The sequence below is a fragment of the Seriola aureovittata genome, chromosome 20, assembly GCF_021018895.1.
Source record: "Seriola aureovittata isolate HTS-2021-v1 ecotype China chromosome 20, ASM2101889v1, whole genome shotgun sequence".
In the NCBI taxonomy this organism is placed as follows: Eukaryota; Metazoa; Chordata; class Actinopteri; order Carangiformes; family Carangidae; genus Seriola; species Seriola aureovittata.
This window is the reverse complement of record NC_079383.1, coordinates 4,443,884-4,588,062: the sequence shown is the minus strand read 5'-3', so window position 1 is coordinate 4,588,062 and position 144,179 is coordinate 4,443,884. Positions and strand designations below refer to the sequence as shown.

The following is a 144,179-nucleotide window of genomic DNA, read 5'->3' as shown; positions in this document are numbered from 1 at the left end:
GACGTGTGTGGATGATATTTTAAAGCACGTCAGTGAACATCAGCTTGAGCCCTGCAGTAAATAATGACTCCACTGCTGTACTCTGTCTCCTGCTGAAACCTTGCTGGTCTCTCAGAGAGAGTTGCCAAGGAAACAGTGAATGAAATAAACCCACAGTTTCGTGTCAGAAGGTTGAAGGAGACTTGGAGAAGCAAGACAGGAGACCAGGACAAATGGGTTTTACTGAGAAAATATTTAAATCTGTAATCGTTTGTGTCCTGCATTGGTGGAAAAGGCGCTGTGAGGCATTCCTCAAGCAAATAAATGAAAAGCCTTCTCTGCCATGTCGTGGCATTCGAGGAACAGAATACAAAACTTGTGATGAAGAGCAATTTTGGGACACATTTTGAAATGCATCAAAGACGTATTTATTTTTTCCTTGAAGTGCTTCTTCTTCCCTGAAACACAAGCTAACAGGCAGAGGTGTGAGAAACTTAACGTGAAATGTGATAGCACAGGGGCCAATCCCAACCCCACTGGCAGCAAAAACAAAGTCAGCCTTGTTAGCATCTTGTTTGCGTTCAGTCGGTGTATCTGTCAGTTATCTGACTCGTGTTGTGTTTCTAAGTGACAAGTTGAAAGCTGTTGCCCCCCTGTCCTTAATCCTCCCCACCAGCATTAATTAAACATCCCTCCCCTCTTCTAATTAACAGAGCATTACGAGAGATACAAAATAAATCAGCGCTCTGCGTACATCCAACTGATAATGTATTCCAAAGTATTTATCAGGCAACACAATTCTCCTCTCTCTCTCTCTCTCTCGTAATTACTCACTGATCAAAGTTTTGCTTCATTTGATAGAAAGCAGTAACCAGATTTTCTGTATAAATTATCAGCAGAATAAATGCAAATCTGGGGCTATAGTTAGTCAATAGAGGAAGAAAATGAAAGTAAATTTAGGTCATGTAACACTTTGAATGAAGGATGGACCTTTTTTCATGTGTTTTCGTGGCCTCCGGTGTTTGCGTCAAACTATTCGGAAACTGTCACAAACTATTTTCTAGAGGCGGACGTTTGGTTTGGAAGAATGGCTATTTGTGGCAGATGTCTCCGCGGGGATCAAAGGCAGAGGCTCCTGCCATCCTTCACGGCAATGATAGTTCTGCTGGATCACGTTTGTCATTTGAGCATTTGCGTAGGTGGAGAGTCCTTAAACACACGGGGAATGCAGACACGCTTCTTCTCCAAAGCCCATGAATCTGTTTGAACAGCTGTAGATTTTTAGCTTTGCGAGGTGCACAACGACAGAAAGTGACACTTCTGTCGTTGTGCACCTCTTCATGTCGTGGGTCCTGAGTGGCCGACCTGTTTTGTTGCTCAGGCCTCAGTGATGACGTGCTGAGCTAAGGTACCGCATTTGTCTTTGTGTGTGAGTGTGTGTGTTTCAGTTGCCTCGGGTGTGAAAGCACATGTTTGTGCGTTTGGCATATGTTCAGCGTGTATACATGTTTGCTCTTTGTGTACCGATGTTTGCCGCCTTGTTTCCTTCAATTACACGCGCGTATAACTTGCCAGCAAACTCCCAAGTTCATCTATAATGGATCAAGGGATGTTCTAGCTGCTGGTACTGGATCACCTCAGTAAGCAGGCCTCAAACAGCCCGGCATGTCCTGGCAATTGTCCCAGCAAGAGGAATGGGGACCCCAGTGACATGTATGGGGAGCTCAAGCAGCGCCAAGCTGCTCAAATATTGATCAGTGGAGCTGTCTTTGAGCTGGTTAGTCTCAGCCAGTCACTCACCCGTAGGAATCGGAGGTGGGAGGAAAAGGCCCCACAACAAAGAGAGAAAGAATTCAGAGGCTTGTCTGATTCCATCCAGAATCCTCTGGTAGATGCTGCTGCTTCTATCACAGCAGAAGTCCTCGGAGAGAGAGAGAGAGAGAGAGAGAGTGAGGGGAGAGCATCACCTTTATATTGACGTTCTGCTCAGCTGTGCTAGATGACACATCCCTGAGGATGAACGCAGGGTGGACGGTTGATCAGTGTCAGGGTCAAAACAACACCACTGACTCTGATTTCAGTGACACTCTCATTCTAAACTTGCCGCAGTAATCAAATGAGAGAGACTGTAAGAGACATTCAACTGAAATAATACATAGAAAACGTGGGTAATCCTCAAGGTTGTCACTCAGTATGCTTCTATACACCTGTTATATGCACTTATAGTGTGTATGCAAAAAGAACATGAGTGGAAATATGTAAAATTGTTTTTCATGCTTGCTGTGGTGGAAACTAGCAAAAGAATAAAGAGAGCAGGAGCTGATGGTGTCAGTGGTTCTGAAAGTGGGATCCAGGGACCTTGAGGGAGTTTTCAGCAAAAAGGGGAATAATTTATTTTCTCTATAACACAATCCATAAATAACACAATAACAGAATGTATGACTATAATCTCCCACTTCTTGGAGATTATGAGGGAAGTTGAGCCATGTTCCCAGGTGCTGAATATTCAAAATATAACTTCTTTGGCACTGCAACTCACCTGGTCTAGTCTATAATTAAACTCAACTTTTTGATGAGCTCTAACTTTTACTTCACCTAGGTAAGTTGTCCAGATGCCAAAGCCCATCTCGCTCCGACTCTGTCCATACTCTCAGATCCTATTTGGATGGCTGCCACTGATTCCCTGCACGACAACACAGCATCAGGTGCGTGGCTGTTTTTCGACTCATCCCTTGCCCAACTTGAATTTCCATCGCCACCGCAGGCTGCTGAGCGGCGGCGGCTGGCCCGAACATCGCTGCCCTGCCAGGATCCTGACACAGGCTGCAGATGCACAGAGTGACACAGGTCCCCTCACCCCGCTGGCACAGGCCACCGCTTGGCCATCTGCTGCTCCTACAGCAGGTGCCAGTCACTCATCACATCCACCTGTCTGCCCGCCTGCCTGCAAGACATGGCCCTCCGCTGAGGCCTTCGGACCAGCGTCACAGCCCCCCCCCCTCCCTCCTCCTCACCTTCCCCTTGCCAACAGTGACTTATCTGCTGCCCAGGCCTGGCCCCACGGGACAGTGAGGAGCCAGCACGCTGTAGTTGTTCAGAATCAGTTCACATACATGGTGGGCCACGAGTCACTTGGCTTGTTCAGAACAAACGGATGTTCAGAATAAGTGATGTGCGCTTAGACAGATTGTCACTTTCCCTGATTTCGACAAAGAGGAATGTCAGGGGAACGCGCAGCCAAGCAACCAGTCACTTTGTCTTGTCTGTTCAGAGCAATCTCTTGAAGAGGAATAGATGTGTCGCCAGGGCAGAAAAGCTTCTGCAGAAACCCTCATCAGTCCTCCCTCTGTCAATCAATGTTGGCCTGAAAGAAATCTCCCGGTCGAAGCAGCTGGGAACAGATGAAGCAGATGAAGGCGCTGATTTGACTGATGACATTTCAGTGGACATTAGCACTTTAGCCGCCTCTGAGAAAAGCCCATCAATATGACCGCCTCCTTCTCGTAGACAGACAGCACGTTGCTCCGGCCCTAATTTTTTCTTTCATTTCATTAACTCAGATGTCGGCTGAAATGAGCAGCTGTTATTTGTTTGTTTGCTTGCTGACATTTCCTTTGACATGGACAATGCATCAGAGCAGCCGTAATCTCTGCCCATCTAAATCGCTTCTTTTTTGAAAGGAGGCACTGCTCAAGATCTGACACGAGTTACTACTAAATCCATTACCCCAGCAGCCTTTCACTGAACTTCAGTAACTGCAGTTGGAAAAACAAAATGAAACTCTGACGTCTGAGTAGAAAGGCTACAATAATTCAGTTTGCGGTTCTTTTGAATTTAAACAAGATACTTATATTTCAATTTCTGATGGTCCCTTTAAAAGCTGGTCCTCATACTGTACCACTCCTGTTTTTCATTGTCAAGCTTTTGTAAAAGACGATCGCCTAGAAGTCTCCCAGCCACATCAAAACCTCTAAACAAACTAATTTGAAGCCAGATTGTACAGCCAGCCTGTCTCTTACAGTCGGTGGTGTGTTCTTGGGTTGCGATGACGAGGTTGACATGAAGACAGATGTTGTTTGAGCTATGCAAATGCTTGGGTTGTTCAAGGGGTGAGCAGGCAGACAAAATGATAAATGCGTGTCAGTGAGGCACAGCGTTCCTCACACACAAGTTTTCCTCGCGAGCACAAGGCTCGCTCTCTTTTGTGGTCTTCAAAGCGCCGAACCGTGCCAGTCGGCACGTTTTGCAAACCACAGCAGCTCTTATCTGGGAAGACCTAAGCACTTCCAGAGGTCCTATCTGTTTTGCTGTCATGGGCTTAATCATAAACTGGTGAATGTCCTTGTGGTCCACGGTGATCTAAGCTCTAGATGAGTCATCGTTCTAGTTTTTTTTCCTGCTCAGGAACTTTACTCTTGTGTCGCTGCAGTATCACGTCTAAGACTGGACTCGTCAGGTGAGCATTATAAAGCCTTCAAATGACTTGACCACACACATACAAATGCAGGGGGGGCCTCCCCCATCCGGCTCAGCAGGAAACCCAGTATGATAGCAGCATTCCAGTGGACATTACTATCATCATCTTTCTGCTGCTCTAACACCCTGTATATCTAACCCGTTGTTCAGAGATAAAGAGAAAGAGACCATATGTACGCGCACACACACACACACACACACACTCGCACACATACCAACACGGTGATAAATGTCACAGCACTCCCTGTCCTCCCCCTCTTAGATAAAGGCAAGCACAGATGAAAGCTCCAAAGAAAATATAACAGGGAGATGCATTTTTGTGTTTGATAGCATCGGCATGGAGAGGACAATAGCGATACACGAGTCGGGCTCAAGAGGAGCATTCACAGAAAATGTGTTACTTCAGGAGCACAAACACAGCACTCCATGCATCACGCCGGCAGCCTCTGTGCGTCGGAGCTCTCCACTATGAGGGAAAAATGTAATCTTGGTGAAAGTTTGGAGGGTGTTTGCATTATTGAGAAAACACTCAGCCAAATGATCAATGTGTCGTTCCGAGTCAGATGAGGTTGAGCCACCTGAGAGGGAGGTGTTGGAGAAGCTGATATCAGTTTGTCATCGCTTGGAGGAAATATTCATCTGTTGAGTGTGATAAAATGGTTGAATAACCACTTTACTTCAAAACCAGCAAACTGTAGGAGAGGTTGAAACTATTTACTCAGTTTCCTTCATTTTTAAAATGTCTGACAAAGGGGAAAAAAAAAGAAAAACCCTTCACACATGCAGCACACAGTCAGAGACTTGACTGCGTGAGATGCATTTTCACCAATACTCCCTTTTAGTTTAGTTGTGGGATGGCGCCTGGATAGAGCGTGCAGGGGAAATGACAAAAACATCATCAACACACCCACTCTGCTCGCTGTGAATTCTTTGGACAATAACCTGCTTATTCACAAATCAGCTCAACTGGACATTACACAGACTTTATACTAGGGCGAGCTGGCAGGATAAAGTCCGCTTAATGTCCGGTTCAACTGATTCGGACATCTGCGTTGTCCCGTACAGATCCTCCGGGTGATGTCCAGAGAAGCTCAGAGTTGCAGTGCATGTGTGAAAGCTTCTCTCCAGTGCAGGCTGCAGGCGTTTCCCTGTGTTTGATCACTCTTTAGGTGATTTCAGTCTTAATAAAGGCTCCTACCATCTGAAGCAAACAAACAAAAAGTGGAGGTTTGTGCAGTCGGAAGACTAAATGAATCATGCTGACGCAGAGCACACCCCACCCCCTTGGTTAGTTTATTAAGTGCTAGGCTATTACATAGTGTACACGGTGAAGGACAACGTTTTTTTGCAAGTCGGCCAAGTTGTTATCTTATCAGATGTGATTTGTGTGTTTGCGTCTGGCAGAATTTATTGAACGCTGTGAAGTCTTAATTAAAAGTGAGGCGCAAAAACTGAATACAGATTGCAGGTGCTCACAGTATTAGGAGTAAAAGTTGTTTTATTTCCCTACTGACCTATAAATCTTCCATCTTTGCAGGAATGGGCGATATTTTTTTTTTTTTTTTGTCAGAAGTAATCTACAAAGTAGCGGATAAAATATAGGCATCACCATTCATGTGCATTATCATTATCAAAAGACAGCAAAGACAAGTTACCTGTTTGTAAATGAAACTTATAATAGGCCGACTGTTTATGGATCATTCACCAAATATGCCGGGTGCATGCCACAGTGATAACATATGATTTTGATGTCATCATTATTCATGTAGATTGCAGCAGATTAATCGATTAAGTGAATTAACAGAAAATGAATCAACAACTTGTTGATCAGTTTCTTGTTAAAGGAATAGTTCCAAATTTTTTATTTTTTTTTTATTTTTCTATTTGCTTAGTTCAATATTGACATCACTCTTATAGCTGTATGCTAAATATGAAGCTTCCACCAGCAGGCAGTTATTTTATCTTAGGTTATTTTAGCATAAACAGCTAACCTTGCTTTGCCCAAAGGTAACATAATCCAGCTACCACCCCCCCTTAAACTCAGTAATTAACCCGTTATATCTGAAGTGTTGTGGTTATGCTAGGAGCACATAACCACCTATGAAATTACAACCTGTCATTTTTATACTTTGATTTTTGTGCAGATTAAACAAACCAGATGTAATGTGTTAACTATTACTGATAGATTTGGTTTTGCTGCTGAAAACAGTTTAATATTTACCGCAGAGACATAAACGTGGTATTAATCTTCTCATCTAACTCGCATAAAGTCTTGATTCAATGATTTCAAATATTAATCGGCTCCAGCTTCTCAGATGTGAGGATTTGATGCTTTTCTTAGTTTTTATATCATTGTAATTTGAATATTTTGGACTTTTGGTCACACTAAACAAGAAATTAAAAGACAATCTTTTGAACTCTGACATTATACAAACTAAAACCAAATGTCTTAACTAAAATTAGGCTTATGAATGTAAGACAGCTTATAAACCAAGAGGTTATCTTCACTGTGCATGAATGAAAAGTTAACTTTATTATTTGTTTGTGATTGACAGAAGGGATCGTAGTGTAATGTTCTCAGTTTATTTGCTTTCAGTTATTCATAATGTGAGTTTGATGAAGACAAATAGTGTATAATGATTAGCGGAAGATGTCTGGCCTGCAAGACCAGAGGAAAGGAATATTTTCTGTATCTTTTCCAACAGCAACTGTGTTGTAAAGTGGATTTCAAACCATTTGCAACAGATTCTCCTGCTCCATGTAACATGTGATGCTTATTATTAACGTTGCTGTTCACTCCGACCTGAGATACAGAGCACAGCAGATCACACTTGAAAAAGACGGAGTGAGTGATGCTTTCCCTCTGACTTGATCCCCCCCTATGATGTACATCCTCTGCCTGCTGTTTTGTTTGGCTTCACACCGTCTCCACAAGTGCAGTGAAATACTGTGAGGCACTGACCACCGACCAGACAACCACATTCATACACTCATTCCTGTTCCCCCCCCTCTTACACCCCTCCCTGCATAGTCAGACATTTCTTACATTTTTTTAGGGAGGTCAACATTATTTGTGTGTGCAGCTGGAAATCCCAAAGAAAGACACGTGCATGAATAAAGAAGCCCCTGTTGATACGAACTGTATTTAACACACACATTTACATTCTTAAGTAATTTCATGTTTGTCCTCGTCTTAGTTAGGGGGCACGTTTACAAGGTGTTTCCAGAGCTTATAAAGAACAGATGCACCAGAAACAGATCATCAGCTGTCTCTAAACACCGGACCAAAACATGGGTTACAGTAGCTGTGTCCCAATTCAGGGGCCTGTTCCCGCCCTTACAGTTTCGTCACAAGGCGTCAACACCTAACTTTTTGAAGGCATTTGGTTTTTTTAACGGTTGTACTCTTAGCTGTTGAACTGAGCTGTAACCAAATACTACTTACATTTAAAAGTGTGATCCTCAGGCTCTCTGTCGGCGTTGTTTGCTTCCTTCCCGCAATGAATCTTGGGATAGGTTGTGACACGAAGGATCTGCTGTGATGTCTCCAAACACGTCCTTCAAACGATATGGCGCCTGATTTGGAACACAGCTACTCTCTCCCCAAATGTGACCCTGTGCTAGCACATGACAAACTTTCATAGTTATTTCATAGAACAGCAACTTACTTATCTCCATGACAACTAAGAAAACGAATAAAGACGGTAAGACGAGGACCTTGAGTCAAAGGAATTGTTTGACATTTTACGACGTCCACTTGGTCGCCTTTCTTGAGAAGCTTCAAACGAAAAGATTGATACATCTCCTGTCTGCACTCTGGTCCTCAACACGTAACCCCCATAACACAAAAAATTGTTATTTTCACATTTCAGTTCGTGTGCAAAGTTTGCAACGTGTGCAGAAGTATGCACACTACAGCTTCATTAGATCTTTGTGTTAAGCATTTAGATGATGAAGTTGTGTTTTTGGTGGGGACAGCATCGTCCTGTCATATAATCATATTTTGAATGAAATCCAGTGGAAAAAAAAAAAAAGTTACCATAAATAAAATTATGTTTGTGTGTAGGTCCCTGCCAGTGGCTGATTGTGGGGCTGACAGCAATCAGCTAAGAGTCTTCTGAGTGCTGTGTTCTTCGAAATCAGCTTGCCTATCACTTGCCTTTCATCCCTTTTGTATGACAAACAACATCTGCACGAAACACACTCAGCAATCAGCTTTTTCTAGCCTGATCTTTTAAATAGCCAATTTGCTCTTTGTTTTGCCTCTGCCGCGTATCAACTGAGACAGGAGTCAATTTGGTTTTCCATTTCGATCATCAGCAACAGTCAAGAACACTTGAATGAGCAGGATGAATGAGTCACTTTGAATCATGAGATTATACTCGTATATTCCATGAATAAACATCAGTAGTAAACACAAAGCGGGCGGTCTCTCCTCTCGCCGGGTTTCGCTTCGTATTATTTTAATTCTCACCTATTAAAATGCATAATCTCCTTTACCTCCTCACAATTGCGGAGAACAATTGCAGCCTGAGAGCCGTCTATTGTATCAACAGTATGATAGCGAGTAACAAAGGCCTAATTACTACCTGCTGGATATGATGAGGAATAATTAGCTCGATCGTGAAGAGCCACTGATGACAAGCTTGCAAGGAGCTCACTGGTGCCTGTTAATGGAGTGAAATAAATGTATTATCTCTGATGTTTTCACATGCGTAGTCGGTTGGATGTAATAAAAGCAAATCTTATCGGTATAGTTTGTTTATCTCTCAGGTATGGCACTCCTCAAATCATTTGGAAAACAGTTCAGACTCTTCCCTGAGTTGTTACTGAAAAGAATTTCATTATGAAACAAGCCAAAACAGAAAAAAAATAATGATGTGAGAACTAAACACCTCAGATAATTGCTGGAGCTCCCCACTTGGAGTTATGTTTAACAACGTGCTATCCTCACTGCCTCATAGTAAACTGATGAGTCCAGCTGAGAGCTGACACCCCCCACCCCACCCCCCCACCCCACAGCCTTTAAACAGAGTCATTAAACAGCTATGCACACCTCCTCAATCTGCAACTGGGATTGTAGAGCTTTTAGAGCTGGGTTAAAGTGTAATCCAGTGTGGTGGTGTTGTGTATAATGCTGCCCGCTGCCCCCTCCACATCTGACCCCTTTGGCCCCTCCAGGCCTTCCCTGCTGCTGAGGTTAACCCCCCCCCCCCCCCCCCCCCCCCCGCTCCCTGTTGGTCCATGCAGCATTCCTGCTTCTCAGGATGACTGCGGATTGCTGCGGACCATTAGCATTGAACAGGAGAAGTAGACAAAAGGGGGCGACAGGGAGAGGGGGCAGAATGGAGGCAGGTGCATTTTAATGACTATGTGTGTGTTTATGTTCCTGTGTATCCATGCATGTACAGTCCCTGAAATACACTGTTAACGACTCTGACATTCCTGGTGGATAGACATGCTGCCACTTAGGAAAATCCGCTTTACTCTCTTCCCAGGTTCCACCAGACTTCCACAGGCAGCGTTCGACTAATGCTGCAGTTACATGTCAGTGTGTGGCCAACTATTTATTTTCCCTCTGTGTATGTGTGTGGCCCCCTCTGCATCTTTTTTTGTTACCCAAAACATTACAGATAGCTCAGTAATTCAACGGTGGCTTTAGCTTCTGTATTTTTTTTCCCCAGTGTAATTATATGCTGAAACGCTTGCCTCTGTTTCTAATGGGAAACAGTGATTATTTCGCTCGAATTACCAAAATAAGTTATTGTAACTTATAGCTTGCACATTACCGCGAGAAAAAATAAGCAGCACAATTGAATTGTGAAGGGAGAGTAGCGCATGCAGATGAAATATGTTAATAAGCTGCCAAGGCATGAGCGCAACTTCTGGTTAATGGCACAACACTGCAATCTGGCCCTCCAGGGGAGAGAGAAATGAGCATCTTCATCACCACAAGTCCCCGTCTGAGAGAGAGAGAGAGAGAGAGAGAGAGAGAGAGAGTCGAGCAGACAGACAGCACTAAAAACCCAACAAGAAAGACTGAACAAGAGGCTGCATGTCTCTGCCTTCCATCCACATTATCCCCTCAACCAGAGAGGGAATCAGTAAAGAGAGGATCATTTCCTTGAAATACCAGAATAAAGGGCACATGAAAGAAAGAAAAGGATTAAAAATAAGAGGGAGAATTGTAAGTAAAGAAAGTGGACAAGAAATCGAGGAGAGAAAGGATGCGAGGCATGACGCAGTGAAGGGAACGATGTATGCATGATGCTGGGGAGAGCAGCGGGGGGTCGCCGGGAAAGTGGCATCAACACATCTCGGGGAGCCAGGCCATCAGTTCCCATCCCCATCTCAGCGTTGCGTGTTGCATTACACACACAAATGCTCTGCTCTTTGGAAGCCATTAGCAAGCACCTCAAAGATTCATGGTCGCCTCGCCTCCCAACGTGTTTCTGCAAGGGTTCAAACTGAGAAGATATTTTGCTTTCTCTCCTCTTCCTATCAAAAGAATTACTGATACTGGAGCTATGGGAATGAGCGTGACAGGCCTCTCCCATCAATACCCCAACACTCCCGTGGAATGATATCACACAAGTGGGTGGGCTGATTGGGAACGCTGTAGGGTGAATCCCGGAGACAGGGCACGGCAAGGTCACGGTGACAGCTCCAAGCATGATGCAAATGGAGGAGGCGACGTTTCGCAGTGGAACTGCAATCAACCAGCTAGTGTTGATTAAAACGACACATTTGTTTTGCATAGGGGTTCCAGAAAATGAAATGGCCTTATTAAACCGTGGTCTGTGTGGAGCCGTCAGGGGAGAGGGAGCGATTGGGGGGGGGGGGGGGGGGGGGGGGGGGCAATTTGACTTCCATGTTCTTTAATGAAACATCTCACAACAACACAAGAGTGGTTATGAGTGGCAGGCTAGGATAGTTTGTCAATTCAAATATTCAGACAATCTTGGTAGGGAGAATGAATGAATAACAATTTACCTTTCAAATATTCTGTTACTAATATTATATATTCTTTGTTATTGTCAACAAACCCAGTTAATAGACCAAAACCAACAATGAATCGATCCTGCTCACAAGTAACGTGAGGATCCAAAGCCAGACTTACACCATCTTATTCCTCTGAGCCTGAGCCTTCATTGTTTTAAAAATGACACGTCAGTGAGTCACACTGTGGCTCCTTCATTATTATGGACACATGCACTGTAGTTTATTATGGCCCCATCCCACATACAGTACTCTGCCCTGCTGCTGGAAATACTCACTAGTGTACAGATTGTGTATTAATCCTCCAGTGCCATTACTTACTACAGCACCAACTGTAAATAATTTTACATCTGAAAATAGTCCCCAATTATGGGCCATCTTGCAATGGGATGACACCAACGCCAGATGGGTGTGGTGCAACCCATGAGCAATACTCGTGGGTCGGACCACACCCATCTTCGAACACGGCCTTCACTTTGATCTCTACACACCTGCAAAGTTTTGTAACTGCGTCTAACAGGTTGGGATGCTATCGCAGTGATAAAACCTGTAGACGGACAGTCAGACATATAAACACCTGCCAACCTGCTCACAACTGCCTCTGTGGTAGTTCCTGCTACAGTAGGTGTCTCCAGGACCACACATTGCCATGACGAAACTCTCATATACACACACACACAGATTCGCAAGGTGAAAACAATATCAGCCATGAATACGCACCATTTACTCCTGTTTTAGTTTACCCAACAGAAGACTACTGAGCCATGTTATTCACCCACAGGAACACGACACAACAGGAATATCACAAAGAGAATCTCCTCTTCCATCACCTGTGTACTTCATGCAAGTGGTAAAAGAAAGCAAGATCCAATTATTCGTGGTCCAGGGAGTGGTCCGACATGTCTGTCAGTCAGGTCTTGGTGATTATAGACTTTATAGAGTCTTTATGACTCTATTATTCAAAAAAAATCTAATTGACAGTGATTGTAGTAAAAAAAACACCTGTCCAATATGTAATATATATTATGAAAAAAAGCCGCCTCTACTCATATTTTTATCATTATTGATATGTGGTATATATCTGTACAGATAAGAATCACACAGAGGGGGGCACTTTTGTTAAACTGTCCAATATTACATGTATTATTGTGTATTCATCTTTACCTTCAGGCAAACTGACAGCAACAAATATTATATTTCAACTCCTGAGACTAAATTTTTCAAAATTTCCAAAGGGAATTAATTAATTCTAATTATATAAACATAATGTTGTATTTCTGGATTCTGAGCTCATTTTCCATAATGTTTGTTCTTTCTCTTGTGCATTTAATTTGTCCTTCGGGCCACCATTGTCGTCTGAGCCTGGCATGAAATATTGTTAGTTTTGTTTTTTTTTTTGTTTTTTTATGATATTTGTTGTCAATAAGAAAACTGTAAAATAACACCAACCTCATCCATAAAGCTGCCCTCAGTCAGTCAATCCTCAAACCTCCAACCTGATCTGCACTTAGTCCCCAACAGCCGGAGCCTTTTTGTTTTGTGGAACAACCACGTGTGTGTGTTTTTCTATCTAAAATAAAGGTTAAATGGAAAGAGATTACAAGTATCACTTTTTAAAACTCACCAAAGTAAAAACAACAAAGAGACGTGCTTACATGATGTGACCCTTTAATTTTTCCTTCCTCCTTCCATTTACAGTCAATTTTCCCTCTTACTCATTTGGGAGCTTCATTTATTTGGCCCCAGAGCAGCCCCTGGGTTGTGTGCCTGCTTGCACGCCTGCTTTGCTCATGTGCATATGTGATAGGATGTCTGACATGACGAAATGGGTTACTGCCTGTCTTTCTATTTAAGGCGGTTGATCATTTTGTCTTCCTCATCCACAAGATAGAAGAGGCGCGCAGAGTGATGATACACATCGAAGATTACAATTGCCCCGTGGATGCCTCTTTGTTCCTCCATGCCTGAATGACGAGGGTTGTCACCTGTGTGTGTGTCTGAGAGACAGCGAGTGGGAGCCAAGACGGTGAAATTCTAGGGCACAAAAAATGACATGGCTATTTAGCAGCTGGTTGTGCATAATTATGCTGGAAATGAGTTTCGCGTTCTTAAGGGCTGGCATCATTGACAATCACTGACCCATCTATTGCACAAACGCACACACACACACACACACACACACATAATCTAATCATGATAATAACATTTGTTAGGAGGCCCGCTTTAAAGCTCCACTGTTGACAAGAAAATGTTTTGCAGGAGGTTTTAGAAACCAGCCTGTATTTACTTAAGATTATTAGAATATTATTTCTATGAACTGTCTATGTCGTTTTCCCTAATTACATTTAATGTACATGTTCTGCTACAAGGAGCTTGGTTGGGAAAGATGAGGGGAGTGCTCCACCAGAGACCCTGGCTGGCTAATTAGAGGACTTAACAGAGCCTGGGGTTGAAGATTCAGCACCGTGTTGCACTAGTTGGAACAGGGAAGTCTAATGTCCTGAGGGTTGAGAGGGGCTTCCCTCTCTGTCTCTCTCCCTCTGTCTGAGATGTTTCTCTTCTTCCCTCACACACACACACACACACACACACATGAACATGTTCTGTTAAACATCACACTTACAGGGGATACATACAGCTGCAGCCCAGGCTTGTTTACCATCTCCCGATCATGACAGCTCAATTCTTACCTACCATCGAGGCCTGGTGACAGATAAGCTGGTTGACACTCCACGTCCAGGGCTGTAACGACGCTGACCTTTGTAAACACAGATAATCGGTGACTCATTCGGCCCTGGAGTCCCAGGACCTCTGTTGTTTAGGAAGGTTATCTCCAGCTAAAAGTGGAGTCTAGACCCTGCAGGCATATGGACAGGATGGAAAGCTTGTGTGACCTTGTTAGCCTTTGTGTATGCAGAAACCTCAAAGCTGCCCCTGGTTAAAGGTTAACACTCAACATAATAAAAGGCTTTTTGTAGTTGCTGACCTCTGCAAGCATGGATCTCGTCAGCCGTGTAAGTGTAAGAGTGTGTAAAGCAATACATACTCCCAAGAAAATCACATGGTAAAACAAAGGCAATGGCTTACTTATTTTATAAGATACTGCAGGTTCATATAATATAATAGTCGCATGCCAGTATGTACACCGAGACAGTTATGAGTCACTGTAGTCATTCCTCCTCTCCTTGACAAAATACATTAAATCAAAATAAAAGTTCAGTGGAAGCTAGTATGAGGCTTTTCAAGCCTGAATTACCCAAATCAAGTGGGTAGAGCAGGTCGTCCACCAGTCAGGTCGGTGGTTCGGTCCCCGGCTCCCCCAGTCCACGTGTCGAAAAGTCCTTGGGCAAGATACTGAACCCCAAACTGCCCCCAATGTATCATTGGTGTGTGTGTGTGTGTGTGTGTGTGTGAATGTGGTTTGTCGTGCAAAGCACTTTGAGTGGTCGACAAGACTAGAAAAGCACTATATAAGTGCAATCCATTTACCATTTTTTTTACCTTTTATCGTCCACAGTTACTGTCTTTTTAGCACTAAATTGCGCTTCTTTGAGCCATATGCTTACTACACACTAATTCTTAAGCACATTTTCAGCATGTAGTGCGTTAACAATGGAATAGAGACAACATGAGGCATACTCAAAGACTGCTGTCAGTGGACATTGAAGTTACAGTGTATTGTGTAGTGGTGAGGAAGCTCCAGAAAGATCCTGGCAAACAAAAATATATGAGTATTAAATCTCTCAGAAAGACATTTGGCGTTCTTTTTGTGAAGTGTAACAGGCAGGGACATTGAGAGGTAGAGTGTTATCAATCATTTGATCACATTTGTTTTTAAAAGTCACTTTTACTTTTGTCTGTTTGTAGGAGTAAGACTCTGCCAATAACATTTTTCCTGGTACTTTACTTTTAAGTGGAACTATTAGAGGCTTGATAAATAGACACCCTTGTTGTGGAGACCTGGGCTATAATGATGTTAAAGAAACAAGGTTACTACTCCACAGTAACCTGTTTATTTGGGGGCAGGTAAACACACTGGCTTAAAATTGAGCCAAACTCAGTCAGTGAGGTCAAATATGCGGCCTTAGACAGGTAGTAGGCTGATTTTGCACACGCGTCTGTGACCCGCCGACATTCCAGCGTGTTGCTCAACTGCCCTGACGCTGACTGAAATGTTTCAATATTTGCCCTGCTCAGCGAGACAGCCGAACTCTCTTTTTTGGAGCTCTGAGTGAAATCGAGCACTTCAGATCCTATCTATTTGATTTCTCATAGTCCTAATATAACCTCCTTCCACATGAGGCTTTTTATTACCTCTCAGGGAGACAAGCTTTATTTGCAAGCTGTTTGCAGTAGCAAATCGTTATTGCAACATGGTATTTCAAGTGAATAAGATATCAAGTTATTGTGTCATTCGCTGAGCCCCAGACGTGACTCCAATAGCAAAATAATATATTTAAACAGAGATTTTAATAAAGGCAGCTGAAGATATGATTCTACCTGAATAGGATAGGAAACATCCAACAATAGTGTGAGAATAATAGTATTCCCAAACTGATAGCTGTTAATCTTTAGCACTCAAAACATCCACATGCAGAGATAGAGATTTCGTTGACAGCTCATACACACCAGCACTTTCACAACATCTCATGTAAGAGAATTGTTTGAGCGTTCTGTCGCTCTGTGATGTGAGAATTGCCATGTACTTCAGTGCAATATATAGGTATTTGTGAATTATCTAAATGTTCAGTTTCAACCATTTCACACACACACAAAGCTGATTTTCTCACACCCATTGCGGTATTTAGCTTTGCAGTTGGTTTTGAGCAACACTCCAGTGCCCCCCTAAATCCAATAGAAAAAAAGACAGAATATTTAAAATGGAGCTCCATCATTTTTACACATCAAATTCTGGTTACAGGTCTTGGGGGAGTAATATTAAGATATGTGAGCTGCACAAAGTTTGATAAACTGCCTCAAGTCGGCATCAGTTGGGGATGAAGACTACAAAATAGTGTGAAGTTAGAGAAGAAGTGATGCTTGATGCTACAGGCTTGGTGCTACGTCAGCTAGCACAACATAGCAAGTTTCATTGTTAGTAATGCAGGAACCAAGTTTTTACAAAGAAGAAGAACGGTCCTCCTGCATCGATTTTGATCCTTTTTTCGAACTGTCCTTTGCGAGTCCACGTTATGAGAGAATAAGAAAAACAACAACAGCGGTCCTAAGGTTTTTCTGCAGACTGCTGTCTTTGGAAATACATCCCGTCGCACCGGCAGTGTAACATCACTTTCAAGTCAGAGACTGCTTTGCATTAGTGAGATTTTTTTTTAGCATTTAACCTCACTTCAGTGACACAACATTGACAGCTGTAGTAATATTTTGTCATCTATGAGTCACCCAATCCCACTAGTGATATCCACTATTAAATATGTTTACAGCCGCTGATTTCTTGCCCATAGATGGAGGGGCACAGCTAGCCTTATATAATAATTTGGGTTGTTGATAATGCTAATGATTAAGTGTCACAAACATGTACTTACTCGCGAGCAGACTCAACTATGCATTCATTTTCGTGGCGTTCAGAGGTTTTTCTGAATCCAACTCACACTAGCAAACCTCATAGAACCCCATTCTCACTCCCATCTCATCATATACGGACGCTTGAGGGTTGGCCCTACTTTGAACTGCACTGTGTGCGTTAGGAGGCGTTAGAGGTGGATGATAAGCGCATTAAAGCGCACAACTGTCCCTCTTGTTTTGCTTCCATCTCTAATGCTAACCAGTTAGCCCCGGCCTGGTTGGACTGTCACGTCACTTTCTGATACCGAGTCACTGTAGCGTCAAGGCTGCCCTGAAGAAATAGCACTGCTCAGGGGACGTATTACAACCTCTTGTCTTGAAAGTGTAATGATGGCTGAAGCTCTGGGCAGGACTGGTAAGTAAACAGCTGTAAATGCTAACATTGGCTATGTAGCAATAGCAAAACTTACAAAACAACTCCTTTTAAAGTGACGCCAAGGGGTCCTGGCCATTGAAAGTGAGGCTGCCCACACACTGACCTCCAAAGACCTGTGTAAATACATTTCATGGTGACTATTCCCCTCAGTAGAAAGTAGTTCCAGTGAAAACTGAATACAGAAAAGTCTATTTTATTTGACTTAGTGATGGAGATGAAAATACATTTTTTGTGACTTGGTTGAAATGACCTAGTTGACATGATTTGGAAGATGAGTTGTCACTGGACCTACAGCAAAATCAAGTCACAGTGTGCCTCTACTTTGCTGAAACCCGAAGCCCCCAGGGTCTTATCTTTGCAGGTCCTCCTCTGCTGCTGCCATAGAAATATTTCACCAGAAATGACCAAAATGTGTCCACACTGGTGTGTGTGATGTGTGCAGCTGAGATGTTTGGATCCACACAGGCACTTTTCTTTATCTGCTTGCTGTCAGAATTGTTGTGGGTCACCCAGCGTGACAACACACACAAGCTCACATCAGGCAAACAAAGACAAACAGATAGACTCTTGCTATCCAACTGACGACATACACGCACCTGTGCCTGCACACACACAGACACAAACCTTATCACAGCAGTGGGAGGTGGTTTGAAGTTGTGACAAACTGTCCAGCTAGCTGAGACTATCCATGGAGAGCTTTTCTGTTCTGTTGTTTGATGCTGTTTTAGTAATTAACTGAGACAAAAGCTCCAGCAGCTCCCTTCTGATGTGCACTCAACAAACACACACGCACATAAACACACATTGCACATCCATCCTAGCTGATAAACAGGGAGTCTGGGGATGTGCAGAATGTGTCAACAGCATGATTCAGAGAGCTTCATTCAGAAATAGTTTCAAAATGAGCATGTGGGAATCAGTGGGAATCTCTGTTTGTAGATGTTCTGAAGAACAAGTGAGGTTTTGATCGTACTTATGTTATCAAATACTAAACATTGCCTGACATCCCTCTACAGATCCTGAAACATGAGACTCACGCAGAAATAAGTGGAGCCCCATGCAATGTAAATATGTCAGCAAATGATAATTTGGTGTAAACTGTTAAAAGCAGCGCTGGTAAAGTGAGAAACCGGAAAAAAATGAGATGTTGTAAGGAAGAAAATCTAATCTTCTATTCTGTAGACAGGAGTTGTCCGGTTTATTTGTATTCTTACTGCTCTACAAATTAATTGATTCACACTCTCTATGGCTGTAGTGGATTTTAAAAGGGGTACTCCAGCAGTTTAGAATTGGACTTCTATGAAGCATGGGGAACTCACAAGAAACTAAATGCTGAAGCAGCAGAGGCCAAGATATCCTGACCCATAGTCATCAGTGTGGGTCAAGGTCCAAAAACACTGGCGCTTACATTTCAGTGGATAGCATCTTTCATTCAACCTTTCCTGCCTCCTTCAAACCCCACATCTCCAGTTTGTAATGGAGGCTCTCTGTGAACAATTTTAGCCTTAAGATACCCCTGATGACATCATTATTGAGTTATTTTTTAGGACTTCCTTTGGAGCCACAGAAGACACGATAGAGAGCCAAAGTGAAACCAGAACTTTTTCCAAAAACCTAATAATTTAATAAGCTAATAATAAAAATCCAGAGCCTTTCACAACAGTATGTCATGTGGCTCACGTCATATTTTTAGAAAAAAAGTTAATTAAATTAAATTAAATTAAATTAAATTCACACAGTATTTCTGTTTTTTTGCTGCCCTTTAATGAACACCATTTCCCATAAGGCCTAGACCTTCACATGCTAAGCATCATGAGTGAGTTGAGAAGTCAGAGCAAGCTAGTTTGTTTTCCGTGCTCACAAAGTCACTGTGAACATTGTTAAAATAATTAAATTTCTAGTCTCTAATAACTGCTGTTTGTTGAATATGGAAAGTGAAGCCCAGGAAAATAATAAGAAAAATTTATCACCACTGGGTCCACTTAGTAGCTGCAGTCACATCACATGATGAAGATGGAGTTTGTAGAATTGTAAATTTTCCAACTTTTAAGACTAAACTTTAAACGTCAGCTTATACCTTTAAGTTAACACGGACAGGAAGCTGCCAAACAGCCAGTCAATGTAGCCGGTGGTGAGACTGCTTTGTCAGTTTGATGTTCGTCTTTGAAGCCACGAGCTGCTGACAATCCTGCTAATTTATAGAGAAGAATACACATCCAGCAACATACAGCTATTTATTGGTCTCTTTGTGAAAACAAACAGCACCAATGACAGACTTGATGATCTTACAAAGGTCCGTAACAGTTACAGCTTAGCAGCACAAAGTTGTACTTTTCTGAATTGTGTTTGTTTAAGTCCGTCTCTCCCCTCTCGTCTGGAGGGTTTGGTGAAATAGGAGAGCTGTGTTTTCATGTGTGGAGAGATGTGCCTCTCATCTGGAGATACCACATTTGAGGACGCTGAACCTCGATCCATGCTGTTTGGTTCAGCTTTAGAACATTTATTGGCCTCCTCTACATTTATAGAGGGACTAAACTGTTTATATTCAAAGGCTTTTGAAAATTAACAGTTTCTTGTTCACAATAAACATTACCTTTTGTGACCGGCCTGAATGTAGGCAGCAGGAATCAAGAGCTTTGAATACTGGGTTAAACAAGCAATAAAAGCTCCAAGTGTGCAAAAGTTTCCACAAACGTCTTATTGAATCATCCGGTTTCCGAGCTAAACCCCCAAAACCCACCCAGAGCTCTCAGCTGAGCTTCACACTGCCATCTCCAAAGAAAAACCCTCATCTACATCGAAAACCCAAATAAATTCCTAGCATGGTGTTGTGTAGCTGAGCCAAGGAAAACATTCCACATGTTCAGTATCAGAGGATCTTCGGGAGAGTTGTGGTTTCAGTGTTGCAGGCTGTCGGAGCCATTTCAAAAGCAGCATCATATCTAAGTGAGGTCATTTTGTTGAATCACCCCCCGAAGCGAATCGCCTACGAGGCCCCTAATAACTTTATTACCACATATATCAACCAGGCTTTGGTCTAGCTTGAATTTGTGGGGGACTTGGAAGGCCTCTGTGAGCTGCTGTGCCGCTCTTCCACTCTGCCCTTGTTCGTTTGACCTGTCACTCATCACCAACTTCTGTTTCTTTCTTTTTCTCTCATCTTTGTTTCCCTACCTGTCTTCATTAAACTTGTCAAGTTCCTGCTGCAGCTATGCCAGTCTTGCATTATGCTCTGCTGTACTCATCACCGTGCCCTTCAGTTGCCTGGAAACTGAGTATAACGAAGACGTGTGAAGAGGCAGAGAACACTTCCTGACACAAAGTAAACATCAACCTTTACTATATAAATTATATGGAAAATTTTAGAATGACAGTGAGGAGCAATTACAGTGATCTGTTGGGTAAGTCAACATTTCCTTCTCAAAAGGCACTGATGTGTCATTGTCCTCCAGTTAGGTCTGCAGCTGATATGACTCCAGACCAGAAAAGACTTTGGACAGTTAAGATCCTTGCTCTCTGCTTTTTTTTTAAAGTCGACAAAACACAATTGTGAATGGTCTGTATTTGCAATGAGTGATGATATTCAAATAAAGCTGGGTTTTCTCCTCTCGCGATATCATTCCAATTAAACGTGACAACAGATTTCCAGCAGTCTGTCTCTCGGTTGGAACGGGCTCCTTGGGGCATGATACGGATGGCGGCACAACTTGAATGCAAATAAAGTGTTTCCATTTCAATTTTGCAAAATATTGCTTTGTCAAATAGACTTAAAAACCACCTCGTTATTTGAGAGTTTTTTTCAGAATTGATGTTTTCCATTGCTTTTTCAAGTTCACAATTTCAAATTGCACATTAACAGGTCATGGTTTGGGTAAAAACTAAGAACTTTGTAAAGGTTAGGGGACCTTCGTCTTCATGGTTACACTCAGCAATCAGTCATCAGTGGTCAAGCTTAGAAAAAACAAAGTTCACTCATGGATGGAAAAGGGAAACAAACTGTCTCAGACAGACGTGATGACCATTTCATTTACATCAACCTCCTGTGCAGACTTTGCTGCATGACCAATGGTATACGAAACATGTGGACACCTGAGAGCTCCACCCAAATCTGATTATTGGGCAATAATCTGTTGCTATAACAACCTCCACTCTTCTAGTTTCAGGCTTTTCATCAGATTTTGGAACTAGGTCTATTGGAACTATTGTCTTAGGGTGTTTTCAGATCTGCTTTGTTTAGTCTGGCTTAATGAGACTCTGATTTGTTTTCCCCTTTGAAATGATGACACAACAATCACACTCAGTTATTAAAATATTATTCAATGCTGTAGCTTTAAGATTTCTGTTCATTAGAAATACAGAGCCTAGACCAAACCACAAAAAAGTATGCAAAAGTCAGCAGGCTTACTTTTGGCCACAAAGTGTATATATCGTCATTGACGGCGAATCTCACAGGTCTTTATTTGAGCCTTCTTGACAAGTTTTCTGCGGATGGCCAGAGGAGGCGTGGTCAAGGCTGAACTATTAAAATTGTTTCCTCATAATTATGAGAAAGTCATTCAAGAGATCCAAAAATAGAAGCAGATAATTGAGGCTCTTAGAGCTGTATTTTTTCCCAAAACAAATATGTTAGGAACCAAATCCCAAAACCGACACTACACTCCATGCATGTGGCGAGCTTTATTGTGTTGAGAACTGATTGTTTGTTTATGCCTTCCCATCAGGAATGGCGGGGGCGAGTCAAGGCACCATCAGGGTTGCTGTGTCTCAAATGGGGTTTTTGTTTACCTCTTTTTCCAAATCTACTTTTGGTATGATCATATACGATTCCGATTCCAATTGTACCACATGGTTACACCATCTTTTGTTGGCACAGAGGAGTCCGGCAAGTCCAAAGGTCTGCTTCATGACAAGCAACTTGTGGTGTGATTCAGTGTTCTTTCCCAGTCCTGCTCTCCTCACCTGGAGCGTCATGTGCCATCCCTTCTACCTGCCCTGCAAGCTCACATCTGTAATCATCACAGCGGTCTATATCCCTCAGATGCAGAAACACTGGATCACTGCTACACACATTTCAAGGAGAGCCGCAAAGTCATCTCCTTGCCAGTGTTCGGCAAATCAGGTCATGCTGCCATTTTCCTCGGAACGGAAATGGGACCTTCCAATGATGAAAGAGGTCCAATGTTGGACAGACCAATCAGAAGTCCTGCTACGAAACGTTCTCTGTGTCATCGACTGAGAGATGTTCTGCTTCACCTCAGCTGACATCAGCAAGTTTACGGATGTAGCAGTGAGCTACCTCAGTCTGCTAACCGATGCTATAATCCTGACTATTAAGATCAGGGTCTTCCTGAACCAGAGACCAAGGGTCAACAGAGCTGTACAATCAGCTTTAACAGCATGCACCACCGCTTACAGTGCAGGGCTGATTTCAGGCGACACGTTGGATTATAGGCAGCAGCTTATGGCCTGCGAAACACCAAAGAGGCTAAGCAGCGCTACAGGGACAAAGTGGAAGCTGACTTCAAAGAAGGCAACATGTGGAGTGGACTATGGACCATCCCAGACTTTAAAAGCAAGTCCCTCTTGGCGACAAGAGAATGCTACAAGACTAACAACAGCCCCCTGGCCATAGTAGCTGCTTAGAATGCTGCAGTCAGTGGGGAACCCCAGTTTCTCTCTCACTGAGGGTGACATGAGGAAGGTCCGAAGGAGGACAGAGGGGTATGAGGATGAGAGCCAAAAACATAATGTGAGACACTTCACACACCAACTGTTTGGACTGCTAAGGTCAGTACGGTGCTTCTGCCGTCATATGGCCAAACCGAGGGACTGAAGAGGAGTTTCCATCCTCAGGCCATCATGGTGCTCAATACACACTCTTCACTTTAACATGATCCCTTTCACATCCCTTTCATTTCACTGCGTGTTTTACTCTGTATCTTTGTGCAAGTGACAGATAAAGAACCTTGACACCTTGAAACCTATCTTTCACACTGTATCAAGAGCCATTTATTAGCATACCTAGTCACATGCAATGCTGTACAGCTATGCACACAGCATATGACTAGCAAATCGTTTTTATTTAGTCACTCAGAATCTACACAAAACATTTACAAATATGCTGTCAAACACAATGCAATGCATTACGCTCACACCATTAATACAATTTGTCTTTCAGATAAATGGCCCGACATTAGCAAACACATTCATCCGTCCTGTGTGCTGTAAAATATTGGCACCAACGCTGACAGGACTGAGCACCGGACAGCTGGAGTAGCTGCAATGCCACAAACTGCACTGACTAACTGCCTGATTGGTTTATTATTATTACAGGACCACTGGTCAAAAAGAAAGCAGCTTGGGAACAGAATGATGAATGTGATGAAGAATAATAAATGTACTCTATTTTGGCTACTGATAGCTAACAGTCACATAAAATCAATTTTTACTAATGTGCTCTCACTAGTCACTTTTTGTGGTTCATAACAAAGCAGTCACTCACAGTGTCTGTGTCCAGCCCAATGGAACGACAAATCGATCCGTTTTGACACACCTCATCTCATCATAGTTAATACAGCCCAAGTTCAACTCTCCAACACAAACGTTTTGGGCAACTAATCAAAAAAATAACATTTTTTCATTGCTTTTTACATCAAATAATAATAATAATGTTTATGTTTGTTATAGAAACTGATGTTACATTCACTTTTCATTTACAGACGTTCTCTCTTGTTATAATCACTTTTTGTCTTCCACTCAAGAGGCAACATCTGGGGTGAAAATGAAGCCAACACAGGGCCAAAAACTCCAGTTCCTCAAATGGCCAGTTGAGGCTGTCTCCAAAAGTGATTCAATCTACATAGACTCCCACGTTAAAATGCCCAAATTTACAACAGAAATAAGCATGTTTGACCTGAGTGTGTGTTGTGTTAGTGCCATTTTGAGGATTTTTCATGTCGATATAGGATGAATAATATGGCTTATATGTTAGCACTAATTAGAAGGTATTGGTGTCTGCACTCACCATACCTAGCTTGTTAGCTTAGCTCACTAACTAGCTCGCAAATGAATTAGCATACAGTTAAGATGCCCAGATGCCAAGCTGTGCTAACGATATGCTAACAATGATAATATTTGCTCAATTTATTTAATGGTCATGCACCGAAGTCTCCACACACGCCCCACCGCCTGTTTCAGGATAAGGCGGAGTCAAGCACTGCCAAGATGGTTACAGCAGAGCAGCCCACTCTGAGCTTCAAAACTGCTCTTTAGAAACCTGTGGATGACATCACAGAGGCCATATCCTTCTTTATATACAGCATATGTTTTCATTTCATGAACTGTAAGGCGTTGAGTTTTAAAGGTTCGTTCTTGATCTTGCAAACAATAGTTGACAAAACAATCCTTCCACAATGTCTGTTCGTATCTATTGTAGAGCTTTTAAACAGATCACACAATCCTACACAGTCAGTGGAGTCCAGTTGTAATGAAATTGTAAATCTCAAAATTTATGCCAATGTGAAGAAGAAGAAAAACAAAAATTTGAACGTCTACAGTGTCATAACAACTGTGCAGCTCCACCTGCTAAAGAACATGTTATAAATTTGAAAGCTCCATCAGACATACTAATTAACCTTGGGATGAGATCATTTGATACTCGGTACATATATATGTAACAAGCCAAAAATGTGTCAGATGAGAAGCCGGAGACGGACAGGATTTCCTTCCTTTTGTGTATTCAGGCAGGACTCCATCAGTTCATCATCAGTGGCAGCAATCCTGCCATATGTGTTGACTTTTCAAAGCAGTGAAGAAACACTATATCAAATGCCATCAGTCCTACTTGTCACCCTGCTGCCCATTGTATCTCATCAATGTGTGACACACATTACAATGCGATGTCCTGTCAGTTTTTTCTGAAACCTAAACAAGGGCGGCCAATTCGTGCATCAATGCCACGCAGCAGCTGACATTAAATCAATACGGGGGCATGTATTTGTGGGTTGCTCTGTGGCCGCAGAGTTAATGACAAAGCAAGACAAATTAAGTGTCTGCTTAGGCGCACTTCCTTGGCTTGACAAGATGATGGGTACAGCGTAATGGGAAAAGAAGGGATGAACAGACAAGGAACCATATAGCTGAGAAGAACACTTCATTTTATAAGCCTCATTGGGAGAGTTGTTGGATATGTTGTGCACAAGGCGATGTGACACTGATTACCACCAGCATGTCAAGGCAAGATAACCTTTGTAAGTGTGTGTCATGCTGGGTGTATATATGTGTTTGTGTGTGTGGTTTGCCTCAAAGGCCCATTGTGAGGCTGTGAAGGTGGCAGAGTTGGAGAGGCACAGACCAGGACTGATAAAACAGGCAGAGGCATATCGCTACATCAGATGCTGGCAGTGAAGCAAATGGGGTCACAGAAGGTCAACAACATCACAATGTCAGTCTCAGTCTGCTGAGGGTATGACTGTTAGTGTAGCAGAAACAGCAGAGCTGATGAACCAACATCTGAGCAGCCACGCTGTTGCAAAACAACCCCAGAAAAGTAGCTCATAGTCAGGCATTTGATTCATATCAGTGAAGCTGAACAGGGGGAGGAAGGAGGAGGATGACCGTGTCCAATTGCAAATTAAAGTAGCAGTTAACAAGAATGCAATGTGTTGGGAACAAGTGTGTTGTGTTGTTGTTGTGTTCTCACGCCAGGCCCCCGTTTTTAAAGCATTTGCTGAAACCTTGTGGCGATTACACCCAGCCATATGTCTAGTCTGTGAACACTGTAGCTTCATAGCCATCCAATCCATTTGGCCTTTTAAAAAACACAGCCACGCTCATCAAAAGCTTTATAATGAACCATAAAATATGACTGGAGGAACTGTGGTGAGCTGCCGCTTTTTGTGTGCCATCCAAAACTCGGAGCCGTGTCTTTACAGCAAATTAAAGCAGAGTAGTGTGGCTGTGTGCAGCTTTGTGTGTGTTTGTTTTGTCTCTATATCTCTGTATCTATCTATCTATTAAAAAAAATACTACTGATAGACTATAGTGTACACAGGTAGTCTATCACTAAACTATATGTGGAAGTGTAGTTCTGTACGTAACCCACACTGGGCGGGTCTTGAGAGAATTGTGTCTGAAAAAGTGAAAGTGTACCATGTGTTTGAGGCCTGTTCCAATAAACAGGTACTTTTGCAGGCTCAGTGTTCAGACTGCTGATGTTCACTGGGGACCAGGTTGCTTTTCTTTGTGATAACAGTCCTCCCTGTTTAAAAAGGCACTAAATCTCTGGAAGCAGCTGAACTAAAGTTTCTGTATTCCCATGTTTCTCACTGTCTAACTGTCTAATTCTCTTTCTATTCTCTCCGTCTCTATTTCTCTCCCTCTCTGTGTCTAACTTATATGCATACATAAATGTGTATATACCGTATGTACACCAGCCTTATCCTCTGTTTGGCTGTGTTTCTCTGTCTACATCCAATTACATTATTCTCTTTCCCTCTCTCTTTCTGTATGTATTCAATCATTCTCTCTGTTTCTCTCCGAGTTTTTATATTTCTCTGTCTCTGTTGATCACACTTTCTCCCTCCATCTCTCTCGACATCCAATTCCATTCCTCGCTCTTGATGTTCATACATTTCTCGCTCACTGTCTCTTTCGCTGTATCTGATTCTAAATATTTCTATCCCTTTCTTGCTCTCGCAGTGCCTCTATTTGTCCACGCCTGTCTCCCTCCCTCTCTGCCTCTGTCCTGCTGCATCTCTTTCTCTCGCTGTCTGTCTGTATTTGTCTCGGTGGACAGGTTGGTTTCTCTGAGGGCTGCACTCTGACATGGTGAAATGGAGTTAGTTTGTTCCTGCAGCGACGGCGGCACTTTGCAGTCAGGATAACAACTCCAGATATTGACGGAGAGGACTTCAGGGTTCACCGTGAGCTGGCAGGAAGGAGAGGTGAAACTTCAAAGGACTGCAGACATTAAGTGTGGGTACAGTTCCAGGAGAGCACAGAGCTCCACTGCTGCATGTGAAAAATAGGCTGCTTCCTTAAAGAATTATCATGGTTTTAGTAGAACTTGGGTCTTGTTTAGTATTGGCCTTCAGTTAAGAAAACGTGGTACACATCGAGGTCATTGCTGGACTCTGGGAACATGTAGTCAGAAGGGACAAGAAACATGACAGGTAGTAGACAAGCCTTCAGTTTAGCTAGATTTTCAAAATCACTTTGCAACAAACGTTTAAAGATCCCATATTTTACACTTTTCCTGTTTTGTTTGGAGTGCTGATCCATGAGAAGATATAATTGGGGTTTTAAGAACCAAAAACCATCTCAATGTAGTTTTACCTTTCCTCTCTCAGGCTTTTCTCTGGAGTTCTATTAACAACAGGTCGGTGAGCCAATCAGAAGAGGGGCTGAATCTCTCTTTTGATGGGCTGACTGTTTTCTGAGTGAGTGAATGATAATAGGTGAACACCGAGAGAAACCAAATCCCGCGAGGTTGGATGGTGGGTCCAGGTGGGCGGGGCTTGGGGCATGGCTAAGATGCGGTGACTACTTTGTTGTGACATCACAAAGTTACAGAAGTCCTGACAGCTGGTTTTGAGGCTCAGTTTCTCTATACAGGCTGTGTTCATTTCTCTGTGGACTGAGTGCTTTGATACTTTCACAGTATTACTATAGAACCTAGACCTGCTTTATAATCAAACGAGACTTGGAAGTCTCACTTTATGTAATATGTGACCTTTAAGTAATAACTAAGGAATAAGTTTGACTAAGCTGAGGGTTTGTCTGACCGTCTGACTACGTTGTACTTTTTAGAAATGTTGCCATGCTCACAGACCACAACTATTACATAACATGGTGAGGTGTAAACACTCCACAGTGACAGCGTAGTTGTTGTGCACCACTTCAAAAATGTAACTATACGCAGTGGCTACAACAGCTATGGAGATACAAGGTGGGAGCCACAAGAACTGTGATTGGTCGGCTTGGCTGCTTCTGTTTTCTATTACAAATCTGTAATTCCAGAAGAGATTGTTGAGAGTGAAGACAACGTGAAGCATTAAGGAAAGGGCCAGTGTTGCTCCCCAGAATCAGAAGACTGCACCGGGACTGACTCTGGTGCATCATTCGTCCTGGGTCTGGCCATCAGGCATGTTAAATTTAGGCTGCTATTGGGCTGAGTCATTTTGTCAACCTGGGTGGCAATGAGAAAGAAAAACTGCATTCCTGAACCAGGAATACTTACAGCTCTCAACTTTGTTAAATGTTATCATCAGTCTGTAAAGAGGAAAGAACGCTATCCATAACAGAACAATATATTCCTCACTGTTGCTACACCTTAAAATCCCATTAAGCCGTGCTGAGCAGACTGAGGAGGCCATTAGTTTGTTTTAGGGTGAAAGCCGGATTCATTTAGAAAAAATTATTTACAGAAGTTCTCCCATGCACTGAGGATGGTGTTATTTCCTGACCAGCATGTGATGTGAATCAGTTTGCTGCTGGAGAAATCTAAGTCTTATTGATGAGCTCAAATGCTTGTATGACTTTGAGAGAGAAGTGCATTTAGGTAGCTGCTTTCAGAAGTTTGAAATGCATTTTGATGTGAGAGGTTCCCTCACTTGTTTTTTGCTTCCGGGGGAAAAACACAGAATGAGTCCTTCAGAAAAAGTACAGTTATTCTATGCATACCAAACATTTTTCACTTCTTGTGACCATCTTTGGTCTTCTTTGGAAAAAGCAATCTTGTGATGTGTTTGTGTGTGACTGAGATATCATGGTGAAACTACTACTTCCTGGCAAAGTTGGATCTGAATCAAAAATCAACTTTTTTTTTCTGTGTTCTCAGTCCCTCTTTAGTCACATCCTGTCACTCTTCGGTAAATAATCCAAGACTAAATCACCAGTCCTGTCACATGATAGTGTTTTGTCAGCAGGCGCAGCTGCATCACAACAGTCAGACCGTGTGACAAAGACAGAAAAACAAAAGACAAACACAAATATAGTAAAATAGCCACATAAAATCTAGAAATGATCATCGTGACAGCACACACACTGAATGAGTGGTCCATGTTGACTCACACAAGCTGACACAGTGAGACCGCCCACCCCTTCAGCAACACACGCACTCACTCATTTACAAAGGCCAGCGTCTCATCTTCCTCAGCAGCCCGTCTCACTGTTTCAGATAATCTTTACCATCAGAGGTTGGGGCCGCCATTGTTGGGATTTCCTCTTCTTAATCACTAGGACACTGGGCTTTGTGCTCACTGTGCTGCTGTCTCGGGCTCCATTTCTAACCCTGTTGTGTGTGTGTCCTTAACCCCCTTGTGAGGCTGGAGGGCCAGAGGGGCAGCTAGGTTTACCACCTGTTGTGGCAATTACTAACAAACTAACAAAGCATGGAAGGCAGGGCGGGGCTTGATTTCACCTAGCAGCGCGTTTTATCTAACCAAAGGAAAAATTCCTTCAGAAGTCAAACTACCACCACTGCAGTATTATCATCTATTAGAGGCATTAAAGCTGCTTTAAATATATATGTAAAAATATATCTGCTCAGCTGAAAAATTCAGAAGCAGCAAAAACTTTGATGCTGCTAGAGCCTAGAAAACTTCTCTACCCACAGACAGTGATGGGTCGGGAAATACAAAATACATAAACAGCATGGAGCGACTTCTTTCAAAAAGGGGAACAATGAATCAATCCACCGCCTCCACCCCCGAGCTCTGAGGTTAACAATGTGCAGTGTAATGGTGTCATGTTACGTGATTTCTCAGCAGGAACAATGCGAAAGCCACAGCGTGAAAAAAAAGAAGCCTTTTTTTAAGTACAGAGCTTGTTCATGAGACAACTATGAAAAAGAAAAGACGCTGTGTTTCAACCCTGCTAGGTGTTCATCAGGGATCAAAGCAGGAGGAGATTCAGAGAGAATAATTCATGGATATTTATTTACATACATAAAATTATAAGGGTGACAGTAACTGTTGTTTGCTTATATTTATTGTTTCTGATGTTTTTCTGTTGTTCTCTGGGAAGTTCTGGGAAAAGAAATTGTTGAATGACCTTCATCATCATCATCATCCACCTGTGGTCGGACTTATCCAGTCTTATTTCAATGACGTGGTTTTTCTTGCTTTCACATTGCTCCTGTATGTGTAAGGGCCTGAGGTTTGTTTGTAAGTTTGTTGTTTGCGGATGTTTAAATCATAGAGCCCTCTCTCTCAGTTGATATGTGGTGAACGGTATCTCTGATGATCAAGGCCTCCAGCTTCACTTTTAGCTTTCTGGTTTCACTACAGTCGGACAGTTGCTTGCCACTCACATTCCCCTTTTGATCTGGACCCCCTGGGTGGACTTACCCCTTCAACTCTCCATTGTTCTTCTGGACAAGAGTTTAAATACCAGCAGAGTATGGGTATTCAGGAATTACGCTGGCACCGAAACGAGCTCACGATTTACAGAAAGACAGGAAGCGGCGTGTCCTTCCTGCAGAGTCATCAAGAAAAGATGTAGGTGTGGGGGTGGGGTCTTGGGGACATGTAGTAACCTCAGACATTCATGAGGGAGAAAGGAGTTTGTCACAGATGTGCTTTCTCGCTTTATCTATATGAACAATCTTCCCCTCACCTTGAAGCAGACGGTGAGTTACCTTTGTGGGTTTTGTAGAAAGAATACATTTAAAAGTGCTAGCAATGAATGTACTCTGAGGTACATCTCTCGATTGGAGAATCGTCCAATGTCAATGTTCCTGTCTTGCAATAGTGTTGCTCTTAGTATGATTTGCTATTTAATATACACAAAGCAGGAACCTACAGCATGTGATGTCCCTGTATGTCTGGATAAAGTGAGTTCATGCTACATGCCAGCTTATATCTGAAGGACACACCTCCACAAGCTAGAAACTGTATGGCTCAGGTTTCTTTGAAGAACTTGGACAGACTTGAAGTATATATATTATCCAATTCACTGCATAGATCTCTATGTCTAGATCTCCCCTGAGAGCAGAGGGTTTCTACGGCAGTCACCGAGGTGATTTTAGGGAAGGTAATCTCTCATAATTCAAGTCGGATGGATTCACCAGAAATCAAATCAGCTTCCCAGACTGTGAGCTGAGGAGGCAATATCCCAGTGCAATTCTTCATTGACCTACATAGCATTTCTCCCTGACAGTTCCCTCCCGCTTTACACCTCCCTCCCCTTCCCTCCATTGCCCTGATCTCTGGGGCTTCTCCCTGTGCGTTTGATGATGAGCAGCACAATATTCATCATCTCAACCCTCCAAAGTGGTGGAGGGAAAGAAAAAAAAAAGAAAGTGCAGAATAGAACATTAACTCACCCGCAAAGAAAAAAAATATATCTGCACCAAAAATTGGAATTTGCCAGGCGGTTTGCTCCCTGGCTTTCCAGAAATGTAATTAAGCATCAGAGACAATCGCAAGTCTGTGTGTCTCCAAAAAATGATCGCTTGATTAGGTATCGAGGATTGGGTAATTTCCATCAGTGATGATGTGAAATTGGGGTGCTGCAAGAATGATTTGGATATGTGTGTGTGTGTGTGTGTGTGTGTGTGTGTGTGTGTGTGTGTGTGTGTGTGTGAGAGTGAAGTTGGGGCATGCACACACACACACACCCATCCATTTGCAGTTAAATGCTGTCACATGTGCAGACACTCATACAGACCCACATGCACACCCAGAGACAGACAGTAGGCTCCCTCATCATTAATTCAGAAGCCATCACTCTCACCCTCCTTCTGGCCCTCACAAGCTCTCGATGCTTCCCGGCAACATTATGCATATTTATTCATACATCTTCCTCGCTTCACTAAATGTCACTGTAAATGTTTCTACTTCTAATGAAGCCATTTCTTTATGTTTTTGTTCTATCTCCCTCCACCCCGCCTTCCTTCCTCCTCCTCTTCATCTCCGTTTCCCCGGTCTCCGTTTGAATGAGGAATATCCCTGAAAACGTTTCAGCTTAGTTGTTCTTTCTCTATTACCATAATGTCTCTAAACTTCAGAAGTGCTTTATTCATTCCTCTGCTAATTCCATTCACACTTAGTTTCACCTCGCCCCAAAACGCCTCGGAGGAGAAACACCGCCTTTGTTGCAATTACTCCAGACCTTGATCCGACTGAGCCTCCCCTCCCACCGCAACAACCACCGCGCCGCCTTTCAAGAGTCAGCGGTGGAGGGATTCTTCAGGGCCTCCTCTGTTTCCCATGTCTTCACCCAGAGCCTCAGAAAAGTGAACATAAGAGAGCCGGCTCACCTCGGCTTCCGTTTGTCTCCTTCCCCTTTGTTTTCAAATCCATTCACCTCCCTGCTCCTCCACCTCCCGTCTCACACAAACACGCACATGTGCATTCCACATTCCCGCCCCCAAACAAAAAAAAAAGCCCAGGATTACGACACATTGACAGAGTTTGAAGGTGTGTCGTTTGTGCCAGCAAGCCTGCTCAAGAGAGTGTGAAACATTCTTTGGTTGGTAATTATCAACAGCTGCTGGAAATTGTGAAACAGATACGGTGCAGCAGCGTCTTTACAGTGAGAGCTGTATAGCCCCCTATTCACATACACAATAACCTCCCTCCTTGTAGCTCTTTTACTGTGGTTGTCATGGAGGAGAATGTGGAACACAGTATGATTAGTAGGTAACAAGGTCTTTTAAAAAGTTCATGGTCTGCAGCTCTAATCCACTTTGTAATGCAGTGGAATGGGAACATGCATTTAAATATTCCTGCTAGTGGATGAAATACCATATTTGTCATCTCATACCGAACACGAAAGTCCAGAGTATGTGCCGCGGTGATGTCCCTGATTCACTCTCAGACAGTCAGAGAACTTAGTACACTGCCAAGATGGATATGGTGTAGCTCATATCAAAGGTTGGGGTTTTTAACATATAAATCCGAGAGCTTAAATGGCGCATGTGACAGCAGCAAGCAAGACGCAGAGTCTGACTGAGATCAGTGCAACATACGTTGGTTGATATGACATCAGGACTGGCATCCTGCACCCAGTCATTTGGGGCAGCAGGGCTGAAAATATCGGGCCTCGCTGTGCAGCTGCAATCGGAAAATGGAGGAAATCTCTGAATGGGTGGCCCAGCTTGTTCCCCAGAGGCTGCGAACTGGTTTGATTCTCCTCACCAGTAAACTGTTTTGGGTACTGTATGATCAGTACAGTTTTAATGGGATGTAATATAGCTTCAGGGCGTTTTGTTTGCTCTGGTCCGTCTCAGTGGATGAGTTGGTAAACTTGCGTTTTCCCGTGTTATGGAGTGGCCCGGGCTGGGGTGGAAGTTAGAAAGTAAACACAGGAAGAAGGTCCTGAAGAAGGTCCCATCTGCTGGAATACAAAGACGACAACATATTCTGTTGCTAGTCCAGCTCAAACCTTGATTTTATTCTTCTGCTACCTGCTGATTTCCGCTGATTATTAAACTCCAGAATGTCTTGTCTTGTTTTGGTCTGTACCAAAGTACGATGTGCTCACTTCTGCCCGAACAAATTGCACCAAAGTGTTATAAGGAAGCGGTGCCCAATTCAACAGAACTAAACAACGCAGATCTGAAAACGCCCTGAGAGGGATGGCGCCAGAATGTTAAGTGAAATCTTACTGAAAGATCAAAGTGTGGTTGATGGACATGCAGAACTTTCAACTAGGAGACCAGAGTGTGCCTCCTATCAAAGACCTGCAATAAACATTTGCATCTTCATTAAGCATCTCCAACATCTTTCCCTGATCTCAACGACGCTGTAGCTGCAACGTGAAGAAAGCAAATCATTTTTAAGATACTGGCGCTGGCTGAAAAGAGAGTATTCATGTTTTTGTCTGGTGATAGGTTGCTTTGAAAGATGTTGGGCCACCGCGAGCGTTCATAATTGCACCAGCGCTCCTTCGCATTGATCCTACAAGTCTCTTGAGCTGCACTGGAGGGATGGACACCATTCTTCTGAAGTATATTCCCTGATTTAGTGTTTTAATGTGGGTGAGGGAGAGCGTTGTCTGACATGTTGGTGCACAGTCTACCCGCAGGGGTTCCTTTTTGGGTTGAGATTTGACTGGGCAAGCCATAACATACAATCCACTCATCAAACCATCCAGTGAGACTTCAATGGGAACATTATTTATTAAGTTTCTTCTTTAATTAGTCACCTGTGAATAACCTCTGATCCAAAATAGCACAAGAAGTGTTTAATCATGTCTGAATTCTCGGCAGCTGACATATTTTTCAGTCAGAAACCGAGGCGGGATGCTCACGTTGACTTTGTGCCAAATGGTTTGAACCTGAACATTTCACTCTGACTCACTCACTTTGGTGAATAAAGGGCAGGCTAATGAAATCAAGTCCACTGCTCACAGGAGCCATAAAATGTCTGCTTTTGTACCAGAGCTAATTATTCATCGGGGCTGTGCTAAAGATTAGTGCGGATAAATATGAAGAAGCAAATCCTTTAAATGGCTCTTTTATTGTTCCCTTACAATCCCCCCCTCATTTTAGATACGGCACAGGCAGGCACCCTTGTGAAATGACTCTAAGCCATTGTTCCTGTGTTATCCAGAAGACACGAAAGGCTAGTTAGCGCTGCCTTTGATAGAGATGCCCGGCACCATTTTAACATTTGTGTTATCAGCAAGACGGAGAATTACCAGGGCTGGGATGGGAATAAAGCCACTCGATCTTCTGTCTCCCTCTCTCTAGGAATAAAAAATAATAACGTGCATTGACTGTGGGCTTATCTTGCTCTATTGTGTCACAAAAACTTTTCATAAAGACATCTCAATGCGCCATGTGCATAAAGCATATGTCAACCTCCTGAATTGACAAAGTGCTGCTTGCATTCCACACAGTGGAACACACAGCGATTTTGCAACTTATTAGAAGAGGGAGGTGATAATATGTAATACACAGTTGGATTTATTATTACACTACAAAAAGGAATAAGAACAGTCTTAAAGCAGATGCATGGGAAGTCTGACTGAATACAGTGATTAAATCAGCAAAAACCCTTTAATCAGCACACTTGTTTGTAAACCCAGCTGTGCAATCTCAAAGGCAGTACAGTGAGGTGAGCCTGAGGAGCAATGGGGTGGCTCTCTCTCTCTCTCTGAGCCGCTCACCAGCTCTGATGCCCCCTACAGGGCAGAAGGCTCCTAACCACAGAGACCTGCAGCTGGAAGCCTGCGGTTATTGCAGTCCATTGAGCTAAAACAGCAGAGAAATCAGCAGCCTGCCTGCTATAGGCTTAACCCCTCAGGTCCAGTGACAGAGGTTAGAGAATCACGATTGAGGAAGTTTCAGCTATATGGGGCTGAATTTTCTGTGACAGGAAGTTTCAGTTCCTGTTACTGAAGAGTTGCACAAGGACAGAAAAATAATATGAATGGGGGTTTTGAGCAGAAGTTTCGCTGTTTCCACTTTTTTTGTTGTTTTGGTTTTTTGGGGTTTTTTTTTCAAATAAGTCTTCTGAAAGGAAAGTTTGTATGTGTGCACTGAGTCAGAGGCTTATTCATAATGAAACATTTGGGCACCAAAAGAGGATTTTTTTTTTCTTCATCCTCTTTGCTCTGTCAAGAGTTCATTTAGTCCAGCAGAAGTTTTCATTCCTATCAGTCTTGTTTGAATCATGACTAATGAATATAGGATACTATAGACTTGTTGCTCCTGGTTGGTGTCAAATCTAACACCTATAATGTTGATGACCCTCTCTCTCTCTCTCTGAGATTGTGTACTGAATGACATATGCTGTCATTCACGAGTCTGTGTGTATTTTTGGCACAGGCTGAAGTGGGTGACGGACAGATTGCTCATACACCAAGAGAGAGCAGCTTCTTTGTTCACGGTAACAGCACTGAGACCCTTGGGCCCCTATAGGCTCCCAGAAAACAGTACATCTGCCCATATAGTTCCTCTATAGTATTGTTAGGATGTTGCTATAGTGACTTGTAGTGTGTGCTATGCTCAATAGTGACCTTAATGCACGTTATTGTATCTAATTTATCTCCTATGATATCACTTTAATTATCCGACAATCTTCCTGTATGGAGTTGCAGGTTTACCGGATGCTGAGGATGTAACAGGATTCCTGTAGTTTTACATAAGGGCAGATAAAGCTGAGAAACAGTCTCTCTGAGTGATTCGGTACAAATAAATAAAAAAACGCCAGTGCAGAGATGCCGTCGGGTTAGCGCATTCTCCGTCTAATGTGACTGCCTGACGCGTCCTGTAAAGGCTACAGGCTGGCAGAGTGGGAGAAGCAGCAGGGTGAAATCTGCATCTTGATTGCAGAGACACCCCCTTCCACACACCAGCACACGCGCGCGCGCGCACGAACGATCACGCGCGCCCGCGTACTCATCCCTCGTAAAGAGGCGTGTGGGTCTGGCAGGGATTCAAACCCTCTGCATTTGCATCAGCGCAGGAGCCGAGAGCGGTGGCGCACGGAGAGACGGAGACGGGAAGGAGAAAAAAAAAACTTACGTTAGATCTGTAAGGACTTTGCTTTTTATCTATATTATTATTTCCCTTCCTTTTACATTTTTGGGACTGTCTATTTTACCTCACACTGGCCGGGACTTCACTTGTGACAGCGCTGAATGGGAGGGAGCGAAACGAGGAGACCCGGAGAGAGCTGCGGGGAGGAGATTAGTCTGTACGCGGAGAGGAGAGTGAGTCTCCGGGCATCGGCTGTGCGTCTTTGCGCGGTGGGGACCCAGGAGCGGGTTGGACTGCGCTGTGGTTCTTCCCCCGGCTTTTTAAAAAAAAAAGGGGGTTCGCGGGGGGAGATAACTTGACTCGCTTTAGCGCGGACCTGGAGAAGATTCGGTGACATTTTGAACAGAATCGGAGGAAGTGTGTCGGATCGTATAGACTGCTCCACGCATGTTGGAGGTGGAGAGAGGAGGGCTGGATGCCTGCGGTTTGCGAGTCCTCAAGGCGCAGGTGAATGCAGCTGTTTTTATTTGACTTATGCAAAGGGGCGAAAGAAATACTGCTGCGTTACCTCTCACTGCAATTACAACAGCTTTTTTTTTTTCCTCTTCTTTATTTTCCATGATATCACGTTCAGTTTGAAACATTTGGCTGATATGATCCCATTATTGCTTTAGGGCCATCTATATTGTGCTTTTAAAATGTACAAATTACAACATCCCTACATATTAAGAGTCATTTTTCATTAACATGTTTTGCCATGCATTGTGTTTGTGAATGATTGTGCAGCACAGGAGAGCATGTGCAGGCTCAGGTTGCTTTATACAAGCCGGCCCCGGTGTTTTTTGTGCAGTGTGACCCAGTAAGGGCAGCCCGGAGTAAACGACCGACGCTTACTATAATATACGCTTTAATTGATTTTCCCTAAATTTCGGAGTGCCAGTTTAATGGTGTCACTGTTGTGGGGCAGGCTTTAACGGTCGGGCGCATCTGGATAGCTGCTGGTGCATAAAAGAAATCGACAAGGAGGGAAAAAAAATAACAGAAAACATTTTCTCTTATTTAGGTCTTGCGCAAAAAAAAAAAGAAAAAAAAGAAAAACACTGGGCCCAGAATAAGCACTGCAGTACAGACATGTTTCCATCTGAGCCGGGGAATCAGTCTTATGAGTAACTTCTGTTGATAGGCAGTTCAGTGTGTCACGTATAATGATCAGTCCCACATAGAAGCGGAAGAGGACATCCTGAGGAGATACTCCCACAGTATTCCTCACAATCCAAATTCAAAATAGAACATTTTTTTAAATGATTCATGGCGGCATTTTCTCCCAATAACCCGTTTTGTGTGTGTGTGTGTGTGTGTGTGTGTGTGTGTGTGTGTGTGTGTGTGTGTTTTTAAATATTCCTACAGGGTGTCCTGTCGTGTCACTACATCTTCCATTAATGTCTAACTCCCCTTTTGTAAGAGAAGATAGAGAGAGGGAGGGAGGGAGGGAGAAAGAGAGAGAGAGAGAGAGAGAGTGAGTGAGTGAGTGAGTGAGTAAAAGAGAGAGGGAGGAAGAAGGGGAGACAGAGAGAGAGTCATGTCACTTAACGGACTGCTGGTGCTCTGTGACTCAGTGTGCTGCTCCGCTTACATATAAAGACACGGGGCTTTTACCACTTAGGTTGGCTATTTGTAATCAAGCCAATCATAAACCTCTTCGACTCCCCGCTCTGAGCCTATAGAAGTGAAGCGGTCACACTTTGGGGAAGGGGTGTATCCGTGCCTTTATAGTCTTATACGTATCGGCAGAGGTTTGGACAGATTCGGGGGGGCATGTCCAGTGCGCACGGCGGCATCAGGCTTTCATAACCTGCTCACATCTATCCGTCTGTTTCTCTCACCTCCACAGCCAAGGATTACCCCCTGCATCCCGGGCATCGTTTGACGGAGTAAGGACGCAAAGGGAGTGGGTCATTTCTTCATATTCCTCGCGCTTTGGCTTCTTTGGAGAGGATATGGCACGGTCGGCGCTGGAGAGAGGAGCGCAGCCGGCACAGGCGAGAGGAAACAGGAGCTGAATGACAGGATGCCAGCGACCTGAGCCCGCACTCAGATCAGTTCCAACTTCGTTAAAAGAGACACTTGTGCTTTATTTACCGAGTTAAGAGGAGAAAAGAAGAATACGTGACCAAAAACCTTTCGGAGGAGTTTCATTTTGAGATTTTTTTTTGAATGCGTAATTTTATTTTTTTGGAGATAAAACAAGGATGCATTGTGGATTAGTCTTTATCCTGTTCATGGGAATCCTCTTGGTGGTCAAGGCTTTCAAAAACGGTAAGTGTGACATCTGATATCTATTTAAATAAAGCCTTTATGTACTCTGCAAGGCTACTAATCCCAATATTTTTTTAAAAGATTAGCTCTCTCCGATCTCCGCTGATCTTCTGGCAAACGCGCAGGTCGCTCACCTGATCGTTCTGCCAACGCTTATAGAAACCCCCCTCTTCTTTCTATAGAGATCTTTTAATTGCGTTTCCTCTTTTTTCTTGTTTATCTTTTTTCTTGAATATTTAAAATATTCCTGTGATGTTCTTTGTGATACGCTGTTGGATAGTGAGTTTATTGTGAAAACGTTGTTTACCTCCTATAACACAATTTAAACAGCCCCTATTCTTAAATATGGCTTTATTGGATTTATTCAGTGCCCATTACAGAATCTTGTGAGACTTTTAAGAAACATAACGTTTTTCTTTCAGAGTTTATTAAATGATTGAAATCGGATTCCGTCCAGCTATCAGTCACCAAACTGTTGGGTATTTCTGAGAGTCACGCTGAACTTCCCCAAGTTCTTTTCTCGCAGCATCAGTTTCATTTAAGCTTTGCGCAGTTTTTTTTATTTATTTTTTTTTACCTTATTCGCTTTATTCCAATTTAATTGATTTTTTTAGAGGTGTGCGCACAGGTTAGAGCAGCAGATGGTGGAGGCTTTTGTAATAAAAGGATGAATACAGGCGCAAATGAAGATAAATGTGAATGGCAGCAGCAGGCCTCTGAAAAACAAAAAAAACAAAGGATTATTCCTTTTGATGATGAAACGTACTGTTGAGGCAGGTTTAAAGGAGCAAACTGTGGGACCTTGTGACTTTTGGCTTCAGCAGAACAAAACTTTCCCTTCAGACCTTTTTTTTTTTTGGATTGTTTGTACTCTGCATCAAACTGAAACCTAAAAGCCCCCTTTCTCATTTTTATGTAAGGAACCAAAAGAAGAATGAAACAACTGTCTACTTCATGGGCTCATCATAAGCAATACTCTATTCTGTTAGACCCAGTATTACCATTATTAATAATACAGAATACCAAAGTACATACAGACCCTTTAATATTTGTTTGTCTTCATCAATTTGACTTTGTAAAATGGCTGAATTGGATTTTCTTCACTAGATAGATAGATAGATAGATAGATAGATAGATAGATAGATAGATAGATAGATAGATAAAGTTTGTGTTGTAGTTGTGTGAGGGGCAGTCCTGTAAGCTGCCATAGATCAGCCAAATTCCCATCTTTTCTTTAATGAACTCCTTTCACTCGCCTCTGCAGACAAATGTGGAGGCAACATCAGGATCTCAGCTGCCAACTACCTCACCTCGCCCGGATACCCCATGTCTTATCCCCCTTCTCAGAGATGCGTGTGGGTGATCTCGGCGCCTGGTCCTCACCAGCGGATCCTCATCAACTTCAATCCGCATTTCGATCTGGAGGACCGGGAGTGCAAGTAAGTACAACATGAGTTAGCCATCTTGTCTATGAAAAGCAGATGTGTTTTTTTTTGGTTTTTTTTCTTCAGCTCGTTGGTTCTGTGAGATTTTGTCCCTTGGGCCCCCAGTCTGATCTGAAGTTAGTTTTATGTGGGATAGGGTGAAACCTCTGATCAGAATAGTGAATCTCACATATTTTTCTTCTGCAATCAAATGACATAACACAATTACAGTAACTGAACTGTCTCTGAAACATCTAAAACACACCTACTTGGCCCCAGACCTGACTTTCTTCTGGGAACCACAACACTAGAAGAGGCTGTGACAAATAATTTAATCCAAACATATGCTGTTCACACACAAATACATACTTTAAGATTTCTTAATATTGTATACATGTGTTTTTTCTATATACAGTTCGTGTGAGGTTTATTGCATTTATGTGTGTGTGTGTGTGTGTGTGCGCGCGTGCGTGCGTGCGTCCCTCCCTTCCCTTATGCATATTGCACATGAAACTGCGCCATCTAGTGTCCGCTGGCTCTGTGAGGCAGTGTTGATGTATTCCCGCTCTGGCACTACATAGGGCGGCAGGAATGTCTCACCCCTGCCGTTTGGTTTTGGAGTGTCCTCGCTTCTCGTCTTTGTAGAATGAAGTCACCGGGCTATAATACTGATTTGAGCTACGGTACTTTTGCAGAAGGCTTCTGGGGGCAGAGCCGAGGGGCCAAAAACTCACTAGAGGCCATTAACTGAAAAAAATGTCCATCTTAATAAGCCATTTACTTTCATAAAATCCCATTACTCTCCAAAACAAGCGAGAAATTGCAGGAATGGATGACATTAAAGAACAAATTTCTGTTTATTTTAATGAGGCAGTCGCTCTGTTAATGTCAGAGCTCGAAACAAGTACAATTACCTTCCTCCTCTGGGATTTCTTTCGACTCAAAACGAGGTGAAATAACTCTTTTAAGGTGGATCTCTCAGTTACAGGTAGTTACTGATCCTTATTTGACTGGTAAGCCGCGAGCTGTCACATCTGACAAAAGGCTGAGCAGCTAACCTGTTGTCAGAGAGATAGTTTAAGCCGATGAAACCGGAGACAGACAGTAATGTGATGAGCCTGTGTCAGTGCCGGTGCCCTGAGGTGAGCCTTGCCTGGGCAGAAAGCCTCGCTCTGATTGCCTTGTCCGTGTGTCCGTGATTGTGTGTGGGGTTTTTGTGTGTGTGCGTGTGTGTGCGTGTGTCGGTGCCTCAGCCCCGCTCGGTCTCAGCTGTTTGTTTACGCTGCAGGGCTCGGGAGAGTACGGGGCTTTGCTGGATCTTGTTACTGTATCCCTGTTCCACCCGAAAGAAAAACCTGGACCCTACGCGTCTTTTGTGCTCCTTGAATGGCCCCGGTGTACGTTTGCAGGGGTTTGGTTCTTTAATCCCGGATTTCAATCCCACTTTAACCTTTTCTTTATTGCTGTCAGAGATTTATGGCAGAGGGAATGGTGTTGTCTCTCTGAGCCCGGCTGCTCCTTGACACTTCTTTTGGGTCCAATTTCAGCACCGGCGGGACCATTAAACTGTCTACGATCCTCAGTTAGAAACAGAGAGCGAGGAATGGGGTATGAGTAGGGGTGGGGGGGGGGGGGGGGGGGGGGGGGGGCAGTAACAATGCTTGAGCTAATCAAATTAGTCAGGAATGAATTTCCTGTGTCTAAACACACGCAGTAAAAAGAATTCAGTCCCCGCAGGCGCAAGGAAGGCAGCTTTTTTCCAGGTTGAGAGGAGGGCGGGCTTGGAGTTTAGTGATCCATCGATGTATCATTTTCAAATTAGCTGTGCTCTTTCATTCAGCAGCCACCGAATTTGCAGATTGGCAGTTAATTGGCTGTTCATAAATTTGTTAGCAGATGAAGTTTGTGCAGTGGATGTGTTTGCATCTGTGAGTATCTCCCTCTCAGTCTCATCATCAGTTTTTTTCATCTTGTATATCTTTCTATGTGCACATTAATTACATTTGACACCAACACAACCAATAGTGAGGTCAGAGGAGCTGCCAGTCTGGAGGATAATCTAACAAATGAGCCAGGCTGTGAAACTTGAGTGAGTCTCTGATCCACGTGGGCCACGCGGAGATTGCACCGGGAAACGGGGTCAAACTGACCCACAGCTTTTTTCCTATTTTTAATGTGGTCGACCGTTTCATTTTTTGTGGTTTTCTTGGGACCTCAATTCCACTTCACAATATATTCCACCTTGTGCGGCTTCACTTTGGCTTTAGCCGGCAAAGACAAGCCACTGAGTGAAATCCATTTTCCCCCCTTAATTTCTTTTAAATCATGGCACTGTGTAACATGAGGGTGGGTTATTGTGTTAATCGCTGACAAGGCATGTCATAGGTAACTCAATTATAAGCAATGGAATAGTCACTTATGTATCTGTAGACAGTAGTTGGGTATGATTTGTTTTGGACTCATCAGACTCCCTGTAGCAACTCCACTCACCAAAAGCTGCCCTTACATAATGGAAACTGATGAGAGTCAGAATGGCTTCCTTATCTGATGGACTGGCAGAGTGGGTGGAGGTGCAGGGGGTGGGGGCTACAATGCATGCTTCAGTGCACTGCCTTGCAATCTAATTAGTGGGCAAATGGAACACATATGCACCACATGTTCCCCAACATGGCTGTTATCAGCAAACCAAACAAGAAGCACTCAAAGTAGTGCTCGTAAAAAGAAAAACAGCCTTCATCCGAGCGGAGTCTGGCCGCGGCGGTGTTGTTGCACGTGTGCGCTACCCTTGACAGGTTTGTTTGGGGAAGTGAAGAGGCCTGTATCCTGAGAGCTGGAGGAGGAAAACACTTCATCACAGAGATAAGGAGACTAAGTGAGCCCTGTGATTCTGAATGCAGAACGTGTTTACCTTTCACGCACCGTTGTAGACTCTCACAGAGTGGAGTTTCAGGGGCCACCCTCGCCGCTCCTGCAGCTAATGAAGTTTGAGGCGAAAGGCGCAGCCGGCATCAAGGCAAATATTTGAAGCCAATTCGCTCTGAAAAATCAGCGGAATGCACTAGCTAAGCTCAAGTGAAAACTGAAGTAAATAGATATGCTTCTGCGCCGCCCCCCTCCCCACACACCCGTTCTGTTTCTCTGTTATCTGATTGTGGCTGTCAGCCTCGTCTGGCTGTGGCAGCTCCGACATCTGAAGGAAAAATTGAGCTTTCAGTGGATTTGAATCTAAACAAGTGGCAGACAGGTTTCACATAAGGCAGATTGAAGGGCAATTGATCTAATTTGTAAGACGCAGTGCGGTTCTTATTGTTGAGGTAATATTTTCTGTGTAGAAGTCGGATGAAGTTGGAGTTTCCAGAGTTTTGAATTCACTCAAACTAGAGCGTTTCATCCTGAGCTGCGGGGCTGTTCTCTCCACCTTCTCCTCTCCAGCTTTCTATAGATATGATGTAGCCTACTCCTGACAACATTATGAATCATTGATGGCATCAGATTTGCTGACCAGACTGAAAAAACAGTTCCCGTACTTCTCCAGCACTCTGAACTCCCTTGCAGCCAGTCAGCCAGCCAGTCAAGGCTGCACTGTTTGTTTTGGAGGCGCAGGAGAGAGGGGTTAAAAACAGAGGGAGAGAGAGTCTCCTTTTTTTCTCAGCCCTCCCTCATTTCTTTGCTTTTCTCTCCGTCTGGATAGTATTTTTTGGACCTCACAGAAATTCCACTGTGACAGTCTGAGCAGCAGATGAGATGTATGGCAGGGTGGTACTAGGCAGTAGAGATATTCGAGGAATGCCTTCTCAAGCACCCCTCTTTGTGGGGGAGACTGTTGCAGAAAGTCAGCGAAAGTCTGCTGCCCTGCCACACTTCAAAAGTCCGCGAGAGCCCCCCTGCTTGTAGGAGCCTGTAACCCAAAGCTTGGAAAAGCACTTTTTCCCCTCTTTTTAATTGTAGTCATCCCCTTTCTCTGTCCCTCTGCCACTTCCACTCTGATCTCCTGCTGAGCTGCCCCCGTGGAGCTGCCTGGCCTGCTGGGAAGGCAAACATTCTCCGCTATGTACCCTCTACAATAGACATCCTGCCCCTCCTGGCATTCCTGACCAGGCCGGGACTCCAGAGATGACTAACAGGAGCCTGGGGAAGGGGGAGTGCAGTATTAACCTATTCCAGATCTATAGTTGGCTCTTTCTTTGTCATGTGGAATCCCGCTAACTCCACTCATATGGTCATAGCGCACAACAAAGAGGGCCACCTGTTCTTAGGAAGTGAGAGTGGGCAGAGGAGGCTACTTGGCCACTTTCCCTAATCCCCTGTTCCCCTTCCACCTGAATAGCTTGAAGCAGCTCCACGGGAAAGAGCAGTGGAGCTTCACAGCTGGGGAGCAGGGAGGAATAACTCCTCCCTAGCTAACCGCTCTTCTCACACTCCCCCTGCAAGGCAACCGTGGGCAAATAAGGAGAAGTGGGCTGCGTGACCATTTATCAGCCGTTGTCATGGAGGAAATAAATACGGCAGTAATGCAAGAGGAACCTTTTTTTAACAGGCCGGTGGTGGTGGCGGTGGCTTTTAAAGACGGGAAGTGCTGTGACCTCTGGGGGCCGGGGGGGGGGGGCTTCGGAGTGACATAGATTGTTGGAGATACTTATGGCCTGTTAGCGGACATTTATTTCTGTTGTTGATATGTACTTCTTTTCAAAGTGAATGTCAGAGAGAGGCATCCACGCCGGGAGGGGAAGGGGGTTGAAAGTGACGCTTCAAAATAGGCACAGCAAAATAAAGAGTGCCTAGGGCGACACCACTTCTTTTAACTACCAGGTTTGACAAAAGCAGCTGAAATTATGCACCTGGTATTTTCCACAGCAACGCACTCCCACAGTTCATAACAATGGAAATCAAATGAAACAGTGCGTCTTGAAAAAAAAGAGCTTGTCAAACGCATCTCAAAGAGCAGCCCACTTTGAATATATTTTGTTTGAACTTCACAGAAATTATACCAAACCGTATTTTGTCATCATTGTAAAAACTTCCAGAGAAACGTTCCACATCTTAAATGTCTATTTACAATCTATTCGTCCTATTCTCCACCTGCAGAACAGAACCATTAATGAGGCAAGTGAGCCATTCAAAGCGAATGAGAGCTGCAGTGCTGATAAATGTAAAGTGTTCACCTTGCTAATTAACCAGAGGGCAGAAAAGACAGAACAGCAGACAGAGATGTTGCATCAGTAAGCTGTTGACCTTCGCTGTCATTACTCTCTTTCTTCTTCTTCATCTCTTTTAAACATAAAGGGCTGCTTCCTGGCTAATGAGCAGGATTAAAGTAGGTCTGCGCACATGTGTGTGCCTGCATGCTTGCGGTACATATGTGTGTGCGTGTGGGTGACCGTCAGGTTGAGGGTTCTTTTTTTTTTTTCTTCTTCATCTCCCGGTGAAGTGTTTCACCTTGGCCGCGGCTTGGAAGGGCAGCCTGATTGAAAAGCTTTCTGGCCGTGGCATCTGCCATCCTCCCCGCTGCTCTGTCACCACTTTGATTCATGCACAACCTGACCACAACCGGGAGGCGAGCCACTCTAGCTCACAGCGGGAGGGAGGTCCACTTCACATTGGAGGAGTAGGAAAAAGGAGGAATGAGGGAGGGCGAGGAAAGGGAGAAAGAGACGAGTCGAGGCCCGTGCTCATAAATAACCCGGCGGATTTCAAGCCTCAGTCACATATCTGTGGCAGCACAAAAGCATCATACAGTGTCACGTGTCTGCCTGTTTTGTTTTTCATCTCGATGTGGGAGTTAGCAACTCGTGTTTGCCAGGGATTGAGTGTCACTAAGCTGTTTCTGGCACACGGCTGGCGAATTCTTTTTTTTTTTTTTTTTTCTTCCGTTTCTTTTTTCTTTCCAGGCCCAAACCAATACAAGCTTCCCTATATGGAAGTTTCTTGTGGAATGGAGCCGCGGGCCACACAGCTTAGAGATGTCAGCCGCATGCTCTTTTACTTTTTATCCAAAACAGATTGCTAGAAAAGGAGCCGTATGGAGAGACTCGTGATTAGAGGACAACATTTGGTAATCTCAGCTCTCTATCTGGACACACATCTATTGACTGTAAGAAAATTCATACTCGTTTTCCTTCCAGCACCGACGAAAAAGCATTAAACACTGAGGCTGTAATTCAATTATGCGTTTCTGTTTCCAAAGGACAGTTGGCAATAAGTACCCCACCCCCCACCACCCCCACCCCCTGCCTCATATAATATAATTAGCAACAGGTTTTCCTCTCTCGCCTTCTTTTCTTTCCATCAAATGCTGATTTCTCAGTTTATGAGGCTGCACGGGTAAACAACAGGAAGTGACACAGAGGGGGAATGAATGAATGGTAATTTCAGTTTGTGAAATGTGGGTTTCAGGGCAGATATCAGGGGTGGATTACTTTCACACACTGTCTCCCAATGTCTTAGTTATCCACCCACCCCGGAGGAGAAGGGGCAGAGAGGGGAGTCTTTAGCTGAATTGATGAGGGAGTTGTGGACACTTTAATACAGCGTGTCCAGGCTTGTCAGACATGTTTCCTTCAGTGGTTCTAACCTTGAATGCGGCTCATGATTTTGATTGATGTGGCTGTGGTCGTGTTTGTTGCCCTAACGCCCCGGTGCTTACAGATTCTCAAGGGCTGGCAGGTGGGAGGGGTGGGGGGTGGGGGGCGGGGGGCCTCAGCGACCACATCGCTCTTTACTCAAACAATCAAGCAGGTCCCTGGAGGGGCTCTGGGTGAAGTAAAGTTTGTTTGCAATGGGTAAGAGGGAAGGTAGGTAGGAAGTAAAGCCAAGGACCCTCCTGTCTCAGCTCCCAGACACCCCGGGGTCATTTTCGGTCACCGTGTTTGCGCACAGCGGGCTGCCGTGGCCCGCTGGTGTTTCTCCACCACTCAGCTCGGCCTGATTCGGCCGGGATGGCAAGCAGACAGTGATTGATGGGGCGGTACCCCACTGCTCTGTGATTGAGTTAGAGCACTCACAATCGCTGGCTTTGTTTGCTCTTTGCTTGATCTCGCTTCACTAAATTGGCAACATTAGTTGTGGTCTTTCTTTTCCCTTGCAGCCAGCATTGCATTTTTTTTTTTTTCACACGGCTTTATTTCTTTTGTTATTTGACAGTAATTGTAAAATAGGACTGTAAATTCAGCCTCACAGCAACCTTGTGTGGCATTATCACAGCAGGGCAGTGCTGAAAGTGTTATTAGACGCCTGTGTCTCTGGCGCCTGTCCAGCCTTTCCAGGATGACCCCTGCATATATATGAATAAGTGCCAAGAAGACCCTCTCCTCCTACACAATCCCCCCGAGGATTTGACCAGAAAGGAGATGGAAGTGATACTATACTTGACAGTCGGGCTCCAAGTTGGCAGGAAAGTTTGATTACGGGGCCAGTAACTGGAAGAGTCACCTTGCCCTCCAAATGCTGGCAAGGGCTGGCCCGGCCATCAGCACTTAGATCAGCCCCGTAATGCCAAGCATTCAGCCGCTCTGCCCGGCACCACGGAAGAGATGCACCGCTTGGCATGTGGCCCTCGCAGCATGGACTGTTTGGCGTTCAAAGTGCTGCATCATTGGAAAATCAGAGTTCTTTGCACGCAGCGAGAACAATGCAGCCATCAGAATGAAATAAAGGATGTGGTTTTAAAAGAAGGGCTGATCCACATTCAAAGGAAACTGCACAAATCTGGCGGCAACGGATCAACTGACTGTGCTAGTAAATATGTGCCCATTGTAAAAACACTCCTATTTACTTTTTCATCATCCCCTTTCCTCTTCCTGTTAAGAGCCAGAAATAGCTTGTCTTGTTTCAAGGTTACTGTGTGGTTTAAGGTCAGGTGTGGCTGCTGATGCGTGCGGATTGTCTACACTGAAGAGGACAATCCCATTCTTCCTCCATAACACTCACTCAGGGCCTGTTCACACTCTCCCCTGCTCCCAGCCAAGTGGCTGCATGTCCAGCCAGATGACCGGGTCATTCAGCGCCCAGCCCAGACTGCTCTCTAACCCCTCCAACCCCCGCCGCCTCCACAGGCTGCAGGGAGGACAAAGAAAAGAAAGAGGGAGAACGCCGGGGGGGGGGGGCAGATGGGGTGTTTAATTGAATAATTCCCAGTGCAGTTATTACCACAATTGCCCTCGAGCTTCCTCTCTGTTGCAGAGCCATGTAACAGAATCTCAGAGACAGAGCAAGCTTCTCACCGCTGAACCTTCAGCAGTGTTGACAACTGTTTGCCAACTACCTCTATCAGCTATTTGCACTATTCCCTCTCTTTTGTTTTTATTCCTGCACCACCTCTAACAGCGGCTGAACTTACATGCCTTCACACTCTCTTTTTCTATCTGCCTAGCCAGTCACTCTTTCTCACTTCCTGCCCATTGTGGAGAGGAGAGAGAACAGCACTTAGAGTTTTACCTCTAGTTGACCTCCTCCTCAGCTCAGCTCCACTCCTCCCTTCTCTTCCTCCTCTGCCCCTCTCGCCGTCTTTGAATGCGGCATGCTCCTCGCTCATTATCCGGCGGGGAGCACCGCTAGCTCCTCACAGCATCAGAAAACAGACAGATGATTGTCTGAGTGTCTATGCCGCTCCATGTTGGCGAGTGCATATTGTCGCTGTTATTGTTTAGCCCATAAAACATGAAGTCATGTAGCGCTCACTTGACTAATTTTAGTCCCATGTAAAGTTCAGTGGGTCACTGGCTCAAGGTTGTTAACAATTATCTTTATGATTCCTCATGTTTATTCTTGTCACATGGTTCCTGGAGCTCAATCATGTAGTCATGAACAGGATATCCAGTAATAGTCTGAACCCTAAACGCACCACCTTTTTTGTGTGACATACTCAAAATAAATGGGGTTTTGTTGTTGGACGCTTTTGATTAGCGTCACGATCCAAGTCTCCTCCAGGAGTTTATCAGAAAGTCACGGTTGGTCTAAGAGATAGAGAACCCAATGAAGAGATGTACAAACATGGTTTTTCTCACCAATTTTCATTTTGTGTTTAATGGAAATGTATGCATGTGGATGTGTCTGCACAATGGAGTCATATCCACCAGGCCTCCCTGCAGGGTGTGCATGTATCCATGTAACTGAGCCCTGTAGGTGCCCTGGAGGGTGAGCAGGGCGACGAGAGCAGGGAGGCGACAGTGTGCTCAGAGCGTCAGCCCCGCTATGCCACATCACCCCTACCCCCACCCCATCCCCACTCCCAGTGCCCTGTTATTTTTACCCTTGACTTCTCATTGTCGTAACGACGGCGTATCATCTGAGCCGCGCCACAGACCCCTGTGGAGGACTCTCTTCGCTCACCTCTGCCCGCCCCTCGCTCCTGTGTAATCAGAGATCCTCTCAAATGTCAAGGTGGGACAAATGGGAGTCATTCCCTCCTGTAATGGCCCCAGAAATGGGCTGGAGTGCTTCTCTTTCCCTCCCTCTCTTTGCCTCTTCCCTCTTTGACAAAACACCCGGGTCTTTTCATCCTTTCGATCTCATTGCGTTGCTTTCTTGTTTTTCAGACTTTTATACCAATTTCCTGCTTTTCTTTTTCAGGCCTTTGAAAATCCTATCACAGAGTTTTCTGGCTCTGTTAACATGTTAAAGTTTTTCACAAGAGGGTGTATGTATAACCGACATACTGCACAGCAGCTCTCAGCCAGAATTACTATATAATAAGGCCATTACTACACTGTGACTTTACTTCTATGAAGTGTTTCTTAGAAATTGACCCTGAGGGTCGGTGGCTTCATTTGCAAAAGCATACATTCAGAGCCTGAATATTCATATCTGCACACTAAGATACATATGGAGCTCTGCTGTATGCTAAGCAATTTCATTTCCGAAGCGCACTTAGCAGGAAAAAGTGCTAAATGTGTATTTCCATTTTGCCATTGGCAGTTTTATATTTAATTTTACTTCTTCTCGCTGCAGTCATGATAACAAGATGTGCTATGGAGATTCTCAACCCTGCTCACAGCTGCAGCTTTCTTGAACTTTGCACATCAGCACTGTACTGCACATTGATGTATTTTCACTGGTTTAAAAACTCCCTTACATTATTTTTAATATTATCATTATTGGACATTATTATTTTTCTCTTCACTTTTTCATCAGTGGAAGCATTTTCTGACGTCAGCAAAAAGACCTGACTGTAAAACAACTTTAGGATGCATTAAAACAAAAAAATCTTTTAAATCAACCTCTTTAATAAATATATTTATATCGATAATAACCGTCAAGACCTTTGATTGCTTCATCTTCAAGTCAGCTGTGTTATGCCACATAGAAAAAGTGGCTAACTACTGAGGCATGTTCACATTTCTATAATCACATTATCGTGACCTACATATCATCTGTCAATCGTAATGAGGGAAGTGGATCAGGATAGCTGAAAAGATGCACAGCTCTGCTTCGTTCCTGCAGGCATGTCGCAGTCGCTCAGGGGAGGGGAAAACAAGTCAGCTGAACACACTTATGTCCTACATGTGAGGTGGTCTGTGTTCATCATCTGTGAGCAGGAGGGCCCCCCCCCCTGGAGGCAGAAATCTCCCTCTGTCTGTGCTCGTATTTCAGAATAAAGGATTATTGTGAGTGTTGCGGGGGGGGGGGGGGCAATAATCGAGCCTAAATAGCTGAATTCATTAATTTGATTGTTGGCGACAGCAGACCTCTCGACAGTGTAATTAGGAACGCTAATGGATGGAGGCACGTTAAATCCATCAATGCTAATGATAATTGCTGTTTAGGAAAGCGAATATGCTTTACAAACGTGTGGCCGAGGCCGCCACAAAACCAAAAACAGCCACGACGGCGTCTAAAAATATGACAGCGCTGAGTCTAACCATGCCGGGGGTGACACCCCAAAGAGGCCCGTCGGACGGGTGCAGCTGGGCCGTCTGGGCGGGGAATATCCATCTTTTTTATCTTCCATCCATCCGTGCGGCAGCGTGGTGGCGAGCAAAAGCAATAATACCCTTCTCCCCTCCCCGACAAGGAACCACTTCTGAACCCATCAGCTCTGATTGGTCGGTGGTTTATCCCACTCGGTGGGTTGGCGCATTCTGAGGCCCTGCAATAATTTTCTGCAGATTCAGAAGTAGAGACACATCAGTGGATGAGGGTGACAGCTTTAAAAAAGCCTCCTAATTTTTTCATGCCTTCTGTTTTAACGATGAGGTCCTTTCCCTTCTATAAAACTCTTAATGTTAGCAAGTCACCAGGGTTAATGTTTGTAGCTGAAACATTAAGACGTAGACCTGGTTTACTGCCCAGGTTTCTTTTTTTGCTCTTCCTTGTGTGTCCAGGCAAGATGACGCTTGGGTCATTACAACTGCACTGGACCCAAGGAAAGAAGGAACTTGTTATTCTAGCTCAGGTTAATGAATGTCACATGCGAGACGGGAGGCAGTATGGGAGGGAAAGTGGAGAAAGAGATCATTTTATTTCAGCGATATGTCCCTTCCAGGCTCGGAAAGAGTAAGTCGGACGATCAGCTTGTCTCGGGCCCCATTGTACAAATGTTAATGATGTTTTCCTGGAGCCCCAATGACAGTTTGTTAGCCGAGACTCGTTAACCTGTGAAGTCACGGGCTTCGAGTTTCCTGACAGCTGACAACAACGTCCCCTTTTCCTGTTCAGCCTCCCCGGGCCTCACAGAGCTGTCCCGAGCGTGTTGTAGAGGCCTTTTCACCTGTGTTACTCGGGAGATGTTTTGACATGTTGTAGGTGACATGTTTTCGTGCAATAGCGGGTTACACTGTGACAGCCACAGAAAGAGAAATGGCGGTGAAAAGCGTCAGGCATTTGTTCCGTACACAGCTGAACCAAAGAGAGTAATAGCAAAGAAAGAGCTCTTGTTCTGGGGTTTTCCCACAGAATGCTGGAGCTTATAAATGGTCTGATTAAGAACTCTAACCAATTGTATGAGGCTTATACAGTCTGTCATAGTGTTATTCCATTGCCTCAGATTGTATTGCTTTTGTAGAACCATATCAAGCGGACGTTTATAGAGGGAGGACAGATTATTTCCATGGGAAAGCTTCAGGCAATATAACTGTTATATTGTTAGACCAGCGGTTTGTCGCCTTCTCTTTGGCTTTGCGAGGAGGCCTAATGTTCTCGTTTGACACTAGCGGATTGCTTTCTCTCTGTGCCTGAAGAAAGAAGGCGAGCTAATACATTTGAGTCGGTGAAGCGAAGGTCGTTGAGAATTACATTCACTCCACTCCCCCCCCCTCACCCCCCCTCACACCCCTACCCCTCTCTTTTTTCCCTTTAATTTCCCCACTGGGTTGGCAAACCGTTTTCACTATTAGCACTGTGGTAGGCAGCTCACTGTGTGTGTGTGTGTGTGTGTGTGTGTGTGCAATCATCAGTGTGTGTGTGTGTGTGTGTGTGTGTGTGTTGTGGCGTGCTGACAGGCCCACCCAGACCCAAAGCAGACTAGACAGATAAATAGGTGCGTGGCTCAACTGGATTGTATTGTCATGAGGAATAAGACCAACAACAACAGCAGCGATACAACATAAAGAAAAAAAAATCACCACACACTTCACCTGCGAGAAGAGGAATCTAAGTTTAACTCGACAGGTCAGGAGGACGGAGTTAAGAGGCAAACCCCGAAAACGTGAAACCATCCGGGGCCTAAAAGTAGGCCACGTTCATCTTCCTCCTGTATGATCCAAGATAGAGGTTGTTACCTGTCCTCCGGTCTTCCATGAAGACTCTCAACCCCAGAAGCAAGTCCTCACAGGTGTTAAGAGCAGTGGATTAGAGCTACATTTAACACGGCCGGCAACAGGAGAGCGATTCGGAGGCGTCAGACTGCCCCCGCCAAGCGTTCCCCATAATGTCTTCCAGATGATAAGGGCTTGGATGGAGCGTGTGGACCCACTGGTGCAGAATCGCAGGAGTTCTGGCTGAAGCACCAGTCATTTAGGCACAAATAGAGAAATTTTAGAGGTCTCTTCTTTCTTTCTCTCTGTCTGTCCTCGCACATAGAGCACAGTGAGGACCCCCCAGGGCGTATTCTCTCTTTCCATCTGCATCCTCTCTCCCACTGTGCCGCCTTTATGGGGGCCATCCCATCTGATGATGCACCAGGGTAAAAATGCAATAAACAGCTTTTCTGGAGGTGCGACGAGTTGAAATAGAAGCAACAATAAGACTATTTTCTCTGTGAGGACAGCCGAAATGAAAACATTAGTTATTTGGCTTCGGTTCACATGCACAGATATGATTACATGCTACACTAAATGCATAATGCCACACAATGTGCATAATGATCTGCATGTGCACACATTTGCGCACACAGTATATCATGCACTTGCTCAGCCCCTTCGAATGTGCAGCAGCTTGCTCTCCTCTCCTTCTTCATCTCAGTGATGCATCTCAGCATCAATTTTTTAGGCGTCTGGCAATGCTCAGCTTTTGGCAGTTGCAGGGGAGGAGTCAGATAGCTGCAGAGACACAGACTCTGAGGTGAATTATAAGTCTGCTGATAGAACAGAGCAGAGCTACAGAAAGATTGATGCTCTCCGTTGTGAGCTGTGAATCAAAAGATGGAGAGGAGAGGAAAGGAATTGATTTCACAAATAGATAAAATTTGGGGAGGAAAACACACTGCTGCATCTTCTTGGAATATTTTTTCAGTCTATTGTGATGAACACAAACCACTTCACCACAGGCAGAAACACACTAAACTTTATTTCATTGTGTATTTTATCTATCTATCTATCTATCTATCTATCTATCTGAGTTTTGTAACTTTGGTTAGACTTTAAATTCTTTCTCATAAATATTTGCTCTGGTGACTAAACTAGACAATGACATCATTACAAAAGAAACCCGATCCCTGCTTCAGGGGAGCCCTTTAAACTAAATTATGGCCCGGTTAGCCGCAAAGCAGGAGGGAGGGGGGATAACATTGTAAACACCATGTGTAACTAGTATTTTTTACAGAGCTGCAGCTGATAAAGTAGCTGAAACAAAGTGGTACTTGTGGAAGAAGCCAAGCTTCTGAAACACAGCAAAGAGAAATGAGGAGAAGCCAAACAAACAAACCCAAGCCGGGGATTTCACACAGAAGGCGACAGAATTGAGAGGACTGAGCTCATAAAGGGTTTTAAAATGTATAAATTCAAGTGGAGGGAAACCATTTCCAGACAGTGTTTGATGAGACTTGTAATGAATGTCTGCATGGAGTGGAAGAAAGGGCTGGATATCGGGTCTTTTAGAGACAGACGGCGGCTTTCTCGCCACATAGCAAACCTTTAACCCGAGACGATAAAAATTTAAAGGAGAGACAAAGAAAAAGAGGAGACACCTGATGCATGCTGACAGCTCGGATCACCTCAGATCACCGTCTCTGAACAGAGAGATGAGTGAAGTCATCCACCGCATCTCCTCAGGGGACGCAATTTCAAGCAGTGCTACTTCTGTCCAACTCCACATTGAGTTACACTCTGTCTCGCCCCGTCACAAGTTGACTCCCACTACTATATTTTGCATTTGGAAACCCGGTAGACCCTCCCTCCTCAACTCCCCCACAAATCACCTCCGGTAATTTGATTTCTGTTTTACAAACATGTTTTCTGACTTTGAGGCAGGTGAAGGAAACACAGAAAAAGCTGGAAAACAGTGCGTGTGGATACATGTCAGGCCCCACCTGAGGGACTTAGCCCGCCCTGAGCCATCATTCAAAGTGTAAATCGCCTTTTTGTGCGAAATCCTGTGAATTAAGTGTGTTCAGAATCGCTAAGGCGGCCTGATGTTTTGACAGTAATTTGGGAATCAAGCGAAACCGTGAAAATAGGCCCCTTTGCCCAGAGGGCACATACTTTCTGAGGAGACAGAAGGAGTGTGTGTGTGATTGCATGTGTCTGCACACCTGTTGCGCATTATACTTTACATACATTAGAATTAATTTCAGTACTTACTGTGTGTGAATTGCATTTTTCTCCTCCGGTGTCTGATGGAGATGGAGGAGGGCGGCGGCAGGTCATCAGGGTTTAGGGCAGGAACATGTTCTGTTAAGTCGCCTTCAGAGCTGAAAACTTGGCGGGAACGAACGTTATGGGCAATTAGGAAACCTGGACCGAAATCTGCTTTTGGAGCGGTGCTCACCCCGTCACTCACAGTCAAAGCACAGCATGGAAAAGTCATCTGAACCCACACATACGCACACACACACACACCCACACACACACGCACACTCATGCGGGCAGTGGAGTAAAACGAACTCGATTGCATTTAATGTACCCTCTTAACAAGTTTCTGAAAACATACACAGTGATAACCAGAGGCTGTTTAGACCACCCTCGTTGCCCAGTCACTCAAATTTTCTCCTCTAGCATCTTAAGTTTCTCATGCCAGATTCCGTGTGTGTGTGTGTGTGTGTGTGTGTGTGTGTGTGTGTGTGCGTGGGCGTCAGTCATGGCTCCTGTTCCCAATCCTATTTCAAAGCTGTTTTCCTCTTCTGCTCCCGAACTCTGCGCTGACTCAATTAGGCGGCTGCTCCCTTCAATAGCCGTGGGTCTGAAATTCCATTTGAATGCGATGTTTGAGTGTGTGTGTGTGTGGTTGTATGTTTAATAGCTTTACCACCTGCTCTGTCTATACACCACTTTAAGCCAAAGGCCAAAATATAATCACTTTCAATTCCCGTAGTCTCTTATAGAACAGTCACACACACATGCTGTCAGTGTAATCCTGAGGTTGAGCGGGACATAGACAACTGTTCAGCTGAAGTTCAGAAGTTGAAGCAGTTACGTAAACCTGACCTCGGTGCTGCTGGGAGCACAAAACCTCTGCAGTGTGTGTGTGCCAGGTCGATATAATGAAGGCAAAGCCTGCCCACCTGTTCTCTGAGTTTTAACCTGAGACCTCATTAGTACACAGTGTTTTATTTCCACTACATTACCTGCACAATATGCTGTGTTGTTCTGTGTTTGTGTGCTCCTCTGAGTATGAATGTGTATGCGTATGTGTGTGTGTCATCATACATGCACAGTATAAACAACACAGCAGAAATGTCCTAGATGCCAACTAACTAGTTTATTTCAACAGGATAAAATGAAAACCAAACCTCAAAGAGAATATGTTTTTGAACGCGCAGTACGACTGACACGCCTCTCTCTTTCTTGCCTTGCTCAGGTACGACTACGTGGAGGTGCGGGACGGCGTGGACGAGAGCGGTCAGCTGGTGGGGAAGTATTGCGGGAAGATCGCCCCCTCTCCGGTCGTCTCCTCTGGAAACCAGCTCTTCATCAAGTTTGTGTCTGACTACGAGACCCACGGAGCAGGCTTCTCCATCCGATATGAGATCTTCAAGACAGGTGTGTGGCCTAATGCAGCCGTAGCTTCACTTTACCCCAACTGTGCGAAGCGTGACGTGATGCATCACTGGAGATGTTAACATCATAAGTGTGCCGCCTTGGTTAAGTCCAGAAAAGATGATTCCTCTCAGATTTAGAGCCACATTTCTCTTGAGCTTGTTTTTCTGTTGCAAAGAGACGAAAATTAAGACTCATCTCAAGGTACATTTAGTAGCTCACCTGTAGCTTTCCATTTACCAAGCTGTCAGTAAATTGTAGATAATCTGTGGACTGCAAGAAACAGCTTTAGTGATTTCTACTTGAAGAGTAGCAGCATCCTCTAGTTTTGTGCTGTGCTTTCTGTGTAGACACAACAAGAAGCTTCTCCTAGCGATGCTCTGATCTTGATTGCACTTATACGCCTAAAACAAAATGTTAATGATTTATTGATATTAAAATGATTCACTTGATTTCTTAAAGTAGCTCTTGACTTAAGGGTAGGAAAGCACTGTTATGACGCCACATCACAGATCATTTTGGAATGATTTGTCTTTAGCTGAATCCATCACACCAACAGAGCAGGATGCGGTGTGAAAGCTGGAGAAATCATTCTGATAATGGGGCAAGAAAGAGCCTCTCTGTCTAATTTCATGGTTTGTTTGTGATTTAGTCAAAGCAACAGAGCATCAAATTATGCAATCACAATATGGCAAGCAATATGCTGCATTCAAAACCAATGAATCATAGCCCCATATGTTCCATAATTGTAGCAATTCTTGTCTGATGTGAAATATTGTATAATAAGCAAGGGCATAATTTGCTGAATTTTGATTCAACAAATGCTGTTTCAGGTGTTGGTTTATTGTTTTATTGGTAAGTTGGGACCAGCACAGCAAGGACAGGAGCTTGCCATTATAACCAGTGACTAACTGGTTCTGGAGAAAGTGACTTCAATACAATTAAAGGTCCCATATTGTATAAAGGTAGATTTCCATGTCTGTTTTGATTATAGATCAGGTCTAGCTTCTTTATTAATACTGTGAAAGTATCAAAGCGCTCGGTCCACAGAGAAATGCTCACAACCTGTATTCAGAAACTGAGCCTTAAAACCAGCCGTCAGGACTTCTGTTGCTTTGTGATGTCACAACAAAGCAGTCACCGCTCTCAGCAAGGCCCCAAGCCCCACCCACATGGACCCACCACCCAACCTTGCAAGATTTGGTTTCTCTGAGTGTTTACCTGAAATCTGCTTTATTTTCATTTGATAACTTAGAAAACAGTCAGCCAATCAGAGGAGAGGCCCAGAGCCTCCTCTTTTCTGATTGGCTCACTGACCTGTTTTTACTAGAGCTCCAGAGAAAACTACATTGAGATGGTTTTTGGTTCTTAAAACCACAAATATGTCTTCTGATGGATCAACAATTCAAATAAAACACAGGAAAAATGTAAATTATGGGCCCTTTAACAGTGTTTAAGTTCAGGAAATGCTTTCACTTCCTCATGTTTCTGAGTGCTGCTACGGTATCTCATCAATTTGAGGTTCCTCCCTTCGTGTTCAACCTAAAATTAAGAACTCTGGGTAATTTTAGTCAGGAATAAGGTATGATAAACCACAAATATCTTGAGGGGATGTCTATCTGAACACAACAGGACATGAGGGAGTATGTCCTGTTGTTGGCTGCCTTGCTTTGTTTGGACTAAAAGAAGCAGGGGGAGGACAACACATATATGTAGAGTGACTAGTAGGCAGACAGGTGCTACAGACTCCACTTTCATTAATTAACCTCAGCAGCACTCTATGGGACGGCCCCTGTGACCTCGGAGACAAGATGAATGGCCCTGCAAGGTCCCTCCTTCCTTTTAATCTGAGCTAGTGTGTGTTTGTGCTTGTGTTTGTGTGTCTGGGCTTTTGTGCATGTCACCACCACGGCGGGGCAGCTGGTGGAGTGTGCGTCCATTTAGGAGATCAAAGCGACACTCCGCCCCAGCATACGCAAACTCATCAATGCTGCTTCGTTTCCCTCGATGGGCCGGTTAAATCTACTAAATTCTTGGTATTTCCCGTTCTCATCTATTAGCCTGGGGTGATTATAAATGAGGCGTGTTACAGGCCCAGTTGCGATAGGGGAGAAACTGCTGAACGCACTCGTACGGCGCTGAGATATGAGGAAATATGGATCTAGCAAGAAATATGGATTGTAAGATAGAAAGTCAGGACCAGAGAGTTGAAGCTAGATCAGGATCTGTGCTTTTTGCTGATGGAATCCAGAGGGAAGTTATGACTGGGGGGGGGGGGCTCCAGGGGTGTTGCCGCAGATTAAACCCAGGACAGAACTTTTTCACTCCTCTTGCTTCCTTAGTGTATCCAGACCTTCATTATGCTTTGAGTTTACTCTCCGTTTTAACTACTGCGGCGCCAAGAACGGGGCTCTGAGATCAATTAACAGCCGTGTTTGTTTGAGAGAGAGCGAGAGAAAGAGAGAGAGAGAGAGCACCAGGCAGAAAGAGAGAGATACAAAGCTAGCTGATTAGCACAGCTTATCAACAAGCAGGGTATTAGTTGGGAAAACATTGTGTTGGCTAACACATGTAACGTTAATGATGATACACAGATGCTCTGATAACGGATGGAGGAACGGGAGGCTCGCGCTTATGCATGCCAATGAAGGCGAATGGAAAAAATGCAGGCTGTTTATCACCGTGATTATAGGCCTGGAGATCACTGGTATTCAACCTCCAGGACTGGTACTGCCTTTCATCTCACACAAGCAAAGGTCACATGGAAGATAAATATACAAACACAAAGCAAATATATGTAAAGATGTGCTCCTCAAATCAGGGATCATATGTACGGTGTTTGGACGTGCAGGTTTACCCACTTCAGCTGTAAAACTATGTAAATACACTTTTCACACAAGTCAACATGCTGGCGTCTGTAGCCCGGGCTTTCATCAGCGGTAGCCTGCGAAGTGTCTAATTGGAAGAGAACAGGTTGTTTTGCGGCTCTCTGTGGCCGCCTCCGCATCAGTCTCTACTCCTCTCCGCTCCTCAATCCCATCCAACCATCTTAATTAGCATGGGCTATTTATTTTATAGCCTGCAAATTGGCAGCCTCGCTCCACTGGCTGAAGTCTGGCAAGAGCCGGCAAGAGTGAGATGTTGGGAGATAGAGAGAAGGGATAAATCAGAGAGTGAGGAATATTTGAACTGATGGGAGAAGATTAGCAAGATGGTTGTGTTTGAGTGTGTCTTTTACTGAGCCCCTCCACTTCCAGACAGTCTAGAAATGGTGATAAAACATGATAAATAACAACCAGTGTGGACAAACATTCATTATGGCAGCCCCACAAAGTTCTGAGGTCGGCGACCTTCCACCAAAATCCTGGTCGTTCTGTTTATCCCGTTATCTGACTGGATTTCACTTAAAATCCTCAAGTGTTTCTGGAAACATCCATCCTCTTAAGAAGAAGCTTGCGCACACACAGCATATGTTTTCTTTTAACAGCCCTACAGTTTGCTCAGAGCCACATCAAGGCTGGCTGAGGGACCACTGAAGTGGGCGAGGAGGCAGAGATAGTGCCGCTGGCAGCCCCCTCCCTCCCTCTTGCGCACACACACACACACACACACACACACACACACACACACACACACACACATACAAGCTCATCCTCACAATTACTCAGCAGAGTGACTGTCGGAGGGAGGCCTATCATGTTCCTCCTTATACAAAAAAACACCATCTTTCACACTAAAGCCCTGTTTGTTATGACATCATGATGTGGGCACATTAACTCTCAGTACACACCTGTGAAAACACTTTCAAGGTGTGCGTCCGTGTGTGTGTGTGTGTGTGTGTGTGTGTGTGTGTCGGGTGGGGCTTAATAGAGGGTACATTCTGCCTTCATGGACGGCACACCCTGATGGCATAGGTCACATCTGGCATATAGACGTACTGTCATCACACACACACATGCACACACTCACACACACGCAGCCCTCATGGAAACCTAAGACAACAAATCTCTTTAAGGGGAGCCAGAGGGAGCACACCCCCCCCACCCCCCCGGATCCCATCAGCACTGTGTCATCCCTCATTGGACAGGGGGGAAGTGACGTTCCAGGCACAGTCAACGCACTAAATACCATGTCAGAAGTGCAGTGCCTCAGGGTGTGTGTGTGTGTGTGTGTGTGTGTGTGTGTGTGTGTGTGTGTGTGTGTGTGAATGTAAACCTGCCTTTCCATCTGTTTCAGTGACTGGCACTTACACAAGCTTCAGGTTAATGTTTGATTTAGTGTTGAAAGAGTTAATTCTCCCCCAGCGAAGGATCCCTCTGTCGGTGTGGTGTAAGGACAGCGTGGGGGTGGGGGGGTGAATGCCGAGGGGTAGAGGTTGGGGAGGGGGTGAACTGGGCTAATGATCAGCCAGAGAGAGACATGGAACATAAACAGTGGTTGATTTAGTTAGCAGTCCAAGAACAACACCTTCAGTCCTTACGGCTCCGGCCACTAATAACCCCGACTGAGGAGAGAGGGATGCATAGATGAGAATGAAGAGAGGATATGTGGAGAGGCAGCGAGAGACAGATCTAAAAATGAAAATAGCGAGAGGCTGTCACATTTAATGCCTGTTCAATGGCACAGTGTTGTTCTAATGATTAACGCCCAGTCTCTGCTCTGCTTTCAGCACTTAGAGCAACGGCTTAATAGAGACATAGAGGACAAGTCATCAGAAAGACTAACAGCCGAAAGGCGCCCTGCTCCCTTAATGCCGAAACCATATTTATTTAAGATTTATTATAAACCTCTAACACTTGCAAAGATTGAAATCAGATCTCCATTAAATATCATTTTGCTGGCTACAACTTGTCCCGTTAAACAAACTCTAATCAGTCAGCGAGCGAGTGGGACTGACATTTGTTTACTCCCCCGTCCAGAGGAGAAGGGGCTCGATATAAACGAGAGTTAAAAGAATCCATTACTGCCGGCAGTAAAGGTTGGAGCGCCTGGTTGGAGGTTGCCAGTAAATGTTTTGCGTTCAAGGTTACCACTCTTTCTCTCTCCTCACTTCCCGTCGTTAATCCAGCCGTTTATTTAAAAGTAGAGGTTGGAACACCGGGTACACTGAGGCCAAACCAGCGTTTGTTCGCGTCTGTTACCTGTCATATTTACAAAACCCTTTCTATGTCCCGGTTCAAAACTTTTCTTTCTCCCCATTCTCGCTGTCGAGGCGATAAATCTGCCGGGAGAGAGACACCGCCAACTGCAGCGATAAAACAAGGGCGAGACAGAGAGTGAGTGAGGGGCAGGGAGGAAGCATTTGGCTGACAACGGGATATATTTGTCTCCTGAAGCTCCTTGTCAACAAAGATGCATGCGCACATGCTATACGTACAGACGCTGCCACAGAGGAGCGTGACTGCCATCACTGAACCAGTCTAACGCAGGCATCAGCGCAAAGCATCCTGGGTGTAGCGAGGGGAGCTGGGGACGAGAGCCCTCCTGTGTGGAGACACTACATAAAAGAGATCTGTTGGATGATTATCTTGCCGGTGGGACTGACCAGAGCGCTCTGTCTTCTCTTGCCACTCTATTTTGTTGTGATGTCTTGGCTCTGTCCTTTTCTCGGAGGGGGGGTATTAACGCGGACACACAGCAGTCGACAATAGTGGAATCTGTCTTTGGGTCATGAGGATTCAGCAAGAACATAGAAACACGGTGATGTTGAGATATGTAAAGTAAACTTCGGAATAAGTCCTTGAACATTTTCCAAATTTCACAAATGCAGCAACTCAATAAAATGTCATTAAGTACTGAGCTTGATACTGATGGAATATTATGGAAAAGTTCAATGATTTTCAGAGTGAATAAGACCAAATCTGTTTGTGTCAACTGCTGAGCTGAGATAAGGGTCAAGGTTGGGGCTGATGAAATGGATAGAGAGTGGAGCTCTGAGACGGTATCCACAGGAAATTCAACACACTGACCTGAGTTGCACTTTGGATGCTGCTGCTCTCTCAAGCACAAAGGGGACCAGGGGCGCCTTTTTCAAAGAAGCAGCTTGCAACTATAGTTTTTTTTTTCCCCAACTCTGACTGACACTTCTCCTGAATACGGCGAACTAAAGTGCAGAACTGTACCATCGCAGCAACCCTTTAATCTCGGGGAAAATCTCTCTATTTTCCGGTGGTAAATACGTGGGGAAGCTGTGAAATTAATGGTGTCCACTGTTCTTAAAAGCCGCACTTTAGCCGCTGCGCTAAATGTCAACTCTCTTTCGAGTCAAAACACCGCGGCTTTCAACTTGCGGAGATAGAAAAGTCAACATGGCTCTCGTTTCCCCTTCACTCGCTCCGCCGGTGGACATGCTGAAGTGGGCCTGATGGTCTTGAATTAGAAGCCCAGTTAGATACTTGAATGACAGTGGAAAAAGCAGTTTGCCACATTCATTTAAGCTGCAATGACTGTAGTACAGAGGCTCTATCAGGAGATAACTCCCTGCAATTTTAGTCTCGATCGGCACCATCTGCACCCGTCATGCCGGCTGTCAGACTGGCGTGAAAATGACGTTATCCTGGGCACATTTCTGCCACTAATGGCTCCAAATAATTGCCCTGGATGACAGTCCTCTATTTTTTCCTGCTGGTGTATGTTATGTGTGTTTGTGTGCAGCCAGGCTTTAGTAACACTCTGGACCAGTGCTTGAGTCTAGGATTGTGAACATTTCTCTTTCTGTCGCTCTTTAAATTTTCCCTGCACCTGCTGATAATCTTTTTTTTTTTTTTTTTTTAACACGTGTCACTCATTCTCAAATCATCATTTTATGCTCTGACAAAGTGGCTGACATGAGAAATGTGTTAATGCTCGTCATCAGCTGAAAGGCAGCTCTCCGGGGAGCTGTGAATAAATATTTTGACTTTCCCTTGTGTAAAAATGTGTGTTAACGTGTGCGAGCGTGTGTTGATGTATATATAGTCATTGCCGTCGCCTTCCATCACTGACACTGTAATTTTGCCTCAGCACCTCTCATATGTTTCACAGACGTGTCCTGATGAGTGTGTGTGTGTGTGTGTGTGTGAGTGACAAAGAGAGGTTTTTGCAGTGTGAATCAAGCCATTTATTCATCATTCTCCAATTCTAGTGATTGAGGCCTTTCACTAATGTTTACACTTAGAGTCTAGATGTTCCAGGAATAACAGATTTAACCCCCCCCCACACACACACACACACACACACACATAGTGATGAAACAGTGTGACGTTTGTGAAAAGGGGAAGGGAGAAAAAGGCCCATAGTGAGTCCACAGCGAGCGGAGTTAAGACCCAGATGTAGCCTTTAGTGAATAGAAGAAACCATCAAGGTGGTCTCTCATCTATGGGCTATAAACTGTCCTCCACTCAATAGACCAGCTGGGAGGCAGAGCGTCTGAATACCCACCACATAAAGCCACACAAAACAGATCACTTAACCAACAGTCAGTCAAAGGAATCGTCCCCACCCCTGCCTTTGTCCCCGTCTCCTCTCATCTTCTCACTTCATCTCTCGTTTCCTCCCTTCTTCCTTCCTACAGGTCCCGAATGCTCCAGGAACTTCACCTCCAACAGCGGCGTCATAAAGTCACCCGGGTTCCCAGAGAAGTACCCCAACAACCTGGACTGCACTTTCATGATCTTCGCCCCGAAGATGTCCGAGATCATTTTGGAGTTCGAGAGCTTCGAGCTGGAGCCCGACCCGACACCCCCTACTGGTGTGTTCTGCCGCTACGACAGACTGGAGATTTGGGACGGCTTCCCCGGAGGTGAGCGAGCGGCGGCAGTAAAGACTGCGCGCTGTTGTACCTGTGATTTAAACCGAGACTGTGCATCTTATGAAACAGGAAATGAAACAAATTTTCTGCTACGAATGAAAAGAAACTCATGAGGAACAATATCCACCCGTTGACAATTGAATACGTTCAGGGCTTTTGCAGCTACAGCCTCACTTGGTCTAATTTACAGCGGCTAACGTAAGCAAACTTAACTGCATCAATTTGCATTATCCCGCTGCTTAGAAACCTGCTATCGTGTACTCTTCCAGGGGAAATGAACAGCTTCACATACTATGATGACATTATCCGGGCCAGTGGGCTAACTGCTTTAACCATGCTTGGCAGGGGGCCAAGAGTCTGTCGTCATGAGCGCAATGCTTCGTCATCGCTCAATGCCAAACACTTCCTGATTACGAGAGCCCCCCCCTCTTCCTTTTTCTGTCACAGACCAGCATTGTGTTGGAGGATTTGTTAGTGTCAGTACACTTGGGAATTCAAGGTCTAATGTAAGCTATGATATTTAAGTTTTTGCCTCCCTGCGTCAGCGTGCACAGAGAACACAATCCCATGTTTTAGGAAATGACTCTAAAGGGAATTTCCTTTGGAAGCCCCCCCCCCAAAAAAAAAAAGTATTTATTGAATTTGCACCGGCTTGGTCCTGATTAGAGTATCACCTGGTTGCAGGGTTGAGCAAAGGTACATTCAGACGCACAATAAAATATTGCCTTAAAATAGAATAAAAAAAGAAAAAGAAAAGTGAGCAGATGAGAGAGAGAGAACAGGAGCAGTGTTCTTCCATAGCCCGACGTGAGGCTTTGAACTCGGCGACTCACCTCTTGAAGTTTTCAGTTTTTTCTCCCAGCGATTCCAACACAGGGTGCAGACGAGATGAAAGCTTTTTCTCACCCATCAGCGGGTGAAAACTGAAAGAATTTCTCTACACAGCACATCAGTGCTCTCTTCTCCGGCGTTTGCAGGTGATGAGGTTGAAGTGTAAATCCTGGCGCCTTTTCAAGTGAGTTTACTAAAAGTTCAGATATTCTCTGAGCTCATGCCCGTGCGCAGCTGAACTTTGATTCCGCAAACTATATCCGTAACTCATTTGTACATTCTTCCCCAGAGGTGGGACATGTTTAATTCTCAAGATTTGTGTTGATTAAAGATTAGAGAGAAGAGAATATGTCACATTATTATCACCTTTTAAATACATATTTTTACAAAAAGGTACCTCTGTGGTTGGAAAAAGACACATTTCCTGTGCGACTTCCGACATAATGAAATTTTCTCACTTGAAAATTTCTCACTTGAAAGTACGACACAATAGAAGAGGCCTATTCAGGGCAGAAACTGAACACTATCACTTCAGATGGACGCGCCATCACACCCTTCAAGTGTCATTGTATGTGGCAGACAACTTTTATAAAAATAAGCCATGGGAGAAAAAATGGTGTGTTGGCTTTTGCCGGTCGGTTCCCGTGCTGCCTGCTGGGTCGATAGTACATTAGCACAGAACACTGGTGTCATGCTAGCCGTCGGGGTGCGCAGAGGTGGGAGATGTCCGGGCAAATGCAGGCCTCCGTGAGGCACCAGGGGAGTGGCACCTCCCTCTACCCCCACCTCTCAATGAACACCTCAGTGGCCAGGCACTGTGGAAGAAGAACCTCCACTCCCACATCCCTCCTCCCCGAGGAGCAGGGAAGGCGGGCAGGACGCAGAGTTCATAGCAGGGTTCTTTAAAATTTCATAGCACTGGGGAGTCATGCAGATAATCCGGGAGATGCCATTTTTGTGTTCAGCTCAGGCTTTAGTAGATTTAAAAGCACACACACATAGATTCTCACACACACCTGGGTTATGAAGATTAATCTGAGCCGCCAAACCTCTGCCCCCATAACTCCCTGTCGCCCGGCCTCTACCTTTCATGTTGGAACTGGGCTGGAAGAGGCATGTTTTGGATGACAGGAGGCCGCGGGGAGGCAGGACTGTCACTCGCCGCTGATCACAGCATTACTAATCACAGATAAGCTGCAGGTCCCTGCACAGCAACAGGAACACACACTCACAAACGTGCATGGATCATAGCACACATCAGAGGCACAGGGCAAGGTCAGTGTGCTCTCTTGCTCTCCCTCGTTACCACATCACTCTCTCCCGATGTTTCCCCACCCCTCTGCCCATTTTCCATCCCCTCCTGTTTGGCCATTCTCAGTCCTGCTCAGTGGAACGTGCCCCTTTTTATTGCTCTCTGTCTTTAAATGCTCCCCTATTGTCTCTGCTCAGTCTTTACTTGTTTGGTCTCCTTCAACAAAACTCACCCATCCATGGCTGGTGTGTGACTCAAATCTGCACAAGAATGAAAAAAACAACAGGGTTGGGAAGTCTGAAGTATTTACAGCCATCAAATAGACAGAGACCGTGACCCGTCCACGCCACAGGTCCCTCTTCCGCTTTTCTCTTTTTGTGTTTGACCGGCAAGCAGACAAGGAATGCCGGGAGTCTCCTCTCACGCATCGTTACGGGGTCGAGTAAAAAAATGCAGCCGGTGCCATACCTCACTGACACACTAGTTTTCACACCTCTGCAGGGGGGGGGGTTGGTAGTAAAACCCATGTGTGACAAGGCTGCGGCAAACAAACAAATATTAGGCTGACCCGAGTCTAACCCGTGTAACGACGTCTGTGCTTTTCCCTCTCTTTCTCTCTCTGCAGTCGGTCCATACGTCGGGAGGTACTGTGGGCAGAACACGCCAGGCAGGATCATCTCCTACACCGGCATCCTGGCGCTAACAATCAACACTGACAGCGCCATTGCTAAGGAGGGCTTCTCTGCCAACTTCACCGTCATCGAAAGGACCGTTCCAGAGGGTGAGCTGGCACAGAAAAAAAAAAAAAAGAAAACACAAAAAAAAACACTGGAAATCAGACAGATGGGATTGCCAGGGAGGGAGGAGCAGACATTGCCAAAGAACACAGGAAAAAAAAAATCTGTAGAACTGAGGTAGAAATCTAAATGAAATCAGAGGCGAGAGAGATTTGTTCGCTGGATTTGTGTTAGAGGATCCTGAATTGAAACTAGGTAGTTGAATAAGAATTAGAGGGCAATAAAGTAACCACCAGAGGAATATTACTAAAAGTGAGAAGCAGATGTTGTCTGCAGCTGCTCCTATTGTGACAAGTTTCCACTCGTTTAAAAGAGCTTAAGAGTTATTAAATAAACACCTCTTGCTTCTTCATTTGGGAAATGTGTTACAGGGAACGAGTCCACCTCCCGTGGTTTACAAGACCTACGTTTACACACTGTGGGCCCCAGACAGGCTCCACTAACTACCCCAGACACACACTCACACACTACCCCCAGGGTTTTTTTACATGCAACATCGTCGTCATGGGGCTTGACCTCCCCACCCCATTTTGCAAAACGCTCCAACTAAACATTTCATTAAGGAGGACGAGCGCCGGTAAGAGTCATAAATCTGTCCAGAGGCGAGACCACCCCAGACACACACACACACACACAGTCAGTCTTTGTATAGTAATAGAGATGGATGACATTCAGCAAATCTACGAATCATCTCTAAAGAGGATTTTGTCTTTGCCCAAAGGGAAGACAGACGCTGCATACTCACACACTCACACACTCACACACACACACAATGGATGAGACAACCCCGCCTGACAGTAATGAGCAGGGGGATGACTGCTGATGTCATTTCTCCTCAGTTTTCCTCTGAGTTGCTTGAGTTGCTTTAATCACTCATCTAAGATCAGATTACCCAAATCAACTTTTCACATTTAGCATGGTGAGGCATGGTGAAGTATCTGACCCGTGATCAGTAAATACCTTAATTTACATGAGTTGCTCGGTCTTACATCACCAACCGAGAGCCATCCAAGACAGAAAAGACTCCAAACTTTGTCTGTGCTTTTCCAGACTTGTACCACTTGAATCATTCATAATCCCCTTATGCATAATACACGGTGGATTTTCTCGCTTCTGCATGGCAAGGGGAAGGGAGAACACTCTAGCTGAAAGCTACTGTTGAGAGATGATAAGGTGATGAAAGGAAGCCTTGTCTTTTGTTCTTATCCCATTTCTCTCGCTTTCATTCCGCACAATCACCCTCCTCACCCTTCCTTCCACCCTCCACTCACTATCTTTTTGGCTATCAACCCCACTTCGCTCGCTAATCCACATGATCAGATACAGTCCTTTGCAGCAAACAAACGCCTGATTGTGTTTTTGTTGATCATGAGCAATCTAGATGATGTGGGCCCGTGCACAAAAAAAAAAAGAAGAAAAAAAAAGTTTGACAAGAACAGGCAGTCTTCTCAAAGAGACGCGGCGGCGGCGGTGGCGGCGGTGGCGGCGGCGGCGGCAGCGACGGGAGCGGGAGAGGTGTGAGACAGTTTTCTCAGCCGAGCACAAAGACTTCCAACACACATACGTACGCAACCGTGCACTGACACCGTAGAGCACAAACACACACGCTGACCCAGTGACTGAGGTGTGTTAGCAGTGTGGCAGATGGGGAGACCATCTGTGTTAGCTCTTAGGCAGCAGCCACATAGCAGTTCCACACTGCTCCTCATCCTGTGCCCTCTGAGTGTGTGTGCGTTTGTGTGTGTGTCCATATACACACAAGGACCGTATGTTTGCGGCAGCCGTAGCCTTGCGTTTAGAGAAGCAGGCTTGTGACTGAAACGCTGTCAAGATGCTTTATGACCAACTTCGCCACCGGTCCGAAAGAGAAGTAAATAAACAAGAAGGAGAAGAATAGTGGGAAAAATGCGTCCTCGCATACCTCTGTGTTGTCGCGGTGACGTTATATGAATCCTGCCGAGATCTAAAGGTCACATCGTTGGTTCCAGCCGTTGCCACAGCTCCGTCCACAGCGGTGTCAGCATGTCTGACCTCCAGGGGATAGAGAGGCTGACCCCAAGCTGACCCAGCTCAGTCTTTAGCCACAGAGCCCAGAATGCCTCAAAACGGCTGTCCCATGTCAACACAAACAAGGGAAGCCACCTCCTACCATGTGTGGTCTGGCCATTGAGTGTGATATATGCCCCCAAAATACAGATACTAAACACACCTAAACTCCCCCAAGAGACCAAGTTGGGGAAAATAGTCACCATGTGCAAAAAAGATAAATTGCCCACAGGGAGGTGAGAGAAATAGATCCAGTCAGTGGAAGAAATAACTGGAGTGAAAGTCACTAACGCCTAATACTGGCACAAACTTAGCCCACGCTGAATGTTTTATGAAGACATTTTTACGTCCTAATGGGGAACACTTCCCATCCTGCCTCCATTTAAACCAGAGAGAGAGAGAAACAGAAAGGATTTACTGAGGCGTCGCTGATGTGCTGTTCTTTTCCAGCCAGCAGCCCTGAGTGCCTGTCGTGTGGTGTCCTCCTCCCCAGAGACGAGCTCTGAATCTGGAGGACACTGAGAGCACACACTGGGTACATTCTGGTGCTTTTCGGAATTCAACTAAACATCTTTTTACTCTCTCCCTTTTTCATCCTTTTCTTCTGCCTCCTATCTGACCCCACCCCTACCACCTCCCTCTCCCTCTCAGACTTTGACTGTAGTGACCCTTTGGGAATGGAATCGGGAGACATAACATCAGACCAAATCATGGCTTCATCCCAGTACAACCCCAGCTGGTCCCCAGAGCGGTCCAGACTCAACTACTATGAAAATGCATGGACGCCGGCAGAAGACTCAAACAAAGAGTGGATACAGGTACGACGTTACTTAACATGTCATAGAGGAAATGATTGAGTTTTGATACAAATAATTTAAGCTACTACTGAGAAAGGCAGAGAATATCTGAGCAGTCGGCTGTGGCAGCTGCCTGCAGTAGGTTTTTTGGAGGTGAGTCACAAACTGAGGGTTGTATTCAGTATTAGAAGTGACTACTGCCTGCTTGAGCGCAGTAGGAGCGTTCTTGTGTTTGTCCTTCACTCTCCGGAGGTGTAGCTTCTCCACAACACTTTGACGAGACCCAGCAATTTCGATGATGAATGTCGGCCGTCCTGATGGACCTCCGGGGCGGTCGAGTCCACGCCTCGCAGAAACTGCCTGTGTCCACTCTCCCTGTCACTGTCTACCTATCTGTCCGCGCCCCTCCCCCCTCTGTCTTTCCTGTCACACCTGATAACTTTCCCTTTACTTGATAACAGAGTCCACCTCCAGGGGATGCTGGGATTTAGTCCAGGCATCCTGCTAAGCCACACACACACACACACACACACACACACACACAATCTCAAACACACAAATAGGCTACACAAATAGTCATATTTTCTGTCTGACGGCTTATCTGCACAAAGCGATCATCACCCACCAGGGAAACTTATGTGGAAAGATTAAGGATTTAGTTCATCCCTCCTCATATGGGGATAAGTCACATATCCCAAGTCCACTCACAGCACAAACCCCCCAGCGACACAAGCTCCGCACCACTACCTAGATGCATTTGGAGCATGTTTGATTTATTAACAGAAAGCCTCCAGGCCTTGTAAATGCCCAGACTGTTTTTCTTTTTCTACTGTTTTTCTACAGCTTTTGCTTCATCGCTGAAAAGTTTGGCCCCAGCGTATTCCTCAGGGGATGAATAATAGAGCTGACCCGAAGCCAAATATTTGCTAGGGGAGGGCCATAAGCAAGCTTTTCCTTTATTATTGCAATGAAAATATTGTCCTGGGGGCCCCCGCTGCTCCTTCAGACTAATTTAATCAGTGTGTGAGCGCGTATGCGTGCAGGTTTGTGCGCATTCTCCCATGCCTGTGTGTGTGTGTGTCCCTGTGTTCGTTCTTGGCTTCGCGGGTGAGTGGGAGGGTCTGGCAGGGTCCATATTGTCCTGCAGAGGAACGCAGCATGTGTCTGAGTGGAACGGGAAGAAAGATGGCTTCCCTTACCACTTTCCCAAGCAGTTGCACAGTCTCTTGTCTCTCTGAACGGAGAGTCCATTGCTCATAGTCAGATATGTGTGTTAAGGGTTGCAGCACAGACTCGAAAGCTGCTGTTCCCCCGTTTGCCTTTTTGTCAGCGGAAATTACAAGTGATCACAATGATTTGTTGCCACTGCAGACGCTCCCTGTGGTATCGATCATATTGAGGATTTGATTTGGGTGAAAAAAAAATTATATGGATCTTAAATGGGATGTGCTCTAATGGGCATGCTGATTTGCCAATACTAATCGGATCAAAACACCGAACAGGGGTGGTGGGGGATATCTTCTGAGTTCTCATTTCAAATGTAGCGAAACAGCCAAAGTCTGTGGTTGCCACGTAATTTATGTTTTCTAAGGAGTGTGATGCACTTGTGGTGAGCACTCTGAGCAGAAGCCCAATTATCACAAGTGGTATTAAAAGTGTTCAATTCTTCATTCCTCTTTCATCAAGCCTGTCCGTGGCGCTGCTGCAACAAGCTCAGGCCCCCTCACAGCACGTATAAATCATCTCACTGCGCCGTTAGATGCATAGTAATCAATTCATTATTTATTTCATTATCATTCCCCGACTGCAGTTTGAGGCCGACACTTTTATTATTCATGACAGGCGGCCTTTTGATTCTGGGGCATTTTCCTTCACTCTGCTTTTTCTTCTTTTTTTCTCTTGCTGAACATAATCCAGAATTGCCATCCATTTTAATGCTGCCTCATTCTGATGCATGGGGAAGAGGAGGGCAAGATACTAGAGTCTGTGCTCTCTTCTGCGGGTAATTAGATTGGTGTGGTGTGGTTGAGCATCGAGTGCTGGGTTAGCCAGGTCATTAATCAACTCTTTGGTGTACACAGAGATGGACAGATGTCCTTTCAGGGGGGGTTGCGGCTCGAGGAGGGAGTAAAGAAAGAGGCAGTAATCCCTTAGAACAGGATTTCATGTTTTTTTCCTTGTTCTTTTTCACTCCTCTCTTCTGCCCTTTTTCCTCATTCCTCTTGAAAATTCGGGACTACAGGTCTACATCAAGGTGGAGGGAGATTTGTGCATATTATCAGACTGTGTGAGCCATGGTTTTCTTTGGAGCATAAGAGGATGAACAGCAGGATCTCTGCAGCAGGTTGCAGCAAAAATAAATGAGGGTACACCCCCAGACTACCCAGTTTATGGCCTAATCATTGCTTTACGGACTCCGGCTGGCTCCAGAAGGAAAAACCTGAGTGATGCATAACACCGGTGAGGAAATACCTGGATGTGCACAACACATTCGTCTCTAAGGGGAAGGTTTATGTTTTCAGATTGGCGTGTCACGGCCTGAGAATGTACGGTTCCTCTGGGACCGTGACAAAGGGGCAAATTGCGAAGAAGTTGGCATAGTGTGGAATGGCTTTGTCAAATACGTCGGCGGAAGGATATGATGGCAACCGGGAGTCACCGCAGCACCTGAATGATGCGATAAAAGCAAAACTGGATCTCAGTCAGGCAGCCTCCATTGATCGCACACACACACACAACATGAATAATTTACACTGTCTTGGAGAGAACCCAACTGTCAATACCTGAAAGCCTCTTTATTGAGCATCTCATAATGACAATATACAGTACATGTTATCCCATATACCAGGATTTCTTTATCCTCATGAGCTTGAGTTCATTTTTGCTCCCAATTTCTATGATTTATCTGCAAAGGCTCGTGCCATTATCTTCAGTCTTCTTGTCAGGATGCAATATCCCTGACTGCTTCATCAGTGTTTAAGTATTTGTCAGCCTCTATACGTCTGATAACCTAAATTGTTTAATCAGGAGAGGAGATAGTGAACCGCTCTGCTCTCGTCTTATGAAACAAGCTTTCATCTCATCTGTCTGATAGATGAAAGCGCTGAACATGAGAAGCATATCAGTGGGTGTTTACACAGCATGCTCCTTCTCCTATCTCCTGCATGTGATGCTAATCTCAAGGTAAAGTCAACCATTTGCAGAAGAGCTTGTCACGGGGAGTTTAAAACATTGGGGACATGGGGGCATGACCCGCTTTAACCATATTTCCTCTTGTGAGTCCGTAAGGCAAACAGCACGGTAAAACCTGGGCCACTTAGCAAAGATAACAGGTCGACTTCCACCGCCTGGCCAACAGAACCACAGCTAATTGCACACTTCCTGGATGAAAACACCGCTGTAGCCACTGTAGAGTTGATCTTTTCTGCAGCCTCAAGTGGAGAGCCGAAGATCAGACGCCGAAACCAGCGCGCTCTACTATATCCTGTTTTCCTTCTCATCCAAATGTGTTTTCAATTACCCCAGGTCAATGAGTTGCAGAAATGCCCCCCTTCACTGCCATTGTCTCCCTCTTCACTTCTGTCCCCAGTCCAGGGCTCACCGCCGTGCCGAGTGATGAGTGATTAGAATATGGACTGGTAATTAACAGCAGCTTCTCGGTTGATGAAGTCCTAGAGAGAACCGAGGAGCGGAGTCTGGCATGCGGCTGCCGGTGAGATCATCATCATCATCGCGCCGTACAAATGGAAACAATGGATGCCGTCTGTGCCGCGCCGCTCCCAGGCCTCGCTCTCGATTGGAAAATCAATGAGAGGATAGAGACCCGCACTCGAGTGAAGTAGCCCAAAAGTGGGACTAGAAATCGAAACATGAGGGATGGCATGATGTAATGAAATGAAACAGTACTGCATAAGTACCTCGAGACAAAAACTCAGCTCAGCCGTAATCAGTGTCATTTTCAGTGTCTGCGCTGCAGACGTAGGGAAATGCCTGAAAGCCTCACGGTGAGTCGTCATCACCAAACGGTCATCTTCAGCTGTACATCCTGGGATGGGATCATCAAGCGGCTTCCAAACGTGACATACCTTCAGGTCGCCATCTTTTCCGTCCTGATCACTGTTTCTTGGTTTCATAATCATTACTCAGAGCATTAGTCATGTGTGTGTGGCGAGGACGAGAATGATCCCGGAGTCAGGGTCTTTAAGATGATTCACAGGGAAGGAAACGGCAAAACCAGACTGTTAAAAATCCTTCCTCTAACAGCTGCGACTGAAACCTTTAATCATGCAGCGCCAGAACATCCACATGCCCAAGCGCACACTTCACACACAACAAACCAGGCAACCTTTTATTTTATTATAGCTGTTGTCTGACCTATACATCCCTCTTTGTCAGAAAAACAGATGATGGGTGCATGGGAAGACATGCATAATTTAATGCCACCAAAGAGGTGTCGAGGGGCTAAAAATAAACTGTAATTCTGTCAGGTGAGTATTGTGATAAATGGAAGGTCCTGAGTGGAGCTCATAGGTCCTGCAGCATTAGAGTAATACAATTTTCATGAAAGGAGAATTAATTACACTTTCAGGTAATGGAGCTATTCCAAAATCCTTCCGCTACCAACACCAGAGTGCTGCTGGTGAAATTAGTGAAGCGATTGCTGAGAGCCGGGTTTAGAAATGCTGCATCTGGTGCTGGAAACATATCTTTAGCTGCACTGGGAAGTAGCTGTGTGTATGGCAGTTCACAAAAATGTCAGCTCTCTCTCATTACCATACAGAGGACATTTTAATCAGATTTTGTATGCAAAAAAAAACAGGCGACTAGAGGCTTTGCATCTACTTGATGGGCCAGGATGATTCCAGGCTATCTTACCTTTGACTCTATCATCCTTAGAGATGCGAGGGGGGGGGGGCTCAGTCTGTGTCCACCAGCTGCTCTTTGACTTTGGAGCACTCCCTCCTCTCTCACCCTCGGCATTTCTCTTGTTGTTGTTTTTGGTGAGGGAAAACGAATAAACTCATTCCCCGGAGGCCTTGGTTATTCAGCCAGCAGCCCACACACACACACACACAGACACACACACGCACACATAGATGGGAAGCTATTTTTTACCCCCTCTGTTGGGGAAGCAGAGAAATGGATTTAAAAAAGTGTATTTTGGTAAACTTCTCCCAGAGTACGGCTTGGTGCATACAACTTCTTGGCAACTCAATTATAAGGCAATCAAGCAGCAAGAGATAGAGCTTTTGAGCCTTTGCTGTTTCTTGAACGCCACCCACCCCCTCCCCTCACCCCTCACCCCTCACCCCTCCCCTGCCCGGCCTTAAAAACCACATGTCTGCTTGCTGCGCCCACACAACAATGACTCGGCTTCAGCCTCAAATACATATCATGGGGCCTTGCTGCATCTACATCTGAGTCATACAGCACAGAGACAATACACTGAGTAACAGATAGACCTGATGATTACGCCCACAAATGCCACCGCTGCTGAGGGATAGCTGGGTAAATTATCTCTTCAAATTTGCACAAACACACGTAAATACATGAAAATGTTGCCTGGCAGTCATTCTCCATCATTTATCCCATCATTTACACACATACATATATACACACACAAACATATACATATATATATATATATATATATATATATATAAATACATACATATGCCTCATCCAGATGCCTGATGTGGATTTCAGTATGTTGATCTAATTGCAGGCACACTAGGCTTTAACTGGCTGATGTTACAAGCCCGAGCACGACTAATTCTTTTTCTGCCTCTCTGGTTTCATTAGTCTGTGAAACGACTGGAGCCGTGTACACTGGCTGTTGTGAGGCAAGGGGCTTTGAGTCATCGGTTTGCCTCACAACAGGAAGGCAGAGAACACCCCAAAAGAAACACACACACAAACGCACACACATATACATACGGCGTATACATACACGAAAGAGTCGAGCACACTTTGGACTGTGCTGGAGCAGGAGACGAGAGCGCAGTGAAGTCCTGCCCACACATCAGCATGCCGTGGCTTTATGGAAAGATTCTGAGAAGTCTGGGTGATTTCTTACCCTGCCTGGCATGTTTATGGGTCCAAGTGTGTGTGTGTGTGTGTGTGTGTGTGTGTGTGTGTGTGTGTCCCTCCAGATATGAGTTACTGTGCACCAGCATGCCCAGAATGTATAGTGTCATTTGTCTATAAGAGAGAGTTTGAGTCCTCACAGGAGAATAACAATATGGTGGATGTGGAACAGACATGAGATGAGCAAAGTCTCAAAATACAACACGTCCCTATAGATGTGAAATTAGGAGGCATATTTCACACCCCTCCGTGCACTGATTACATCACACATTAAGCATGATTCAGCCTTTTCGGGGCTTGATTGTTTATCATCTCAGAGTCAAGATCCACAGTGCACTGCATGCAGTTTCTAAATGTTGGTTATTGGTTTATGTATATAGGTCATTTTGTGCTGTTTGTGGCTCTGGGCTAAAAGGAGTCCCGCTAGTAATCATTATCTGGGCCTGTTTGTTTTCACTGCGGTCTCTGTGGTGTGGGATGGACTGTGCTTTACATCCAAGCATCCTGGCAGCCCGTCTTCTCTCCCTGACCCACGCAACCCCAGTCTGTTAGCGCAGCTTCGGCCTCGTTCCTCTGCCTCTAACAAGCAGCCATTAATAAATCATGCTTTGCTCATTACCCAGGCCCTGTTATCAGCCCGTGTCAGTGAAATTGATCTAGTCTGTGCACTTCTTCACAGGAGACCCCATGCTTCTGTCCTTCACTTCTTACAAGGCATCACTGTCAGCGGCTCGTTTTCCCCCTCCCGACCTTCTCCTCTTCTTTTCACCTTTCCTCCCTCCCACTCTTGCATCTTTTCTCCTCTTGTCACAGGTGACCCCGATGCCCTGTCTGGATTCAAGCTGCATATGATTTGAGCTTTTCTGCCAGAAACTTTAAATAATTACAATAATTCAGTTTGCCCTCAGCGTCTCTTTGGTTTGTGAGACCTTAAAACTACTGAACCACAAACTGATCAAAGTATAAACTGGGCTCTTCACCACACCCAAGTTACTACCCATCAAATGAAAACATCCATTTACAAAAAAAAAAAACTTTTTTTAGTGAATATAGCAGGTTTACAGGCCCAGAATATTGATTAAAGTCATGTATCAGTCCAATCCTCTTCAAATCAGCCGTATTTCATCACGCTCATGTCCCAGGCTTGTTGGAGTCTGAGCACCCATGAGTGTTCCCAATTAGCCCCGCCACTAGATTCATTCCCAGAGGCTCCACTTCTCCATTACATCTAATGAGATCCTTTCAGAGAAAACATCCCAAGGCCAAGTCTTCCTATTAGACGAAGTAAGCCTTTTCAGTAAGCCGCTTTGCCATTGGCCCAGATTGGAAACGAATCAGCCTGGGCCGTTTGAACGCAGATGTTAAAGACCTGCCTGGGCTAATATAAGCAAGCACAGGCCTTGCTGCCATCCGCTGTGCTTTCCCCATCCAGTGCTGGCACGTACGGCCATTTACCCGGCAGAGCTGGAATTCAGCTCCTGCGTTATTAAATGGGAACCGTCTGAAGCTGACGGGATTTGATTTTGTCTCTATTTGTGGACCCAAAAGAAATCTGGGACTTACTCTATAAGCCCATTGAGCCTGTAGACAGGAAAAAAAGAATTCTGTCTTTATATGAGACTGTCTTCTTTGTTAGTCTCCATCCAGCCAAATCCTTTGAGTAGCCAAGAGACAGTGAGAGAATGGCATGGAGGAACCTCATTTATTGCTCCCATCTGTTTATGTCTTTTTACTCCTGGAAGTGCATTTGAGGAGCAGGAATGACCAGCGTTCTGTGGCATGCAGATGTTCCTTTCCTGCTCTTTGCTCCGAGTCATTAAGTGTGGTACAGTGCTGTATATAAGGTTGGCAGACAAAGCTAGCTGGCTCTGGTTATATGGCTTTAACATGCCAGAGCAGATGAACCTGGCTTTGATTTTCTCAGATATGCGCACGCTACTGTGTCTGTCTGCTCACTCCCGCATAAAGGGATTTCACTGTTGTCGCCCTTTCTTTTACACACGCACATACCGATGGTCTCCTCTGAGTCGATTCAGTAATCTACTCGAGACTCTGGTCGCCATCCATCCGAGCCAGAGCCCATCACACGTCAACATCAAAGGCCTCGTCTCTCATCGCGATCCTAGAAGACCTGTTTCCACCAAACGCCCCGGCTTCCTGCGTCACTCCCACGCTTTCGTGGTGTCTGCAAGCAACACCATTACTCCTCATTAACGTCAGCTCAGCGTGTCAGAGATGGTGTGAGCACTTGTTAGAATTAAGCGCACTGCCTCACACGCTGAGGAGTTAGCATTCTTTTAAAGCCTTTCAGTGTCACTTCACGCCCACTCCTTTCCTCAGTTATGGATGAAGGGATGGCACGGTGAGGTTAAGTAGCCTTCGCAGAGGTCAGAGCAAGCCGATTTGTTATTGCCGGTGGCTGAAAAATCGTATGTGCGTCTCAGAACCAGCAGTAAGCGGCCTGTCCCCCACGCTCCTAGTCAGACCCTTAAAGTCCCAGTGAAGTTTGACATCCAGCAGACAGCAGCATTAACAGGATCAAAAGCCAGTTTGAAGGCTACTCTCACCCCAGAAACGGAAGCCAGGGCGAGCTGTAGAAGAGCGTGCGTTTGTGTGTTTCCCGGCAGTGATGGTTAGCAGACACTGTGCTGCTTTACCAGTGAATATATATACATGCAACTACAGAACAGACATTCACCCAGACACACACTCACTCACTCACTCACGTGCCTCTCTGACCCCACCGCCTCTGGCTGCCTCCTTGTGAAAATATAAAAGCCCTCCAGTAATGCACCGCAGTTCATGATTACTTTATAAAGCCCTGCATATTTAAAAAAAAAAAAAAAAAAGCACAATATTTGATATTCAGTCTGTATCTCTCTTTTCCTCCTGGCCGATTTTGATAATGTGATTGCAGACCCCGTTCTATTCAACGTTCACTTTCACCCGACGCGCTCTTGTCTCCCATCTCAGGAAATTAAGTTGTCATCCTGTGTCTCTTTCATTAATGCGAGTCTCATTTCATTGCTGTTTATTAAATTCCAGGTAGCAGCTGATGAAACTATGGCCAAAGGTGATTGTAATAGTGAGGTTATATTTTTAACTCTCTACCTTGTCAGTGAATTTTTAATACAGGCTGTGCATTGAAAGCCTTTTCTGCAAAAAATTATTCATGCATTTGAACAGGAGAAGAGAATTATATTTCAGCAGCATCCGTCTAAACACTGAAGCAAAAGCTTGGCGTTCTTAAAGCTACTGTGGAATTTTCTCATGCAAAGCCACCTTAAGCAGCTTTTGCTCAGTTGTGTCTTTTTTTTTTTCTTTTTCCTTGCCCTCCACAGGTGGATCTTGGGTTCTTGCGGTTTGTCTCAGCCATCGGTACCCAGGGCGCCATCTCCCAGGAGACCCGGAGGGTTTACTTTGTCAAGTCCTACAAAGTGGATGTCAGCTCTAACGGAGAGGACTGGATCACTTTGAAGGAAGGGTCCAAACAAAAGGTAGGAGACTCTACTCTTCAACTTTTGTGTAATGAAAGCTTAATTTCACCCAACAACGGTCTAATGACAACATCTCTAGGCTCTAAGTTATCAGGTGAAATTACTTTGCAATGAAAAAAGATCAATTATTTGGACACTTTGGTACTTTTTCACCCGCTAGCTCTATATAAGAGGATTGCAGCAGACTAGATCATAAAAAAAAAATTATTTTTGTGTCTGTCTGATCAGTGACTATGTCAGAAAAACCACCCCCGCACATGAACTGCACTTGGAATATCCCATCTCAGTAAAGCAGCCAGCTGACTTGAATTGTGGTCTGCTCCAAGCTGCCTTTGAACTCAACAAAAGTGGGGAATACCCAGCTATATGTACTTGAGTCTCTGTCCCCCAACATGCAATTATACACTTTGCTCGGTATGGTAATATACCCACCGTGTGTGTCAGTGAGTAGTATTTATGCAGGGAGGACTGTGTAAAGAATGTGTAGCCACCGTTTTTTATGTCAGGCTCCCGTCAATTTGTTGTAAAAAGAAGCAGGGATGACAAACGACTTGACAAACAAGAGTTAAAGGGGAGAGGGATAGAAAGAAAAAGGAGAGGCTGTCATGTTTGAGCAGCTGGGAGAGGTGGGTCCAGGAGGGGAAAGAGGAGGAAGGAACGGGAGGGACGGCGTGCTTGACCGGAGCGCTATAACCATCGATTGCTGATCGGCCTGTCAAACAGACCAGGTTTTGTCCATCTGGAGGTAAACACACCCTCCACTGTGGGTGTCCGCGGGGTCAGAGAGGCATATGTGTGCCTGGTAGTCCTCACGTTGTGTGTCATGTAAATAGAAAGAGTGCGAGGCCGCAAGTGGAAAAAAAAATAAGTTCTCAACAGCAACAGAGTGTCCAAACAAGCATGTTTGTGCTGCTGTGTACACATGCCCCCGGGCCTGATTCTTTTATGGTCTCCACAAAGTACACAGTCCCTTCTGTAAAGTGGTGGCTTAAAGGTGCCATGGTAAGGCTGGCCTGTGTTTTTCTGGACTCTAAAGTGCTTTTGTGCAGAGGGGCGCCATTTGCTACATGCTGAGCCTGCAGTTTGGAGTCTGAAGAAAAGCCACTTTACAGTTAGTGAGTGGAGAAGAGACTCTGCGTGACATTCAAAAGAGTGGATGACTTTGTTGCAGGATCGCACAGTGACGTGCTTTACAAGTGTCGCTCAGGGACTCAGGGGGTTACAGAGGGATGGTGATGGATAGAAAGGTCCCGCCCTGATTGTATTTTAGTTCATCCAAAATTAGCTGAACTGCTGTCTTTTTATCTGTCCATCCTGCTCTTCTCAGCTGGATTCCTCTCTGCCCCATAGCTGCTCTGTCAGGGAGGTCAGGGGATCGTATGGTCACCGGTCTGATTCAATTACGTAGAATGAACTGTGACGGACTGCGGGGAGTTGCTTTGCTGGGTGGCCGGCCTCTACGTATGGAGCTAGTAAACTGTCAACCGACCCCAGGGGAGAACAGTGACATCTCTGACCTTTTTAACAAGACACTGCAGTAAAACCTCCATCAGATCTGGAAGTAGAGGACAGAGAAAGGGCAAAAGCCAATCTGCTGTTGTCAATGTTACATTTAACTGCCTCAGGTTTCACGGTCACAGGCTGCGGTGTGTTTGTGCTGCTACATGTGGTGCAAGAGGAAGTGCAAAGGAAACTGTTTATCAGGCAGGAAAACCAACTTTCAACCAACTGTTTTATGTGATCTTTCTGTCACATAGAAGATTTTGTTAAACACTAGATCGTCTCTCTGGATGTTCTTGTGTCAGTGTCTTGACTGAATGCAGACAGAGGCTGATCACTCAGCTCCAGTTATTGATCTCATTGGTTTAAAATGAATGTGATTCTGTTGGCTGATTCAATGCAGCCAAGGTCTCAAGCATATTCCACCCTTTATTTCAGTTCAACACGTTCTCCGTGTAATAATTTGCTTTTCTTCTGTCTCTCACAGGTTTTCCAAGGCAACACCAACCCAACAGACGTTGCCAAGACGATGATGCCCAAACCCACACTGACACGCTTCGTTCGGATCCGTCCCGTTACCTGGGAAACAGGCATCGCACTGCGCTTCGAGGTGTATGGATGTAAGATATCAGGTTGGTATTACTGAGATTCTTGCTGATCTGCACATACACACACACACACACACACACACACACACATCTCAGCTTTATCTTTGCTTACAGTTGCCACAGAAAACAAACTCTACATAATTCCGATTATATCCAAATTAAATACGGAACAGTTTCAAATGCAATAATCAGATGATGCCACTGACTCTGTTTATGATTTCTGCACATGTCTCAGTGTTGGTTTAGCAGCAGAGTTAGTATTTCCCATCCTGGCCCCAGTTGCACAAACACCTCACTTCTGCCAGGTGTAAACCGAAGCAGTATTTCTGTGAGAGTCCTCCTCTAAGGCTGAAGCAAGCTGCTGCATAATGGAGCAGTGGCACATGAAGGAGGACTACCTATTTATGCTACTCCATGTTTAGATGTACCTCATACAATATAAATGGAGCCAACAGCTGGCAGGCAGAGAGTGCTGGAGCTGGGTGGGCTCTGTGCGGTCCCTTCCCTCCTGCTGCTCTGGTCTCAGCCTCATCTTTAGCCACAGTCTGTCTTTTGCTTACAGAGCTTTGATTTCAGCAAAGCTCTTCGCATCTTTTTTTTTTTTTTTTTTTTTTTCACCAATGTTATTTTAATGAGTGGCATTTGCCTGTATGTGTGCGGCTGACTTTCATATGGTTTTAGCGCATCTGGCTGCATCTCTATGGGTTTATGAGCATGTGTATTGACTGTTAATTAGTCCTTGCTTGTGTGTTTTGGTCTTTTGTACTTGTACATCTGACAAGGACAGAAAACACAGATAATAGCCATTTGTTGTAAGTATTGTCAGTTCAGGATTAAGCCTTGGATTAAAGTTAGGGTCCGGATTAGATGTCGTCAGCCAAATGTCTTCATGTGTGAAGTTCTGTGTATGTGTGTGTGGAGTTATGTAGTTACATATTATATATGTGTATCCGTTCATGTAGTAGCAGAGGGCACTATGGGTACAGCAGGGTTACAGCTGGGGCGTGTGTTTCGGGCACGAGACCAGACCGCCGCACAGAGCATAAACACATCACAGGATCGAAGTCACCACAGGGCCTCCACGATGACGTCAGCACCCCTGGGCGCTCTGAAGGCACTGCCAGCTCCGCTGCTTGGTAGCAGCACAGTGGGAGAGAGAGAAACTATGAGGCTCTTGAGGGCTGCATAAACTCACTGACTCACTCCGTTGTACCTTCGGTTATGAATCTGTAATACCAGACATGTAATGAAAAACTTTTGGTGGCATAGAAGCCGCCTAAACACGAGTGTAGAGCTGCTTAAAACAATTTGGGTGCATTTTTTAAAATATCAAGACCACGATTCAGACATCAGAGGAGGGGAGGAGTTAAACCCCAGAATGTTCCAAGATGTTTTTCCCTCAAAGATCATGGTCGCGTGTCCCTGCTGATACAAACTGCTACGCATTAATAAAAAGATCCACCGCCCTGTTGTTGGTAAATACGCCATGGAGTATAAATATCTGTGATGAACCGCTGACGCTCCACCCAAACCCCAAATGTGGCCCACATAGGCAGGGATCAACATCTCCACACTTCCAGTCCACAAACACACACATGTATTGGTTCCTCTGGGTGTGTCGTAGCGTGCATGCCATCTCTGAAGCTTCTATGATCGCAGCTGAAGTTGATTAACAGCTCCAGATGACCCGGGGAGTTCACCCAAGTGCCTAAACTCAGATCAGTCTCCATGGACACACTCACACACACACACACACACACACACACACACACACACACACACATATACCTTCCCCTCATATCCTCCCACTTCAAAGATGGCCAGTGTGCAGTGCCGTAGCTGCTGTGATCACTCCCCAACAGATATTGGCCAGAGACGAAAGGAAGAGGGAGAAAAACTCTGAAAACAGTCGAGAAGCTTCCGCACCGCCAGCGTTTGTTCCTTGAGCTCCAATTTTCTAGAGTGCAGGACTAGATGGTCCCACGGGGCTGCATAGGAGCTGCTTCAGATAACCAGAGAGAGAAAGACCGGTCTGAATGAAGCCTTGTTCTCCAAATCTTCACTCACTTTTCCCATATGCAGCTACGCTATTCAGTCCTGCAGCGATACAGTGCTCACTTTGTCTCATACGGACTCAGAGGATGTAATAATGCCCAGAATTATCCCTCCGTGGGAGCCAGATAGTAAATATGTTATTACTTACCACAGGACCCTGACTCAGTGTCCTGGGATTGAGCGTTGGAAGAAAGTTAGGAAAAGACAGAAGGAAGATTTAGTCCTAATACAAGCGGCTAAGTGTCTGACTTCTGGTGGTGATTACAGCATGGAGGAACTTTTGTAAACTGCAGTGTATTTAAGTTGGCTTCACACACTGCAAAAGTGGGCAAAGATAGGCAGAAGGACATTGCAATCGGTCGAACAGTGTCAGTATAATTTACTCCTTTAGGTGTTTCAGAAAGCTAAAGCTAAGCTAAAATTGTACCATCATTATATAACGCTTCAAAGACTGCTAATATTGCATGAATGTGAATTTGTTGAATATGAATCGATGGATTGGACTCAGCTTTTTTAGTCATTGTGGTCTTTTTTAAAATAATCAATGTACAATTCACAACAACTTAAACCTTGAAAATTACGGCGTCTCCCTACTTTCAGAGCAGTCTGGTACATGCAGTGGTAACAATGACGCCTTGAAAATGTAATGTCCAACCTCAATTTAGGAGTCTAACACAAAAAAAAATTTGTCATATTGTATGAAGATCAAATGCAAGGGGGGTGGGTCAAACACAAAAACTGGCACTGGAGCTCAAACAACATTGCGAATGAGAAATCTTTATCAGATCTATAACATTTCATTAGATACGATCTCAAGAATAACTTAGCAAGCATGATGCAGGATATCCTGCTACTTTTTCTGTGGTGCAAAGTCAAAAACGTGGAAAGTAAAAAAAAAAAATTTCAGGTTTAAGCATGCAAATGGCTGCAAGCTGTAGCAACAGGTTTTTATCCTGTTCAGCTCTTTAAATGAAGGGATGTCACGAAGAAGCGAGGGCGAGGAAAACAGCCATTTCTCTTAGGAAACAAATGGGCGATGGACCTAAAGAAGCTAAAACCTATAGAGAGTTAAGATGGCAAGATCAGAGAAGAATAAAAGGAGAAGAAAGTTTGAGAATGTGGACAGGAAACAATGAGGTGTTAAAAGACAGGCCCACAGATGTTGACAGCTGTGGAGCAGAAGGTAGATGAGTGCAGCAGCAGATAAAACACAAAGAGAGTGTGTTTTTTTGTGCGCGAGTACATGTGAGTGTATGGAGGGAGGAGGCGGTGGATAAGGGAGATGAAAAGAAAAAGCGCTCCCAGAATGCAGGAGGTGGAAGCACCAACCGAGAGGAGGGTTTTAATTGGCTGCCTGGAGACAACCGCTTCAGGCAGAGGAATTAGTATGCATGAGATCTGCAGAGAGAGGGAGAAAGAGAATAGAGGGAGAGATCATAATAACATCACAAAGGGTTTGGGGAATTGTCCTCCTCACTTTGACTTTAACTCTCCCTGCTGCCCCTATATGAACCTCAAACTCACCAAACTTGACTTGTGGCGTGCTAAATTATGTTGAACATCAAGTTTGGATATAGATCAAGTCTTTTGTTGCGTATGTTCCCATCATCTCTGCAGGTTTTCATTCGTTTGTATGAAAAAGCTGAGCGCCTTTTGCTTTCCCTTTTGTCTTTCAGAGTACCCATGCTCGGGCATGCTGGGCATGGTATCAGGCTTGATCACCGACAACCAGATCACCGCGTCCTCCCACACAGACCGGAGCTGGGTACCAGAGAACGCTCGCTTGCTGACCAGCAGGACGGGGTGGACCCTGCTGCCCCAGCCCCAGCCCTTCACCAACGAATGGTTGCAGGTGGATCTTGGCGAGGAGAAGCTGGTCAAGGGGTTGATCATCCAGGGAGGGAAGCACCGTGAGAACAAAGTCTTCATGAAGAAGTTCCGCCTCGGCTACAGCAACAACGGCTCCGAGTGGAGGATGGTGTCGGACACCACCGGGATCAAGCCAAAGGTGAGAGGTTTTTCTTCACTTTGTGCAATGCTTGAGGAAGTCAGACATCACTGGGATATTTGCTCGGTTCTGCTCCCAAATTAGAGACATAACTGTAACCAAAGAATCCTCAATAGATTCATGATGTGTCGGCAAAGTTCTCTCAAGGGAATTGGTTGGAATTGATGGTTTGATTTGATTTCTAGCACAAACCAAAAGATAGGTTTTACCTTCTAAGTTGTGGAAACTGATTTGAATACATGCTTCTAAAAAATGTCTCTCGGATCCATCAGCACATTGATTCCGATTATGACGCACTTAGTCAGTTTTCAGCAGAGCGTTGCGCCTGGCAGTTGTGAGTCATTCAGCAGTCGTTCCGAGTCAATTTCGGCAGCGCTTTGAATCACATTAGGATAAGCATCTTGTGGCTCTCTGAGTCCTTTCCCAGTTTTTTTCTCCCTGCTTTGTTTCCTGCACGACACACACCGCTCAACCCCTTTCAGTGGATAGTGAAACCACGCCACAGACAAAGGAGGGGGGTGGTGAAGAGAGTCGAGGGAAAAAACAGGGGAGGAAAGAGGCAGAAAAAGAACGCACAACATAGAGAAGTGGCTCAAGATTTATCTGCCAGTGTCACTGCGCGCTCAGAAGACACATGCCGACACTTTGCTCAATGCATGCACACGCTTACACACAAACAAAATGTATATACGAGCACATACGCGGGCACGCACACACACCCAAGAAGAGCTACAACAGCCTGTCCCCAATTACAAGCGTCCCTGACAGGGCATAAATCTGATCCAGATGGGCTGATGGTTGATTTATGAAGGGAGTGAGGAGGATCCATACCCCCCCCCCCCCCCCCCCCTTCTCCCCTGTCCTAGTTAGCTGCCTCTCTCCCCCTGTCTAAGAGGTTCGCAGCATCTAAGGCACACCAGGCTCCTTTTACATGATCACACCCATTAATCCACTTCCATCAATCCTCTATCTCCTCCTTTGCTTGCTTCCTTCACACCCCACATCCTCCTCTTTTCCCTTCATTTATTCCTTTCACTTGCGGGGGATCTGAGGCAGAGTTGAAGGAGCCAAAAGTCGCCTTTGACAGAGGTGTTTGCCACGCCGTCTTTGCCACTGGGCCCCATGTGTCAGATGCCTAAGCTGCGCTTTAGATGTCAGCGAGATGAGAGCAAGCTGGTCATCCTCTGTTCTTTCACATCATCTCTTTCCACCTACCCAGCACATGACCAGCTTCTGCTTTCCAGAAGGCAGGGATTGAGTCTGCCTCGGGGTACCTGCTTATGGAGAGCTGTATGATCCGAACGCCCAGCAGTGACATTATCAGCAATACTGATACTCACTCACTCTTCCCTCTCTTGTCTCTGTCCGTCTTCCAGATATTTGAAGGGAATAGCAACTACGACACTCCTGAGCTGAGGACGGTGGATTCCCTGCTGACCCGTTTCATCAGGATTTACCCAGAGAGGGCCACTCCTGCTGGCATGGGCTTGCGGCTTGAGCTCCTGGGCTGTGAGATCGAAGGTAAACAAGAACCCCCCCCGTTAGGATATCTGTTTAAATCTATTGCATTCTCTGTGTTCTGTCTAAAAAATCACTCCAGTTCTGATGCGTAATGTGCAAATAAGACAAGTAGCAGCGGCGTTTCTGTCCATGGTGGCGACATTTCTACCTGTGGAAGTGATTTCTCTGTCAGCAGAAAATGATGCGTCTACCAATGGTGAAAAAGTTATCACTCATTTATTCGTCTATTCTGCTGACAGTTCCAGCGCAGTAATAACATTTTCACTCTTGGTGGTGACATTACTACCATTGGTGATTACGTCTTTACATTTATAGTCATATATATAATACCCATAATGGCTTTACGCCTAGGCTCAGTACATTCATACAAAGACAGCGCGTGTTCACATCTGACATGTCTTGACACACACAGGTGAGCCATCTATCATCCTAGCTAATGACATTGCTTGCGCTTCGTGCCTTTGCCACAGTCCTGGTTATTTAAAGATGCTTCCTGTGTTGAGCCCACAGCTGTCCAGCTCCTGCTCTTTATCCCTAAAAGGGACAGTTGTCTTGTCTCCCTGTTACATCAAAGCTGCCCCCATAGCTGGCCACTTCTAGAGGAGATCAAATGAAAGCCCACCTGGCCCTGTAGGGATTATAGCAGCCTGGCCCCCATCGCACTCTTCCCAACCCGTGCATGTCTTTCTTCTTTCAAAGGACGGCGCACACTTCACTATCTTTAAAATTACCCCTATTTTTTTTCCTGCTCTTTATCTGTGTCTCTCAAAGCTGATGTAGCTCAGAAACAGCTCAGAGATACGAGAACGTGCAGCGCGTTAGCCCTAAGTGGATTTACATATTGGATTTCAGGGAGGCCCGTTCGGTTGTAAGCCTCATGGACTCCCATCGGGAGCTTTAGTCAGATGATAATGCTTGTTTTCAGTGTTAATACCAAACACACACATACCCACACAGACATATACACACACAGAGCAACCGCAATCACCTTGCCAAACATGTGGTTACAGGCATGTAAACGCAATCACGCACACACACAAGTGCGTTTACTAGTGTGTACAAGTGTGTGTGTGTGTGTGTAAGGAGGCATAGTAGGAGGGCTAAATCCTCATTTCTGTGAGAGGCTCCCCTGACGCAGCGCTGACCCCATCCCTGACCTTCCCCACCCTGAATCTGACAGGGGTTGATCTGCCTCATATTTCATCTTGCACAGGGAGCAGGCAAGAGTATTGGTTCACACACATGCACACACACACACTCACAATCTCGCAAACACAGATACTGTACAAATACATTTTTCCAGCAGCTTGCCCCTATCTGTCTATGCCTCACTCTCTCTCTCTCTCTCTCTCTCCTCTTCCTTTTTCCTCCCTCTGCACTGGGGAAGCCCATTCATTACTCAGTCAGTGTAAACACACACAAATACACAAACACACACACACACACAAACACACCGCAGGACGGCTGTGCGGCAGTGGAGTGTGGCATGGATCTGGGGCCTTGCCCACATCCAAGTGTAACAGAGCCATAATGATAGGCCACTATGGCAGCCAGAGGCCCTGCCTATCGCCAATCCCAAGCCCTGTTTCTGCATCTTTGAGCTACAGCTGCCCAAGCCCAAAGCGCCGTGCCTCAGCTTCAGCTCTATTTATACACCCACACCTCCACAGCTTGATAAAAGGAGGGATGCTAATAGTTCAGGCCTATATTGAAACTCAGTGTGTAACTGTGGGCAGAGATTGTGTTTACATATTACTGTTTTTCTTTTCTATTTTCTGTTTTAACCATTAAAGCAGCTGAAAACCCACTTTGTCAGACCAAATCTACAGCTCGTGCCTTTAAATGCTTTTATCGTGTCTGCCAAACGAATGTCATGTAATTTCAAACCCTGCAGCGTCTTCCCTCTAAATCTCAGTGTCATTAGTGGTTAAAACATGATCGGACAGTGATCGGACTAAACAATAGGAATGTAATTTAATGCAGTAGCTTTCCTTCTCTGAACAAGAAGAGAATACATAGAAATAATGGTTTGCTTTTAAATGGGAATGAAATCACAAAGCCGTTAAGATCATCCCCTCCAGCTCCTAAATAATTATCTGTGTTTAATTTATAATCTAATCTCCACTGTCTGCTGTCTCTCTTCTTCATCTCTACAGCTCCTACTCTCCCGCCCACCACACTGGTCCCGGGCACTACTCCGTCGGATGAGTGTGACGACGACCAGGCGAGCTGCCACAGCGGCACAGGTGATGACTACGATGTGACAGGTGCTAACATCGCCCTCATGAGACTGCAACCACCCCCATCCAAACCCCCCACCCCTTGCGCTTCCTTCTGTAATGGCTCAGACTTGATCTGCTCCCGTCGATTTCGATGCCACTGCCACTGCCACTGCCACTTTCCCCCGGCTTCGTCACTCGCCACCACAGTTTTGATTTGATACCGCGGCTAATCTGCCATCTACTGTGCACATTTGCAAGCGCACGTGCATGCACTCACATTCGCACTGGCATGCACTCAGCTCTAATTAGCTGCACCTGTAGATCCCTCCTCCCTTCTCAATCTGTCCCCTCTTAAGCCCACCTCTGCCACAGGAGCGCATTATCACGCTTGTGCCAAACGTGCACATCTGCACACACCTGCGTCTAAACCAACCAACAGTGAGCCTCTGCTGCCTCTCTCCTTTCTTTCATCTCTCACTTGCCTTGTCCTCCTGCACCTTCTTTTCCACTTACTCCTCTTGGCCTAATTTCCCACTAACCCAGTAAGTCTCTGACACTGCACTGCTGCCTGCACCCCCCATTAACCAGCAGTCTCCAATGATGAGCATGGCACCGCCTCAGTCACGTGTTGTGAGAGTATTATCTAAGTGCTTCCTTGTAGATACACAGAGGGAGGGCCCTTGTTAGAACTGATTAAAGACTAGGCATGTGTTGTTTAGCTAATAGTAGTTAGCATGGATACATGAATGCATGGGTGCAGTTACATGAGAGGAAACCTTCTTTAGCCAGACGCGGCTAACTATGCTAATGTGTTGTCACAGGTGGTACCATGATGCCAGAGACCACTACTGCTGAAGTGGATACCGTCCCAGGTGAGCAGATTGCACATCTCACCAAGCACTGAACATAATGCCTTTAAATATCACAGGTCAGAAAGTCGAAATATAGAGTAAATATTAAACTTCTCTGGGTTTTTTGTGAATTAATTTGCATAGATGCATCAAGAAGCGTACCTCAGTTAATGAATGAAGCTCGAGGCGGCTTCTCTCCTCTGATGTGTGTCTGTTATTAAAGCCGATGATATGGCCCTGAGAGGCTCCTGCTGACAGGGTGAGGGAGGTTGTGTGATGTGGGGCTAGCTGATGATTAGCACTGGTGCTCTGCTGCTGCCTTCTCAGCATAATCACTAATCACTGGGCCGACACTGACTCACACTAAACACACACACACATAAAACAGGAAAGCACAATGCAAATGACCACAGGAAATTAAGTGTGCTTTGGGGCCACATGCACAGACACGCACACACACATAGCATAGCGCTGTCTCCTATAGCAGGTTGATGAGGCAGCAGCCAGCTGAGAGGCTGTGCCCCAGTCTGACCTTGGCTAATGGGCCATAGGCTCCACCCAGCCCCCTTCACTCCATCAGCTGGCTCTGTGGTCTGTCTGCAGTCTGCTGGGGCACCAGCCACTATAATAGATGAGAGCTGAGGTGCAGGTGTGTGCATGCATATTTGTGTATATATGAACAGAACCAAGTGTCTGCGGATAAACACTTATCCGTCTGACTTTTCATTTCAAGAGCCTCAAACCATGCATGCTAATCAGTTCTGTTTATATGTGTGTGTCCATGTTTGAGTGGGTATGTGCGTGCCTTGCACCCTAATCTCACACAGGATGTTGTTGCCGTTGGTATTCGGCAAGAAAAAGTCCCTTTTTTCTTTTCTCTTGACATGACCAAGTGAGTCATGTGGCTGCTCATCTATCCAGAGCTGGTCGGTAGCCTCAGTCAAAGCCTCCCAAGTATGGAACAAAATAAAAAAAAATGTGAAAGTTATTTAAATTGGGAATGGGATTTCTCTATGAAAAAAGTGGCTTGGCGTCTGAAATGCGGCTCCACATGGGAATTCTATCTCCTGTGTTTAATGGGTAAATAGCGTCGTTGCCTGCAGAAGCTAGTTAAAACCATCCCATTATTAAAGGGAATATTGGCTCATCTATTCTGTCATTTGGAGAACCACCTAATTGTATCTCTAAAGGCATCTAACGCTGGAGTTTAAGACTGTGGATAACATCGTAAGCACCTCACTCCCTTGTGTTCCTTGGGACTCTTTATTTATCCGGTTTGAAAAGCCCGAGCTCCCACACATTTTTTTGCTTCCACGGAGACTTCTTCAGCGCGGCGTGTGTCCACGGGGGATTGCATTGTTGGAATGAGGCCCTGGCGCTGTTACCATAGCTGTCTTCAAACCTCAAGTCCCTACTCTCATTAAAATCCTCAGCTCTGTGTGGGTTGCTCTGAATGTTGCTTTCTCAACCGGACACCGTGTTCAGACCCCATCCTCCTCTTCCCCTGCGCCCGTCTTTGTGCTGTGCCTGGTCTTCATGTCCCTCCATACCTTTCTTTATGTCACCTGTTATCATTAACTACAGCCAAGATATAAGGTTTACATGAGGTCTGCGCTGACAGTTCACTCTCTTTCTCATGTCAGAGTCGTAACTTGTCTTCTTTCCCGGTCTTTTCCTCCCTCCTGAGTTACTTAAGCTGTTTTTATGTCCCCCAGCTGTGGGAGTCGAAGCTTTATGTCCTGCAGATCTTTGCTGCCCTCTAGTGCTTGAACTCAGTCAGGTCGAGTGGATTAAGCCCCCAAAGTGTAGCCTGCAGTGAAATCATGACATGCCCTCAGGTCACTGTGTGGGTAAAGCCCAGCGCTCCTGGCAAATTCTCCTTTTGTGATAAGGAGGATGTTGAAATCGGATCCCCCTCTCACACATGATCTTGACCTGTCTTTAATATATTTGCAGATTTTCTGTGGTTTGCCTGTGACTTCGGTTGGGCCAATGACCCGTCCTTCTGCAGGTGGACATCAGAGGACACTGGCTCTAGGTGGCAGATCCAGTCCAGTGGCACCCCCACCCTCAACACGGGCCCCAACATGGATCACACAGGTGAGAGCTCAGACACGCTGACAGTCACATTTTCCTTTTAGTCTCACAGCTTTTCTCTGTCAGTGTAATACGAGCTCTTTCATCCAACAGGTGGATCAGGGAACTTCATCTACACCTTGGCAACAGGTCCCCAAGAGACGGAGGTGGCTCGGCTGGTGAGCCCTGTGGTCAGCTCCCCGGACTCAGACCTGTGCGTTTCCTTTTGGTACCACATGTTCGGGTCGCACATTGGCACGCTGCATATCAAACAGCGCAAACAGACAGTCGACGGACCGGCTGACATCCTGCTGTGGACGGTCAGCGGTCACCAGGGCAACCGCTGGAGAGAAGGTCGTGTCTTTGTGCCTCGCACCAACAAACCCTATCAGGTAAATCAAAATTCTCATGAATTTCACAATTGAAACTGGCGCTACCTTCCAGCCGGTAACTTGTTTGGGCATTTACCACTCTACCTGCGCTCTCTCTCTACTGGGGCGTTCAAGCAAAAGGTATTTGAAAAGTCACTCTGTGTTTTCTTTTTCTTTTTCAAGGTGGTGATCGAAGGTCTGGTGGAGAGAAAGAGCTGGGGAGACATTGCTGTGGATGACATTAAGGTTCTCAATGGGCTCAGCATGACGGACTGTAAAGGTGAGGCTTTTGGTGTTCGCAGTCAGAATACCTCCATTCAGCTCTTGATCTGAAATATGACTATATGCAGTTATCTTTCGGCACTGTATTCATTCAGGATTTCTTTTTGAGCAGATCCTGACGTGCCCACTGAGCCCATGCTGCCAGAGGATAGCTTCAATGAAATCCGTAAGTCGTTTCACGTGGAGGATTTATTTAGGAACCTGACAAAACGAACAAAAACCCTTCAGTTTTCTGTATGTTCTCACACCTCATTCTCCTCCTCTCTCCCCCGCAGTTGAGGACATCACTGAATACCCCGTGTTTGTGGAGACCAACCAGATCAGCGGGGCGGGCAACATGCTGAAGACGCTCGACCCCATCCTCATCACTATCATCGCCATGTCCGCCCTGGGGGTCTTCCTGGGTGCCATCTGCGGCGTGGTGTTGTACTGCGCCTGCTCACACGGAGGCATGTCGGACAGGAACTTATCAGCCCTGGAGAACTATAACTTTGAGCTAGTGGACGGTGTGAAGCTAAAGAAGGACAAACTCAATGTACAGAGCTCATACTCGGAGGCTTGAGATGGGGCTGAGTGCATTAGTGTGACTGTATGACGTGCAGAGCGTGCACAAGACTGGCTGTAGGCATATCCTCTCGCCTATGCGCGAGTAGGTAAGCTTAAAGGACTGCCAACACCCCTCAACTCACTGGATGAGGGACAGGTTCAGGACCCAGTGGGAGGTTTGGACTGATCCACGCTTTTCTCAGGAGCTGCAGTAAAAAGAACCCACCAGTAGGGGACACTGTGTACAAATAAAATACAGAAAAAAAAATATGTACAGATGATTTAGATGATATTTTAATTTTCTATTTTGATTTTCATTCATTTTTACAATCGGATGCTGGTGTTGAGACCAATTTATTAATAATGTTTAAAGTATTTATCGTTTTCTGGGAAAGAAATGTTTTTTTTTTTCCTCATCAGTTCATGAAGGCTGTTTGTTTATTTTCAACTTTTGAAAGAGACGTATCAAAATCTTAAATGAACCATAACCGGCAAAACTGTAGATTTGCCCCGTGGTGTGGCATACAGGGTGTGCCCATAACCCAGGACCCTGAAACATGTACCCTCCCCCTTCGACCCCTGTCACTCTAAAGTGAGGGTCCCATTCATGGCAATGTATGGTTCTGACAGTGCCTTTAGTACATTTCGGTTCGCCTCCTCTGTTGATATTTTTACTGTACATGGCTTCAGTTATGATGACAGGAAACAGGGGTACATTATCTTATAAATACCTGCCAAACAGGAAAACAATCTATCACAGCGCTTTGTTTTGTTTTGTTGTTGTTTTCTGTCCAAAAAACACACTGTAAATAAGTTTTAATATATTTTATTGCCCTTTTTAAAGAAAGTAAAAAGGAAAAAAGCTGCAGTATCCCTTTTTTCATGGGTTTGTGTGTGTGTAAATACAATCTCCTGACTGTTTTGTGGAAGGTGCAGTGTTATGGTCTTTTTCATTTTAGATTACGTTGCTCAGACGAGCAAGATTTGTGTGATGCTGATGTTACAGCGATTTCAATGTGCATTCAAGCCATCTGTCACGAATCTGAAACACCCACTTCACGAAAAAACCACCGAAGAACGAATGAGTCAAAAGGTAACAAAAAAAAAAAAGAAACTGACATAATGAACTCTTGGCACTCTCTCATTTCTTCATCATACCTCCTCTGTGAGTTTGACGGGTCACCAGAATTTTTCACAGAGCTTCAAACAAACACACTCATGCGGAAGGAGGTGGTGAAATTATGAAATGTCTGCCAGCATACCAAAAAATAAAAAAACCCAACAATCATCATTGCTTTCTTTTAGCTGAAAACTCAATTAACTCACCTCCAAACATCACTGTGGATTGTTCACTGAAGAAGTGCTATCTGGACAATGCAGCTTGAATGCACTTTGTTTCCGACTCCCTCATGATAGGAGCCTATAAAACGAGGGGGTTACCACACTAACTGAAGAATGGTGCTATCGTTACTTTAGCCAGACAAACGTGTCTCATGATTAAACCCAGTTTGTATTGTTCACATGCTGTATTGTAGCTTAAGGCCTCTTGGTGGGGCCGCAAAGAGTTTTACGTGTTTCACGTGTAGCAGCCATAAACGTTGTGATGTCAGAGCTGATGTCATTAGGACAGGACACTGGTACAGCGGGGGGGATCGAGTGGCGTCACCTGAATCAGGTCACCTGGCCTCCCTCCGTGGCTTTACCAAAGGATGGTCACCCCCTTCCTGTTCGCTGGGGGGGTTCTCACCAATACACAACTACTCAGTTCACCAATGGTCATCAGTCACAAAAGAACTGACTACCTGCTTCGCCCTATCAGAGCCCCTGGAGAGAAACTCCCCAGGGGGATGATGGGACATGTAGAGAGGAGCAATGTGTCTGTTTTTCTATCTCTTTTTAAGCTTGAAAGATGTGCTAATGTCACCTCAGTGTGAACTCTTCAAAAATCTCTGTTGAGACTCTTAGTTTTTTTTGCAGGTGGATGGATGGGACAATCCCACCATTACACACTATAAGGGGAACTCTGAGTGAACTCCGTGTGAGAGTTCCAGTATCAGGACACAAGGGGCCCGTGGGACCTGGAACTCAGTGGTTTTTCTGCACCACAATCAAACAATCAAAAACTTGATCCTGAGATCAGTTACGTCTTTTACATCCGTGTGCATTGTATTTTTGGTGCCGTGGTGAACACATTCTCCGCTTGTTCATTTCAACTTCCCCACTGTCCATCTGCGCTTTCAGCTATAGAAGACTGTAGCTCCAGCGATGTGTGCTAAACTAGAGAAAAAGGATACTGTAGCGTGGACTCAAAAGAAACGATGTTGCACTGATAAATATATTTAAGAGGTTTATGTGTTTATAGCATTCATTTGCAAAAAAAAACAAAAAAACAGAAGAAAGTCAAAAACACAAAAAACAGGTGTTCATTTCTTTCATCTTTTTATATATATAGTTTCAGATTATGTGATATAATTCTGAAATGTAAAGATATTGAGATGTTTTCATTATTGAAAAAGGCATAATAGATTTTCCAACAGTAATGTCCCTGCCCTTCCATTTACATGGCATATTAACGCTTCGTTTTGTACTGTCATTCAATTTTGTGCAGATTTTTTTTTTTTTTTTACAAGAATAAGAAAAATAAGACTTTTATTTTCAATACTGCTTCTGTAATTTGCTGTTGTAGGAAAAAAAATGAATAAACAGCAAGGCCTTAAAAAAGAAAAGAGAATATTTGTTGTGATCTAGAGTTTGAAACTCCCAACATTTTTCTTTTCCTATTTCCAGGCAGATCTACATCACAGCCGTGCTGTAAAGGGTTAAACAGCAAACTCCGCAACTAAATCTGTTTTCTGCATCAGTTAATGTGAAAGCACCAATACAGCAAGACAGTGATGTAAACAAGAAGATTTTGTCTAGTGTCTGTCTCACAGCCATCGCTTTCCAAAGATACAAATAAACAGTGTCTTCATATGAAGGAGGCTGAGCATTTATTTGATTATTTATTAATTACAGAGCAATAAATAGTGAGTATTTATGCCCAGATCTCTGAGCAGATGGAAGCAGCTCCAGTGAAGTCTCTAATATGAGGACTCCCCACCTATTAGAGTGGTAAACTGTGGTGAAAATGATGGCGTGGAGCGAAGGGCGGGTGCTGACCACTAACGAGAAGCTGATGTGAGCTACACGCAGTGGCTTGGCTGGGATTCATGTTGGCCTATCATTAGGTGAAATTAGGCTTCGTCTTCATTTTCACTGATTTTTTTTTTTTTTTTTTTTTTCCAAGTAAGGCCACATCCTAAACTGTTGTTATTTTATTTTGAAAGGACATTAACTAGAAATGAGTCTGATGAGAATTAGTTCATTTATAGTTTAATTTACTGTATGTCGCAGCTCAGAATGTGAGAACAGAAGTACAGAATAACAACAAATTATTTGTGATGATATTTGTCTTAAATTATTAGTTCATGTTATATAAACAGCAGCGATACTTAGTCTCCATTATCATAAACAAGCAAATTAGACTCGTAACATCATTTGGCTTCATATCCTTCACACACAATTAACTACAAGAGATTTGTAACCCAGCAACCCCGCTACATCCTTTTTATCTCTCTTAAAACTACTTGAACCAAAAGCTTTGCATCACAATGCTTTGCATTAATTAGCTAATCACTCGAGTAAACAAGAGACAAAGCATCATCCATCATTTATTTGTGTAGGTGAAGTGATTTAGAGCTGTAAAGTAACACAGTTTTAATAAACTGCTCAGTGTATCGCCGGATAAAATATTATCATTTAGCTGTAACTAACACTAGGTAATAGGTACCTTCTATAAAGGCTTCATATTGGAATGAATGGTTTGTTAATGGTTAATAAGTAATTTACTAATGCTATAGATCAGTTATAAGCTTTTAATAAGAGCAACTGTGCTCGCTGTGTAAAACATCCCTGTGGTGTTTTGACATTCTTTGTAAAACATCTCAACTACTTTTTCTCATTAACTTAATGCAAATATGTACATTTTCTTAATTTAAAGTTAATTCAGACTTCTATAGAATTTATGAACATGAGGTATTCTTTTGACTTTTGACTTGGATTTTTTAAAGAGACAAAAGTAGCATATTAGCAGACTTCCCATCATGCATTGTTTGAGAGTTTTATCTCTCCTTTTTTGTTGTTTGAAGAAAACAGATATGATGTAAACTTGTTATGGGTCTTAAATGTGAACACTGCCTACCACCAAGATGAAAGTTAGTGTTGAATTCACTCCCTACAGCAGCCTTCATGTTGTCTTTGTACTGACTGGAAGGTGGAAGTTCTTCATGTCAAATGAAGAACCAACTCTTTAAACTCAGAGCATGTAGAAGGAAAACAAGTCTGAACTGACTGTTGATTCAACTTAATGCTGAGGAGGATGTTGAACTAACTATTCGCCCTAAGTTCAGTGAACTCACATTTTGAAGGCAGCAGGGGAAAATATGTCTCTAAGTTTAATTAACTTAAAATGATTCACAGTGTAAATAAGTCAATAAGTCAACACATCTGAAGTAATAAATGTTAATAAATCATTAATAAAGAGATCACTTTCTAACAGTCCATTAGATCTGCACTTATGAATGTTAAAGATGTGTTAATAAAGTAATTTTGATCCAGATGTTGTGCAGCTGGTTCCCAGGACCTCAGAGGTCAAACAGTCCACGAGAGTGGTTTACATGAGGATCAGCAAAATTAGTTTTTTACAACCAGCAAACCCCAAATTTTCTCTTATTAATGGGTCATAATTGATCTGTAGAACACTAATAAGCAATGTATTAACCATTGATGATATCATTATTTACAACTTATACAACTTATAAACCCTTTATAAAGTGTGGCCTGATAGAAAGAGGCACAGATTTAACCATTTACAAGTAGCAGATAAAACAATCTGATGTGACTAATAATAATCAAACAGTAGTAACAGGCTCTCAGCCGGCTGTTGACTGTGTCTGTAGTTTTCTATTACTGCCACTGGGTGGCTCAGTGGAGCAGCATTACTGAGGACAAAGGACTCAAAACCATATTTCTAACATACAGGGCTCATATTGTCCTAGATAACAGGCAGTTGTCATGGTCACAGTAAAGCCTACCACTGCAAGTGTCTTTTCTATATTATATGATCCATAGAAATACCACACAGAGCGAGCATATATTAGAGTATATATATTAGACTAGAAATAATTACCAGAGGAAGATGAAGGAAATAAACAAACTGTAGTCATTCATACACAAACAATAAACAGTTGCATTTATTTATACTGGAGACATTTTGACAGGTCACATCAGGAAAAGCACAGGTGTAAATAATATAATTAACGATGGCTGAATTCCATTGCGGTGGTGCTGGTATTGTTCATGCTGGCTCACTGTCACACTCCCATGGTGCAGTGTAGCACCTGAACAGAACCGAGCCATAGTTAATGTTATAAGTAACACCTGTGCTTTTGAGAGTTTAGAGTTTCTGCTCTCATGAAAACCCTGTTATCGCTTATTTCATCATGACAGTGACAGACGTTGTTCTAGCTCAGTGGTAGTCACTGTGGATACTATGAAGAGGAGAAACAAGAAAATGTAAACAATTACCTTTATGCACGTTTCCATGCAGTGACCAAAAAAGGCCACAGGGAGGCTCCACAACTCAGAGAAGTACTGTTTAAGTCATTTATTTAGTAGCATGAAGCTGAAATACATTACATGAACATCTTTTAAAATACTTTTAAACTAAGGAATGTTCTACTATGGATACAGGGATTATACTTACAGAATATATAGTATAATATATAGTAACAATTAACACCTGCATTTTATTAGTATATAATATATTTTGCAATAATTGACTTTCAATAGGCATACATCTCTAACATATTTTACTGTGTGTTTATCTTGATGTTTGGATATTCCTGTCTTAGTATTTACATTTAACCAGTCTGAGTATTTGTTTTTAGTAAGAGAAGATCATATGTGGAAACCAGAAGAGAAACATTGAATGAGAGGAAGAAGTTCCATGAAGTCTACTACATCTGCATCTCATACAGTCTGAGCGCCTTATCTCTCCTGACGCTATATTTCCGTCTGTTTGTGCCTCTACATAATCTTCCTCTTCATCACCTCCACTTCCTGTTATTTAGTCAAAACAAATCTCTCCTTTTTTGGGTTATTTTTGCTCAAGCTATGATTCATGGACTTGCAGCAATGTCTCCGCTCTGTTCATTCTCAAGTGTGATTCATATAGTAAAATTGTTCCGCATTCTCTGGAATTAAATGAGCCCTTGAATGAATTATAAAAAATTCACTCTTGCGAAAAAGACAAGCTTACATATGCCAGACACATGAGCTGTACAGAAAAGAGAATGGAATAAAAGTGGCGTTTCCATGTGTTGAGGCAGATTAAACTTGTCACCCATCTACAGGGCTCAGTTATGCAGCGCAGGGAAATAAAGAGCTGCATTCCTCTGTAAACACTCTCTAGAGACTAAACAGGATCCATGGATCTTCCGGACTTGATAGTTTGTTTTCTCTCACATTTTTCCACTGTGTCCCCAGTGCTGAGACAGAAATAACTTTCCACTAAGTTTAAAGCAAATAAATAACTGGCTGGGCTGATTATTTTCACTAAAAGTCAACCAATAAATATGTTGGATCAGCATGTTTCATGTGGCATCTAATGCTGTGGAAAAGGGAAGAAAAAGAAAGTGATTATAAACTTTTATTTATGTGGTGTAAGTTTTGGGTAGCTTTTTAATAAAGCTTGAACTCTCACTGTAAAAAAGTTTTTATATTGCTTTCATTGTTAATTAAAAAGACTTTTCATGTCCATTCTACAGCTGTCACTATAGTTATGAACCCTAAAATTACTTTAAAAAAGATTCATCTTTATCAGTAACAAGTATGGCAACTGTAGTCTACCACCAAATTCACCTCATGTATAATAACAACTTTACTTCTATAATAAAGGAGAGATGTGTATACATTTTCTTGCATTGCAACAATGCAGTCTTGTTCTTGTATTAACCTTAATTCTACAGTACATTGAGGATGATGAGGATGATGAGGATGATGAGGATGAGGATGATGTCCACTTTAATGGAGTTACTGATTGATGTAATATTGGATAGAAATGTTGGCAGCATCTGTATCAATAGGCAATTATGTGAGTGGGGGTGTCCTCTAGCAGTGACGCCAGAGGGAGGTGCATGAAGTCAGCAAAATTCACCTACAATAAAACGGATAAACAGAAGCAGCTGCTTTCAAAATAAAACTAGGTTCCTCCCGCAGTCTGAAGACATGCACATTAGGTTTATTGGCGACTCTAATGCCTTACTATACTATGACCTTTATATGCCTCTATGACTTTTTATGTTTTATTATACTATGACATTATTATGCCTTACTATGCTATGACTTTTTTTTATGACTGACTATGACTTTTAATGCTTTACTGTATCATGACTTTTTATTTCTTGGTATACTATGACATTTTTATGCCTTACTATACTATGACTTCCCGAACCTTTCTGTGTGGAGCATGCATGTTGTCCCCTACGCCTGCGTGGCTTATCTCTTGGTACACATTTTTACATATTTGATTTTACTTCATATGTACATATGTTTCATATATGGAAATTCAACACATGTACATATATTACATTAGCATATGGGCATTCCTGAATTCACATTCAGTTCTATTGTTAAACTGTGTGGTTGACGGCATTAAAAAGCCAATCTCTTTGTTTTGGAGGGGTGGCAGGTTTGTTGCATCCCTACCAATGTTGAGACCAAACCTTCTACCTTGTTTTAGCTAATTGTATGATATTATCGATTGTGTTGCCTGTTTGTTTTATGTTGTTTTTGCTGTCTTTGTTGTCTCTTCTTAGACTTAGCATCAAAATCAATGCATTTTAATGTAGTATTTAATTCTGCTTTCATCTGTAGTGTATTGGGGTTTAATGATAATGAAAATGAACTGTTTTAATTACACTGTACATGTAAAAGCCCAACTAGGGACAATAGTTGAAAATTAGCAATAGCTATAAATTCTCTGTGCAACACATCTGTTTCCTCTTTTGTATTAGAATTATGTTAAATTGCATCATTCCTATTGCAGTAAATAAATAAATAATCTAAAACTAAATCTAAAAATATGGTAGCTACATGTAAACCCAAAGTAATTATATCACAGAATATTTTAAAGTCAAGTCTATAATCATGAACGTGCTTGAATGGTTTTAGTTAAAAAAAAATATTTTTTTAAATCACTCAGATTTGCATGCGAGTCCGGGTTTTTATTTTGGAGGTTCTTACCGGAAACGCTCTACAGTACACTGTGTAAGCTAACGGTAGTATAGTTGGGGCAGCAGGAGCAGAGCACTGCTGGTCTGTCCCTCCGTTTTTCCCGATTTAGATCGAGGAAAAGAGGTCCTCACTGCCGCTGCTTAGACTTTGTGTCAGTCCAAGCTGTCGAGCTGTTCCCGCATTTGCTTTTCAGTGTAAACTGTATAAACATTGTCTCTGTGGAGGTAGACTGAGGGGAATGAGTAGCTGGGGAAATCTACCGTGACTTTTTCGGAGGAGAAAGTGGCCCCGGTGCCAACAGGGCAGATAGTTGCTGCAGCGTAGCGGGTCATCACTGGGAGCTGGACACGGAGAGCTAGCTCCTTCTGAATGTAACAGCACAGCACAGCGCCAAGGTAAACAGGCTAATACAGCTACTCTTTTTTTATTTAATATTTTTAATCTTTTGCTGTTGTGATAATTTTGTCGTGAATTCTAGCATGTTTGCAATACTTAATATTTAAATCCATGATGGTGTTAAGGTACTTAAAGGAATTTTAATTCTCCTGTATGGACTAATGGCTGCCTATTGTACTCAGAAATGTGACCATATAGTAGTTTTACATGCTTTATATATAGTGTCATTACAATAATGATATGCAGCACTCAAGTATAAGAGGGTTTTCTTTTCAAATCGGTGATTTTTAATTGCTGGGAAGTAAATATAGGGCTTATTGCTCTTTTAAAAAGTGATGGCAATGAGGGTGGAGGTTGTATTGCAGCATTATTATTAAACTAATCTGCATTGTGGATATTGTGATATTATTTATCCATCATGGAACAAGCAAGAAGCTGTTGTTGCATACCTCCTCTTTAATGTGGATTGTCATATGACAGGGCTTCAACAAGTGATCTCACATGGTCTATTTAAATTACTCAGGGGTCACTTCACATCAGATGATGGCGGCCCAGAGGGAGAGAGGTGAGAGGAGTATTCAAGTGCTGAGAGCGTGGGTCAGTGAAGCTAGTTGAGTAGGACTTCAGTTTGAGGATGTACAACAGATATAAGGATACATTCAGAGGCTTTGTGGCGAAACATAAAGAGTCTGCTGCTTGTTATTGCTCATGCAGTGCATGACTGACAGGCTGCACAGGATCCATTTATTGGATCAAGCAACGACACCCCCCCCCCCCCCCCCCCCCATTTCATCTGAAAGAGAGCAGGAAGATGAAGGCCTAATAAATACAGCTGACCGAGCTGACTCCACACTGTAGCCGGAGAGCCCAGGCATCAGTTTAATCAGGGAAATGGAGCAGGAAGGGGTGGAGGACAGACAGCATGGAGGGGAGGGGGAGGAAGGCTAATTGAGGAGGAGGGTAAATGTAGGACAGTGGGGGGGGGGTTGAAAGGCAGTAGCTGGAGCCAGTAGCCACCAGCTGAATGGATGTGCCCCCAGACCCCCAGGGAACAGCTGCTGCTACCGGGGCCAGGGCTCCCACCTGATTTACGAGGCCACTTACTGCACGCACGAGGCCACACCCAGGCCTTTCTTCTGCACATGTGACGTTAGTGTGTGTGTGTGTGTGTTTGTTTGTGTCCTTTTCGTGAGTGACATACACCTTATGTGTGAACTTGTCCCCTTGAGGCGCAAGTGATGTATGTGCAATCTGTGTGTGTGTGTGTGTGTGTGTGTGTGTGTGTGTGTGTGTGTGTGTGTGTGTGTGTGTGCTGCTGTGTTCGTATGGTACAGAAATGATGAATGTGTATGATTACCCTCTGCGACACATGCTTTGTGCCGAAGGGGGGATCTCAGGCTCAGAGGCGTAAAGTGGTACAAATAATCGCCTGTTACAGTTATTTGCCTCCACTACACACACACACACACACGCACACACACACACACACACACTCTTATCCTGCAAGTTTGAGAGCTGGTCTACAGCCGATGATCCCAGAAGAGCAGTTATCTATGATGTTATGCAGTAAATCACATGCTTGACCAACAAGCACAAACCTCAGCAGTCTTTCCTACATTCTGAAGGTTTCTTAAACCATATGGTGATTATGAATCTGTTAGGTTATAACAAGGCTCAACAATTTTCTGTGCAACACAATAACTTTCTTTCCTGCTTTTGTTCTGTTCCATACTTCTGAATATCATTTTTGGCACAGATCTGTCTATTTTTGCAGCTAGATTGCGGGGTGGGCCGTACTCTTGGTTTGGGTTTGTGACCTCTAGAGCTGCTTTTAGCTAAAACTTTTGCCTTTGCTTTTCGCTGATGCATTCTTTCTCTCCATGTTTAGCTCAAATAAACTTTTGAGAGAGGGCCTCCTGCTTCTAAAAACAGCTTCCGAAAACACCGGAGAAGATTGGCGTGGTTAAGGCTGACCTCTGCTTGCCAAGGTCTGCTGAGAAAACAAGGCTAAACATGTTATGTTGGTAGTAAATAGTAGCAGACTTTTGTGGGCTGCGAGTTCCGTCACAATGCGTTTATTCTTGTGACAGTGCGAGGGTTTAACTGCGAAGGCCTGTGAGTCGGGAAAGAAATGTTTATGTTCCTTTCATTCACGGTTTGTGTTTAGAAATGTGGCTTTATTTACCAACATGAACACTGGCTTGTCTTTCACCAACACTTACAATAACAGAGCTGTAACCAAAGAAATAGTCATTATACTCTCGGGAAAATCAGGACCCAGTATCAAACCTCAAAATTTTGTTCGTATTGAATACTGATTTATTAATGCTTCTTTTATTTTTGCCTTTATTGTGAATCGTCATGATTTTTAAGTATTATTATGAGTAGAACTTAATTCTGTGTTTTAATAAATAAATATATTACTATATTATATCTATTTTATCTAAACGCACAGTCTAGCATATCTAGAAGTCTGTGTAGGCGATAAAAGTTCATAACAAAGTTTATAAAACTGGTCTTGTTGTCACACCTTTGATCATTTACTGAGAATCAAGCACTCGTCATGTGCCTGTCCTATATATATATATATATATATATATATATATATATAGGACACGCAGTATATAGGACACGCAGTATATATATATATATGCGTGAACACATAGAACCAGTACAATGCAAACTCTGTTCTCTGCCTTTGTGAATGTGGTCTGTTGGACGCTGACGTCTCAGGGGTGTTAGGTGAGTCACCAGCAGGCTCAATAGTTCAGAAACAGAAACACACTGCAGGACTGTAAATTCTTAACCGTTACTCATTAATGTTGGGAAATTACTATATTTGCAGATGTGCATATGATGTGCTTATCTGATGTAGGCATTGCAATAATGCTTGCCAGAAATTGTAGATTATAATATAGTAAAATTGACGGTGTAAAACCTTTTACATTATGTAGCTACCCCAACAATCCATACATTTTTAAAATATAATAGACAGTGAAATTAAAAAAAGCATAACTTTCTGATATGCAAGGGAACAGTGTTGGGAAGCAACATGTTAAACTAATGTGATTACTTTTTTTCTGTAATGATTAGTGTAGTGTAATTACAGTAGTTACTAATCCCTGTAAAGCTCCTTCACTTTGACATTTGGGGGTCGACTTGTTGGCTACGTCACTGAGAGTTTGTTGGAGGGCTGATATCAGACTGATCCGGGATGTGGTTGATTCCAAAGTTGTCTTACTCAAATTTTGTGTTTTCTTGGTTAGCTGTTGTGGAAAATGTTAGCCACAGGTACTTGAACATTCAGAGGTCATCTGTGTTTTTCAGTTGGAGGGTGTATAACTGTGTTTCTGAGGTTGGGATATCTGCAGAGCTGTGTGCAGTCATTGAGGTTGAGCTCGCTGCTTGACGATCAGTAAAATTCCTGCAGACTGTGCAGCTGCCTGCTTGTTAAACTACTGTGTCTTGTTTTCTATTTCTACATTTGCATATTACAAAAGATGCAAAGTGTGTTGTGGAGGATTTGGAGGAGTTTAAAGGCATTTTTTAGGGGCTGACAGTCGAGTAATCAAAGTAAGGTACCGAGTGACACTGCAGGGGAAGTAGTGTTTACCTTCCCTTAATGATAAGACCTCACACCGACTGCTGCTTGTGGAACTTCACCATAAATTGAGGCAGATCACTAGCTTGATTTCTAATTCATTCATTTATATTCAACACCAGCTGTACACTTCAAGGACATCAAGCTTTAAAGCTGTATAGCAGGGACAGTTCTCTAAAGTACAAGCCTTTTACTCAGAATCTATTGTTCAGATTAAGCAGCACAGCAGAGCTCAAACACAGTTTCAGAACATGGTGTTCAGGCAGTGGCTCCGAAGAAAGAGAATTAAACATGACAGATATTCGTGTAGTGTTCCCAAGAGGGAAATGCATGCAACCATAGAGAGCTCACTGTTTAGCTCTGCAGAGTTTTCACTCTCCCTTGGTAGCGGAAATGAGGCCCTCTAGTTCAAGTGTCAAGTCTGGGGCCTAATGAAAGACATCTGAGTGTCATTAATGTGCCCGTTTTCAAACGTTAGGGCCTCAGCAGAAACAAGCAGAGGTGTCCACAGCTGGCCTGCTGCAAGGTTCAAATCCGATTAAGACCCAACTTTGACATCTGTCTGCGTAGCGAAAACAGAACTGCCTGGTGTTTAATGTGGTAGTTTCCATATAGTCTTTATGACGTTTAGCTTCTGTTGGACAGCTTTCCTACTGCAGTTTGCTCTCTGTGCTGCTGTGCTCATGTGTCATTGTGCAGTTGGTTCGTCCTGACTTCCCCTTTGAGCATGACGTTTGTAGTTATGAGTGAAATGTCTCAGCAACTATTGGATGGATTGCCATGAAATCATTCCTTTTCCCCTCAGGAAGAACTGTAATAGCTTGATGATCCTGTAGCTTTTCATCTGGTGCCACCATCAGGTCAAATACTTTGGTCTGTGACCTCAGCAGTACTTTGTGTGTAGTGCCAATTAGTAAATGTGAGCATGCTAAAGGTAAACAATGCAATTATACTAAAGATACTTTATAACAAATATGACGCATTACAAGTATCACTAATGGTATGAAATGATTTACTACCACTAACTAACACTAACTTTACTAACACTAACTGATGAATTTGTTGTCTGTGTCAAAACAATACAACAATAACATACACAACAATACAACACTGGCTTTATACAGAACAAAATTTCACCTGATTTTGCTGCTGATTTTTATTTGACAAACCCAGTAGATCATATCTCTCGTGAAGGTGTGTTGCTGAGATAGAGACAGGTCTCAAATAAGTTAATTTTCCCCTTTTAGTATCAGAATGTTTGGAACATCTGTGGCTTGAGAAAAATTGATCCAATATTTATTTCTGTGACTATCGGGCAAAAGAATTGATCATAATCTGTGATCACGTTCACTCCCCCCCCCCCCGGAGAGAACAGACTCTTGCTGGTCTCCTAAAGGGGCAGGGAGATGGTGAAACCCACATGATGCAGATACAGTAAATGATGATAACTGCGGTGTCTCCCTTCTCAACTGTCTCTAATTATACCCGCTAAGCATAAATCTGTTAGCATTGTAGTTGTGAGCATGTTAGCATTTTGCATGAAGCACTGCATAAGTACAGCCTCAAAGAGCTGCTAGCATGGCTAAAGACTCAACAGAATTCAACAGCTGAACCACTGTCTTGACAGATATTTTTTTAAGCAGATACAGTTTGTTTTCCATTAGCAACAGCTCTTCTCCAGCAGACAGACTGTTGGGACCATTAGGTATGGAGAAATTCAATAATCACAGCTGTAAATATTTGTCTGAGATGTCGGTGTGCTGTCATATATCTAAATGATCCTGCTCACGGTCACTGCAGCACAGATGCTGCTCTGATTGTTGTAGTGGTCCCAGAGAATTAATATCTGTGACAGCGTTCATTAATTTCCGGTGAGGTCCTTTGCCTGTGTTGATAGCATTGTATGAAGTAGTTTTGTGCCTTGTTTGGCTGTTCCCAGAGCTTAGATTACGGTGATGGCCTGGTTTAGGTTTAGAAATCAGACACGCTTGATTCACAAAGACAATATGCTGCCGTTTTGGCAGCTCGCAACATTTTCAACTCTCTGTAACAAGGCAGTCTGCTCCCCTCTCTCTGCTCTCTCTGCATTTTCTTCTTTTCTCAGTTGATTGCCAAGTATGTCATCTTTATGGCATCAAGAGGGAGATGTGGCTCGTTTCCAAGAACCATGATACAGGCTTCCTGTCTGATTCAGTTGAGCTTCCTGTGTTTCAGCAAAGGAAGGGCCGATTCAGCAAAGACAGGGAGTTTGGGGAGGCTTATTGTACAGCAGATCCCAGCTCTACAGGCTGAGCCCTGGGCTCACACTGTCACAGCCAGGCAACCCCACAAGAGCCTCAAAACTAGCCTGCGTTTTAGCCTAGTGGTTGGTGGTGGGAACCGGATGCTCTCTTCTCTAGATCTGCTTTTAGAAGAACACCATAAACGGTAAAACAGATGGCCCCCTAAAAATGTCTGATTTCACAGATGCCTGAGCAAAGCTTGTTCCTGTCAGGTTTCTGTCTTTGACCTCAAAAATGCAACAGTACAACAGCATTGGAGCTATTTAAATATGACACACATTTTCCTGTATAAAATGACACATTGCAGGGAAATTTTACTAATTATATTATTCACACTTAGTTAGTTGTATGAGATGTGAATTCTTAGCTGTATGAGTCTATGGGGTTGAGGCAGATTTGTGTCTCTTGTGATTTAGTCCACCTATTGAATGATTGCAGAGGCCAGGTGGGGAACACGAGTCAGAAATAACTTGTTAGCACTGCACAGCTATTTTCAACACAGAGATGGAGCCATGATTAATGATATAGACATGGCTGTCCCCCCCAAAGGTTGTGGTTTTGCCTTAATTGTTTGTACTGGACTGGACTGGGAGGACATGATGTGATGAGACCTGAACACTATTCAATACAAATATATTTTGGGTGCAGAAAAGAAACCAGAACTGCTTAAGTGTTATTGATTGGAGTGGAAAAGTTAGAAAGTCCTTCCAAGGCAATATCCCTCCCAGAAGTGTATCTTTAGCCTCTGTCACACAAGGGGAATGTTGGCAGACTTCAAACCAACATGTGTGGCTAAGTATTTTGTGTAAAAAGCAGAGCAGAGTTTTCAAAATCAGCAGCCTGTTGAAACAAGGCTAAAACTGGAATTTAGGCTGCAGCTACTACCCCTATTATTCAATTTAACTGTGACAGAGTGTCTCACTTTGGCTCCACCAAACCATTTCTGAGACTGCTGTAAAATAACTGCTTAACAAAGACAAGTGGCATTCAATTTACATACTGTGTTACCTGAATGGAAAAACACGTAGACCACTTGTACCAATACGTCTACAGGTCAACAAGCCTTCTGACACAATTATATGTTATCAAATTTTTTTTTACGCATTAAAGCAAGACTATGTAACTTTGGCATGACAAAATAACACAATCTTCTTCTTACAAATGCAAAGTTGAATGCAAACAATAAAAGACACTGTTGCAGAATTCAGTACACTCAGGGGTTATACTGCTGCAGCCTTGTGGCCCGGTCACACCAGCATTTAAAACAGACAGAGAAAATAATCTATTTCATTGGAATCACCACAATCAGTGGATTCACTCCGCAAATGAGACTAGTTTAAAGATGCTCGTAAGACAGGAGTCAATGGTACAAATCCATCTGCAAGCATGTATTGTTCTCTTAGCGACTGAGCTAACTAAGTTGTTAGGGCAATTTATTAACTAAGCTAGTGCAGAGAGCTGTTTTGACTGATTTTAGCAGTTAGCTTATCTGCTACAGTTGTGTATCTACTAGCTCTGCAACTAGTCAACACATCTACCAAATGTTTCACAAAAACACTTTGTGAGAATGCTGTTGGCTCAGACTTGTCTATGTGTGCCATTTGTTTCTGCAAGTCTACAGAAATGCATAACAAACACAGAAAAGTCTTATGGGGGATAATGTTGGCAAACTTTGGATGGATGTTACTGTAATTACTGTAAGTCATTTACCTGTGCTTCTGTTACACTATGTCTTAACATGTCTCTCATAATTGCCATTGACAAAGTGTTTGCAGCAAAGTTACATATTATACAGTTACACATATCTCACTCAATGCCTCATTCAGTGTGTGACTTCAAGGAGGGTTCTGACAGGATGGAATGATCTGACAGGCAGTTAGGAACTAGGAACTAGTTGAAACTACTTTGAGGATATTACTTGAGTCCTACCATTGGTAGACATTTTGAAGATTATGTTTAAGGTGCACAGAGAAGTTTGAACCATTTCTCAGGATGTGAAATAAGAAGCTGATGTCATTAACACTTATGTGTGTATTTCTAAAAATAACGAATGGCAGCCTGTATCAGACGTGATGGAAACAGAGTGGCAAAGCTCTCACGGTTCCACTCCATCTCTCAGTGTTCAACACAGTTATTTTCACCGCATCTGACGAAGCTTCATCTATTGAGGAATAGCTTGACTACTGGAATGCTCATGTAATGTGGAAACTGTGATGACATTTCTAGTGATTTGGACCTTCATCCCTGTCATCTGGAGTATTTTCCCCATTTTTTTCTCCTGTGGAAGATCACTTTGGTAACCACATTGGATTCTCTGCCCATATCAATGTCCTAGAAGCAAAATACCAGAAGATTAAAGACATCACCGTCTCATCTCATTAACATTATTTATTGCACAGTGGCTCTTTTGGCGAAGGGGGGGGCAGTGAGTGGGAACACTTTAAAGATCAGACCCTCTGTCGTGGTCTCAGAGGGCAGTCTGATTCATTGCTTTTGTCTCCAATGAGAGGGTCCTCCGGATGGGGGTGGGAGGTGGGAGGTGGGGGGTGGGGGTGGACAGAGACACAGACGGACACTGTTTGGTATTCTCCTCCTATTCTGTCGGGCGGCTTGTACGTCTCAGAGCTCAGACGTGTTCTCCGCTCCGCGCTGTTTGAGGGGAATGTGAAGTCAAGGGGCCGCTGGTTTGGCTCGGTTCACTGTGGCGGGAGTGAACCGAGTGATTGTGTGGGTGGTATGAGGGGGGGTGGGGGGGGGGGTGGAAGAGGAGGATGCCACAGACAACACTGGAGTGACTGAATCCATCTGAGAAAGAAATATTAATTAACCTCAAGACTATCAAAGTCTGTAAAGTCTTACTGTAGCTATGCAAACCTGTTCATTCTCACTTGGTTGCCTTCATCAAATTAACTCGTAAATATTCTGTTGACATTTAAAAGACTTTAACAACCAGATGAATACTGTACAAATGGAGGAGGGAGGATTAGGAGAGACTAAAGGGGCTAACTCAGCAGAAACAAGGAAATTCTGTAAGATCCTTCCTCTGGAGTTGAGGCAACTCCTTTCCCTTCAACTTCTGCACCGCCCTTTCCTGTTTTTCCTTCTTTTCCATTCCTTTTTTTCGCGACCAGAGAAGAACAGCCATTCTGAGGGAGGGAAGCCCAGGCCTTCTTCCACAAAGAGCGCTGTGACTCTGATCCACTAGCAGTTCTCTGCTGGGGCTGCTGCTGCAGTGCATGCTTTACTGTTTCCCCCCGCTGCCTCCCTGACTCTGCTGGTCATTATTCATGGCGGTGCTTGCTTAAGTAAATACTTCCAAGCACTTGCAAATCCAGCTCGATTTTAAGGAAAGTAAAACCACTCATTCACGGCTAAGGTTTGTGTGGCTCAATTAAGCTGCACCAGAGGTTTTCACGTGGGGGTCCAGGACCCTCTGGAGGCTCCTTGAGTGGACACTGGAATCATTGCTGAATGATATATCGAATGAATGCAATTAAGTCCAAATCAACTAATTAGAATGTGCACATAAGGGTGCTTTTATTCAAAAAGTAACATAGATGATATTTCTATAGATTATTATAATGTCTTCAGTTACCTAAAACTGTTACGTGAATAGCTGCACACTGTCATGTCTGCTGACTCTGGGTGATTAGCTGCCTCTGTCCGTCTCATTGTGAATTTAACGATCGCATCTACAAGAGAGAGGCTGTAAGAAGACTCTGAGATGATCCGAAAATTCTTACATCTGCCATCAATTTTTGCTTGATAAATGACTTAAATTTTCTTCTTCTCCTGTGTTTTATTTGAAGAGTTGATCCATAAGAAGATATATTTGTGGTTTTAAGAGCCAAAAACCATCTCAGTGTAGTTTTACATCTCCTCTCCCAGTCTTCTCTCTGGAGCTCTAGTAACAACAGGTCGATGAGCCAATCAGAAGAGAGGAGGCTCTGAGCCTTTCTTCTGATTGGCTCACTGTTATGGCAAAAATATAGCAGATTTCAGTTGCACACTTGGAGAAACCAAATCCTGGCAGGCTGGAGGCTGGGTGCAGGCATAGGTGAGGGTGAGTGTTTTGTTGTGACATCACAAGGTTACAGAAGTCCTGACAGTAAGTTTTAAGACAGTTTTTGAATACAGGCTGTGTGGACGTTATCTGTGGATGGTGCACTTACTTTCACATTATTTATATAGTACCTGCTTTTAATCATAAAAGACGTGGACTCATCTCACTTTCTACAATATGGGACCTTTTAAACAGTAATGAAATGTCTTTTTTTGTTTTTATTTGATTGACCAAACAATTAGATAATTGTTTCAGCTGTAGTTAAATACTGAATTAATAGCAACAAATTGGAGAAAGGGGGATTTGGGAATCAGGGTGTTATAATTACAGAATCTGCATCATGGGTGTCCTGACCCACATTTCCGCAAAGTGCAGTAACAGTGTTGCAGGTTACTATCCTGGTCAGGCAGTGTTCAGTCCCTCAGGAATGCCTGAGAGGCTCGGCCCGTTTTAGTCACGCACCACAGTGTCTGCCATGCATCACCCTCTCCTGCCAACTGATAGAACTCATAAAACACTGGGCTGCTATTAGTCACAGCTCAGGTGTGGGTGACAAGTGGGCAGGCATTGAGGAGTAAAATGTGCATGCATGCTGGTGTCTGACTGGCAGTCACAGGAAGAGCGTGGGAGCTAAGAGAATAACCAGCGCAGCTCTGTCTTGCTGTTGACAGTAAACTGGCTGAAATTGAACTTTATCAGAATATTCAAGCTGTTTATGAATGTGAACTTATTGGAGCGTGCACTTTTCAAACCTCATACATCAAACTGACTGTATATTCATCTTGATTTCACTCAGTAATACAAGATAATGTTTCTTGGCATTATCGTGCTTCTTCAAAATGTGGATATGGTTCCTGAGCATGATGGTTCCTAGAAGCTTTTCCCACAGAGGAGGGAAGTTTAAGGCTGTTGTCAGGGGACTAGGTATAAAACCTTTGTGCACCTTTCTGTTTCACTTTTTACTAGTGCATTAAACTGTATTGTATAATGATTCAAATCTCATTATGTTTCAGCCATGAAGGATACATCACAGATTTACTAGCTTCTCACTGGGCTTCTACACAGTCCAGCTGAGAAGTCATGTCATCCTTCAAAAACTGGCATAAATACCCTTTTAAAGAGGCACAAGGTCACTGGACGGTCACTCACATATTTATCTACCATAAAAAGCAGGTTGCAAACCATGTTTTGTCTGTCTGCGTGCGTCTTATTCTACATCGTACATCTTCTCAGCAGTTTTCTGCGTAAATTTACCAGTTATACCTCATCTGCAATATAAGGATCTGATAAACAGCAGGATTTAGTTGTCATACCATATCAAGGCATAAACGCACTTCAGCATATAAAGACGTGGCTCACTATACTTTTTTCCTCCCAAAATTGATCAAAGTAGAGCTGTGAGTATTAATAAATTATTCGATTATTTATTAAGCAAAATGACCAAGTATTCTCTGGTTACAGCTACATGTGAGGATTAGCTGATTTGCTGTGTTCTGTATCATTTTAAACAGAATATCTTTAGGTTTCAGAGTGTGATATGCATTTTTCACTATTTTCTATTATTCTATATAGATAAAGAGAGATGGATAGAAAGAGTACTTTATTGTTGCAGTGTTACAGCTACCACTTCATGTAAATCACAAAAACAATGAGGTAGGTAAATAACAGACACTGCAATTTGCTAACGGCTAAATTCTATATAATATATTAAATAAAGTGGAAAAAATAAATAGAGAAAGTAGAAAAAATAGAAAAAAATCAACCCATAGCTATACTGTGTGCTGTATATACACAATACAATGGTGGTAATATTATACACTGTACATTAGTGCAAGTCAGGTGTATATGTATCGAGAGCAGAACTTGAAAGAGCAGATTAATCAGACATTTAACAGATGTGATACGTAATGTGATAAATAGTCCAGCACTCTGTCCCCTCCCCCAACACAGAGGAAAATCATTGAACAGTGTGATGGCAGCTGGCAGGAATGACTTCCTGTAGCATTCTGTGTCACAGTAGAGCTGAAGAAGTCTGTGTTACTGAAAGTGATGTGATGTTTGACCAGTAAGCTGTGGAGGGGACGCTGCACAAACATCCATGGTATTTGTGCGGCATCCTCCTCTCCACAACCAACTCCAAGGGCTACAGAGAGGTCCACAGCTCAGAGCCAGCCCTCCTGATCAGTTTGTTCAGTTTGTTGGTGTCACTGGCTCTGATGCTGCGGCCCCAGCAGATCGGAGCAAATATACTGCACTGGCTGCAACAGACCAGTAAAAGATCTGCAACATATTGCTGCGCATATTAAGGGACTTAAGCTTCTTCAACAAGTAGAGTCTGCTCTGTTGTCAAAGTGGGCTCCACCACCTCCTCTCCAATAATGGATATGGTATTTAACATAATCCTGGTCGTCCGCAACCATCTCCTTGGTCTTGGCCACATTCAAGTCTTCAGTTGAAGACTTCTGCAGATGACAGGAGTCAAAGCTGTACAGAAAGTCAGTTATGTTTAGTTATATACTTTAGTTGTTTACTGATAATTAAAGATCAAATCTATGATAAAAAAAAATGATAATCATTAGATTAGTTGATAATGGAAATAATTTCTTAGTGACAGCTCTTGATCACAGTTTTTGAAGGCCAAACAACTGTCCCATTGGTCTCTGTTTTAAAACAGAGAAAGTTGGAGCAGACGAGTACATTTGTCAAATATAAAGTTTCTTATGTGCGTAACCACTGACAAATATGAATCGGCCAAACCACTGGTTTAGATTATGTGTTAAAAATAAATAATGGCACAAATAGTTGGACATCATATCACATCTCACCACCGTCATCAGCTCTGTTCTTTAGTCCTCGTTCTGCCTTTTTTACGTCTAAAATAGTACAGGTAACCAAAACCACATTGTGTTTACGACTTGTGAACTCTGAGATTCAGGGGCTCTTGAAGGCAGTTTAACATCCTGATCCCAGCTCTCTCTTGGCCTGCTCTCTGTCCTCATCTCTATATTTTACCATGGTGTTTTTTTTTTTTGTTTTTTTTTTTGTGAACATTCCTCTTTGCAGCTGCTAAGCTTCACGGTATAAAGACAACATGGCTGTTTTTCTAACTTGACACCTCTCTGGACTTTTATAGACGTAGTTTGCATTTGAATGTTTCCTTGGAACTGCAAAATGGAGCTGAAGTCGAAACCCCAGCAGGAATGAAAAGGAAATAGTGTGGTTTTGTTATAAGAGGAATGTGAACTTGAATTCCTTCATTTCGAGCTCTGTGTTCACTTTAATCACTTGCATACAGTACATCTACTGTGCTGTATCACAAACTCTCACAATGTTCATACCTGTCTCACACAGATCAAATACATTTTGTGACAGCTTTATTGAAAGTCTGTTTGCTTCAGTTTGGCAATGGTGCTGTGGCAGAGCCAGGTTAGATTTGGTATTTAAACACAATATACGCACACTAACACGCACAGCACCCATGTAAAGCAGCAGAGATTGAGGCCAGTTGATCTAATCTGGGGGGCTGTAGACAGGCCGTCTACCCCTGTGTGTCTATATAAACGGACACTGCCCCACACACAGGCACTCAGGAATGCATCACTCAACACCACGTACACTGAACGTCAGAGCTTCCTTTACCACAGTGTAAGGGAACGCGCTCTTGTAATGCAGCCTCTGCAAATAGCCACAGCCACTGGGCTAAAAAAGTTAACACTGAAAGAAAAGGTTTTGTCACTTTATCGCCGTCTGCCTGGTTCTAATTTGAACCTCGTGCTTTAATATCCAGTGTGGCAGACATTAGCTACTGTGGAGATTCTATTAGAAATTACTCCCATGAGTTTCTGATTCATTCAGGATATTGCCTTTACGTTCCGTATGTTAATTCGATTCTTCACATGCTGTTCCCTTGCTGGCCAGTGCACCTTTATAACATCAGGTCATTAGTGCCGTGTCTCTCTGTGGGAGCCTTCGCAGCTGTTGCTTATTTAAAATATTTTTAAATAATAAGGCAGCAGCAGTAATGTAGAAATTATCATTTTTTTGCCATGCAAGTATCTATGGATCATGGTGTCGGCCGGTTGGTTGGCCTTTGGTCAACTGAAATATCTCTGAAACAGTTCAATAGAATGAAATAGATTGATATTTTCCCCTCTGGTGACATTCATGATCCCCACAGGGTGTAACCTACTGTTTGTGATCTCCTAACTTGTTTTGGGGTTTCATGTAACAGCACCAGCATGTCACGGTTTTAATTTATCTTAAAAAATATATACCTAATCAATTGGCACAAAATTTTGTGCTATTCATGGTCCCCAGAGGTTGATCCTCTGACTTTCTGTAGTGTGTGATTTGAAGTAAAGCCACTTTGGTCTAGACCGAAATTATATCCGCAACTATAGAATGGATATCCATAAAATGTGGTACAAACATTCATGTTCCCCTTAGGATGAATTGTTTGTCCATTTATTTGGTTTGTGACCAAATACCTGCGAAACGATGACAGTCACACCCGCTTTAGTTATAATTTTTGTTTAGTGCTAATTAGCAAATGTTAAGCCAAGCTGGTTGATCACAGAAAACATTATACGTGCTAAACATAAGCATGTTAGCATCATCAATGTAATCATGTTAGCGAACTTTAGCTCAAAGCACTACTATGTCTAAGCACAGTCTCACGGAGCTGCTACCAGCTGTACACAGTCACAAATCAGCCGTTAAGTACAGAGAAAGGCCCTTCAGTCCCCTTATCATTAGTAAGTCATGAGCTTTGCATTAGGAGTAGGACAAGATGTATTGATATGGCTGACCAAAAGGCCTGTGCACAGACAAGGGATCAATATACATGAAAAAGAGAGGGGGTGACTCGAGGGAGTCAGTGCTATTTACAGTAAAAGGGGTTGTGGGAAAAAGGAGCCTGCAGTCCAAGCTAGGGGCAAGTTGATGTGACTGTGTGTGTGTCTGTGTGTGTGCATGCATACATACTTGCGTGTGAAAGTGGTCTGAATTGAATTAGCTGACTGAGAATAGCTGAGCCCCTGCCACTGGATAATTTATTACCTCCAATTATAACCAAGCCATTTACGATCTTTCATCTCTGTGACTCTCTCGCTCTTTTTTCCTGGAAGTTATGAATTTAGGCAATCAGGCTAGACTACCAAGCGTGCCAGATATTATTGTTAACAAAGAGACACAGACACATAGTCACAAATGACATATTGCTGTTCAAAACAACAGTGGCTCTTTTTGTGTTTTTCAGACCACAACATGTTAAAATGATCTCTTTTTGTGTGTGTTTTCAGATGGACCTGAAGCTGCTCTTGCTCTCCACATTGTTAGGAGTCTTTTGTTATAGTAACGCTCAGAAAGGTAAGAGTCTCCATTTCATTAAAACAGTATTGCCTTTCAAATTGCTGTAACATCATTGTTCTGTCGCATGATGTCATTTCGCTGATGTCAGGTTGCATAGCGAATCTACAGTTCATAATGATGACTCCCTCCCTGGAGAGAGAGGCCAGCTACTTTAGCCTAATGATGTCTCTGATCAGAGCCAGTGGAGCTACCACCTCAGCATCACGGAGCATAGAGGATAATGGAAAAGACGGAATATTCTGTCTCTGTCTCCAATTACCATTGAGCCACACAGTGTTCCACATGAACCGATGTGTAAACATGTGGGGCTTAACAGGCTGCTTACTTTGCAGGGACGGCGCTGTACCACTGCTCGCTCTGATTCTGCCTCCTCTCTCTTTGTTTTCCATGCAGAGGGGAACGAGTGCATCAATGCCAACGCCAAATACTGCGGGGAGTGCATCCAGGCCGGAGCCAAATGTGGCTGGTGTAAAGACCCAGTGCGTGAATCAAAGCTGTCAGCTATATTCACTGCTGAGATACACAGTTTGATGATGCCAATAGGAATAGAGCGATAGTAAGCATATAGTTTAGCTGCAGAATCATTGATTGATATATGATATATATGTTTTGTCCTAAATTGAAAAGTATAACATTTCATTTTAGACACTTTTCACATCTTATTTGTAGTATTTTTGCTTCAAACATGACTTAGCGATTAATTGACTAACAAAAATCGTTGTCAATTTTCTGAGAATGTTATCAACAAATTGGCTAATTGTTTCTGGACTAACCAGCTATGAAATGATAAAATGACTGTCATTGATGATGCAGGCAGATTTACTCCAGCTCTAGACATGGCAGGTCCAGCCCGTCCTGTCTTGTCTCCAGCAATTTTATATTTTCCTTTCATAAAGTTTGGGAACTTGCGAGAAACAAGGCGGGAGAATCCAAAATATCATTACTTTTATGCACCAAAAACACTAGGTCCTGAACAAAAGTGTCTTTTGTTGCACCCTCTCTACCATGTCTTGCGCCCAGTGCCTCTAGATTGTAACCCAGGCTTTCTGTTGTAAATTTGTAGTCTCCAAGCCCTGAGATAATCCTGATGGCATCATCAAAGTTACTTTTTCAGAGTTGACACAGCTCCTGCAGAGCCACAAAAGATGTTTTATAACAGCTTTCAAAAACTGTGTATTACTCCTTATGACAAATAAACTGATTTTCACTTATAAAATTGATGGATTTACCCTTTAACTCTCTGTGTTGCTGCTCTTAGAACTTCCTGAAACAGGGTGAAACCGTGTCGACCCGCTGTGACGAGCTGCAATCTCTGATAAAAAGGGGCTGTGATGAGCCAATGATCGAGAACCCACATGGGGAACGGAGGATCCTCAAGAACAAAATGGTGACAAATCGCAGAAAGGGACAAGATAAACTGAAGCCAGAGGAAATTACTCAGATCCAGCCCCAGAAACTCAAACTCACCCTCCGATCCGGTAAGGTGCCATTTTTTCTGAAGACATATTTAGATTCATTTACCTCAATGACGCTCCAGAGTTTTTAATTATGGTCACTTCATGTAGGTGAGCCCCAGACATTTGCCTTGAAGTTCAAACGAGCAGAAGATTATCCCATCGACCTGTACTACCTGATGGACCTGTCCTACTCCATGAAGGATGATCTGGAGAACGTCAAGAACCTCGGAACCAGTCTGATGGTGGAGATGTCAAAGATCACCTCAGACTTCAGGATAGGTGAGGCGTTTCATCATTGGATGTGATCATATTTGATTTGTTTCTTTCTGGGGAAAAGAAATGAAAGGTGTCCTTTCTTTTGTTTTTTTATTTGGTTCATACAGCTGCTTCATACAAGCAAAAAAGGGAAACAAGTTATAAGGGGCTAAAAAAATAAATATAGAAGAAAAAATGTTTTTAAAAAAAGGTTAAAACAGAAAATAAGTAAGTAACAGCTTTTTAAAACTGTCCACTGACTTTAAGCCTTTAACTAAAAGTCACAGTGTTTCTATACTTCTGCAAAATTACTTAAAAAAAAAAAAGCAAAAAAATCAAAAAAAATTCAAACTGTTTTGGGGCCATTTCCAGTTACCAGTTCTTCAAACTGAGGTATGAGATGTGACTCGGCAGCAGGTTATAGGAGGATGGGATGTAAGCCAAAGATACTGCATCAAACTTTGTACTCCTTCTGAGTCATACCAGCCAAATCTGACCACGCAGACACGATACGCAAATGCTTAGAACCCTTTAAGGGGTTGCCATTTCTGATGTTCACTGTAAATAAAGATCCATAAATCAGCATCAGTATTATAGAAAAGAGACATTCCTTATAACTCCAGAACCTGTCTGAGAATCATCAGGATTTAAAGTTTTTTTCAGTATCAAAATTAATCAGTGATATCTGTTCAAACATCCGTGGCTACATCGCAAATGGGAACTCCTAAAAGCAAATTCAGCATACTTTTAATAATGCCTATTTGCCAAAATGTAAACAAATATAGGCTACAAAAACAGGGCTCAGTAACTAACTGTCTCAATAGCAACATTATACTTCCTGTTTATAACCCGCAATGCCCCCACATTTTGGAACTGTTGTTGTTTCCAAAATTAGAGCATGATTATCCCCCAAATAGAGGTAAGACAAAGAATAAAAGGACTGACAAAATACATTAATATACATTTTTCATGGATACTGTTTGATGCTTTCTCAAACAATTTTAATTTGAGACTTGGGGGTGGTGTTTTGTGGGTTCGGGTGGGGCAGTGTGGGATGGGGGCGCAGTTGTGTCATGATTGTCTTAAGGCGCACAGTCTCACACTTTTAAAACTCCTGTAGTTGAATAACCGGCTTGTATTTTCAGGCGTCTTGTTGTGGGTATTTAGTGCCACCCAGGTTTGAATGACCTTGGTCTGACCTGCACAAGCAAACCAAAGAAGTAAACACTTGAGAGTTTGTTGACCTCCTCAGAATTCATGCAGTGTCAGCTTACCCTTACACCAGACACCCAAACCAAGGCTCTTTTGAAGCCTCTACCCAGTACTTCACCTACTGACACTTACTGTGTGCAAGTGGATGAAAATAAAACTGACTCCATCTGTGTTTCAAAGGTTTTGGTTCCTTTGTGGAGAAGACGGTCATGCCGTACATCAGCACCACCCCGGCCAAGCTGCGGAACCCATGCACAGGCGATCAGAACTGCACCAGCCCCTTCAGCTACAAGAACGTCCTGAAGCTGACCAGCGATGGCAAGAGGTTCAACACCCTGGTCGGCCAGCAGCACATCTCTGGAAACCTGGACTCTCCTGAGGGGGGCTTTGACGCCATCATGCAAGTGGCTGTGTGTGGGGTAAGCAACAAAAAAAAATGCTTGGAAATATTTACACACAGGTTCACAATTCAAGGTAATTTTTCCACTTGCTTGGAGGTATGCAGCACTAATAAATGTGTTTATGTGGTGATGTGTGAAAAGGTGTTTTATGAGTCCTCTGTCTTTACTAGGTGATTTTTTGGATGCTTAGATAATCAAAAGTTTATGTGTCACATTAGGAGTAGCTCATAAACCTTCTTAGTCTTTACAGTGCTGATATAAAACTGGTAGGAAACACATTTTACTAATAATTAGATTATTTCTTTCTCGTTGATCAGGACCAGATTGGTTGGAGGAATGTGACTCGTCTGCTGGTCTTCTCCACCGATGCCGGCTTCCACTTTGCTGGAGATGGCAAACTGGGCGGCATTGTGCTGCCTAACGATGGAAAATGTCACTTGGAGAACAACGTTTACACGATGAGCCACTATTATGTAAGTAGTTCAATGTTGTTGCGACTGATTTTTAAAGGTTTCTTTCTGGGTAAAGCTTGTGTTGACAGTGTGTGATTTCTTTTTTCTCCTCCAACTTCTTTTTAAGGACTATCCCTCCATCGCTCACCTGGTCCAGAAGCTGAGCGACAACAACATCCAGACTATCTTTGCAGTCACAGAGGAGTTCCAGCCTGTTTACCAAGTTAGTTCCCCTTTAGTCTCATTTTGAAAAAGTATTTACAATCCAAAACTCTTACTTTTTTTTTTTATCTCATTCTTTTTGAGCATACTCCTCATTCTTTGTGCATGTGTGCTTTTGGAAGATGCCCAGTGTGTAAAAATATCCACCTGGGCTGATACATCTGTTGTGTTAATGGAAGCCCTGATTACTTCCTTCTGTCATACTGTTGCTGTTCTGGCCAGTTTAACCCAGCTCCATCTGAGTCTGATCAGCTCTTTTATTATGTCTGCACACAGTAGCCTCAATATGCCTGACAGCAAAAAATCTCAGTTGAAACTGGTGTCGATTTCATCTAAATCTGGAATGAAATAATTAATCCAGAATATTCTTGGGCTCCAATGTGATGTCTTTGTGTTGCAGCTGGTAAAACATTCTCTCAAAGTTTTCTTGGTCCTGTGTTGTTGCTAATGGAGATTCCAGAGATCATAAGATTAGCAGAGTTTTGATAAAGCTTTGTTCTAAACTTCTCTCCTCTTCTCAGGAACTGAAAAATCTGATACCAAAGTCTGCAGTGGGCACTCTGTCTGCCAACTCCAGCAATGTAATCAACCTTATTATAGACGCTTACAATGTAAGTACACTGTTGAGATTGTTCACTTTAAGCCTTAGTTTGGTAATCATTTTACTCACATAAACGACATTGAACTATTCAGTCCTCTCAGTGAGTTCAAACAGTCCAAGGTTTTTTCAAAAACATATTCTCATTTAATGCTCTGTTAAGCCTTTGTGTATCATAAGCTGTCAAAATAAAGCTACTAGATGACATTCTAGTGCAGGAACTAACAACTGTCATGTTGTTATCTTTTGGTTTTGGCAGTCTCTTTCCTCCGAGGTCATTCTGGAGAACAGCAAGCTTCCAGAGGGCGTGACCATAGCTTACACGTCCCGCTGTAAGAATGGGGTGATTAGTGAAGGCGAAAATGGACGCAGGTGCTCCAATATCTCCATCGGAGATGAGGTGAGGAATGGAGAATGGCTCTGATGAGTAGCTGATGATTAATCATTTGTCAATATATACAATACAAACTCCTGAGTTTTTGCTGCAACCGTTTTATTTTTCGTTTGGTTTAATCAGAAGGTTATGATGGCTAATGTTAGCTAATATTAGCAAACTTTATATAGATATTAGTGTGTCACAGACATTGCTTAGTTGGTTTGTTGATTTAAATATACTTCTCAGTATGTGCTACTGTTAAGCTTCGTTATAACCTTTACCATTTTCCTGTAATTGTTTCTTTTGGTCTCTGTGGCCACTGTTCAGCTAAAGTTACCGCTTTAAAATGACATGCCTTGTAGTTCCCTGAAATGAGCGGTTTCTCAGTATTACACAACAGGACTCGTAGTAATCCTGCAGTTTGACATATTAGAGATAAACTTTATTTTCTTTATTTTGGTTTTTGCATTGGTCATAATTGCAGTTCCAAGCATCATTGCAAAAGTCAGTTTTAAGTGGACTTGTCTTTCGTCCTCATTGTTGTGCACCTTGGCTTTACCTATAGATGGGTACTCACATGTCTGCACACACATTTCGCAATGACATAATGTGGAAACCCGACAATTACCTTAAACACCTACAACCTTAAAGGTGCTATATGTAAGTTTTTGCTATTGTTACTTAGCCAACGTTAGCATAGCTGTTTTCTTACCAGTCTAGAAGAAACGTTGCCAATGTTGACTCTTGTTTTGCTTTTATTTCTATCACTTTCTTTCTGCTACTGAAGTTAGCATGCTAACCTTGTGTTGTAAATCCAATGATGACTGAAGCTATTGGCATGCGTCTATTATCACAACCGTGTTCACCAGCAGAGAAAACATACATATAGCCCCTTTATTTACCCCTTTGTTTTGACATTTCCACAGACATGCTACAAACTGACTATTTCGCCCCCTTTCCCCCAACAATTCTTTTCCTTTACATGCTCTTTACAGGTCACGTTTAGCATCAGTGTGACATCTAAGGGCTGTCCGAAAAAAGACAAGCATGAGACCATTAAGATAAAGCCCCTGGGATTCACAGAGGAAGTGGAGATTACCCTTCACTTCCTCTGTGAATGCGATTGCGAAAAGGAGGGTGTCAAGAACAGTGAACTGTGCCACTTTGGTAACGGGACGTATGAGTGTGGAGCCTGCAAGTAAGTAAACTAGCCAAAACCTTCAAGTCTCATATTCAGTCTTCAGATTTCAGCTTTAGTCTTAAGAAACACTTCAGAATCACAACCTTTCTCTTCGTCTCAGGTGTAATGAAGGACGTGTGGGCAGACAGTGTGAATGCAGCAGCAACGACGTGGCTACAGAGGACATGGACCGGACCTGCCGTAAAGACAACGGCACTGACATCTGCAGCAACAATGGAGACTGTGTGTGCGGCACTTGTGAGTGCAAGAAAAGAGACAACCCTGAGGAGAGGTACAGCGGCCAGTACTGCGAGTGTGACAACTTCAACTGTGACCGCTCTGGAAACAAACTGTGTGGAGGTGAGTGTGTCAGGACTACTGATTCTCTGAATTGAAGTTCATGTCGGCAGTAAAGGTTTTTTAATGCTACTAGGAGGATGTTTAGAAATAGAAGACCCATTAAAGCTTTCATACCTTTTTTTCATTCTTAGGACATGGACGCTGTGAGTGCAGAGTGTGTGTCTGTGACCCGATGTGGACCGGAAGCGCCTGTGACTGTTCTCTGGACAACACCACGTGTATGGCTAGCAACAAGCAGATTTGTAACGGCAGAGGAATATGTGAATGTGGCACCTGTAAATGCACCGACCCCAAATTCCAGGGTCCCACTTGTGAAACCTGCCCTACCTGTCCAGGAGTCTGTACTCAGCAGAAGTAAGTCTGAAATGACGACATGTCAATGTCAATGTAGAGATACTTTTAGTTTGGCATGTATTGCATTTTTTGATGTATACTCAAATTTGTCTGTCTTTACTTAAATACCATATGTACTGTATGTTGAACAAGTTAGGGTTGCTTTAATTGCTGCTCTCCAAACTGGCCAGGAAGTGATGCCTTCATTGAGCAACTATAGAGGAGGGGAAAAGCCAAAGGTCCAAAATTTGGCTGAAGATAATCTGATATTTCCCAGGAGTCGTATGTAGGTTTGTTGCTGGGGCACAATACCAGTAATAAACCTAGACATGACTGCCAGGTCACAGATACCCGCTCGTTTTGGCAAATTCCGACAGCTGGCACCTCATATTAGCTTTGGCTGAACTTTCAAATGTATTTTTACAGAACAAGGACTGTGGAGTATGTCCCCCATCGCTCACACTGTAATCATTCCAGGATGGTATCGCTTCATCGCCATTATGGGACCTGACATTTTACTGAGACATAGATGTGAGATAGTTGAGATAGACTTGATTCAGTAGTTCAAAACTACCCATAAACCTTTATGCATTTACTATGATACACTATGTACTTGATAGTTTGTATTGCAAAGGCAGACCACAGGGAGAAAAATCGAAACTTTCCCAATATTTCTATTAAGAATGTGTTCACATCAACGATAAAATATATTTAGATATTTCTTTCTTTCCTCTAAAGGTATCTAGCTTTATAGATAGTTTTGGTTATATTAGTACCAGTTTGGTGATATGTGTATATGATAGATTTCTGCCTCACAGACATGATTCACATATTTTTAGATTTAAGGTCACTTAAACTTTCAGAGGATATAATTATCTCTCATTTCCAAGCAAATGAATGTCCAGAAAATCACTTTGAAATCATAGAAAAGGGATGCTCCTCATAACTCAAGAACTTGCCTAAGAATTGTCACTAAGAATTATTTATAATTAGTGAAACAGACTGATCGTTGTCTGTCCATCCATTAATATATTGCAAACAGGAACTGATTCGGCATACTTCTACTGGTACTGAATTACCAAAATAATTGCAGTTGCAGGATGGTTGTCAGTTTTGTCTGTGGGGGAGACCACAGTGTCAGACTTTGAAAACCCTTGTTCAAGAATAACAAGACATATCTCAAGACTTAGGTAAATAAAACCAAAAATCTGCATAATTAGCTACAACTATAAAAAAGTGAGAATGTTTTTTCGTAATTTGTGTGACCCTTTAAAAGCAGAAAAAGTGAAAGTGCTCATTACTAACAACAACACTGCATTCCCTCCAGAGAGTGCGTCCAGTGCCGGGCGTTTGGCACAGGTGAGAAGAAGGACGTGTGTGAGGAAAAATGCAGCTACTTCAACCTGATCAAAGTGAAGGACAGAGACAAGCTGCCCCAGCCCAACGACGCCTCTTACCCTGTGGTGCACTGCAAGGAGAGGGACGCCAACGACTGCTGGTTCTACTACACCTACGCTGTCAACAACAACACGCAGAAGGAGGTCCATGTGGTCGACACGCTGGGTATGCAGAGAGCTGGGCTAACATGAACCAGGGTGTGGAAGGTTGCTGTTACAGAGAGAGCTAATTACAGGGGTTGTGGTGGTAGGGTTACGAAAATAGGCGATTTGTTTATTTATGTACAGCTGTGTGATGGTATGTTTTTTCCACAGTTTTGTTATTTTTGCACTGTTATTTGAAGCTGCCTGAACACTCTGCTGTACCATGGTGTGTTTCAGACTGCCCCGCCGGTCCTGACATCATCCCAATCGTAGCAGGTGTGGTCGCTGGCATCGTCCTGATTGGCTTAGCCCTGCTGCTCATCTGGAAGCTGCTGATGATCATTCATGACAGAAGAGAGTTTGCCAAGTTTGAGAAGGAGAAGATGAATGCCAAATGGGATACGGTGAGTGCTTGGAACTGTAACCATCTCTGTAAAAGACGAGTCGGATAAATATCTTTTGTTTTTGGCCGAGGTTTGTTTGAGTGATTTCAGTGTGGAAAACAAGTGTTGTTTGGCTGCAGAGCCAGTCACTGTCAGGGAATTAACTTGAAAAGATCATTTGTTGTTAGTAGCAGCAGATGAGATTCACAGACTTGATGATATCATTTCAAAGTGTCTCGCTCACATTCTCTACAGTCTCACAGCTGCAGAACCAGCATGGATCCGTTGCTTTTGAATGGCTCAAAATAAAAGGGGAAAATGTCAGAGACTGGACTTTTTTGGGAATGTTATGCACTCTGAGTATAGCTGGATTTTTTTGTGAGGAGTGGCCATAGCTCCTCCCCTCCATGCTTCCTCCCCTCTGTAGCATCATCAGCCAACATCAATATGACAGGAAGCTGGAGTTCAGTATAACTTAATGTGCAGTAATATGCCTCCACCTAGTGGCGGTACTGTGTCATACCCACAGTGTGTCTGGGTTTGATGTTGCAGATGCTCCTGATCAGCACTGCACCCACTCTGCATGTTTAAGTCTTTCTTATTACCATGGGCAGGGCAGCCTATGGCTACAGATCCCTTTAATTTTGAGAAATGAGAAACTCCGGCTGACCTGGGTTTCCTGACGAGATAACAAGGCAAAGCAGCCATAAGGAGTTTCAAAGACCCAGCATGAGCTCTGTCATGTCTTCTCTTGCGGATGCGACCCTGCAGTCCTCATCTTTTGCCACCAAATCGCGGGAGCTGCAACTAGCTGTTTAAAGTAAAATATGTCACAACATACCATAAAGGAGGCACTGTGGTCCTACAGAGACTCCCCGGCCGACAGATCAAATTCTCCAGGTCTAAGGGAACATGGGTGTTTGGTACAGACCCCAGCAAATCACATGATCATCACTTTTATATTTTTCTTTACCATCCCTGCTAAAATTGTGACTCATTGCAATCACAATGTCAAAATAATCGCAGTATGATTTTTTTTTTCCATGACGTTCAGCGGGGACCACAGAGGCTCTGTTTGAAGTGTTTGATATTAGCACTTCTTGTTCCAAAGTAACAGAGCTCAATCATGAGCAGGGATCTCCCAATCAGGTTACTTTGCTCCTGATTTCATATTTATTTCTGTTAATTTCCCTATTTAAGCAACTGCACAGGGCCCACTTAAGTTTCAGGAAACATGGAAACAGTTTAAGTATATGAGACAACAGAATAACTCTACATTAAGAAAACACTGTGTAACCTGCACATACAGTTTCCTTTGATGACATTTTTACAATAACATTGTATTATATCTTCAGAGAGTTGTGTGAAGTTGGACCTCTCAAGGCAGGAACATTTAGAAAGGTTTATACAGCCACTGAACAGAACTTGAGATTTCAGGTTCAGCAAAATAATTAAAAAATAAAAATAGTTTAAAAGTAAGACAAACACTTACTATTGATGATACAAAGGGTGGGGTGAATGAGCTGTCATAAGTTTATTCTTCCCATGTCTGTGCCTAGAGGTCCATTGTTGAAAAAATGTTTAATTATACAGTGCACTAGATCCACATTTCGATATCTTCATCCACAATAAAGATCTTTCTGAAAAAAGCTAAACAAAGTTTTTTACCGTTTTAAGGTTTAAAAATGTTGTTAAGAAGATAATTAGCCCAACTCATTAGTGATGTGCAATACCACTGATTTCCTTTCCAATCCGATACCAAGTAATACCCAGGCTGGTATTGCCGATACGGATAGGATACTTATAATTTGTACAAAAGCTTAATATGTTCAGAGAAGGGAAATAATAAATCGGCTATAACCATTTCAAATAAGACATCAGACTGCTCTTTCTTATTCTTTAATAATAAAGAAAAATACATTCAGTGCACCATTCAGCACTTTCAAAAGATCAAAAGAAGATGTCCTACAGACCAAGAAACTTGGTTGCATGTTAATTGACACTTCAGCATCTGAATCAGGCTCCCATGAAAATGCTTACCTCAACCTTTTTACAAAACGTCTCAGATTCAAATTTTTTGTCTGAAGAAACAGACAAAAAATTTTCGTTCCACACACGACTTTGTTTGTGTTCGGCCATCATCAATGTCAACACTCTGTTCAGTGACTCATCTATTTATAGAGCCGTAGTTCATGACTATGACAGACGGAAGAAGAAGTAGTTCATATCAACCAGGTATTATTTAGACTAGATCCGGGTGATAGCGTTGTTACTTTCTACTGTGTCCCTGTTGATGATAAGAGACACATTTACCACAAATTATAGAGTTAAGGTATCGATCTTTTAATGTGAGAATCGATCCTAGAACAGAAACGTTTGGAATCTGAAGTGGTGATATTTCAGTATCGATCCGCACACCACTACATCTCATACCTCCTGTGTATGTTTATGGAGGTGGAAGTCATCAGAGATGATGAACCTGGTGTAGATAAATTAAAATCTTTTATCGGAAGTCTTACACTGTTCAGGGCATCTGTTACTATTTTTATCCTCATCTCTTTGCCTCTGTTTCTTCTCATTGTCTTTCGTGCACCATTCCCACTTTATCTGTGCTTTTCTTCTCCTTTTATACTTCCTTTTGTTATTCCTTTTTCTGTGCTGTTGTTCTTTTTCTCTGCTGAACTCTATCCTGTCCTCATTCTCTACCTGTAGCAAGAAAACCCCATATACAAGAGTCCTATCAATCAGTTCCAGAACCCAAGCTATGGACATAGAGCTGCTGCCCTTTAAGTTTGTATTTCTTTTCCTTTCCACTTGATTTTCCTGCATGGACTGTTTCTGTCTGCACTCTCTTGCCTTTCACCGAGTTTCAGTTTCTACATGTCTTCTATAACGACAAAATTAAATTCAACAAAAAAGAACAGCAATACTGCCTTCATACTGCATGAGTGTGCACAAAACCTGTTCAGTGTTTGAAGATATAAAATGTCTACAGGCTACAAAAACGAAAAACCCTTGTCTGGTAAGTAATATATTCTAAAGAATATGAGGCCTAATTTGTGAATCCTGATATTTGGTGTTTTATCACAGAGGCATGACTGTGTGCTGAGTGTGATCTCAATGATTATTACAGCATAGAAAATTTTATATTTTTGTGTCTAATGGTAACCCACTTTTCCTGTGTGCTTTGGTGAGTTTCAGAGAAAATTTCTCATGAACTAATAAAGCTATATTGTCTGTTTGTTTTATAATAACATAAATGTAATTGACCCCTTTAATGTTTGCTTTCCAGGGTGAAAATCCCATCTACAAAAGCGCTGTCACGACTGTGGTCAATCCCAAATATGAGGGAAAATGATGACATCATAATGAACATCACAATGAACTCTGCTATCAAGTATTTGACATCTGCAGTATTTAGCTTGTTTGGGTACTGAGGCTTGTGGTGGAATTCATGTCATTTCTTCTTGTCGCTTTATCATTATAATGTAGCATTCAGCCACTGCATCTGTATTTTTACTAACACTTTATGATTTATCTGCATTTGTTTGTATTTTAGATGTACAGAACACAATATGTGTATATACTTTTAAGTTTCATATCTGCAGAAGTTGATGAAATGATGGTGTTTTCTTTCCTGCCACAGGACTGGTATGGGCAGACGATTTAGCTTTTTTTTTTTTTTTTTTTTTACAACACAGTGTGGACAATAAGGATATACAATATATGTACAAGAATTCCTCAGCTTCTGTCTATCTCAGACATTTAGTCTCTGTTTTACCTCTTCTCGTTTGTCTCTGTGCACTGACTTCCTGTACGTTTCTGTGTTCCAGACAGGACCTGAGTTTAATATGTAAATTGTCAGCCATAGCAGCACATTATGTCAATGTGTGTGTATATATTAGAAAACAACTGCAACAGGAAATATTGAATAATATTTAGCATTCAACTTAGATTGGACAATTATGTTGAATCACAATAGATTCTGCAGAGGTGAATAGTTGTAAATGTAGTTTTAAACTGCAGCTTAGAAACATCCAATGTTTAAATTTTTATTGCACTCTTGCTGAGTACTGTTAAGTTTCTCGAAGGACTAAATACACAAGATGAATATTAATATCAACTATCATTATTTGTGTTGTTGATATACTATCACAAAGGGATTGTATACCACTTGTTAAAATTATGAAATTGTGGCAATGTTGAACAATCAAAGGATTTGTATAGTTATGATACAAGTTGCAATTAACTAACGAAATGTTGTTGTATTTGCTAACTGCAGTAACTTTATTACTCACTCTCAGGTTTCCTTACCTTTCCTGTGTTCTTGTCAAGTATGCCAAAAACATGTTTTCTGTCAGCTTGTTCAGTGAACTGGTGAACTCTTTTGCGTGAGTCAGTTTTGTTAGTTACTTTTTTTTAGACTGTAAAAATGAATCCAGCGTATTTCACATAAATCACCTCTGAAATGCTTTCACACCCAAATGCCTCTGAAGTGCAACACAAGCCTTTACAGTATTGTTTTCAAAGTGCCTTTCATTTCAGTACCATGTTCTCTCTCTGTGCTGTTTATGAGTTATTTATTAAATAAAGTACAAAAACTGTATGTGTCTTTCTGTATGGCCAAAATATGAGGGTGTATATAGTCATTTTTGTGTTTTTTCACGTTTGGATGTCCAATTTTTCACAATAAGAGCCAGAAAAGTGAGTAATGACATATTAAAGCTGAAGGCTGGGGACATGCTATAGTGGTTTAAAGATCATTTCTACTGAACCTGGGGAGCAGATAGATAAAATTACCAAAGAGTACATACATAGTTCAACTGAAGTGAAAACAAAATCAATGTTCAAAGACATGTTTAGTCAACCCAATGAGAAGGATGCCTGGTGACAATTTGGATTGAGTTTCCTTTCCCTTGAACAGAAGAAATTACAATAGCTCAGTTATTGGGAGAGCCTGGATGCTAAACACTGGCCCTTTTAAATAAGTATTTAATATATTTTGTTTGAAATATATGAAAACTGATTACCTTAACAAGACATACGTTATAATAGTAACATTTTTGTTGTGGCAATAATTAAACATAATTATGCGCATAAATTTTAATAATTTACAATGTATAACAGTAATAACCTAAATACATTAGAATAAACAATACATTGCATATTAAAAGAACCATTGACAATTAATAGACATACTATACTAATGTTATATAACGCTGGTAGAAACACACCATAGTCATGTGTTTAACTTACATGGCTTCCGACCATATGTTGCAATAGTGTTTGCTTCGTTGTGTAATCATAAACTCGTCAGATTTCACGTAGCATACATTAACCAACCGGAAATACCGGAATTCGACACCGGATATGGTTGAAGTGAGGCTTCTTACCAAGACGCTGACAAACTATCTCTGCTGCGAGCTGTAAACAGGGACGCAAGTTGTTTGGACACGTCGTGTCAAACAGTCTGTTGTAGCTGTTTATCGAGAGTAACACAGCTCACTGTGAAGGGAAAATGGAAGAAGACACACTAACGACGCTGAAAATACTAATAATAGGAGAAAGTGGTGTTGGGAAGTCTAGGTAAGCTCAAGTTATCTCCAAGAAATTGATGTCGTGGCTTACTGCTAGCCTTAGCTAGCTGACGTTAGCTTAGCAGCCAACAAAATAATGTGAGGTTTAAAGATAAAGCAGCGTTTTAAAATAAGGTAGACGTGTCAGTGTGGTTGTCCTCCTTTTTAAATAGAAAAGAGGCCACACTGCCTTGGTTATTGTAAGATAAATTCAGGCGTGTGGTGTGTTGGCTGTACCGCTAACCTCTGTAAGTGACATCATCTTTGTTCACGTATGACATAGTTGGATGGGGCGCGGACACTTATCTAAGATAGCAATTACATGATGAGTTGTCAGGTTAATGATGTAGATAATTTGATTTCTGTTCTGTTTCTGATCTTTTTTACTGTAATTGTAGTGGTAGCATCTCCAACACCAAGTGGTTCACACATCATAATGAAGAGCAGACATGTTATAGCTTGATTGAAGTGGTTCATGCCTAAGTGAGCTTCTGTAGAAGGACTCTAAAAGGCTGCATGGCTTTCACCACACATTTGAGTTTTGTCATTATATGGTAATCGGCATCCTCGTTAGCAACCACAAATCAGCCTAATATTCTAAGCAGAGTATAATGTTTTTACCAACTTTAGTCTGGCAGTTTATACTACTGTGTAGTTTGCCAGCAGAGAGCTCGGTCAGGTTTTCTGGTCTCCATGACTGTGGTCCAGACTGCATGAAAGAATCCTGATAGCCAGCCTGACCCATCAACCATCACATTGCAAGCTATGGTATCTAGTAAAGTGTGCCTCCCAGAGCCAGAGCACGGTACATAGATAATGAGCTGCTCAAAGCTTTGAATGTAAGCCTTTCGATAAGTGAATTGTCCAGCCAAAAAAAAAATTTTTCAGTGCACACTGATGACCAAGCCTTAAGTTCTCAAAATAACAAACTGCAACATGAACCCCAGAAGGATATAGGCCTTTTCGTATGGCAAATTCCAAGAATAGGATCTTCAGCATGATCAACAAGGGATCAACTGTATAAGGGGACATGGGAATACACTCTCATTTTGGATCATCCCCGTGTTAGCCCAGAAGGTTGTAAATAATCTCAAATGTTTGCACTAATTCATGCTGTTTGGATCACATACTGTCAGCAGTAATGTTGCCACAGTGTCGGTAGCAATTATTATCACTCTTTTGTCATTTCTTTCTTCCTTTATTCACATTCTTGGCGTTATCCCATTTATTATCCCATTTATTTATTGATGATATCAAAGTACTGTCATTTTAATCAAGGGTGTGTGTCTGTTTTAGTTTATGGAAATTTTTCTTTCACATTTTATCCCGTGGTACTGGTAGTTTGCATGCTATGATGGCAGTGAGTAAGCACAGAGGAGGGACTGGGTTTATGTCAACACTGTAACGTAGACAGTGTTGCTTATATTTCCAGAAAACAGACAAGTTTGTGTGTCCAGCTGCCTGCTAGTGCATCATTCAGGCCAAGGGCATTTTTTCCAGAAAGTAATTTTGTGTTATTATTAAATAGGCTTTTGCTTAATACAATAAACTAATTCAGACTAAGATTATTTTCAAATGTCATTGTTTGAATCTTCCTGAGCCAGTTGTGCAGTTGTCAAAAAGATACACTGACAAGACTCATTTTTGAAAAGCATACAGATATTGAATATGTTTCCTTGCAATCTGTCGAGGCCCTCCGATGATCAGGGGGATGTCTGCCTGGCAAGGAATACACAAGTTTCATTGTACCTGAACAAATGAATACATTTTTATCTTGCCAGTCTCCAAGCACAGCTCATCGGCTGTATGGACCTCAGACAATAAACACTCCTTGCTCCAGCATCCCTCCTGATGGCCCATGAGGCATAATAAGAGAATTATACATGGGTCAAGGCAAAAGAGTGAGCTTATTCCCATCATCAGTGCTGTGATTAAGGCCTTTGCACTTGATTAGTCATAGTTAAGAAATGAACCCTGTCCTGCTGACTACAATCTAGTGGTGATATCATCCGGAGATTGTGTGTGTAATGCAAGTGAAAGACAAAGTGATCAATAGAAAGAGAAAGCGATACAGAATTAGATAAGTCTGGTGCCGCAGGACAAGTTATGAGTCAGACAATGGAAACCTGATCTCAGACCAAAAGCTTGCTCACCCTGTGTTGAATAGCATTGCTGAAAAAAGCCATTGTGCTGTGTTTGTTAGTGATTAATAATGTGTCCTAATCTCCGTATTTCCTTCCTCCTGTCAACAGCCTCCTCTTAAGATTCACAGATGACACCTTTGACCCAGAACAGGCAGCGACAATAGGTGAGTAACACATCTGAGCTCAGCTAATGAAAAAGTAAAATAAAAACAAGACTTAATGAATCGCATGGTGGTGCCACAACCTTAAATACACTCTGGCCTGAAGTTGAGTTTTGTACTTTTCTGTTGAACTGGACTGAATTATAATGGGAGTTGTTTCTAATGTTTTCCCACACCATTTACAAAATAAATAATAATATTAGAAACAGATTTCAGTTAAATGCAGTTTAGTACAACAATACCACTAACTACGACCTCAGTAATAAACATATAGTTGAACACCTCAAAGTTTTCACAAGAACTGGCCTTTATAAGCCTCATAAATGTTGTTGTGCTTGATTGCATGAGATTGTATAGGAGTACCTAATAAACTGGCCAGGGAGTGTACGTTAATGAAAAGAATATATTTTAACAAAGTAAAGTACATTGTAAATTTTGTGCACCATAATAGGTCAGAATTTCCCTGGAGCTCTGTTAACGTTAACGTAATTTGTCCCTGAAGTTGATGAAGCTAGCAGTCGGACTGCACAACAAATGCTAATGTCATTAAAACACTTCAACTTCAATTCAATTCATTCTGCCTCTCAGATGCCTTAAACAAATGTGTTGCACATTTAATTTGTTGTTGTTTAACAGTGAAAAGATATTTGATTGGAATAATTTCCTTCAAGGTTTATGATATATTATATGAACATGTAGAATTTGGTTTAACCTAGAAAAATGTTTAGAATTAAGAGTAACAACATTTGCCCAAAGTAACTTTTACTCAGGTCAACCTGTCTCTGAATAGTTTGCTAAAGCATTATAACCAACAGGTAACACAAACAACTTTTAAGTGAAGTCTGTACAGCTTCTTCTCCCAGTAAGGAGAATGGGACACCACCAAACTTTGCTTGTGTTGCTCAGACTGATAGTAGCTATTGATTTGGTGACTGACAGTGAAATACATGTATCATCAGTCCATGTGTGAGCCTCATTAAACAGTTTGGCAGAACACCGGCATTCTTCTGGGACTAACAGGGTCGCATGACAGAGAAAGTTCATTATGTCCGTCTGGAGTTTTTAAGAACTATTAACAACTGCTGTAGACTACAATGTCTTCCATATTCAATAAAATGGACATAAACTGTTGTTCATTCTGCTTCCTAGCATGGAGGCCCCGCTGAGGCTGCTGGCAGATACTGTACATTGTATTGAGCAACAAATCCACAGCCCTTGTTATCTGCTCCAGAACCAGAATTGGCTCAAACGCCACACTCGCTGCCTGTGTCTGTTGCACATCCAGTATTTATTGCAAATATAATTTAAAACAGAAATTAAAAGTCAAACATTTTTTGCAGTGGAATCATAGTCAAGTTGAGGTCACAGAACAGACATGTTGCCTGTTAGGATGTCTGCTAACAGAAGGTATGAGCACTTGGCAAGCTCAAAGTAAAAGCCACCTCAATACCACACACCCTCACAGCCACAAAGCCATTTGATGTATTTTAAACTTAATGAGGAGTGTGAAAAAACCTTACAGCAGACCAGACGATCCATCTTATCTGGTCAAATGGTGAACATAGTGGTACATTATTATTTTTTACAAGTGGAGTTTTTTTTTCCAATTTCTGGTGAACCTGCAAATGACATCAGCTTCTTATAATGGCATAAATCATTTGACGCACCAAGGACACATCTGCTATATTTTCATGTGGTCTTCAGGCTGTAACTACCTTAATGGGTTTATTTTCATTAAAGAATTCAACAGTTCAAGATTTGTCATCCTCTTGATGAGATATGGAATTAATTTTTTCTCCCCTAACTAATGTGAATATTTTTTGTGAAGCTTGCAGCTCTCAATGCTGTCTTTGTTAAAACAACGAACAGCACAGATTCCACAAGGTTGAAACAGTAAAAACATATTTTCTTCAAGGTCAACGCATGGATCGCTACTGTTGTACTTGGCCATCTGCGATTCTTTGCAAAACAGATGTCTTCATTGGACTTATGCTTCTCTCAATGACTCAAGTCCCCTCAGATTCAGACAAAAATCACTTTTAATCCAGTATCACTTGATCTCAATTCAAGTATTTTCACTTTCACCACCTAAAGCAGTTCATCTCAGGTTGTATTTCTCCCTGTGAGTAGAGCTTTCTCAGTACATTGTCACATTAGCACTGATAATATTGGCAAGAATTAATCACTGTAATGGGGCTTAAGATAATCAGCAGACAGATGAGCATCTGTGAGGACACTTGCATTGATAAATTTAGCTTTTAGTTACTTAAAGGTGAAAGACAGACAATACATGGTAATGCTGCTGACCAAGTCATGTGTTTACAGTAATTCTTATTGTTTTTTAAATTTAGTTTGATGTGTTGCGATGCTGTTGGTGTATTGATACTACAACGGTTGGCCTGCAGAGGTCAGCCCGGCCTTGACTTCAAGTGGCAGTGGCATCTTATTGTGTTGTGATATGACAAACACATGCTTTACTGTATGTTTTCTCTGGGTAAGGCCTATCTGAATTTATAGTAAATTAAAGCAGGAGATACTGGTACGGGTTCATGGAAATGTTTAGTGTAAACTCCTCTCCTCGTACATCTGGCAACAGTATCTGAGCAACTCTGCTGGACTTGACAAAGAGCTAGTTGTTGTGATTGACTGTGTGAACAAACTGTACATTCATGTGTGTGCGGTACACATACTGTGTGTAATATATCCCTGGCCTGTCTTCATGTCCCCTCACTCCTCTTCTGTTTGGCTCTGAACTGAACGCAACTCCCCAGTCCCAGATGTAAAAACAGTCCCATCACAAGTGTACATTTCCCTGGTAAATCTGTCAGTGGATGCTAATACTCGGGCCAATTTGTCATCCAGACACTGCACACTCTGCGCACTGAGACACTGCACAAAGGCAATAGAGGAGATTTACTTTTTGAGGGGAAGGGGGACAACATTGTTATTTTCGTGTAAATGTCTGTTCCTTTGGGACCTGGCAGGGATTTTAGGGTTGATTCATTGCTGTCTGAGCCATTTCACAGGTGGTGGATTTTTATACATATATTTTTTCTTTATACAGACCTGTATTGGTTTCAGTTGAAGACATTAAACCACATCATCCTTTCATGGTTAATCTGAATACATAGTCACACTATAATTTAAATGCAGGACATGGGACGGGCATAATGCCAGTGTGAGTAGCTGGGGTTAACAGAAGTTCAGATACATTGTGTGGTATGTATGTTTTGACAATTCATCATTGGTAATCATAGTCTGTCACCATGATAATATTCTTGGCAGTAATTGGCCAAACCTGTAAGAGTCATCAAATTGGTACTGAAGCAGGATGAGGTAATCATGAAGGTATGACTGATCGCCTGTCTTTTCGTTGTCTAGGTGTTGACTTTAAAGTGAAGACCATTTCTGTGGACGGTAACAAGGCAAAGTTGGCCATATGGGTAAGTGTCACACTCTGTGGTGACTACAACACTTCAACAGCAACAAACGTGGCTTTTTGTCTGTTAGTCAGAGAAAAGAGATTAATTGTAGAACTCCTCCATAACTACAGTTTGGCTATTCTCTCAAGTCTCCAGAAGATGGCGCTTTTGTAACACCGTTTCTGCCTACATACTCCTTGAGGGACAGAAAGGAGTCAGACTTGTTGTTTATCTGCCCTGGTTTTCCTTCTGTTTGAGCCACCAGTTTTTCCTGTGTGTGTCCAGCAGCAGTGCTGAGCTGGTTGTGTTTTGCAGGACACTGCAGGACAGGAGCGCTTCCGAACCCTGACGCCTAGTTACTACCGTGGTGCCCAGGGAGTCATCTTGGGTAAGCAAAGCTGTTGACGCAATCATGACTGTGTGTGCGTGCGTGTGTGCACGCGCGTGTGTGTGTGTGCGCATGCTTGTGTGAGAGTTTGTGTGTGCGTGTGTGTGTGTGTGTGTGTGTTTGCCCTCTTTGCTTCAGAGTCAGGCCCCTGGTTGTAAAAAGAGTGATGACTTTTCATCCTGTGACCCACACACACGCACACCCGCTTGCCTGTGTCTCTGGAAGCTGGTTTATACCCTCCTCATATGGACATGCATATACAGAGTGTACACACACACACACACACACACACACACACACACACACACACACACACACACACACACACACACACACACACGCACGCACACAGGAACTTAGTTAAACCTCTAAAACAGACTTCCTCTGAAGCCAATGGTTTTTGACCATTCTAATGATACAGTGGGGTCCAAAAGTCTGAGACCATTTTCGGGAAAGTAGTCTCAGACTTTTGCACCACTGTATAAAGAAACAGAAGGCGCCTTGCTTCAGCACTGGGATTACGAGAGCTCCCAATGTGATACTATCAGAAAACTTAAATCCCTGTGCTTTTAGTTGGTACTATATTATTTTAGTTATTTATTTATTTGTTTGTTTTTATTTAATCAAGGTTTGTTTGTTTTTCAATTTTTTTTTTTTTTGAAGTTGAAATAACTCAGTAATAAAAGTTAATTAGGTCTTTGCCTTTTAGCAGGCAAATATATTTTAAAATCCAAGGCCCATTAGATTTAATTACTCTTGAAGAAAATGTTTAGAAGTTAACAATACACAACTTTCTGTTATGGCCTGCATATAATAATTCCCATTCTGCCTTATTGTTCAATTGTTTTATGATGTATAATGTGTATATAGAGTAATTGACGTCATTGTGAGCATGTTTTGTTCATTTGGTTTTCCACAGTGTATGATGTCACACGGCGAGAAACCTTTACCAAGCTTGATAACTGGCTCAATGAGCTGGAGACGTACTGTACAAGGAACGACCTTGTGAAAATGCTTGTTGGAAATAAAATCGATAAGGTGCGTGAGTTTTTGTTTGTATGTGAAGTGTTTGTGCTCCAAGGCTAACAAGGTTGTTTGATTAGATATAGGCAGCTCATTAACATTCATCCTCAGTACTTTTTGCCTTGGTTTGAACTGTTATGACCAAAGAAATTCATAAGTTTGAATGGTATCTACTTTTTTTTTTGGACAAATTTTAAAATAGTTTTTTCTGTAACTTGAGATGTAAAAAAAACGGAAATACACACTAACTTTGTAGAAGCATATATTCTGTAGAACGGTGAAATTAATTGCCAGAAATATAAAAATAAAAAAAAAAGCCAGCTTAAACCCATTTGACAAATGACAGAACTGAATGACCATGGCAGCACCACTTTCATATTTCTGGCAGCTGGTTCTTTACCAGGATACCAGAATCAGTCAGTGGGGATAAAAATGCCCACTAAGTAGAGCATTATGAATTTATTGTGTCCTGTTCTTTGTCTATGAAAATCACTTTTCCTCTCTGCCTTGTGAAGACCACAGTAGCTGACAGCTCCGCCCGGCAGACCTCAAATAAGTCATTACCTCTCTTTTGTTTTAGGAAAACCACGAGCTAGACAGGGCCGAAGGGCTGAAGTTTGCAAGAAAACATTCCATGCTTTTTATAGGTAAGTCAGGAGGATTCCCTGCTCTGCAAAGATCTGCTGGGCATGAGTTACAGCAGACTGTTACAAAGGGGAAACAGCTTTTGAAATAACTATCATACTTGCTGAGGAATGCTTGCATAGTTCTATTTATAAAACGGGCGTCATATATCATCTTCCATGTGTTCTTGTTTTTCCCCTGTGCTTTTATTTTTCACTTTTGTCAGTAAATGACTCCGCAAACGAGTTGAAGTGACATGCATTTCATGTTAAAAAAAAAAAAGTTTTATCTTCATTAAATACTGAAAAATGTCATTTTAAAAATGTTTGTTGACATGGAGGGGTTTCACTCTTCACTTTCCACGTCATTTCCTAATGTATTATTTCAGGTTTGGCTTTCTAAATAAGATTTATTTCTTAATCCTGTGGTCATTACTATTATGTTTCTGGATCTCATCAAACTGTGGAGTGGGTGTTAACTATATCTCCTAATAACCTCCTAAGGTCCACTATTAGTGTCTGGAGATGACAGTTATTGTTGAGACATTTTCCACCACCGCCAGATGATGACATCAAGATGCAGACATTAACAGTTGTTGTATCTGTGTCTCATTTTCTTTTCTTTTCTATTTCCATCCTCCGTCTCCACACACCCAATTCTCATTTTTCTCACCCTTGTTATTTCTCTTTTCTTCTTGGTTGTCTCACTACTTTTTGCCGTTCTCTCCGTCTGCTCCTGCCCCTCTGCTCCTTCACCCCCCCCCCACACACACACACACACACTCTGTGCTCCCAGAGGCGAGTGCTAAGACCAGGGACGGTGTTCAGTGTGCATTTGAGGAGCTGGTGGAGAAGATCATCCAGACTCCTGGTTTATGGCAGAGCGAGAACCACGGCCGAGGAGTCCAGCTCACCGACGAGGACGCGGGAGGTGGATCCTGCGGTGGCTACTGCTCCCTGGTCTAGACGACACGCACACAAAGTACACAAACATGTTCACACACACACATGTTCAAACATACACGTGTGAATACCTCACACAGTGTCACACACTCAAACACTAACATAAACACACACACTTGAAAGAACTCCCCTCTTCCCACTGTGTGCTGTCCTGAGCTGAGCTCCCGACTCAGACATGAAGGCAGTGGAGGTCTGACTGTGTCCCCTCCGCTGAGCTGTAAGGGTTGACCGTCCCACACACTCTACCTGTGTTCACACAGACACTACTTTTTTGCACACTTTCTAATAGTAATGCTGCGCTAAAATGCAAATGCAGCTCAGCCTTCCTCTTAATGGAATTTGAGTGAGTTGACTCTCCTCTGTTTTGTTTTGAGTTACAGTTTTGTGCAGTTTTAAGGACCTTGGTCGAAATATACTCATTTTTCAGTTTCTCATTGTGCTTTGGCATTTAATTTTTAACAGGACGGTTAAGTCCAAAGGTATAAACCAAAGTTTGTCAGACAAATGGATAAGTCTCTGAAGCGTGATCATGAGAATTTTTTTGACCAAGGTTCTCCTCTTGTCTCCAGCATGCTTTTGTTTCTAGGAGCATCTCGCCTTAGCAAACACATCTGTATCAGTGCAGGGCCGATTTTCCTCCAATGTTTATCTTTCCTCAGCTCTGTCCTGTGCTTGATCCTGATCCCCCTCTGCCCCTCCCCCTCCCTCAGCACAGACCCTATGAACATTATGCTGCTTATAGAGAAGCTTATCAAGCCGGCCCATCTCGTATTCCATCGCACCACTCTCAGCTATGAGTTGGATCATGCGTCTCTGTTGTCCACACAACTGCCTCATTTCTTCAGAATATAATAGAGTTACCAAGTGGTTGGAATGACGTTTTACTGCTTTTATTGACTTGGACTTCAAACCTTTGGTGTGTTTTGAAGAGTGTATAAATCAAAGAGATTGGCACCAGCAAGCTTTCCACTGGGTGCAGAAGAAGAGGGAACCTCTTAAAATTGCACGCCTTTTTTGTAACGAGTTGCTTTAATGGAGTGCGACCTACTTGTACTCCCCCACTCAGACAGATAATATCAGTAATATCACTAGGACTGCTACAGTCTTTCATATAGATTCCTTTGACTGTGCATAGACAAAGGAAAAGTGTTCAATATTAAACAGGGCAGTGAGTCATAAGGGTGTTTCCACTGAATTTGGAAAATCAAAGAGCTGCGTGCTCCACATTGCTAATGGATTTCACAGTACTCCTATCTCTGTGTTTGTATCTGAGAGGCAGTTATAAATGTACTGTACCACTGACCCCGGACTATGTTTGTAGTATTCGAGTGCTGTTATATGGTCTGAGAAATCCTGGGAAATGTAGTTCTGAGAGCTTGACGTAACAGGGATGGTGAAAGAGACATGGGTAACAAGCATGTCTTATCACAGATGGGAATTTTTTTGTTTGTTTTATTTCTTTTTATTGCATGAGAAATTCTGCGTGCCATTCTTTTATGTTTGTTTGTCCAGTGAATGACCTTCAGAGGCTGTTTACTATAAACACATTAACTTATATTTAGCTGGAAATAAAACATTAAACATACAGGTTTACCATTTGAATTTAATGGTACTGTGTAATAAGACAAAAAGTAGGCTTTTACTTATTAAGCTGTCTTTTTTGTGTTCAGATATATGTTAAAACATGTTTAAGTTGTAAATTGTGTGTATTTTAGGAATTTGGTGGGAAAATTCCTGTATGAATTGTAAAGCTGAATGTATACATATTTCACTACAAGCCGCCCAATGTATTAAACTAAATAAAATTCTTTTTTAAGTGAATAGAAGTGAATATGTCGGTGTTAATCCAGACTTCAGGATTGTTGTGGAGCCGTTGACAACTGTTATTTGAAGAGGGACGGTGATTAATAATGAAGAATGAGTCCTTTCTAGAAATCACTTCAAACCTTCATAACAGATAACCAATAACTCTGCTGCCATCGTTGCCATGTTGGAAATGTCACTGTTAGGTGATGGGTTTTTCACTCAGCGCCCTTCACATTCCTGTGTCCTCAGAATAAAGACTTGTGTTTAAACAGTGTCCGAGGAACCCCCAGACCCCAGACGTGTGATCTATCTAAATCATCTTTTTGGCAGACTTCTCAGGAAACACCACCACAGCCATAACTCACTCTACCAGTGCTTTAACTGGGATGTGCATAATTCCTGGGCGATTATGAAAGGGCCGGGGCTGGCAGCCAGAGCGAGTCCAGGCAGCCGTCTGGAAATATGTCTCAGTCAAACAACAACGGAGGCATACAGCGTAATAATGCCTTCATGTGGTCCAACCATGTGCTGAGCTGTACCGCTGCTGTTTCCTTGTGCCTACACTGGAAAAACATCAGCTACTCATGGGGCTGAGCTGACAGATTTAATATTTTTTATATATTTTTTTTATTGTAATTTACAGAGCTGGTAGATAGACATTCCTTGTATTGTCACATCATGAGAGGTAGGGTGGTGTGTAGAAGCCTCACTGATGTTTGGAAACTGAGTTACTGAACCCAGTGCAATTAGACATGGTTTCAGAAAAATAACATGCAGATAAATTGTTGCCAACCAGGGTGTCTCGTTGTTGGCATTGCAAAATAAGTCTGTGGTGTTGTAAGTTGATTGCCAGGGTAGGAAAGCATTAAAAGAATGTGTATATTCCACATAATTGTATTCATTTCTTTATGCATTAATATAATTGTAAGTGCTAACGTCTGAATGCTAACATGCTTACAATGATAATGTTTTGCAGATATAATGTGTGCCATTTTAGCAAAGTATAGCATAAAAGCATGCTGTCATTTGCTAATTAGCACTAAACACAAAGTTCAGCTGAGGCTGACCATTTGGTGACCATAAATGTCTGTACAAACTTTCATGGCAACTCATCCGATAGTTGATGAGATTTTTCAGTTTTTTAAAACGGAACAAAATAAACATGGAAAAACATCATTCTTTGGCTGACC

The 144,179-nt window shown here is 43.2% G+C and overlaps 3 protein-coding genes across 6 annotated transcripts; all 3 read left to right on the top strand.

Annotated features, from left to right (window-relative positions):
- The first annotated feature begins 36,808 nt into the window (after window positions 1-36,808).
- Window positions 36,809-96,798, top strand: nrp1a (neuropilin 1a). 3 transcript variants are annotated; one of them, XM_056364224.1, is made up of 18 exons: window positions 36,809-37,352; window positions 38,737-39,161; window positions 40,426-40,600; window positions 56,753-56,934; window positions 64,484-64,711; window positions 67,429-67,584; window positions 70,298-70,464; window positions 79,872-80,027; window positions 82,015-82,159; window positions 85,867-86,198; window positions 87,575-87,719; window positions 89,876-89,965; window positions 90,763-90,813; window positions 92,749-92,892; window positions 92,983-93,260; window positions 93,423-93,519; window positions 93,634-93,687; window positions 93,797-96,798. In XM_056364224.1, exons 2-18 carry the CDS (start codon window positions 39,095-39,097, stop codon window positions 94,081-94,083), a joined length of 2,754 nt encoding a protein of 917 aa, XP_056220199.1. In that variant the 5' UTR covers window positions 36,809-37,352; window positions 38,737-39,094; the 3' UTR covers window positions 94,084-96,798. The 3 variants fall into 3 exon arrangements, with proteins under 3 accessions (XP_056220199.1, XP_056220197.1, XP_056220198.1); XM_056364222.1 differs by having other exon boundaries at window positions 89,876-89,986; XM_056364223.1 differs by having other exon boundaries at window positions 36,821-36,899; window positions 89,876-89,986.
- A 5,663-nt stretch (window positions 96,799-102,461) lies between these two features.
- Window positions 102,462-131,489, top strand: itgb1a (integrin, beta 1a). Of its 2 annotated transcripts, XM_056364266.1 has the most exons (17): window positions 102,462-102,796; window positions 118,044-118,110; window positions 118,507-118,592; window positions 119,372-119,591; window positions 119,679-119,849; window positions 121,218-121,456; window positions 121,756-121,911; window positions 122,018-122,113; window positions 122,634-122,723; window positions 122,970-123,110; window positions 124,082-124,284; window positions 124,388-124,626; window positions 124,758-124,980; window positions 126,287-126,522; window positions 126,738-126,904; window positions 129,596-129,673; window positions 130,176-131,489. In XM_056364266.1, exons 2-16 carry the CDS (start codon window positions 118,044-118,046, stop codon window positions 129,671-129,673), a joined length of 2,412 nt encoding a protein of 803 aa, XP_056220241.1. In that variant the 5' UTR covers window positions 102,462-102,796; the 3' UTR covers window positions 130,176-131,489. The 2 variants fall into 2 exon arrangements, with proteins under 2 accessions (XP_056220241.1, XP_056220242.1); XM_056364267.1 differs by lacking the exon at window positions 129,596-129,673 and having other exon boundaries at window positions 102,463-102,796.
- Window positions 131,490-132,252: 763 nt separating this feature from the next.
- Window positions 132,253-143,272, top strand: rab18a (RAB18A, member RAS oncogene family). The gene is made up of 7 exons (XM_056364769.1): window positions 132,253-132,469; window positions 134,712-134,767; window positions 138,146-138,207; window positions 138,502-138,574; window positions 139,494-139,612; window positions 140,178-140,244; window positions 141,017-143,272. Exons 1-7 carry the CDS (start codon window positions 132,402-132,404, stop codon window positions 141,184-141,186), a joined length of 615 nt encoding a protein of 204 aa, XP_056220744.1. The 5' UTR covers window positions 132,253-132,401; the 3' UTR covers window positions 141,187-143,272.
- Window positions 143,273-144,179: the final 907 nt, after the last annotated feature.

Excerpts from the sequence above, each read along its gene's own strand:
- itgb1a (XM_056364266.1), top strand. The coding sequence starts at position 118,044 with ATGGACCTGAAGCTGCTCTTGCTCTCCACATTGTTAGGAGTCTTTTGT. Across the intron at positions 121,912-122,017 it reads ACACGATGAGCCACTATTAT|GACTATCCCTCCATCGCTCA; the intron begins GTAAGTAGTTCA and ends CTTCTTTTTAAG. Across the intron at positions 124,285-124,387 it reads TATGAGTGTGGAGCCTGCAA|GTGTAATGAAGGACGTGTGG; the intron begins GTAAGTAAACTA and ends TCTTCGTCTCAG.
- rab18a (XM_056364769.1), top strand. The coding sequence starts at position 132,402 with ATGGAAGAAGACACACTAACGACGCTGAAAATACTAATAATAGGAGAA. Across the intron at positions 138,575-139,493 it reads TGCCCAGGGAGTCATCTTGG|TGTATGATGTCACACGGCGA; the intron begins GTAAGCAAAGCT and ends GGTTTTCCACAG. Across the intron at positions 140,245-141,016 it reads ACATTCCATGCTTTTTATAG|AGGCGAGTGCTAAGACCAGG; the intron begins GTAAGTCAGGAG and ends CTGTGCTCCCAG.
- nrp1a (XM_056364222.1), top strand. The coding sequence starts at position 39,095 with ATGCATTGTGGATTAGTCTTTATCCTGTTCATGGGAATCCTCTTGGTG. Across the intron at positions 82,160-85,866 it reads GTATGGATGTAAGATATCAG|AGTACCCATGCTCGGGCATG; the intron begins GTTGGTATTACT and ends TTTGTCTTTCAG. Across the intron at positions 89,987-90,762 it reads TGATGACTACGATGTGACAG|GTGGTACCATGATGCCAGAG; the intron begins GTGCTAACATCG and ends GTGTTGTCACAG.